The 144,179-nt window shown below is 34.7% G+C and overlaps 1 protein-coding gene across 3 annotated transcripts; it reads right to left on the reverse strand.

Moving 5' to 3' along the window:
• Positions 1-6,635: 6,635 nt before the first annotated feature.
• On the reverse strand, positions 6,636-117,871 carry LOC137475653 (cadherin-19-like). Of its 3 annotated transcripts, none has more exons than XM_068193190.1 (12): positions 117,723-117,871; positions 41,264-41,490; positions 37,664-37,958; positions 31,421-31,540; positions 30,627-30,791; positions 29,569-29,753; positions 28,251-28,508; positions 25,746-25,878; positions 18,729-18,850; positions 12,578-12,695; positions 10,389-10,640; positions 6,636-8,099 (listed from the first exon to the last, which is right to left on the reverse strand). In XM_068193190.1, exons 2-12 carry the CDS (start codon positions 41,459-41,461, stop codon positions 7,606-7,608), a joined length of 2,340 nt encoding a protein of 779 aa, XP_068049291.1. In that variant the 5' UTR covers positions 41,462-41,490; positions 117,723-117,871; the 3' UTR covers positions 6,636-7,605. The 3 variants fall into 3 exon arrangements, with proteins under 3 accessions (XP_068049291.1, XP_068049283.1, XP_068049295.1); XM_068193182.1 differs by lacking the exon at positions 117,723-117,871 and adding an exon at positions 68,764-68,985; XM_068193194.1 differs by lacking the exon at positions 117,723-117,871 and adding an exon at positions 42,626-42,900.
• Between the last annotated feature and the right edge of the window lie 26,308 nt (positions 117,872-144,179).

Genomic DNA, 144,179 nt, shown 5'->3' on the forward strand with positions numbered 1-144,179 from the left:
CTTTGAAAAGATTACACAGTGATTGTAGATGTGTAGGTAGCAACTGTGGAGATGTTACTGCTTGTGAGTGGCTTGGTAGTAAGGTAACACAGGCCAGCTATTCTCTGGATTTATCTTGGCCTGAGAGAAGAAACTATGGCTTGTTTAAACATAAAGAATTACGTAACCATCAGGTGACAGTTATCTGATTTGTTTCAGACCTGTTTAGTTTTATGTAATCATATGGTGTAACTCCATATATCTGTACTTGTATTTTTGTATTTGTTTGAAAGAACTATTTGCTGTAGAATGAACGTATGATCTTAAAATAAAATCCAGAATATAATAAAATCATAAAATGAGAAGAGGCCTTGAAAATATTGTTCCAGGATTCTGATATTGGAATAGGATGCTGCAAGGTGCAAACAGATTACTAGTGCTTAGTTGTGGCATCCCGGATTTGGGTGTAGATTAGGGGTTCTAATCTGTGTTAGCTAGCCGAGTTCTGTGTACACCCACGCACCTCCCGTGTTTCTACCCCCCCCTCCCCCCGCAGCAGTCCGCTCCAAGTCTCTCACTGTTGGAGCTTCAGCCTGTCACTCCTGTAACCATTCCCCGTCCCGTCCAGAGACTTTGGTGTCTGTCATCCCGATCCTGCAACCCTGTTCGCCCCAGAGCCCGGGGTCCACCCCTGTTGCATTCCCGTTGGTCGCTATGGTCCTCGTCATGGCCACAGCGCCTGTCCCCATTGCGCGGGAGGGCTTCTGCTCTCCTCGCCCCACCCGCGATAAAACCCCACGCATCCCGAAACTTAGGGCCACATTCCCCAACGCGGGCGCTGGAGACGGGTTGCGACCTCTCCGCCGCAGCTCTCTGCCGCCATTAAAAGACTTTCAGCCTCCCTCATGGGTGAATTGAACATTCCTTAACTTCTTTGCCAGAGTCCCTCGCTTGTGGCAGCAGAAACTGCGGCCAGCCCCGCCCAGACTGAGGAACGGAGCCGTGTCCAGGAAAAGCGGCGAAACCCGGGTCTGGGAGAGAGGTGGTGCCGCTCCAGGCACTGGAGCTGCCCGGGGGCCAGAGGATAAGAATGGAACGCCGCACTTAACTTCTGATTACTGAATGGATACCATATTGTAACCTGGTCAAAATGAGCTTTAGAATAAGGAAGTATTCAATCTGTGTAGAACAAACCATATAAAATATAATCAGACTTGTAGACCAGCAAAGAAAGATTAATGTGTAAAAAATTCTAACAAGCATATAAAATGTCCTCAAGTAAATATTTTTGTCACAGGCCAAGCATTTTTTTCCCAGTGACTTACAAAACCAGAACTGACCAACTCAGGTGGACATAGAGTTTTTATATTAAACGTTGTGGTTTTAAACTAGCTGGGAATTAAGCTCCAAATAAACTGTGCTCCCTTCACTGTGCCCCCTTCTGGTGAGAGAGGGACAAAGGCAGAGCCTAAGGGTTGAGACAAAAATTTACTGAAAACAAACAATAATGGGATGTGCAATGAACAGTAACAACAATATTAATAATACCAAAATTATACAAAAGAGAGGATGATTTACACACAAACAAGGTGCTCACCACCTTGACTCAGTTCCACATGGCCAATGAGACAAAGAAAAATGATGGATGATAATTCAGGATCTACAAGTTGTTTCCAGCTCAGGAGCTAACCAACTACAGGAATCATTTGACCTCTTTTGCCCCTGATTTGATGCATCTTTCTCTGTATTTCCTGAAATTTGTGATATCAAAATAGCTGTCTCCACAAGGAGCTGACTTGGAAACCTTTTGCTGTTAGCAGGAAAATATAAAGCAATAATAATCATTCAAGATTGACAGGAACTATTACCAAAGAAAAAACATGGAGTTTTTAAAAACAAATCCAAATGTACATGAAGGTAAAAGGACTTAAATGAGTCCTTATGCCCCTATCAGACTGGGGAAAGTAAATGAAGCTTTGGGACTCATTATCAGTGAGTTAGTGTCCACAGTGAGATGAAGGAGAGGTATTAGGAGGAGTTCTTTGCTATGGAAGGTCTACAGTGTCTAAGCCTTTCCCAAAGGAAAGATGCTTTTCTCATGTTGAAGTCCTGGAGAGTTCAGCCTCTATGAATTTCTATGATGTCTGAGGTAGTGGCAGCACAGGATGGGAAAGAAGTTGAAAAATTTACTCCAGATTTTTAGGTGGTGGAGGTTGAGTGACATGCACCACAGGGGTTGCAAGTGCTTATAGAAGCTGTCTATGACATTTTTACATTCAATGGTAGAAAAGCAGAGTAAGACTTTTGTGATAACAAGACACAGAAAGAACCTAGAAGATGTATTAATTTAGACACTAATTTTTGAGAATTCTTATAAAATAATTGCAAAGTAATTGTACTAATACTTTGAAGTCATAAGTGATATAAGTAAATTGTCTTTTGCAACCAGTGAAATGAGGTTCATCAGATACCAATGAAAGGTGGGCATATTGAATAAGACTGTTAAAAGTCTAGAAGAAGACGTTTAAGGGAAACTTATCACCTCTTTTATATCTCTTGGACACCTTATCTTGGTTTGCCAAAATGTTTGTACATTTGCAATAAATAATAAATTAGAAACTAGAATTTTTGTCCTATGAAAATATTTTATAATAATATTGGGGCTATTTTTGGCATACTCTTTAAATGAATGGGTGAATTTCAGAAACAATACTAGTGTGGCTGGTCAGAGTCTGACAAACAGAATAAGCTGTCAAGTAATTAAGCATTTGGGTGGTCTATTATTGATTCAGGTTCATAGTAAACATTTTATCTTACCTATTATATTGTACAGGTGTTGTTCATATTTGATTTTTTTTTCTGGAATGAATGTTGTTGTCATCTCATGTTATTTTATCAGCTAGACTATCCTTGTCCTGTTTAATTGACTAGTGGATTAGTGGCCAGTAAAATAGCAGATTTTTATTTTTTTGAGTACTATTTCTAGAGTGGATGATCTTTATTTTTGTCAATACATTTTAACCATTTTCTATTTTTCTTTCTTCAGGGTCATCCAATTTTTTTTATCTCTCAGGTGTCCCCACTATTAATAATGCAGGATATTTTTGACATTTTTAAGTCCAATTTACTGAATCAGTACATAAAAATTCCTTTTCCAGCTCCCAAGCTACTAAAATTTGTCGAAGATGTCAGTTTTAAAGTATTTTCTGAGGAATTTCTAATGACAGAGGCTGATTTACTTACAACAGTGTCAGAAGCAATGCTTCGTATATAATTTTATATATATATATATATATATATATATATATATATATTCCTAATATATTCTTATGGGTAAGTCGGTATACTTTTAAGCTTTAATGTAATAGCTTTTGTAGTATCCATTTGGTCAGATATATGTATGACTTTCTTGTCTCTCTTACAAACCAAATCTATTTGAATCCCCGTATGTGGAGAATTACTTAAATTGAAAACTTTAATATTATGGAAGTATTATCTAAATAATAATTAAAATGTATGGGGAATTATGATCCTTTGATATCCTGTTCCAGTTTCTGCTATTTGAGAGGTTTTTGAAGCACTGATGTTTGCTAATTATATTTATTAATTTTTGCTCTTAGTGCTGATATCTAACTGCCTTTTCTGGCAAACATCTTGTTAAGTCCTATACATATTTCTGACTGATGTTATTATCTTTTTGCTGCGGGTAAGGTGTTTCATTGTGATGTAAGCTATCTCTCTGTATGCATGTTTTATCCTTCTCTACATATCAGTTAAATGTTACTGTTCCTTGAACTCCATGTATGAGACAGAAAGCTGATATAAGATCATGCATGAAGAATTTGTCTTTTCCCAAGCAAATACAAAAGCAACCAAATTATTATTTTCAAATGTGTCAACATTTTTTTATAAACATTAATTCTCTCAATTTTTCTTTATAAGACATAGGTTTACCAGTTTTCTGGTAGAAAAATGTTACAGACTTTAATAATAGCTACTGTTTTTTTCATAAAAATTCTATTCTTTTTTTTTTTTTTTTTTTTGTAATCTGGATCAAGGTGAAATACCTTCTTTTCCAGAGTGTAAAATCACATAGACGCCTCAAGTTCTGTTCCCTCGAGAGCATATATTAGATCTGACTTTCAAGCATAAAATGCACACTGTCGTTTCATATAAATGCTACCCTCATCTGACAGGGTGACCCCTCATAATTAAGAGTGATTGTTAAAATAACCAGATTTCCAATGCTGATTTTGAAAGCAAAGCTAGGAGTGTAATGACAAAACCTGTTAGAAAAACTGAGATAGGAAAATTACGCAAATTGAAGAGTAAGACTACTCTCAGTAATGTGCAGAATTTCTTCTCAGTGTTAAGCTAATAAAAAACCTGCATTGCAGTGTATAAAGTCAAAACCAAACTGAAACTTTTTATTTTGGCTTAATTGATAAACAACATTTATTTTTCCACTCACAGCAATGATTCTGAAGCTGCAATATGCTATTAAGTGATTTGTATATATTTTTTTAACTTTAGATCTGAATGCTAATTATTATTATATATGCATAGTGTTAATTTCCTTGTCTTTTATATAATAAAACAAAACCCACAACACTCTGAATCTTTATGAGTGAAACTGAAACAGAAAGTCAATCTTTTGTTTGGTATTTCACCAGTTCTTAAACTCTCTTTTTACCAGGTTACAGAAAAAGACATCTGTAGAAATATCTCTTCAAAGCATTCATATAGGAAAGCAGTCTATATGATCATACTTCCTTTCACCATAAGGAATTCACAATCGAATCAGTCTTCCTTATATTCCCTTGGGCAGGTCATGAACAGAGAATATTTATTTATCATCTGTCACCATACCTGCACTCTTCAGTTCAGCCAATAACATAGTGAATTCTAGCTAGTAATCAAATTTTGAAAGATAAAGAAAATGGAAGATTATATTGGGAAAACCATGCCACAATTTAATAGATTTCATCATCAGAAATTCTAACCTATAACCTATCTTTTATTAATTTCATGTTACTCATGATTGTAATCTCTTGTATGATAAATTTTTTCTTAGAATGTTTACTTCCTGCAAAAAGCAAGGCAATTCTAAAAAACCTTTTTCTACACGTTGTTCAACAAACTTAAAGGAAGTGTTAAGTTAAAGTGTGAAGTCAGTTCAGTGGTTCTTTTCTCACATGTGGAAATTAATTGACAAGGCTGGGTTAGATTGGAATTTAATAAGTTGTGGTCTAGTAACAGCTAGGAATAAATTCTTGTTTCAGAGCAAAGCATGCCCTTTGGCTGTTACGTAAACATGATCTTGGGCTTTTTCAGCTAAAGATCATTTAGGACCCATTGCAGACCATTACTCTTTTTCACATAGAAATTACTGACAATGGCCTACATGGGGTTAAAAAACTATGTTAGTGGTATGCACTATTTACAAAAATTACTTGTTAAAATAGCTCACAGTAAAGACAGAACACAATAAACACAATGGTTTAGTGTTGAAGGCTATTTTCCCACATAAATGGACAAAATCTCTGGATTGAGAAAGGATCAGACACTGTTATCCTTTTTGTACTAAATACAACCTGAAAGCACAAAGAATTCTCTTAAAGCCACTGGGACCATCTGTGAAATAAGGATTTGTTTAGGGTATAACCCACATAAATCTATAGACCTAATCCTAAACATGTAGTTTTCACTATTGTCAACAACTAGTGGTGTATAGTCGTTCTCTCTCTAGTCGTCCCCATGAAGAAAATTATTAATATGTAAAATATTTTCTCAAATAAAAGTAATTTTGCCACATCTGTTTGAAAGCCATTGGCGTAAAAGATTAGTCATTACCACAATGTTTTAACCTTTAAAGCTCATTTGTAGCTGCTCATTCACACTGGCATCTTACCATGAGACTGGCAAGAATCTTCTTTTTTCTTACAAAACAGGTGCTGCTTTGTCTGCACCTGGTCAGATGGCCATCCTGTCCCCTTACCCCCTACCCATAATTTTTCAGCTATGAATATAATGTATAATATTTCTGTTCTTACCAGACCTCACACTGGAAATCTCTCCTGATTTTCAAACACCTCCATGGTTAATTTTTAGGTACCAGGAATTTAAACTGCACTGGCACTTTTCAACTTAGCCTACATACCTTGGTTTTCTTCACTGAAGAGCAACCATAATAAACATTGGCAAATTTGTTTTTTGGGGCTGGTTTGTTTGTTTGTTTCTTCCTTGTATAAGCTTTCCTGAATCTGTAATTCAGTTTCACTTACCTAAAATCTTACTCAGAAAAAGAAGAAAAAAAAGGAAAACAGAGCAATATGTTGCATAATTTGGTTTATCATGATGCCAGCTTTTAGGTAATTGAATCAGTTGATTGCAGGATATAATTTCTGTAAAATGAGTACACAGTGAAAGAAAGGTGAGTAAAATACAGGCAGTTTTTTTTTTTCCAGACAGACCATTTAGAAAACATTTGATGACCTCAGTTCCAAAATTGCTGCTGGGTAGTGGTTTCAGTAAAGAAATGTTCTGAGATAGCTATATATTTGTTATGAAATGGCTGGAAAAAAATACAGTGTGAAATGAATTTTGAAATCTTACTTGAGTCTTGCAGAATGATTCAGGATCATTTTCAAAGAGGATAACATTTAAAGCATTTTATTATCTTATTATCTAATGCCATACATAAAGTTTTATAACCATCAGTTTAGCATTTTAAAGATTCTTAATATTGTTATAATAAAACTGACTACTGCAGCTAATTTTATATTCCATAATAAAAAAATAAATCTGTGCTGGTAAATCAGTCATCCTTTAAACTCTTAATAAAAGGAAAAAATGCCTGTATTTGGACAGCATTTTGTTCTAAGTGCAGTAATATATAATGTAGTCATTTGCAATATTTAAGTTAAATATTGATTCTTTTCCTATCTTATTTGCTGAATTAAGTATTGGTTTACACATTTTCCAATAGCTTAATTAAAAACTAAAATGGCAGCAAATACTTGCTGATGTCATAATGTGCTTTAATTTTTCTGATAGGAAAAGACATTTTAGTTTTATCATCCTAAGAACAATAAATAGATGATCTTGTAAGCACTTTTATGACAATGGTATTAGAACATCTAGGGTCTACTTTTTCACACAATTATATTTATATAATGAAGCATTATACAAATATGCTTGTTTAACTTTGGTTAATGTATGTATTCAACCGCAACAGCATAAGTCTGTCAGCTTTGGAAACTGTTTAAAGCTTATGGATGACAGAATGTTTATAACATCCATTTATGGCTTCTACTCCTCCTTTTGTACTAACAAGATCCAGATTTTCAGTATCCAGAAGAGGATCTAGATATCCAAAGCAGCAAGGTTTGCATTTAAGCACTTAAATGGCCACAAGGTTTTCAAACTATAACCTCCATCCCTTCATGTGGTAACACCCTGGTGTGTTTTATCCTTTTAAGAGGTTTCCACATCCAAAACTTTCTCTATTAAAACCCTTGGGCTCTTATTTCTCCTGTTTAATGTGGGATGACCTCCTTTTTAAGAATCCACAGTTGCATTTGGTTGCTGAGACTTAAGAAAGCAAAAGAACAATTCAAAAAGCGCCTAATCCCCCACAGTTCTATGGGAAGAATACATGCCTGCAAGCTGTTTAAAGTGAGGTCCCCAGTCTGCAAGGTAGTCATAGCTCTGATCCATGTCTGAGGTGTTTGAACCCAATGAGCTGAGGGATCCTGCCAAGGAGCCAGTACCCTCAAACGCATAGGTCTGAAGTGAGTCATAGGGAGGAACACTAGGATCTGTATTTGCTTCTTCGAGCTTTTCTAAAATGAATTGCCTGAAGATTGCGCTGTCTGGGCCAACCTGCAGTGACTGTCTGTAGAGGCTCTGGATTTCGGAGGTCACCTTCTTCCTAGGTTTGTGTGTTCGCATGACAGCGCGTGTCCTCAGTGCTGAAATATCAAAGGCTTCTGTGTCCTCCTCGCCCCCTCCTTCATCGTCATAACTGACAATATTCTCTCTGAATTCTTCCATCTTGTCTGAAAAGGGAGGCTTCTTCTGCTGCTGTTGCCTTATAGTTACAATTGCCAAAAAGAACACTGACAAAATAAAAAGAGAAGGGACAAGAGAAAAATTAAGCAGAACTAGAGACGATGAATGTGCTAGGAAAGATTAAAAAAATCGCTTCTTATCTTAGTATCAAGGCTGTTGAAAAGTGAAGCTATCTTAACAATTTATAGAGCTGTAATTTTTACACATTTTATGGTTTTGAGTTGAGCAATGGGTGTATTGGAAAATGGCTACAAAGGGACTTATAAAAAAGGGGAATTAAATGGAGCAGTTCTTTTGGTAGATGCAAATTTGAAACTGATGGAAACACGGGTTATGCTTTGCGTAAGTGCTTTTTTATCACTTAATATATCCATTTCACATTCAGAATTTAAATTCTTACTCTTTATCAGTCTCTCTGATAAAAGTCCCATCAAGACCAAATGAAAAATGAGACAATGAGCAAGATATCCTCCTCACCTGGTTGAATCATTCAGTTCCACAAACTATGCAGAATGTTGTTCAACTATTTCTGTTGTGCTGGTTTGCAAATTTGAAGACTCATTAAATTCTGTGTTATTTTACTGTTAAGGCTTATGAATCAAATGATCTTATTTCTTTTATATGTGAAAAGTTTCTTAATTTTTCTTTAAAACATTATTTTTTAATCCCACATAATTTCAACTGAACCATCCCTTTGAATTAATCTATGACTTTCAGAGAGATTAATTCTTTCAGTTTTAGCTATATCTTGCTGCAGTTCTACTTAATAATTATTTTGTGGACTTCAGGTTTTTTAATCAGGACATAAAAAGATACAACTACCAAGAATTGCTTAAGAATACAAAGAACCTGAAGTAGTTCTTTTTTCTACCTATTTACAATAAACTATTTTATTTGCTTCAGAGATACCAACACAAGACTTGAAAGCACTGAAAACAATAATTTTTACTATGTATTCACAAAACAGGTGGTTTTCTAAATGCTTTGCCTGGTGAACTCTTGAACTTCCTACTTGAAACTTAGTTTTCAGAGATAAATGGCAAACTTAATAGATATAGAACATTTCATTATTTAATTATAAATTATTACAAAAATATATTCAAAGAATTAAGGAATTTAAAATATGAGTGTTTGTAAAGAGTGTAGTAGATTAAGTTTTTTCTTCTCTTGGACTAATGTATTTATCTGTATCCCTACTTTGACTTTTGTGATATGAATAGGCCCAGTAGATGCCATGGATTTATTCCTCCTAGAGAGAGAACCTTTCTGTAAGAACCAAATAAATAATTGATTAATAATTCCCCTGATGGTCTGGATAATGCAGTGGTACAGTTTGCCTGACCCTTACTCCCTGAAGTCAATAACATAAAGTCAACCTATTCAGATACCCTGCAACCATCAATCAAAACTTGAAATGCACCTGTAAGATTAAACTGACTAAAAGATATAAGGTAGATATCTAAGCTCAAATTTAAATAAAAAAACTCTGGAAATGCAGGCAAGCCTAGGAAAAACAAATTCATTTTAAGTTCCCATGTTCTCAATTGGAAACCAGGGCATGGAGGTAGGAAAAGTAGTGCATCCCTGAGCTTTGCTATGGAGTCAAGAAATGGCTGGTGTCCAGAACGGCCAGCCTTGAGTTGTTGGTTTGGTTTTGAGTCCTGTTTGCCAGCTGTGCAGAACCTTTACAGGGGTACTAGAAAAACTCCTGTGCATTTGAACTACTCTCAATCCCAGTTTTCTCATCCACAAATTTCCAAATGTATTGGAGGTTAAGCTGGTGCCTCCTGAGAGAAAAAAAGAGATGTCCAACATTTAGAGAAAATGATGTCTAGAGATGAAACCTTAATTGGCAAAGAAACTCACTGTATCTGGAACTTTCTGACTGATGTCAGATTCCCTTTTTCTTTTATTATTCTATATCTCAGTTCTACATTTGCCATTCCTAAGGCAGAATGAGTAGGGTGCTACTACTTTTAATATATTCCTATATAGCAAACTTTCTTGTATAATGCTGTCTTCAGTTTTACCTGTGATCAATACAGACTTTGGGCTCTAAAATCTTTGTTATTGCAAAACCAGGAGAGTAAAGAGGACCATGACTCAACTAAACCCAACTTTTAGGAAATTATGTTAGAATTCAAATTTTACTGAAAACTAGGGAAAGGAAGGGAGAAATTATAGTTAAGAAAACAGGAAAGAAACTAAACATTTACCTTATTTCAATTCTTACAAATGGCCCAGTACTTCAAGTCTTTGAGTCAAAGGTCTATTTTTGTTACTTAACCAACCCCTCTGTAAAAGGAAGCAAAGTCATTTTTCTTACTTGTACTTACCTAGGAATATTAATATGCAAGCCAAAACAGCAACTAAAGCCTCTGTGCTGAGACCCAAGGAATACATGAAAGCTCCATATCGGCAGTAGAAGGTGTTAACTTCAGTATCACAGTCACAGACAGTGACAGTGAGAGTATTTGTGCTTGTCAGTGGTGGGGTTCCATTATCCTGAATTAAGATTGGCAAGTAGAAAAAAAACTGCTCTTGCCTGCTGAAGCCACTTTTTCCTGTGAAAATTCCAGCTGTGTTATCTGGAAGATAAATTATTATGATGATATGCATTTATGTATCTTGTAACAACAGTAATATTTAGTGGAATCTGACCTATTTAAAAGCAATCGTACTGTGCAAAACTACGTATTAACAAAAGTTAAAAACGCAAAAGCAGGCACTGACATTTGGTGCATATTTTGTCAGTCATGAATAAATTGTATTAGGTTTTGATATATGTACTCCAGGGGCAATAATAAAATTTGACTGAGGAGCTGTGGTTTTAATGTTCAGAGCTAAAGAAATTGACATCTTTTTCAGTACCTGGCACCTGCTCAGACTAATTAATTGGTTCTTAAAATGGTTCCATGTATCCAGCTGCTACCAAGCCAGAAGTTCACAGATGAAATACAGACAGTTTGTCAATCAAAAAGGTTAAAAAGTGTTTCTATCAGCACATAGTGAAAACAGGTGGCAAGGGAAAGAAGAAAAAGGAAGAAAAAAGTCCACTAAAATGGTCTTTTTTTTCTTTCCCTGGAACAAAAACTGGAGCTAGCTGGACTTCTACCACCTAAAATAGCAAAAAATATTTAGATGCTTGCACTTTGCTTTTTATTTAAGTATTAGTGCCTAGAAATCTGTTCTGTAAAAGACACAGTAAACAGTTTAAATTCAGGTCCTGCTTCATATCAGTTAGAGTAAGTAACTTAGATTGCTGTGAAACAGAATAGTCCTGTCTACACACATGTGTAATGAAAAGAAGAAAAAAGAAGCTAGAAATATTTTCATGTCAGAATTTTTTCTCATGGCAGAGCGAAAGACTACATGTGTGTACATGTAGAAGTAGGGTAAAAAAAAAGGTTTCTACATTATTTGCACAATACGTCTATACTGAAGTTAACTCCCTCACATATAAGTTGTTCTAAGTTTCTATCATAGTTCAGAAAATAACTCTGAGATAAAATACTAGAGATCTACAGTCCTTTTTCTCTTCCTTAGGGCTATCACAATTCAACCAGCCATTTCTGTTGAATGTGGCAGGAAGGGGCAGGTTGAAATCTGATTGCATCATATTTCAAAAAGTTTTGCTTTTCCCATTAGTGGCCACCAAAAGGAACTGAATGGGTTGCTTTGTGTGAGGGTCTGCTTGGGTTTTGGGCAGAAAGAGGAAAGTTGGGAAAGGCTTGTGCACAATTTGACCTTAATATGATGATTTATCTCTTCCTGGAAAGGTGGGAGAGATAAAGATGGGAACTGAAATTCTTATTGATACATTGACTAACTTTGAAGATAATTGAGAAGTAGATTGCCATTTAGTGTATTTGGAGCTTCCCAAAACTTATTTCCATTGATTTGTTCCCTTAGCCAGCACATTCAAATAGTTAACATGGTCAATAAGAACGATGTATACTTTAGCTTAGTCTGGAGAAGTTTTACTTTGTAGACTCAGCATACTGACTCTAAATGGCCATGTCCTTGAAATTCCATCAGATATCACACCTATATTTTCATCTCCATCTGGTTTTGCTTTATATTATGAGATTCCATTCCTAGTTATCTGGGTTCATAATGTTGGTCTTGCTGAATTAATGAAATAACAATCCTATACTTATATCAATCTTCTCTTTCTAATGATTTTATTTCTCAGGTAAATAATTTTTAACAAGAAAGTTGGAATTGACCACCATATTCAGCATTAAAAAAATAATTTTAAAGAAATACCAGTGTATTTTTCATCTCAGCTGTTTTTTTCTTTCCCTGAAATAAAACTGCCTTTTGCTGTTTATATTATTGACTTGAAAAGGAAAATAAACTCTTTGATACTATTGAATTATTGTTTTGAAATTGACCTCAGGACGCGTCTAATTTTTATAAGAAAAATTTCTATTTAAATGGAAAATTTTAAGAAATTAAGAACCTGTTGGAAGCTTGCATCTTCCATCAGGCAGGTCTTAAAAAGCTGCTTGACTGACAGTACCTTGATTGTCTTTCACAGTAAAATGTGAGCTGTTTGCATCCTCCTGAGCCAATGAGAAAAAAAAATGATGGCCTTCTGCTGAGTCATCTTGATCCACTGCACTGATGTTTTGAATCAGCTGGAAAAATAAGAGAACAGAGTGGTTTAAGAGTAAAAGAATTTCCTTGTCCTTTAAAGCAATAAAAAGGATATAACAGGTACGTTAAAATTAAACCCATGATGTTGAAGATGTGATCCGTGAATCTGTACTGAGAGCATAATATGCAAATATTCACCAAATACCCAAATAGGCTTATTGAGACTTGTATTCTGCAAGTACTCTGCTTTAAGTTTTCATCCATTTGAGACAGGCAGGCATTAAAATCTTGAGAAAATGTAAAATGTTTTCCAGATCAAAGGACCAGGAACAAATTAAGTCTCCATATTTTAAAAGAAAATATATATAGAATTTTTTTTTTTTTTTTTTTAATCCAAGGTGAACAGTACACCATTTTACATTAGAAGAAATCTTTCTGTGCAAAACCCATTCCTTTTGAGTCCACAAACACATTGACATCATTCAACTGGTATATTGTAGCTCCAGTAAGTGCCATATGTTTTCAAGTTCACGTGCTGAATTGTTGATTCTAGATATTATAACAGATTGATTATGGAAAATTTTGGCTGCTTTTTCTCAAGAAAACAAAATAGCCTTCATTTTGAAATATGTCAAGCCAGACAGTCATTGCAAGATAAAATAAAAAATAACAGCATTCAAACGAATGTTTTTCATCTCTGTAAATAAACAACCACGTAGTTAAAATAATTAGCAGTATTTCTGCTTAAAAAAAGTCTATATTGCTTATATTAATTAGTAAATATTTAATTATCAGCATATATTAGTGAACATCCTTGCTGATGGAAGTCCACCAGTTTTCAGAAAAGAAAGGGTCGAACTTGAACTTCGGCTATATTTTATCATTTCTCTCATTCTTTGTATATATTTGTACACAAGAACTTGAGTCCTCAAATTTTCTCAAACCACACATCACCTGAATGACACAAGCAGGGCTTTAAGTCAGTGGAAGTGACTACTGCTGCTTTCCATCTGTGCCTTTGAAAACTCTTTTCTGTTTAAATCCTTTTTCAAAAATCTAGAATTTCATCACACATTCTTTTTTTTTTATTCAAGCAAGCCAAGTGAATACGCTCAAGATGAACAGAAATAGGGTACAAAGTTATATATCCAGTCTAAATTGCAAAGGACACATTTTATAATATTTTGCCACCTACCTAAAAATCTAAAAGAGACCATACTGGCTTTTCTTGAAAATTTGCTGGTTACATGTCACAGATGAGGATAAATCTTGGTATGGATGTATGCCTGTCTTTAAAATTCAAGGCCTATTGAGATGTACTAAATATGCAGAATAATACAATGATCTACAAAGATGTCTTGGCCACAATTAGTTTGTTTTATTTTGTTCTGTTTTGGTTTTAGTTCAGTTACATGGTAGAGAAAAATTCTCTACCTGAATACTAAAAAAAAAAAAAGTGATTTTCATTTGACCAGGTATTACCAATGTCTTTTGAAAACATATTTTTAGGAGTATATAATGTGTGAAAATCATACAATTACAGCAGTTGTGAATTAGATACTGTTTTGCTATTTCATTATTGACTTCTATATTTTACATATAGAATGCATTTGGTTCTGTACATTTTATCTATATCTGATTCAATCAATAAAATTCTAAGGAGAATGTGGCTAACTGAAAAAAACCCAAACCACCATCCCTTGCTTTGATCTGTGCTGTCCTGTTCTGCACAAACCTAATATTCCTAATATGTTTCTGCTCAACTATAAATAAAATTGTGTACTTATCTGCAAAGTATTCACAATTACAAAGCTCATGCCATGACACTGAGGTGTTTTTTTATGTTTGCTCACATGCGCTAATAAATGTCTCCCACCTGTGCCATTCTGCTAAGATATAATGTTGTGGAATCATTGTCCACATAAAACAGAAAAAGGAATTTTTCATGGGTCACTGTGCCCACTGTTTCAAAACATCACAAGTTACACTCAGCACATCTGCAGGTAGAGCTTGGTGTAAGAGTCTGTTATATTATATATTGCTTTCACAGCTTCATCATGTTTTTACACTCTAAAGGATGCATTAATTGTTGAGGGTTTTATTAACTTTTTATTTTCTTATCATTACTGCTCAGATGCGTTTCGCAAATGTTAAAGAAAACATGCAATATGAAATAATAAACATTGTCTTACCTCTCACTTTCTTTTCTCTGCTAGGAGAAATAATTTTGCACCATGATTTGCTAGAAAGGATCAGTTTTAATAAGCTACTTATTTTTAACATTAATCATATGCTCACATAATTTGTTTAAAGATTTCCTCTCTTTTCTTCTGTCATTTTACATTTCATTATGTCATTCTACATTTCATTATGTATAGAAATAATAACAAATGATTACTTTTCAGTTACACTGTAACTGTTATTTTATTATGTGCCAAGTACTGAGTAAATAAATTTGGTTTTTTTCATATCCCTGACTCAAAGTTCCTGTATACTCAATCACTACTTTGAATCTAATAAAAATTGCTATGCAAGCTTTAATATCAAAATCACTTCATATGTGATCCCCAAATTAAATCAATTCAGAATTACCAGAATAAATATGCATTAGAGATGACAGCATTAATTTGGAATATAGGTATGTTCAGTACAGTTTATCTTCAGCTGAAATCAGCTTCCTCTCTGATAGGAAGAAAGATCAATATTCACAAAAGGCCTGAAGTTAACATGCATAGGTACGTTCTGTATGGTCAGCTTGCTTACATATAATGTAAGGATTTTGATACGGTCTACATCAAACTTTCAAGCTGCATCTTCCAGATGAGTTAATTTATTAATATCTTGGGAATTAGGCTTTTTTGAAATCTATTCTTGATAAGATGTCTCTAGTGTTAGGGTGGATTTGGTCATCTTGGTGTTTTGACTCTTTGTAAAGAATATTTCCTTTGAAGTTCAAAGGTTTATACTTACTGTACATACCCAAAAATGGTAAATATAAAAAATTAATAGAACATTGTGGTCATAATTTACTGTGTTTACACATAAAGTCAAAAGGTCTAATCAAAAGGAAATCACAGGTTTGAATGCCTTACTAATATTGTTCTATTTTATCTGACTATAACTATAGCTGTTGTGGGACAGAAGACTATTTAACAGTGCAACTTTCATGTTCGATTCATTTGGAAAACAATTTATAGAATGGTGGCAGTGCAGTGAAAATGTTTTTCATTGTTTTAAAGAAAGCTTCAGTTGTGGTGTAGTATACAGCTGGCTTCTGTATTTTAGAACAGTACTAAACTTTAACATTAAATGGATAGTGAAAATTCCATTCAAAATGTCTTATAGACATGATGAATGCATTCAGTATGATACCAAAAACACCTGTCTTCTTTACATCCATTTTTATTGTCAAATTTGGATTATAGTCCCACAGACTGAAATCTAATCCTTTTGTTTGAATGACTTGTGAAAGCTAAGCTAAACAAAGCTGCAACTTGCACAAAAACACCAAACACGGGCTTGAAGATCAGCACTTAGACAATAAAAGCAGACCAAGAATTTTCATTGTCTTTCAGAAAATCCAAAACTTCAAAGCAAGCCCTCTTGTCTAGACTGAAGCTATTATTAACTGTATCTGAGTCTGGATAATTAGGACAACAATTAATTTTACTCATGATGTGTTTTGTAATATATTCGATATCACAAATCAGCATAATCTTAGGCTATGTAAAAATAACTTAATTCTGACCTCAGTCTAAATTACTTTTATAGTAAACCAGGTTGACACCAAGATAAAGTCTAGATTGAATAAGACAATTCATTTTTTAGTGGTATCTTTCCCTCTGCAATGCCTTTCCTTCCTTTTCCCCTAAACACTGTTAACTCATGCAAATATATTTTGGAATGTCCCATGAAATGAGACACAACTCAGGTCAGACCAGGGTAAGAAGCAAATTGCAGAAGTGCAGAACATCTCTGAAAATATCTCCCAGCACAATGATTCCAGCTAAAAGGATAGACAGGTGTGATAGTGTAGCTATACGATCTTTAATCTAAATTTAACATGTAAGCAGATTCCATAGCTGTTTGAAATTGATTGCAGAAATATGGTTAAGATAAAAGGGTATGTAATATCCTGAATAAGTCCTTTAATTGCTTAAACTAATTTTTCTGAAATGTAAATTTTCTTATTCACTGGACAATTTCATTGGCCACCTTTAAAATCACATTTGAATTTTTGGTTTCTTACTGAGAAAAACAAAGGATATTTTTTCTGTGAGTAAAAATTAAAAAAAAAAAAGTTAACACCAAAGAAGATGCATCAGCTAACAATTCTGTTCTAATCTTAAACACTGAATAAAATATCACAAACTCTGACTGTGATAATCATGCACTTCAGTAGAATTTTCCTATTGTTCTTCCTAAGATAATTTGTTAATGAGAAAATTATTTAACATTATTGTCAAAGTCTCAACAGGCTAAACTAGAGATGCCTGTGATTCTCAAAAACCCATACAATGAAAATAATGAAAAAAAAAAAAATAAAGTAATATTATGTTATTCTGTAATGTGAGAAAAATATTACATTCATCCCTCATTCATATATTGCAATGTCAAAGAAGAATTATTCAGTGTACTATACTAAAATAATTTATTGTAATTGTTAACATTGCTATTCTTTACAGAACAGCTTTATCCAGTGATTCTCAAAATACTTAATATATATATGTAATTGATATTGAAAAGTAGCTATTGATAGGTTAGCATACAGATATTATTTATCAGCAGGCAATTATAGAATACTAAAAAACCTTGAGAAATAAATCACCTGGGTTTTTTATCTCGTAGGCAAGTCCAAAACATGGATAACAAATATCCATGTTATAAGCATCTATATTTAATTCATGATGTCTTGAAGCCAAGGAGCATAAAGTGCAGTTGATTTAATGCCTGCACTTTTATCTGTCAGTGAGATACCCAAAGACCAACAGAAATGGCTTACTCCATATACCTCCCAAACAGAGGTAGCCTTTGCAGACAGGAAGATTTCCAAATGCAAAACAAAGTAGTTGCTGATAGAGAAACATATAAATGGATACAAAAGGCCATAAAGAGATCACTTGGGCAACAGGAAAAGTTTAATTTAACCACAGAGTAATTGAGGTCAAAATAAACCAGAATAGAATAAAAAGAGAGATTCTTTGACTCAGAAATCAACATAAAACGTTTGAACAGAACCATCACAGATATCCCAAAGGTCATTTTATATGTCCAATTAATGCTTTAGAGTGGTGGGAAAACATTTAGATTTTCCTCTTTATAGCTTTTTTTTTTTGTTTGTTTGGGTATTTTTGGATGTTGTTGTTTATTTTGTATATTTTTCTTTAAAAAAGACCCAAACCAACCAATAAAAAATCCACCAAGAAACTCCCAAAAATCAATTTTTTTAACATCCTGGAATTTTTTTTACAGGAGGAAAATGGAAAGACAACAATGTAACTGGGAATTGGGGCAGCTGAGTGATGATACCCCATTCATGTGGATATCAAGTATGAAATGGAAAATAATCTCCTGGGAAGGATGTTAAATATAACAATAGATTAAGTTGCCAGATAGGAAAGGTGTTGTGAGTGCTATGTCTTAAACATATTCAGACTTGCACAGAACTAGTCAGGATTTGAACTCAGTTCACAGTAAAAGATTTCTTTCTGAAGTATACAATGGATGTGTGTTCCAGACCTAGTTCTTATTTTGTTGCTGAAGTTACCAGCCATTTCATCTGTGACCTTAATATGAAATAAATTTGTGCCCTATATTTTTCAGAAGTTTCTGCCTGTACTTTATTACTTTTTTTAAAATACAAACAAGGCATACATATTTTGTTTTAAAGGGGGAAAAATATGCATCACTGTACAGAAATTTAAATTTCATATTATGCATAAATCAACAGAACTAATATTGGAAATATGAAAAATGCAGTCTGTACTCACAGAACTGAAAGAATCAATGCTAAACATCTCAGACCAAATCTTCATTGTAGTGAGAAAAATTATGACTAACTACTTCATGCTCACCTGTCCAGAAACTGCATTTTCACAAACAAATGTTTCATAATTTTTAGGGAATTCTGGTGCATTATCATTAACATCAAGAACTTGGACATACACATTTGCTTCTGAAATTTTTTCAGGATTTCCTAATGGTTGAAAAAAGACAGAAATAAAAAAGTTATAAATAATCTACAAAATATTTTAAAGTAATTTAAAGATTAGAAAATTGTACTTATATTCTGCAGGGAAGAAAATAATCACAAATACCTATAGACATATGTTTATATTATTATAAATAATACAGTACCCTTATAATAGTATGTCTTGAAATAAGATATTTCATGTAAAATTTTGGATTTGTTTATGCTTTTCTTTACCCAGTCAGAAACTGATTTAAATGTAAAAAAAAAAAAAAAAACTGAGCAGGAAAAATTAAATAATGTTTTGTTGATGAAGAAAAATTTACTGTACTAGCCATATCTAAGGTTATGTGTTAAGAAAGTGTTGAGTCTTCTAAGGTTATCTGGTCAAGGACCTTTTCCAGTGAAATAGGAATTAATAAGACAAACAGGAAGCCATAAACAAGAACATACTGGATCAAAAATCTGAGGGACAAGTGATAAAGAGAGGGGATGATGAGGACCTAACCTGGTCAGATATACTAATTGATGTGGACACCTGAAGTGTGAGAATGTTTTTCCATCAGATCAGTGGCCTTGACAATTGATAAACCAATGGAGAAAAAGGGGAAAACAGACACAAAACCAAGAGACAGACCTGACAAAATAAACACAGAGGCTATGACAATGAACAAAACTAATGATAATTGATGTGTTATCCAGAAAACACAGGACAACAATTCCAGCTAGATCAACTTGGACTTTATAACTGGCAAGACTTTAAATGAGAGGGACCCCAGATCTGGGGAAATGGGGACCCAGTGGAGTTGGATGGACCCATGGGATACATGCAGAGAGGAACAAAGAGAGTTCAGCTAGAAAAGGGTATAGAAGGGGATGGTTGTGTGCAAAACAGGGCCAGCCAATGCATTTGTCTGGCTGAACCTTTCACCTGATCACTGGTCTGTTCTATCAACTTACATGTTCTTCACAAATGTTTTCTTAGCCATATTTCTGCATAATCTCACGCTCTCTCACTGCATATGTATGTGTTCTGCGAGGACTAAGTGGCAGCTGCTGGTGTGACCTGCATATGTGTGAATGAAAATTGGTTCCAGATACTGGAGTGGGATGGGGGTCTGTGATGTCAGCTACTGACTCAGGAGCACAGGAGACAATTGTCTGTGATCTCCTCAGATTTGGCGTGCATGGGATTTGTGTATGTTTTTCTGACAAACTTGAAACTGGACTCAACAATGGTTAGGGATCCTTGGGTCCAGAAGAAGTGCTTGGCAGGTCCACACTGAGGGAAGACTTGCAAATGTGGGGTTCATGAGGGATTCATATGTGAGTACTGTGTGTTTCAAGCAAGTATCAAGTGAGCACTGAGTGGTGAGTTGGGGGCCCATGAATTAGATAAGAGGACTTGGCCTATAGTAAGGCATATTGGGCAAACAGAATTAGATACTGCAGGGATCCATAAGTGTGTGTGTCCTTGTGAACCTGGAGAGTGCTGTGCATGTGTGTATATGTCTGTATTAGTGATCTTCTGCCTTCCCAGAAGAAGAGGGGAGTGGGTTGTCTGTGCTTGCAGGCAGTGGGAGTCCTGTATGTAGGTGTGGCTGAAGGCAAATCCTTCACTCTGTCAATCTGAGTGACTGCCTGCTACTGGCAGAGCCTGCAATCAGGTCAGCAGCATTCCTGAACTGGGTCTACTGGCTGACAGCAGCTGAACATGAGGCAACTTGTGCAGCAGACACATGGTTTAGGGGTAGACTTAGCAGTACTAAATTCATGGTTGGGTTCAATTACCTTATCAGTTCCCTCCAAATTAAACTACTCCTTAATTCTTTGATTCTATATTGGATACCTCTTGGAAATCCTTTACCTATCTACACATTGAATCCTGACTTACATAGTACAGCCTTAAGAAATATTTGCTTCTCCACAACGTAATTTAATATTCTTGTGGGCGAAAAGTTCCTCTGCAATAGCAATGCTCACATTAACTTGGATGAGTTGTTGGGTAATGAAGATGTTTTTCCACTGATTAAAGTAATCTTAAAATATTCCAGGAATACAGAACATTTGTCAACATAAATGTCTGTCTATATATCACTCACCTATATGTAAACCAGGAGTATGTCAATAATTACAGTTAAAATATATCTCATGTTCAATGCTAGTGTCGCTGCATCTGACCTGTTCAGAAGTTCTTAAGACATTGATTTAAATTAGTCAAATTGACCTTTAGGAAAAAAGCTAAATGTACTTCTCTCTGCCACTTTTCAAACTACATTCGTTTGGTTGGTTTTTACATTACTTTTTTAATGTATAATACACTAGGTGCTTGGAGCAAACATTTGTTTTCTTGGATCTTATGGAATCTATGCTGATAGCTTTGAGTCTTTTTCTGAAGGAAATGGCAACAAAAGCAAGTACCACAGTAATAAATGCATAGATACTCAGCAGTTTCACATTTCTATTCCTCCTATGAAGTCATTACAGCTGTGCTAATTTACCAAACCTTGTGATCTGTCACAATCATTTCGCAAATACTTTGTGGGATGACATTTCTCTTGTTGTTTCTCTCAAACGTCCATACAATAGGCAACTAAATAGTGCTCAGCTTCTTTTAGATAAATATAAAAAGTAGCTTACATTCCTTTTAGAAATAATATCAAAAGTGTAGGAGTTAATTTAATTCTTTTACTGAAGTCAGAATTGGATGTATAGGACAGAGGTTTGACTACATTGTCTTTCAAATGAGAGCTTTGTAATCTTTAATAGAAAGCAGGGAATACCTTTGGTGGCTTCAGTTGTATAAAAAGTGGCACAGGAAGGACCCAGCTAGTTTTGCCTATTCTTACCTTGCTTGTTAGTAAGATTCATGGGTACTATACTGGCCGTAAAGCCTACCCTTTACTTGCACAAAACATTTAGATAGCACATTGTTGGAATCACATCTGTATTCTTTCAATAAAAGGTTGGGGTTTTTTTGGGGGTTTTTTTGGGTTTTCTTTAGGGGCCAGGGGGGTTTTGTAATAGCCTTTTTTCTAATTCTTTAATATATTTGGGTTGTAGTGTCATAGCTGCCTTGATGGGATTTTTTTTCCCTTAGTATAGGGTTAAATGACAAGGAAGAGCATTTCTCTCATTTCTGTATGTATGGAAGTTTTTAACAACATGAAAATTTTTAATTTTTCTGAAATCACACCTGTTTTGTTTTGGGACGGAACAACATATTACAAAGCCACTCTTGAAATCAGTGCCTGGTGAATATTTAATGACAGTTTTGGTGAAACAGAGTTACTGCATGGGTTGCATTTTGAAGAGAAGGTAGGCAACATGTATTCAGCTAATGTACTACTATCCTACATTACCTAAATATCACACAATTAGCAGAATTTTTTTTTTCACAGTCTCTATGAGAGAGATCAGGATTTGAAAAAAAAGGACTAAGAGAAGAGGATGTCAAGTTCAACAGACTGGATCAGTGTGAAAATTAAGATGACACTTAAATTGCTAGGGACCCATATTAGTAACTTGAAAAGAAAAGCAATAACCATCTCTAGACACAAAACAGAACTCAGTATTTGCAGAGGATTAAAGGAAGCTTACATTGACATCAGCTAGAACATAAACTTGTAATGATAACAATAATACTAGCATTACTACGAACAATAAATGTTATCTTCATAATTTATATTTTTATAGTATGTCTATCATTTATGCTAATGCAAATTTCTTTAGTTCCTAATAGAAATGAACATAAATAGTTTATTTAAAAAGGACTACTCCAAAAAGTTGAAAGTTTATCAATGAAAATATATATGTGACCAAGGCAAGGTGACATTTAATATTAAATTTATAGTATCCATACTGAAATTATCACAGAACTTCAGTCCTGTGTCCAGGTCTGGAGACTCCCATGAAAGGACAACTGCAAGACTCAGTGGTAAAATGAATCTTGTGTGTTGTGAGTTATTTTTTTGGGGGGACTGAAAGTATTAAGTAAGACTGATCACAGAATAATAGATAATTGAGGTTGGAAAAGACTTCTCAGTTAATCAAGTCAAAATGTCAACCTAACTCTGCCATGCTCACCACTAAACCATGATCCCAGGTATCACATCCACAGGTTTTTGAACACTTCCAGGGAAGGTGACTCATTTACTTCTCTGGGAAACTTATTCCAATGATAGTCAACCCTTCTAATGGAAAAAAAAATGTCTCTAGTATCTAATTAAACTTCCCCTGGTTCAGCTTGAGGCCCTTTCCTCTCATCTTCTTGTTACATGACAGAGAAGACTGACCTCTACTTCCCTGCAACTTTCTTTCAGGTAGTTGTAGAGAAAGTTCCCTCCCAGCCTCCTTTTGTCCAGTCCAAACAACCCCAACTCCCCGAGCTGCTCTTCACAGGACTTGTGTTACAAAGCCTTCACCGTCTCTGTTGTCTTTCCTCAGATATGCTCCAGCACCTTCTGGAAGCGAGTGGCACAAAACTGAACACAGGACTCAAGGTGAGGTCTCACCACTGCTGAGCACAGGGGGAAAATCACAGTCCTGGTCCTGCTGGACACACTATTTCTGATCTAAGCCAGAATACCATTGGCCTTCTTGGCCACTGAGGCAGATGTTGGCTCATGTTCAGCCTCTGTTGACCAGCAACCCTAGGTCCTTTTCTACCAGGTAGCTTTCCAGTCACTCTGCCCCCTGCCTGTAGCGCTGTGCAGGGTTGTTGCGACCCGAATGCAGGACCTGGAACTTGGCCTTGTTGAATCTCATACTACTGGCCTTGGCCCATCAATCCAGCCTGCCCACATCTCTCTGCAGAGTTTTTATACCCTTCAACAGAATAACCTCCCACAGCCCAGCTTGGTGCCATAGGTAAGCTGACTGAGAGTGTATTCGATCCAATCATCCAGATCATTGATAAAACATCTTAAACAGAACTGATCTACCTCAGTACAGAGCTTAGGGGAAAACCAGTACTGACTGTCCCTCAATTGGATAGTAATGATTTAAGGATTTCTTGCTCTCAGGTAGGATTAGAATGCCATTGTTTGTGCTTCAGCCTTGTACTTGGTGTATTTTTCTTGCAACCAAGTAAAAACTTATGAAAGGAAACTTGATTTTTCTTGAGCTTTAGGCATAAAGTGGAGAGTCAACAGTTTGCAAGTTCTCCCTGCTCACATTTAAGTTCCAACAAAATATGCCTACTTCTGAATCCTTTTAAAACATGCTCCCTCAATGGCATGAGAATAGGATGATCCACATCACGGGTCCAAAATAACAGAGTCAAGCCTCTCACATTAGTGGGAACTCTGATCCCTGCAATTGTTGCAATGGACTCAAAAGTCTTGTGGAGTGTATGAATGTCAAGGCGTATCAACAGGCTTCTAGGGGGGTCGCTGTTGTAACACAGTTTCAATACTTGACTAAGGTACAATGAACATCTTATTTGGATGAACTCTAATGGCATTTTGATTGTGCTTCAGTGGAGCCACAATGTCATCCACCAAATGTCTCATGCACACAGTACATATTATGACTATATTTCAAGGAATAATATACTGCTAGTTCCTGATACAAATCCTTTCAGGTATGCCCAGGCCAAGGTGACCTAACTTCAGATCGTTTGAACATATCATTATAGACAGTGTCCTTATAATCATTAAAGAAATAAAGAATAAGAATTTGAACATAATGAGGTCTCCATTTCTCTATAATAATTTTAATTACCGTGAAAGTCTTACTTTCTTTTGCTGCAGGACACAGTTATTCATTTATAAAATTTGGTTCTCTCCTGTTTTATTGTTTAACTAAACAAAAAAGCCTAGGCCAAAGTTATCCTGCTGTGTTTCCATAGAGCTGTTCAAGACATGCCAGAGATCAAATTTGCTAACACCTGTCATCTGCCCAACAACATGAGAATGAAATTCATGCTTAAAATCTCACAGAGAAGATGAAAAGGAAGATAGTACCATCAATTCCTAAATACAAGTTAAAGACTTCAATGAAAATGGATCCTGACTATCCTATAGTAAACTTCCAGCAGTAATTTTCTACAGGGAAGTCTTCCTTTTGACAACAATTCAGTTTAATAATATATGTTTAAAGTGGTCATAGCATTAAATGGCATTTACCTGAGTTTTAGGTGTAAAGAAGAGGTGCTAAGAGTATTTGGCAAAATTTGTCTGATTTATTGATTTTAGTCTAGTTTCATATGGTTTTCCTCCTTCTTGAGGATGAATGGGATTAGTTTTTAAATAGTATCCTAATAATCTTAAACTGCCTTAAACTTAAGGCAGTTAAACTGCCTTATAAATGAGGGACTGCTAAATTTCTAGTGTTGTTCCAGATTTAGGGCAACCAGACCATCAAAAACACCAACAGAGGTAATTTGCATTTGACTTTCAAACAAAATTGACATGTAAAATCTATATAAAGGGTGCTTCAAGGCTCTAATTGTCCCTGAATAGACATCTAGATGATTTAGGCCTTAACATTCACAATTAATTTGAGCCACAGGTTTCTGACTGGTGTTAAATTAGACCCTGGATAATTTCACACTAGTCAAAATCTGGTGTGAAATTAGCCAGGGTCTAATTTAACATAAGATCTGGCACTGCAGGAGCAATTCTTATGCTTCAGTGTAACTTGAAAGCGTTACACTCTTGATCCTATTACAATTTCTTTTTTCATAAGGTCATCTTTTATGAAAAAGCACAGGACCTGGGAGCTCAAATACATTCCACTTCTATTTAACTAACCATTTTAATAATGCTCCTTAGTGTAGCAAGCAACAGTAATATAATCAGAAAGAAGAATGTATTCTCCACTTAATAGAAGGCACATACAGAGGATAATTACAGTTCCCAGTGTAAAATCCCCAGCATTCCTTACATTTCTTACTCACTTGTTTCTGTGGCTGTAACAGTTATGTTGTGCCAAGAAGCTATCTCTCGGTCCAGAGGTTCAGTGGTAATGATTGCTCCATTGTGCTCATTGATGCTGAACAGTCTCTTTAAATGAGTGCTGTGGACAATAGAGTACCTGCACCAAAAAAAGGAAAGACATTCTGTAGTACTGAAAAGTTCCATCAGAGGCAAGGACATAGGAAGCTATTGTCAGCTGAGAAAACAGAGCTGTGCATATACGCATATAAATGTGTGCTGTAACAACTCATAAATAATGAAAAATGTACATGTATAAACATTTAAAATTCACTGCTGCCAAGATCAAAGCTATTCTTTTTATAAAACTAAATACATTTCAGATCTATATTAATATGAACTGAATCCGAAATGCATTATTCATTCTTACTTCTAAGTCTGTCTCACAGCAGGTGAATGACTTCATTGAAAAGAAACAGAAAAATTGCCACTTGTGAAATGAATAACACCAACATCTAAGTGGAGGTATCATGGCAAATCTATTTTATCATTGCTGACATGCTCTGATGCCAAGGGAATGGGCATTATAAAGACAGACAACTATCTGTAATGAGGTGACACTAAGGCAGAGCACAAAATCCTAATGCAGGAGATGATTGCAGGGAAGACTCAGTGCTCTCAAGTCTCTGCTGAAAAGACTCCTGATGCTGTGGATGTGTACATGTGCACATATATATACACATGCCACTCAAGCTGTTAAAGTCTAACCACTTGTTGCAGGACAAAGATGAACTGAAATAGAAACCAGAGATACTGGTTCAAATGTAAAATATATTTACTGATGTTTTTAATGTCCTACAAAGCAAAAGACTATATGATGCAGTTGCTAATAAAGTCTATTTCATGGAAACAAAACCTGTTTGAATAGTAGAAAGATTCTTTCCACTCTAATTTGGTGTGCCCACATGCAACTATTCCTTTTTATTGTACCTTAAATTCTGCTTAACAAAGCCTTTCTGTTTCCTGTTGACACTTAGGGCTCCAGCTCAAACATTGTGTCAGCAGTTAAATGATTCTCTAATTTGTTATTTATAGCTACATTTTATCTCTTTTAAAAATCAGTAAGAAGATAAATTGAAGAACCAGAACAATACCATACATGAAAGCTCTTATAATCTGAAACAAAGTTTGGATACTTATAATTTCTATTTAAGGAATTTATAATTTTTCTGACATAGTCATTTTGTTTGGTCATTTTTTGATAATCTGATTCTTGATAAACATTTTTCAGAAAAATTATATTAGGTATTTGGGGTTTTTTTATTTTTTATTACTAACATAGTGAGGTTTTGTTGCACACCTTATTTGTTTGTTTGAAACCTGGAGTCCACAAAGCAACACAAGTTGTTGTCTATATTATAAGTAACTGCTGTCATTTATGATAGGAATTGTTTCAAAATTAGATTAATTGTCACCACACTTAGCCTAAAAAAACATATCTTTATATTGGAAGTGATATACTCTATTCTAAAATAACTCATTGATGCAATACCTGTATCACTGTTTTGGGACTATGTGGACATATTCAATTTGAAGCCAGTTCCTCCAAAACATTTCTGACTAAGAAGATATAGATATGTGTTAGTGTTTAATTGTTCCACAGGAGATGTTGAAGTCATCTAATCAAACCACAAATGAGCCCTTTTAAAGGGGGAAACAAAAAAAATCCATGTATTTTTTTTTTCTTGTTTAATTTAAGCTATTACTAATCTAATAAATAACAGCAAATTAATGGAAAATCATAACAAATCACCACCTACAGCTCTGAAGCCGTAGAATAATATATATGTATTTCTCCTACTAGAAATCTACACACTATAAATTATTTTGTGTCTCAACCATTTGTCACTGTATCCTGCTTTGTCTAAATTGCATAGTACACAGTGATGTCAGGCAATTCAAGAAGCTATTTTAATTATAAATCCCATATTAAAGATTAATTACCTGTTTTCTCATTTAGAGACAGCAAAAGTATTTATCATTGATAATATAAAAAGCAGAATCTACTGTTGCTGGGTTGAGTGGCTAGGTGTCAGCTGGCTTGTGGTGAACAATTGTTTTGGGTCTTTTGGCATCACTTTTATTCCTTGGGGATTTGTTGTAGATTTTATTTTTTCCCATCTCTTTTGTTCTTTGATACTATTTTTAATTATTATTATTATTATTATTATTATTACCACCATTATATCTCAATTTTAAAAAATAAATAACAGTCTTTATTTGAACCCATGAGTTCTCACGACTTTATACTTTCAATTCTCTTTAGCGTCCCAGTGGCTGTGGGGGTAAGCAAGGGCCTGTATGGTCCTTACCTGCCAATGTGGCTTAAACCATGACATCTGCAATAACCTTGGCTATCAGAGTAAAAGCACAATTAACTGTAATTATGAGCTATGGTGAGGAACAGAAATACCCTTTGGAAATATCAACTACATTTGCATTTGTGGCCTGTTCACATTTTTAGACAGGTACCTGACTGGACTCCCCTCATCATCTGGATCTCTGGCAGTTACAACTCCCACCAGTGCACCACTCATAGCTCCTTCAAAAATCTCCATCACGTAGTTCTCCAAGGTGAAAACTGGAGGTTCATCAGCATCTTCCACATTGATTTTGACAATGGTTGTGTCTTCAAATGGCTCTTCTTTCAAAAAACTCTCATCAATGTGTCTGTTTACAGCTTTGACTTGAATACTGTATCTCCTTTTGCTCTCATAATCCACTCTCTGTTAAGAAAGAGAGTGAGACTTGTAATATTTCTTTCTTCATATTTAAATTAAATATAGTTCAATAAATGGTGTGAGATTAAAAACAAAGTAGTGCTACAGTTCTTATAAGAATGTTTAAAAAATGGTTACTACTACAAGTTAATTCTAAGGTTTCCTTTTTATGTAAAAAACACTTTCAAATTCAAATGTGCTTGTTTGCTTTAACATTTCATGCTGGCTGTAATGCTGCAGTCAAGCAACACTGTAAAAAAGAATTCCCATAAAATGTCAACCCTAATAACACATAGTTTCATTACTATTTTAGATAGTCTTTATCTTCTGAATTAAATAAATAAACAAACAAATAAATAAATAAATAAATAAATAACCTACTAAATAAATATCTTTTCAAACTAAAAAAAGCCCACAATACAAACAAAAAAATCTAAACAAAACAAAAATCTCTCACACTTAAAGCATTCAGTTCTTCAGGGTCCTACATTTCACTAGGCTGTTGAACTCTATCTTCATTTCAGATGATCCCTGAGATGACTGAGAAATCTTCCTGAGTGACTCCAAAATAAATTACACAGTATAAAATAATATTAATTTTCCTTAATTCATAAACTGGTCTTTTTTCATTGTACTTGGTATCTTTTTAAAGGTGTGTCCCAAAAAAATCTCCACTATCTAATATATTAATAAATTCTTGTTTCAGTTGACAGGAGGTGTTGGAAGTTAGGTGAGATTTCTTGCAATTTATTGATAAATATTTTACAGGCAATGTACAAAAGAGATAGAAGATAATCTCACAATGGGATACACTGTGTGGCACAGTTAGGGATAGCATTAAGATACTCTGACTGTCACTATTATATTCAGCAGTAATAGGAATGAGTCAAAATGTCAACAGAAAGAAAAGCATTTTTCTTTTTTATCCCTCATAATATTCCAATCAAATCACAAAGCCTAAAGAAAAAAATTAGACAATCCAAAGCAGTAGACTTTTTTTACACATCCAGGTTGCTTGAGAATTTTCTTTCAAATAGAGTTATTTTTAAAGTTTCTGAGATCTCACCTTTTTCAGTAAGATAATTCCTTCTTGAGTTTCATCGTTAGTAATGATGTTAAAAACACCTGAGCCATCTGCTTCAATGAAATAGTCCATGGCTGCATTGTCTCCAATGTCTCTGTCTTCTGCAAAGACTTTGCCTATGGTGGTGCCCACGGGAGCCTCTTCAGAGACACTCATATAGTAGAGTCCTAAAGAAAAAAATGCTGGCAAAGTTTAGTGATCTGCCATGGTTAATAAGTGTTGTAGCTTGAGGTTCTCAGAGAGCTGGGAAAACCCCCACCATCTACCGGAGCAATTGACATGATCTGCCATTGTATAGACTAACGGTTTTAAACTGAAGGAGGGAAGGTTTAGATTAGATATAAGAAAAATGTTTTTTACTCTGAGGGTGGTGAAACTCTGACACAGGCTGCCTAGAGACAAGGTGAATGTTCCATCTCTGAAAAAAATCTAGGTCAGTTTGAAGGCAACTCTGAACATCCCCGCCCAAGGAGGGTTGGACTAGATGACATTTAAAGGTCCATTCCAACACAAACTATTCTATGGTTCTGTGACTGAACATAGTTAAAAAACAGTGAAGGGCAGGATTTCCCAACAGCACGGTTTTTTCTGGTAGGCAATGAGCAGCTCCCACATCTGCTAGAAACTACCTTGGCAGAGAGGTTCACATTATTTGCCAAAAACTCTCTAGCATGTGTCAGAAAAAAAATGAATAGAGGAAAAGAAGAAAGAAGGAGAGTGAAAATGATGCTACATATCCCATTATCCAGATTTTAGGCTGAGGTAGTGCAAATTATAGGGAAAGCAGTTTAATGATTTTTCTCTAAAGTCTATTAGTAAGTAAAACCGGTAGACTTGAGATTTTTGCAATGATAGATTTTCTTTTCCTCTTGGTTTTTGAGCTATTTTGAGGATTTTTTTCCCACTATTTTATTTTTTAAAGCTATATGCTGTAGTCAAAGCACAGCCCTGTTTTAAAAGACCTACCTGCAAACCTAACAGAGCTACAGTGGATCTAAACTTCCTTAAGACTTCCATTACTGTAATTAGCCTCTACTCACGCTGTTGAAATTCAGGTGGATTGTCATTGATGTCAGAGAGATTGATGGTAACAGTGGCTGTTGCAGAAAATGCTCCCGGTTGCCCAACCATATCTTTGGCTTGAATGATGACCAAATACTGATCTTTTGTTTCTCTATCCATTTGGGAAGCCATTCTAATGACCCCTAAAAATAAGAAGTTTTATACAATGGCATATGAGTCTCATTTTTTTCTCAAAATCTGACATGAGTATATAGTATAACATGCATATAACGTGTATCACTGCACCCAGTTATGACTTTTCATTCTAAACCTTGCATAGCACAACTGTTCTTATACTGGGTATTAGTCCTCATGGTACTATGTTGTATGTTGTATGTTGTATGTAGAGTTCTGGGGAGCAGAATACCCCATATATTTCCTCTACCATATAGAAGCATCTCTCTTACTCTGAAATTAGGCTTTTGGAAGGATGTCACATATCTGTAATTTCTCAACATGCAGATAGAAATATCACATTGTGTGCCATAGAGGTGTTGATTGAGAAGTGTTCCTAGAATAATCTTTAAAGTGTGATATTCAGAGTCTAACTCTTTAGTAAGATAATTTTCTAATAAGGTTTAGATTTGCTAGAGAGAAAGAATTTAATCTTCTTATGGGAAAGAAAAGTTGATTTTTTTTTCAGACCTAGGAACTATGCAGAGATGTAAGAGTGTAGAGTGGTACCAGTTGATCTTTGTGTTGCAATCAGAAAAGACAGTTTTGCTTGCATCCATTTTATAAGTTTATGAATGTACAAATTCACTTGTAGTACCTGTCTTTGGCTCCACAGAGAAATAAGGCTGTCCCTCAACAAGACTGTAAAGCAGACGAGCACTATTCCCATAAGAAGGATCATCAGCATCTGTAGCTGTTACCTGTGTAACCGAAGTACCTCAAGGAAAAAAAAAATAGATTATGTTTGTTTTCTTCTTGTATAAATTGTATCATAATTACAAAACATAAATTCTTTAAAAACCTTTTAACATACCAGTTATACTAATAAACAGTCCTAAAAATTTACAGGAGCAAATGGCACCTATTAAATTTACCATTAAAAAGGGAAAATATTTCCTTAGAAGCTGCTCTAGTTGCATTCAAAATTTCAATTAAAATAAAAATAAATTGTATATGCTTTTTCAGCATTACATTTATATTGCTTAAAATGTGACATATATCATGCCTGTTTTCTAATATGTCAATGGAGTAAAGCAAATTGTTTCTCCTCCTCTCCTTCAAAGTATTTTATGGAATTTTCCCATAGGAATAAGAAAACACAGTCACTTTATCATCAGTAGGCCCACTGATGATAAAGAAATTAATTGTTAACAAGCAAAGCGACTAATAAGTATAACAAGGCTCTGATAAAGTTTTTATTCTTGAGTCTTTAATTAGCTTGTCCCAGTGCAAAACTTGTGGCAGAAATCCCAGTGCAAAAACACAGTGGAATCAAACTACAGAGCTTGGTTTCTTCTTTGATGGGAAGCTGTTCATAGCCTAGATAGAAGACTGATTGTAATCTCATGACACTTTCTCTAATGACTGTCCTTTAAAAAAAATAGCCACAGTAACATCATTTTTTAAGGTAATCATTATTTTTGTCTTTTTTTTCCTCACCTATATTCTGCATTAGAATATAAATATCACTTCTTGTGAGGAACAGCAGGAAGTCAAGCTACTTTCTAAAAATTTCTGGCATACATTCACATGGTTGCACCTGCTTATCAATACAGCAGTATGGTTAGGCTGGAGGAGAAAAGAAGAAAAGGTGGAATGCAAGGAGTTAGACCAGAAACACCATTTTTTAATAACAAAAGCAAATGTGATGTTTGTCCCAAATAAATAAATATATTCATTTCTGGGTTTTCTAGCAGCTAAATAGTTTTATTTTTAAATAGAAATGAAAAATGTTTTCTCATATAAAGATAGGCTAAATTAAATAATTTAATTATTTAAAAATTTTTCTTTTGCATTTTCTTTCAATTTATTGAGCAGCATTTGAAGTGATTCCATAATGTATATTATCTTCTCCCAGGCAGAAAGTAAACTAATCTGTTATCAATTCCCACCAAATTTTGGACCTATATGTCCTTCATAACTTACCTACAATATCAAATATTTGACCTGTGGGTTTAGATATATAAATATAGATGATTTAGATGTGTGCATAGATGTATAAATATATATACAGTTCCTACTGCTTTGAAGAAATTCTAAAGATAAAATTACAGATTCATATTTAATCAGGGCACATATATGCCTCAGAAATAACAATTCTTTAATAAGACTGAAGAGTAAATGGGATCTTCAGCTACACAGCTGTTAATGTCGTATCAGCTGTGATCTATGAAAATTGCTCTCACAATCACAGAAAATTCATCCTCTAAGAAAATTAAACATGACTAGAACACAGTTGCTTTGAAAAAAAAATTGCTAGGAAGGGATCAGGAACTACTAATGATCCAACACGTTTAGTCTGTCAGTGCCATTTTCTATTCAACAAACTCAAGTGTCCACAACTATGTTTAGGAATGGACTTATTTATAGGAACATATTTAGTAATTCAGGAATAAAATCCAACATATATAGCACTTCAAAGTCATCATTACAGCTTTTGTACATCTCACATTTAAAGGTAAATCTATTTTCTGTACAGTTTCTAAGCAGTATAAAGAAATATTGAATCTAAACCAGCATTGCCTTCTTCTCTGAGACCCAAACACGCTTTTCTTCTTGTCTGTTAACTCTTCTAGAGTATTTCAGAACACAGTAGTAAGGACTTTGTTCAACTGGAGCCAGTGAGATGTGGCTAGTGGATGTAATCAGTGGAAATGTGAATAGTCAAAAGGAATCTAGTAAAGAAGGAACTGACCTGGAAGGAAGAAATAACAGATATCCTGCACTACAAGGAGGAAGACAATTTATTTCTAAATTTGGGTGACAGGTGACCATCTAAAAAGCAGGCTATCATTTCTCACATTTTTTTAGAACAAAGATTGTGTGGTAACTACATGAACCTCTACGTTAAGTATGGACTATTTAACAAGAAGAAGAAAAATGTTACCCTGACTTTAGAGTACTTTCTCAGTTTTTAATTTTTAACTTTCATGAAACCTGTATTTATTTATATACTTAACCATCAGAAAAAAAAAACAATCCAACAAAATGAACTAAACTAAAACTGAAAAAAAACCAAAAAAAAAACCAAACAACAAAAAAACACAAAAAAAACAACAAAAAACACAGAACCCACAAAAAAACCCCAAAACCCAACTCAAACCATTTGCAGAATGTATTAATATTTACCTAACATTTGTATTTAGTTGAATGAAATTGAAATTTTAATATTCTCTACTCAAAAACACCAAGAGCCATTATTTGTAACTACATGATTGCAAGAAGAATAATTGAACAGTTACAAATCATATATTTTAAAACAATCAATTAACATATTGAACACTGCAAACAACCCCCCAAAATTAAGAAACTACAAAGTCCTAATCCTGACATTGCAAATATCACATGATATAACCGACAATTGAAATTTTTGATTAGTTTTATTTAAGGTTAACTCCTACTTTATATCTCTGCAGTGTGGTTTTACCCTTCTTGGCCAAAATATGGTAGAGTGCCATTTATATGCTGCAGCCCATTAGGTATACTATGGGGCCCTCATATGGGAAATAGATGTCCATTTTTCTAACTAGAGCTTGAGATCTATAAAGACATTAAGTACTGATAGATTATTGCATCTGACTCTTAACCACCCCATCAGATATACTGCATTTGTACAAGTTTAACAGTTATAAGGAAGAGAGTGTAAAATAGTACCAAATGCCTGAGGGTAAAGCAGAGTCCTATGTTCTCAGAAGAGAGTCCATTTGCTGACACACTTTTCATTTACTGTGACACTTGCATATAAAACCCTAATAAAATTTAGTACTGAAGATAAAAGAGAGCTAATAAAGAATTAAAGTGTATTCTAATTTGTTGGCACATTTGTATATATTGGTACTTGTAACTAACTTCAGGCACATCTATTTGTGTCTATTTTCTGTTTTTGCTGTGGTTTTCTGAGGCAAGTGACCAGCTCTGAATTATTATCTGCTTGCTTTCTTACTTTCAGACAAAATGTGCAGCAGCAGTGACCTGCTTTCCCAAGTCTTGACCATGCTTCTTAAGAGTGCCTTCTGTGAGGAAATTATCAGGAGACCGAGCAACAGTGAGCTGAATCGAACCTACAGAGCACTGAAACAGAGCAAAGAGCAAGCCTCTCTATTGCACTGCATCATTTAAATTAACTCTGTTCTTCACCCCTTACTATGCAGGAGTATGTTTTAATTTACTGGGAGAAAAACACTAATATAATAAACAACTATGCTATCGATACTGCAAACTTTAGTGGGTTACCCTTCCTCTCTGCTATGAGTTTATGAATTTCCTTGTAAGATTGGTTTAGAATGTCCACTGAAACAGCTTCCACTTCAGTAGTGCAGTCCCTACCTTTTGAGAAGCAGGGTAAGGCCCCAGAAATACTCACAGTATGTGGCTCAGTTGTTTCATGTTTTGGAGCTGACCACTATCAAGGTGTACACTTTACTGCATTTTATATTCCAGACATATGCATTACTATTGCAGTAATGTCTCCATGGAAGAAGTAGATGAAAGAATGATCTCTGGAATGGCTATGGTATTCGTGCTAGTGAGGTTAAGCATAGAAGCAGTAATGCAGAAAATGTTTCAAAATCCTGGATGACCTGGACTCATCTATCATACTCTGGATAATCATAAATCAGTGAGTTTACTATTTCAAGAAGTCCATGTTTGAGAGAGAAGGCAAATAGGGATCTTACTTCATTCTTTACCAATTCTGACAAACGGGACATGGTTTTACTTCTGATTTTTAATTTATTTTTTCATTTCATATGTTTCTATATTTCACTGGAATATTTTTTATTTATAATATAACAAGAATACCACAAAATAAATTACATTTTCTGCAGCTTAATTAATCTTATGCTGAAGTGATACCATGTTTTAGGAATCTAAAGGTATAATAGATTACACATGAGAGTGGACAAAGACAGCTGAGCTTTTCATTTTTAGTTTATCTCTTTATAGCAAACTCAAGGGAGCATAGAGTGAAACTTCTCAAATATCAACTGCTTATTGATTATTGCTTAATCTTCAGGTAAGAAACAGAAGTATATGGGAAAAGATTAGTACTGTTGTTTTTGGTCTTAAGTACCACTCTACTTGACTATTTTTCTTTTTTTTCTTTTTTTCCCATATAGCCATTTTAAGGACAGAAAAATAAAATTGGAGGAATTCAGTTGTTCATACGCTTATGTGAGTGGTTACAAGTCTCTGCGAGTATAAATGAAGACTTACTAAATAATCAGTCATTAAAAAACATTTTTATAAGAGACTAAGGAGCCTATAAACAGTGTTTTAACAACTAGGGAAAAAAAAAAGAAAAAGAAAGGAATTATCAAAGCCCTAAATTTTTGAAATGTCAGATAATTCTACACAATGAACTGTACTCATTTTTACTATAAGCACATAAAAAATAAAAATGTAAAGGTCTTTGACAAGTCACCTATCTTGTCTCCAAACTTAAGCAAATGAACAAGATGCAAAAGCTGGAAGAACCCCCTGAACTAGCAACTGATTATGTTAGAAAATGTTATTCGAGGAAGAGGTCAGGTGCAGAATTAAGTCTGTCTGCACAGAAGAAAGTGGCAGTAAAGAAACAATGAAAGTGATTTCCCTGGTGGAAACTGGTATAAGCAGGTAGCAGGTATCACTAGCAAGTAAATTGATCAAATGCATTTGGTGTCTTTTGCAGCTACTGCTGGTAGTGATGATGAGTTGCTGTGTCCTGGCAGAAATTAGGATACTGCACTTTCAGTTAATTAACAGGCATGAATATCCTTTTCTTTCACCTGCGGTCTTGGCTGGTAGAAGAATATAAAGTTTATGGCTTGCTGTCAAATATTCACTGATTCTGCTCTAAAAGTTGAGCAGATAATGCTTTATAGTATCACTGATGCTATTGCATTAATGACTTCATTGATTCATACCATTTAAAGCACCATGATATTTGAATTTCTTTTCAATATCAGTTGCAATAAAAATAAGCAAAAGAAGTAGGTGTATACATTTAAAATATTACTGGGATATTTTCTCTAAGATCTGAAGAATCTAGTTTCTCTTTGATTTTAAAGATAACTGTTTGGAGATATTATCTATAACGTTCCTGTTTACATCAGCTGTATTAACACTTTGGGGTTTTTGAAGGCTTACATGTGCACATATTATGAATTCATATGCGTACGTAAAAAAATATAGATACATATGCCTATATTCGCCACATGCTGACTTTGCTTTGCATTTGTTAAGTTTCCAGATACATGACAGATGCTAGTACAGATCTGTCTTATCATGTGAAAGTGAGAAAGAAGAGGTACAGGGATTAAGTTTTTCCTCTTGACAGGAAAATTACAAATCATGTACTTAGGAAATCAGAAGGCAGAATGCATTCACTACACACTATCTAATCCAAACAAGGAGAAGCTGACTGAAGGAAAAGAGGTTTGGCAGTGTAAATAAGTAGGCAACACGCAGAGAGTAAGATTGGCCATCAGTTCTTCCCAAGTGCCTGCAGTACTCTACCCATTTCTATTGAGAACATTATATTTTTAAACAAGTATAAATTTCAAGGCTGAATCACTGATGGGAAAGACAAATGTATATTGTCAATCTAAGCATGTATCCAGAATCTGTAAAAGGACTTGGACAGATGTAGGTTCCTAAATATTTATAAACAAGAATGTTAAGCAGAGGTATTTACAACCCTCAGGTTAAGAATATACCTTCGCCACTTTCCAACCCTGTAAAAGAGTTTGCTCCCTTCTTACTGAGATGCAGTCTGCAAAATATGCTATTAAGATTTTACTTCAACATAGCTGTCTAGAAAAATCAGGAAATAAAGAGTTTGATTTGCAGTATATCATACCTTCAGGTGACATCTCTGGAACAGTAGCCACATAAGGTCCATCCAAGAACTGTGGTTCATTGTCATTGACATCTCGAACCTTGATGATAAATTCTGATTCAGGTTCAACAGGAAGCTGAGTGCTTCTGTTAATTGCTTGTGCTCTTAGAGTGTAGAAAGGTTTCTTTTCTCGATCCAACTTTTGTATTACATAAATTTTGCCGTTAAATTCATCGATGATAAAAAAGCTTCCAGCTCCCTCCCCAGTCAAAATGTATTTTAAATTACCATCCTGCTTGTCTAAATCTGATTTCAGCTGGAAGTAAAAGGGAGAAAAATAAGTCACAGTTTGGGAAGAAAGAATTTTTCAAATATTCATTTTATGCCTTGTTTTGATTCTACAGTGAATTCTGTCTCTAATGAGCCTTCTTGGACACTATTGTTTGAAAGGAGGTACTGTCACATTTTCAGCCAACCATTTTAATTTTAAGATATTTTAAATTTTTTATTTTAAAGTATTGATATAACAGACTTAAAAATGTGTGGTATACCTCAAAAGAGATGCTTCAGCTACTTTGAAGTGAAGGAAATGCATCTAAGTACCTACTTTGGTTCACTGTTTTTTCAGGTCCCTTACAATTCTTCTGAAAACAATGCAAAGGCCATTAAACATCATCTATTTTTTTTTATTATTGCAGATGACACATGTACTTGTTAAGTTGTTTATTTTTTTTACTCAACAATGGTAAATATAAATGTGTGCAACAGTATGTTCTGTTTCTGTTGAAATATTAGAGGTGAAAAGACATTCTGTGGTGAAAGTCTGTATTGTTTATTCCAAAATAAATTGATAGACATTTTCCATTTCCTTCCAGGATGATCTATATCCTCTGTTGTATTGCTAAGATGAACCTTGTGGTGATGATTCCTTTGATTAAGCTGAGCCTTGAAGACAATTTTGGTCCAGCTTCATTTGTTCATTACAACAAAATAGTTCTGTTAATGCTAGTGATATATAATAAAACAATATTTTTAAGAGCAATAACTTCATTTCCTAACACGGGAGGCATCCACATTTGAATTTTATGGGAACAAAAATTTCCATTATATCATTTATTCTCTATTTTTTCTCCACTTATTTTTGTTTTAGAACAGAAAATATCAAACTCTCTAAGAGCCTGGATGCTAATTGAAAAATCCAAGGTTAAAAAGAAATATTATTCAACTTGCTTGTCTTATGAAGCAACATGTTTAAAATGCAAATAATATGCCTAACTGTTGACTTTAATTATCTCACTGTTTTGCTTATGTTTATTGACCCTAAAGGTCACTGTAAGTTTTGAAGCCATAGAATGGGAAAGAAACATTTCCCTGTTGGATCTACTCAAATATTTTGTAGTAACTTCTAAAGTTGCAAAAATAGTTTAAACTTTTCTTTGGAAGAATACCTCTGCCTTTTAAGAATTTCATAATGCATAATTGTCTGCATGCATCAGATGGATAATTTATTCAGAATGTGACTGGGACACTGTTCTGAGATATGAGGAACGGTTTTGAGTTCCTGCTCTGAGTTCTGTTAAGGTATTTAACGCCTAAAATATTCAGAGTTAATTATCCTTGCCAATAAAAGAGATAGAATTTTCATGTCTTAGGGAGTTTAGAACCATTTAAAATATGAACAACTTAAATATTTTCAACATAAGTAGTTGTGTGCTAAACATGGACCATGTTACCCGCTTTATAAGTGGTCTGGTCAAACTCATTTTAATACCATCCAAATTTAGCATCTCGCTAAGGGGCAACACAAATTCTTTGTTACCCATAAACCTAGGTTTCCTTATCATGTAACCCAGGACATGGGAGAAGTAATCTATATCTAGATATTTAAACTAACATGGGTTTAAATTAACATGGGGCTCAGATATGACTATAGAGTCTATCAAACCCTTAGGGTCTGGGAGCATGCCTTTGACTGGCTCCTAAGACATAGCCAGTATTTAGCAATTTCACTCAGAATCATTTATCTACAAAATATTTCATGACCTTGAACATATTAAATGTGAGGTCCCTTACAGATGACATTTGCTGAGAAAGAATAGCAAAGGTTCTAAGTTTACTTGTTTTTTTTAGGCTGGGAACAAAATAAATGGTCTTACAATTGTAAATGAGAACTGAGAACAAGTATTTTTATACTCATCCTTGTGTATCTGCCATTGCAGTGCTGATAGACACATTTATTTTTTCTTAATCTTGATAATGGAAAAGAAGTCATGAGTCTATGCTAAATTAAATTTTAAAATTTAGTTCTGACTGAAAAAAGATTTTGATATGGAATAGTGATTTAAAAACAGAGACTGTCTACCTTTGCATTTTCGTTGATGCAGTTTTCTTCAGGGCCTTAATTACTAAAAATTCATGTGTTGATCATAGACTACCACTTCATTTGCTGAAACCAGTGCATATTCTACTCAATAAAAAGACACAAGTAAATATGTCTTATTAGACAATGGTTTCACTGCAATATATTAACAATAATCTTCAATAAAATCCCCAGTAAACCTGTGAGAAATAAAAAGGTGAGATCATGAAAATACATGCATTTATGAAGCTTCTTTTCAGGAAATACTTTCCAAAGTATTGGAAAGGTAATAATAATTGTTTAAAAAATAGACAGTATGTCTTCATTTGTTCTTTCAGAAGTGAGACATCACACTTCCATAGGAACTACTTTGAAAGGGCTGTGAAAAAGTAATTAATGAATTTTGAGCACTTCACCCTTTGGGCCCAATTAAATTTTAGTGCTAGTTAATTAACAGTTAAACTTATTTTAGTTCATTCATCTAAAAAGGGCCTTAAAGAAAAGAATAGCAGATCTTAAGATAAAAATTACTTCTAGCATACAAAAATAAATAATAATAAATATAATAATAAAAATTATCAGCAGAGAGAGAAGAGGGCAGATAAACCCTCATTAAGACAATTATCTTAAAGCACATTTTTAAAGGAGGGTGAAAAATAATTGCTCGTTGTGCTAAACCTAGGTTAGTCTAATGAACCATGCAGATTCCCGTAGTTTCTCAGTGGTAAAAGGATTTAGTATTAATCAGCTTCGTTAAAAATTAATGAGGGGTAAATCAGCTGCTACTTAGTGTAATAAAAATCAAGCTAAATACTGTTTGTAAACTACACTACACTCAGTATGGCTGCTTTGATGCAGTGCCAAAAATAGCACAAGCAAACTGCCAGATGTTGATAAATGAGTCCTTAACTTCCACTCAGAAGGAAGAAAGGAACTTTTCAGCTTTATACCTTCATCTGCTGTATGTGGAACTAGGTTTAGTAACAGCATGCATGTGAAGTTTCCTTGACAGCAGTCCTCAGTGAAAGAAGGTGCTTGGTACTACCATGGCCTACACCTCTCAGACTTCTCTGACCTTGAGAAAGGTCATAGGAAAGGAGAGGTGTAGTACTGCCTTATTACAGCTTCCTCATTTCCTCTTTCTATGTTTCTTGCTATTTCCACATCACTGGAGATATTTGACCTTCCAAGTCAGGGTAGAAGCTGCTACTCAGCATGCTAAATCTAACCTTCTACTGTCCTTGAATCATTACTTTTCATACCTGTCCAATATACACAGGATCTGGTGAAACCTGTTCCTCGGTTGCAAAAAGAGGTTCCCACAGCCAGCCACGTTTCATTCTTCGAACTGGAGTGAAAGACTGAACTGTGTTTTGAGCACTGGAGTTCTGCATGCTGAGAGAACAAGGCCAAAGTTGAACCAGCATCACCATGAGACGTAGCAATACAGAGGAATTCATGCTGAACCGTTTTTTCAATCAGTCTTAATCTGTGAAAGAGGAAAAAGGATAGAAAAATCTTTGACAAAGCACCGCTTTTGTCTTTCTACTTCTATATATTGATTCTGCGCTAATATAAGAGTTGATTTGCAGTGTTAAAAATCTCCTCCTCTCCCCAAAAATAAAGAGCTGAAATGAAGTCTGTTTCTTATTAAAATTTTAATAAGAAATTTTAAAAAGACCTTTCAGAATCTCTAACATGAAAGTCAAGTGCTTAACTGTTCTTTATGAATATCCTACACAGGGACTTTTTATGCAAAAAAAAAAAAAAAAAAGAAAACAATCCTTCAATTAATTCATCTTTCACATTAAGCTGGATAATTGTATTGTGTAGCCTAGGAATAATTTGATTGGAATAATTGTATGTTTCTGCTTAGACAGGGCTCATTTTGAGTTGCAGTCACAAAACTGCCTGAAGGGTGAATATCTAGCCTTAATAGCCCTGGTGTCTGACAGCTGAAACAGAGTGGTGCAGATATTTTTTTAACCTCTTCTTACCCACTTTCCCAGCTCAGAAAAATGTTTGCAAAAATGTTAAAGGTGGTAGGGTGCCATGAAGAAGCAGCAAAAATTTACAACTTTCTCCTTCCCAGCTAAACAGCGACATGGAAAAGGCAGATGTGTTTAATGAATTGTTTGCCTGTGCCTTTGGCATGGATGATGCACCAAGGGGTTCCCACAGCCCTGTGCTGGAGGACCATGACTGCAATAATGATCAGCTCCCAGTCAATTCTGAAATTGTGTAGGTACTGCTGCTCCAGCTGGATCTCTAATAATCTATAGGGTCTGATGGGATTCATCTGAGAATCCTCAAAGAGCTGCTGATGTCATTCAAAACATCTCTCAATGGTTTTTGAGTGGTCTTGGAAATCCAGAGAGATCCCAGCTGGCCAGAAGCTGATGGATGTTCTCCGATTTTTCAAGAATGGCATGAATGAGAAACCCAGAGACTACAGGATTGTGGGTCTCACTTCAGTGCCTTATCAAGTTATGGAGAATGTTACTTTGGGAGATGTTGAAAAACATCTGGAAAATAACACAGTAATTGGTCACAACCAGCATGGCTGTATGAGAGGAAAGTACTGCTTATCAAATCTGGTTTCCTTCTATGACGTGGTATCTCACCTAATTGATCAGTGGAAGCCTGTTGATGAAATCTTTCTGGATTTCAGCAAAGATTTCAATACTTTCTCTCAGAGGATCCTTCTAGACAAAATTTTCAGGACACAGCTGGATAAACACAGCATGGGTTGGTGCTAGCTGAGCAATTTGCTCACATCTTGGGCACAAAGTTACAGTGAATGGGGTGACGTCAAACTGGGAACCTGTCACTAGTGGTATATCACAGGTCTCAATGATCAGCCTTGTATTCTTCAAGGCCTTTATGACTTTCATGCAGAACTGGAAGGAATATTAGGCGAGTATGCAAATGATATAACACTGGGAGGAGCCTTTGAAGGCAGGCAGACCTTGCAGAGAAAACTCAAAAATTTAGGGGACTGGGCAATCACCAATTGTATGAGTTTCAACAAGGGAAAGTGCACCTGGGTTGAGGCAACCCTGGATGTACGTACAGACTAGGGAATTAGATGCTGGAAAGCAGAGCCACAGGAAAGAATCCAGGGGTCCTGGTCGTTGGCAAGTTGAACCTGAGTGAGCAGTGCCCTGGCAGCCAGGAGGGCCAACCCTGTACTGGGGAGCATCAGGCACAGCATCACCAACCAGGCAAAGGAGGGGATTGTCCCACTCTGCTCTGCACTGAGGCAGCCTCACCTCAGGCTGTGTACAGTTTTGGGTGCCACAATATAGAAAAGACACTAAGCTACTTGACAGCATCTGAAATAGAGTCACGAGGATGGTGAAGGGGCTTGAGAGGAAGCTGTATGAGCAGAGACTGAGGTCACTTGATCTGTTCAGCTTGGACAAGATCAGACTCAGATGAGACCTCATTGCACTTACAACTTCCTTGTGAGAGGAAGAGGAGGAGCAGAGACTGATCTTTTCTTTGTAGTGACCAGTGACAGGTTCCTGAAATTGTGTCAGGGGCGGCTTAGGTTGGATATTAGGAAAAGGCTTTTCACCTAGAGAGTGTTTGGAGACTGCAGCAAGCTCCCCAGGGAAGTGGTTAGAGCACCAAACACATAGACAGGGTTCAATAAGCATTTGGATGATGATCTTGGGTACATGGTGTTACTCTTGGGGATGGTCTTAAGCAGTGCTAAAAGTTGGACTCAGTGATTCTTGTGAGTCCCTTCCAACACAACATAGTCTGTGATTCTATTAATAGAATTTGTCTTAACAGATTTTACCACCTCTAACATTATTTTCTCCAATTAAACTGACAAAGGACAAATGCATCTTAAAAGCTGTAGGTTTCTGTAGCTAGTTTCCTTTCCACTGTGTATACTTTCAGAAAATGAAGGTTTTGCACAAACTGTAACTATTACTGGCTTTTCAGTGATTTTTGGCAGAATGAAGGAAATCTTAAATGTAATTCTATGCTCAGTTGAGAATAGCCATCTTCTGTGAGGCAAAAAGAAAAATTTTGAAAATACCTACCCATTTGGCAATATCATTAGCCATTCTTTTCAAGGCTTTAGCATTGAAGAATAACATTTCCTATGAAGGACAAGTCTGGTTTATGCATTTTTGACACACTAGTCAGTTTGAAAAACACACTGAAAAAAAATTTGGATGAATTTATCTTAGACCTGAAAAATCCATAAGTCTTTTAGCTTTTCAGGATAAAATATGAATCTATGTATTTTAAATTAATGACTTAAGTATTAATGATTTAAATACCGATCCTTATCCAAAGGGAAATGCCATAATTGCTAAAAACCCAGATAGATAATACAGAAAATTATTTATTTCCTTCCAGCAACTTTATATGATGTTGGACAACAGTTTGTTAAAATGTAATCTGCAGAGATGGATGAGAGAGAGGAGTACTAACAGGAAACTCAAATCGAAGCACAGAGACTAAAGTATACATTCCAATTTCTTGACATTTTGTGGGTTTTGACTGTAAAGCTGTAACAGAGCAAGAACAGAATTTGAATAGAAGGAATGTGACTTGGGTACCCTCCTTTTTCAGTTTCCTGTAGAAAACTTCTTATTTTCCCATTGCTGCAAGAATAATATTTGTGACATGGAATAAAGTCCAACAAAGCTCAACTTGGCTCGGAAATAAGGTTGAGTGAGGTTTAGAAGGTCTAAAGACCTTGGAGAGTCTCTATGCTATGGATGTACTCAATGCTAAGCAATAATCTGCACACAAAAAGTAACCTTCAAAAGGAGCATTCATTTCATTTCAGCACATTGCAAAAGACAGACTACTCAAACAACAAAAGCTGAACAGTCAATGAGACCTTTCCGAGGAACTACAGAGAAATGTATTTCAATCACTGTTTATATCTGAAGAGAGGTGTTCAGTCTCGGCAATAGCAAATACTTCTGGCTAGGCTTTTTTTTGTTGTTTTGGATGCTTGTTCTGACATTTTCCACATTATTCAACAAAAGATCTCAGGCTTGTGGGGCAGTACTTCATGCAGAATGAATGTCAAACAGTCATTATCAAACTTGTCTGAAGACACCATATATTGACAACAACATAATGAGGGGCTATGCTGGTCTGCTGTTGGACACCTTGCAGTGTGCTCAGCAGTTACATATGGACAACATAAAGCATGCAAATAATGTTTTGGAGCATTTTGGTGTCTTCTTTTTACTAATTTATGTTAAGATCGTGTGTTACATGGAGTTAAGCATCACATCTCTGACTAATTAGAACAAGTAAATATTTTTAGATTCTGATATAATGCACACACTGTTAGTGTATTACAAGACTAACCCGGAAATACAGATGGTAGCAAACTCCTTTAAAAACAAAGCTATTTAATGGAATTGAGATCCATATGAATCTCTGTATTTCTCTCTCCTCTGCTATAGCAAACATTCTGAATTTGCCTTTACTTTCAGGACCTTTCAAAGCCTATTCCCTTCCAATATCTTCCTATTCATTTGGCATTGAGACACTGCCTCTAGCTTCTGGCCAGCATGTGTTGCCATTTTTTATAGTCGACTTATAGTCCTTGTGAAAAAATCACCTTCTTTCTCTTCCACTGATTGTAGCTCAGTCTCAGAACTCAGTCTAATAAAATATCCAGAAAGTAGTTTCTTAATCCATCATCATTTTTCTAGTCTTTTGTTTAAAAATCCAAACTTCAGTATTACCTACTAAAAGAAAAAATAAATATAAAAGGGCTCACAGTGTTTAAGATGATTCTGTGCTGAGACTGCGGTCTATCATTTTTTCTAGTATTGCCTCATTATTCCCTTGTACTTGCCTGTCTTTCCCTATCCGTCAGTTGTCTGTTGTTTTACACTCATTTGCTATGGTCTTTATAAATGAAATGACCTTGTACTCTGTGTTGTAATTATAGTATGCAGCAGAAGGGAGGATTAGTAAAAGGACTGAGCTTTTGGGCACTGTAGTAATACGTACTAATAGATAATTTTTAATAGAATAGTTTCTCATTGAAAAAATAAAAAGACAAATATATTTTAAGAGATGAGCAAATGATCTATCACTAAAAATTTCCCAAGAGGAAGAAAGGAATGGAAACCATTGTTCTGCTCCTGTCCTTTTGGAAGTATGTCTCCAGTTTTTCTTACATGCAATAATAAAGTCTGATAATAAGACCAGAGTAATGAGAATATCCATTGCAGTTGTAATAAGTGGACAGCTTTTAAAACTTATAGAGCAGCATCCCATTTCCTTTCATACCCAAGGAATACCACAAATTCCCTGTAGACTAGAAACAGATTTACATTCTTGGAACAAAGTTGATGAGTCCTTTTGAAAGTTTATTTTGGAATCTTCACCAAGTGACATCCTGTCTCCATTTGAAACTGGATGTTATATTAGGTGTATTTTTGTAGGCTGGTAGTCTGACTTGGTTCTGAGTTCCCTTTGTTTCAAATATTTGTTTTCAATGATGATTGTGTAATTACATTACAAATCAATACATGCTACTGCCTAGCTTTGCAAGAAAAACAATAGAAAGAAGCAGAAGTCTAAAAAAGACTACTTCTGTGATACAGTGAAGTTATATCTTTGTTGGTGGAGAAAATAAAAGACTAGAGCTGAAGACTAACAACAGCTTTCTAAAGCATTAAAAAAAAATCCAAACAACAGGTTAGAGTGCAGGTGCTGAAAAATTCTGTTCCAATTCTCTAAGTTGAAGAATAAGGAACAACCAGCTTAATTTTGTAACAAAGTCCCATAATTTGATAAAAGTAAAACCTTTTAGTTAGGAGGTAGCAAAACACTGAAATAGGGTTATAAGGGATGTGGTAGATACTCCCGAGTACAGACCATTAGGACCATCTCGTATACATTTGGCGCTACAATTTTGACACTGACTCCTGAGAAGAACAAATCTCTCTGTCCTTGAATATACTCAGCCAAAAAAAAAAAAAAAAAAATAAAAATCAGACTGAAATACATTCCTTCTGTGGAATTTGGTGCTGTCTTTTCTTGATTGAATAATGTCAAGCAAACAACAAGAGGAATAATTCATGTAAGCCAGTCTAATTCATTAATATGCAGCTTCTGAAACATTTCTTATCTTGAGAACAGCCTCAACATGATGCTGTTTCAGTTGCATGTTCTGTTTTTTGCCTTGGTGTTATTATGATGGTAGTGAAATTTGTCTCCCTTGTATGTTGCTATCTTTAATTTTCACTTAATAGGATAAAGAAGAAAGGGTATGTGCAACTAACCCCTACAGATTGCCATGTTATAAAAAGCTTAAAGGAATAGAAACCTTCATATTTCTCCCCTACAGACTTGTCCATTTGTTCTATGTCTACTGGCTATTTGTCCCAATTGCAGTTCATGTGCTTTAATACTGATGATCCTAATGTATTTAAAGTGTTCTATCTTCTTTCCAGAAAACACTAGATATGGACTCATTTTCATTGACTAGTTTAGGTCTTGCACAATATGTTTGACACCTAGACTATATTACTTCTGAAATTCTCAGAGAATTAGTGATATATAATAATACATATCTCAACTATTTTAATTAATGCATATATTTTGTGGGTTCTCTTGTTTGTTTTTTGGGTTTATAATCTCTACAGAACAATGATAAATATTCTGGCATGTGCAAAGTACTGGCTTAATCCTATTCTTGCTACTTCTCACCATTGTTGAATTTCAGATAGAGTAGGATAATAATTTTTGCAGGTTTGGTGTGTTAAACCTCTGCCTTTTCTTTTTCATGTATTTAATCTGTGATTTGGTCTTTTGCAATCAGTACCAAGATGCTTTTTTAAGTAAGTTTTCAATTATTCTTGTATTTTTTCTATTTTATTTGGAGATATTAGAAGAAGGCATACTAAACTCCTAAGGAATATATATGGTCTATCTAACTCCAATTATGCTGGAAGTCACTATAGTTACAGTAATATTTAATTAAGCTTATAATAAAGAAGCAGTGAAGAGAAACTACTAAAATTTACAAGAATATATTTTGCAATTTGAACTTAATTTTTACTAAATACTGTTGCAGTTACCACTTACCATACATACATATTGTGTGATTGACTAAGTGATTAATTGATTTTTGCAACTGGGTAAAATTGACACCAGTCCTGCTGTACCTTAAGTCACCTTTTCCACAAGCCTCTCAGCTTATGTTTGTCTGCCTAAATGCTTTTCTTTATAGTTGTCTAGTTTAGCTGTTATTTTTATTGAATCTAAATATTTCAATTTCATCTATTTTAACCTTCTTTCACGTATTTTTCTTCTTTAATTTGGACTGCTATATCTAACAAGTATTCTAAATTTAATTATATTGTGCTTATCAAAACTTACATCTAAATGTAATATTCTCTTCAGTAAATTAATTAGAGATATATCAAAAATTTTCTTTCTAGTCTGCTGCAAAACTAGGTACTTTAAAAGCTACTACTTAACCTTGAGAGGTGTTTTCTTTAATGCATATCTTGACGTGACATTTGACCAAATTATGTTGACTGGTAGTGCATATTAACATATTATGGCTGCATGTGTCTCCACCACTCATCCAGAATTTCACTTACATGGAGAGCAATTACTTAGATGTTACGAATATATTTAAATTTCACTTCATTCTAATCAGCACATTATTTTCTTCATTTGGAAAATATACCATTGTGCCATTAAGGAAGGCCTCCAAACTATTATGTAGAATTAGCAGTGTAATTATCTGTCAGATATACATGGACAAAATAGCTTAGAGAAAGGAGTTTTTTAGTTGATTAGTGCCTTTAAGGCTGTGTATTTTAATCAGTGTAGAACAGACTCACTAGAAATCATGTCATTCTAAGTGTTTTATATATATTAACAGAGTATATTAACATATCACCCATATTTTACTATAATATCTGTTTCACTGTACAAAAAGCCTAAACGCCATTTTGGATGACAAAACCCTGAGCCTTCAAAGCATGACATACAGTAGCTAGATTTCTGTCCCTACTACATATTCAAAACATCTTTTTCAGTGTCAGTTTGTAATATTTATTTCTCAAAATCCTATGACAACTCTAGGCAAAGGTAGCAAATTTGTTCAAAATGAGGAGAAGGGGGGGCTAAGGTGAAGGATGAGATTTGCTGCAGTGAGTAAAAAGAATGAGAGGTAGAGCTGTTACTTGTTAAGCTCACAAGTCAAAGGAGAATATACAGAGGATGTGGTGACACACTCTATGTTCTACAACCTCATTCTTCAGTATCATTGGTGGCTCTCATTTTCTTAGTGGAAAACTCTCTATATTAATCACCAATAGACATGAGTCAACCAATGCTGAGAAACAACTCTAATTAATTCAAGTTTGTGACTATTGGTAATATTTTATTCCATTTCAACTTTGGCATATAAAACTAGCTTCACAGTACCTATTTCCTAATGACCATGAGCATACATGATAATGTAACCAGTAACTTGCTTTTTTCAACTCTGATCCTCCAGTATTTTTAGAACTGATTAAATGATTGCTGACCTGTAAGTTTGCTGAAGATATATGTAGCTGGAACCAGCTCAATATTTCTGTGTGTGGTGCAGCATTATTATGTTTGGCTTAGGGGCTTGCTGCCACTCACTGCTGTGATCCTGTGAACAAAGATTCTCATGAATTTCTGAAACATATGATTATGAAAACACAAAATCATTACTTTAATCTCTGTTATCATCCGTATAATGTAGAGCTGGAAGCACAGCTTCAAACATTTCAGAAGGCAGGAGACCCAAGTCTTGTCATTGCAATTTTTTTGAGTTCCTTTAGAAAGAACCTGGAAAAGATGACTCAATCCACCTAAAAACCTCTAGGTACAAAGAAAGTCACCAACACCATTCACACCAACAAAACAGAGTGTGTGTGTAAGGATAAACTTCTGTTGGGCAGGACTCTGTCAGACAGCTTTTGCTCTGCAAAGGTGCCCTCTGAAAGTGCTGATGAAGGCAGACACTGCATAGGGACTGAGCCAGAGGCAAGCCAATGTTTCTGTAAACTTCCTCTGGGAGTACTTGTTTTACTGTTTTTAAGATAATATTAAAATTAAATCTACAACATCAGAAAGTAATAAAGTAATTAAGTGTTTCATTTGGAGTCTACTGACATCCCCCAGAGGGACCAGCAGGTATCATCAAGAACATCAAACTGACACACACAAAGATGCAATTAAACCTTTGAGATTGCTTCCTGGTTGATGTGGCACCTTGTGTTCTTCTGGAAGCATGGCTATTCCGCATGTTATAAACTGTGGTATGAAGTTATTTGATGAATAGTTCCATAGACAAAGCACAGAGGTATTCCTACTTCACTTTCTTTGTGGGGAAGAAAAATTAAGCAGGAGGAATATTTGTGTCTCTTTTCTAAACATTGGTAAATTAATGATTACATTTTGTTCTTTTTCAGGGACTTTCTGCCATACAGCTAAATGTTACTTCAGTCCAGATGCTTCTTAGCTAAAGAAAAATTGAAAAGCTTACCTTAGAACTTAACTTTATGAAAAATTATGTTAATTCTCTGCATTCATTTAATAGCTTCAGCATATAAAAATCGATTTGGTAAACAGATGCTGAAAGGTTAAAAGATCCAGTTATGCCAGTACAAGTGGTTGTAGTATACCGCACAGTCTACACTAAAAATGAGCAAGCATTTAGTTTTAATTGTAGCTTTCCTTAACTAGGACAATTATTTATTTCTAAGATAGACTGCACTATAGAAAATTACTACTAATCCCATGTATTTTAGCATAAATATTTTGCTGCTTTAAAATGACTAACACATGTACACAGTAAAAATAAAAATTCTTGCCTTCTGGCATTTGCTTTTTATTGTAGGCAAGTAGCAAATCCAATTACAAGATGTTTGATTCACTGGGCAAATCCTAGAGGAACATTTTTGGCTCTGCAGGATACCACTCAGTACTGAAGAACCACTTGTCAGCATAATGATGTAAAGGACCACATTCTGTGATTCACACTTGAATCTGTTTGCTGAATGATTTTCAGGACGGCACTTCACAAAATGCTCCAAAACTCCCTGTAGGATTTAGGTTCTTTTAATCTCTTTAATTCATAATTATTTTTTGCATACATTTAAGCTAATAGTGCAGTGAACTCACCTTTTCCATGGTATTGGAGATTTAATTCCACTAAACATGAGATAAAAAGAAGCTTTGATATTTAATTAAAGAGGATGCTTTTTGCTAGAATTTGACTAATGTTAAACTTCTGGGTTTGGTTTTAGAGTTAATTTTCCACATAAGATGAGGCAAATTAGAATTTTTTTTGTTAACTTAATCTGTTCTCTGTTTATTAATAAAACGTATAAGGTAAATAGAGGAAAGAACAATTACTTTTAATGGTATATAGAGTTTTCATTATAAACTAGAAAATCTGCTCTGATATGTAATCCAGCTATTAAATTTAAAGGTGTAATTTAAATTCATGGACAGAAAACGTCTGTCCACCACCACTGTGGAAATCAGTTGGAAAATGCTAAAAGAATGCACCTGCTTCAGAGAGTCTGCAGTTGCATCAGATAGGAAAGGGTAGAATTTGCCTGGTTTTTGAAAGAGACAACACATTGAAGGGTATGCATATTTTTCAGAATTATGAGAAAGAGAGATAGAAAATATCTAAGTGATAAAATTCTTAAAAATATATTTCCGTGCCTTTTTATTCTCTTAATCTACTACTCTGTTGATGAATCTTCCCTTATCTCCTGCAATGAAATAAACCCCATTTTTGTTTTGCTAAGATCTCAATTATCAGCAGCTTGTCTCTCTCTTACCTCTGATTTCAATATTTCACTGTTCTACTTTACTACAAAGAATGTATCTTTTCTTCACTCATTCTATGAATTACATTGAAGGCTGATATCCTTTTCTAACCTCTAATATATCAAAAAGGTTTTAATTCAGTGAAGTCCTTATTCAATTCAATTAAACATTGTAAGCATTTTCTAGCTCTGAGATAGAAAAGTATAGGACCAGAGCATTAGGTCATCCAGGCAACACAAAGAGTGTTGTATAATGAGTTTCATAAAAAGTGTTTCAAAAAGGATTTCTTTTCTTTTATGTCATGTTTCAAGGTGTGGAATAAAATTTTTCAGATAGGGTCCAACACAGCCCATCAGATTTGCAAACTGCTTTTTTTTAATGAAATAATATTTTATGAGAGTAATAAATATAGAAAATTGTGAAAATGGAAGGAAGTTTCAAGCTATTGGTATTACATTCTCTAAAAATTCTGGACTTAAAAGCTATTTTTAATGGATATGTGTGAATTTAGTTATTTCTGACATCCTTATATTCTGACATAACATCAAGATATACTATCAGATTAAGCAAAAATAAAATTAAATTAAATCACTCTGCATAGTCAAGTTGCCTTGTGATATCTCAGCATAATTTTTATCCATTACTTACAGTCTCACCCATAGAATTTCTTTTATTACCTTGCTCCTCATGCAACTCTTCCTCTAAAAAGGGGGCAAAATACTGTTTATACTTCCATTGTCATTGGACATAGTCCTTCAAATTAATCAAAATAGGATATCTTAGGATATTATTATTAATTATTAATTCCTTTTGACTGAAAATCCACTAAGGAAGTAATGAACATCACTAGAGTATGTGTTGAAATTTCCCTGTTGAAAAGTCATTGTTCGGGTTTCACTCTGTTTTTGGATGAGGTCTGTAAGGCATCTATGTAGGAAAGAGCTGTTGAAAATTTTCTGCTATTATTTTGTGCCTTGAACACCCACATATGCTGCCTTTTCAACACACTTTTATCACAGGTCCTTACATTCTGGTCATTCTTCAAGTTTTACCTTGTTTCAGAGGGGTAAAGAAAAAAAAAATGTAGTGATAGCCATGGCAAATTGGATTAAAAATTCCAAATGGCTAAAGACTTCAGAGTAACCCCCAAAACTCAGATGATGTTAATTTAGTTAATAGTTATTGTTAATTGTCAAGATTACTTAGATTCTGGACTAATGTTCTTGATAGAAGAAAGCCAGACACTCAGATGTCCTTGAATCTGGGAAAAATAGTGGGGTTTATTTCTCCAATTTTTTTTGTTCTGTTTTTTTAAACTTTTCATTATTTTTTTTTCCTTTTACAACCACTTTTTACCTTACTAAAATATGATTCTTCCTCTTCTTTCTAGCCTACATTGAAGACTCCTTTCTCACTGAGAAGCTGAGGCACTGAATGTTCCACCCCGCTTTTTTTCCCTTTCTTTCATTTAAAAACGTTTCCTGTTTGCACCTCAGAATAATGAATTACCTGTTCACCTGTCACTTCTGTCCCTCCTGCTGTAGGTCATCTGCAATAACAATTTATTGCATCTTTTCCCCTCTTTATAATCTTTGTGTGTCATTCTCACCTCAACACCTGTGTGACCCTCTGTTGCTTCTCTCCTCAATGTTATCTCTCAAATAGACCTCCCCGTGCAGATTTCTTTTGATATATTACTTCATACAAGCCTATTATAAAAAATTATATTGTTGAGCTAAAGTCCCTGTGTGTCATTCAGAGGGTAATTTATCAATTTCAAGATCTCTTATGTACTTTGTAGCCTTAGCTATTGTATCTCCAACTGAGAAAGTATCCTATGGACTTTATGTATTATCAGAGTATTGAAATGTATAATCAGACTCAACATTTTTACATTTCATCACCTACTTTTTCTTTCAATTTAAGAAGCTTCTTAAGCCACAAAGCGAATGGAGGAGACAGGTAGAAACAGAAGGAAAGTAATTACTTTCTAGGATGACTTTAATAGAGTAGGAATCATGGTCAATGGTAATTGACAAGAAGTGAGATACTGGAAGAGTCAGATGTTTGAAATGCAAGAACTCATTCTCACACAGTGATTAGGCAAGAGAGGAGCCATAAATGGACTAAAGCCTTCATCAGAAAGGGGCACCAAATGCACTGAGCTGGGGGATTTTCTGTCCACAGGAGACATTGAGAGGACAATTTCCCTCCTGGTCAGTACACAGTTCTGTTGAGCAGGGCTTTGGAAAAGAGCAGACAAGTCCTTTCCACGTTCCAGTTTTCTCCGCAGTTCTAAAAACCGTACTAAGCTGGAATCTGTAGATATGTCCAGCATAGTTCAACTGAAATTATTCAGAAATATTACTTATGGGACAGTTTTGTGTCCTGTCATCTTATATATTTGCAAGTTGTTGAAATTCAATGAAAGAAACACGTGTCTGGGAGAAATCAGCAGAGCACTCTGTTTCAAAAGAATATTAAAACCAATAAAAGCTGGTGTTGTGGTGCTGTGACATCAGTGCAGTGCACTGTTTGGTCAAGTAGTGTCTCCAGAACAAAGGAGGTAAGAGAAAGGATTAAGAAAACTATAGAAATTATTGTTATCAGACGTTGATAAAGAAGCAGCCCAAGACATATTACCTAAAGAAGTTGTGCAGTAAAGAAAGAAGCAGAGTTTGTGGAAGGCAGAAGTAATCTGAGAAGATTTCAAAGAGCCATGGAGAGCTGTATTGACATGCAGGAAGCAGAGGTCTTGAGAGCTGAATTAAGTTGCAAATAGGCAATTTTTTCAAAAATTATGCAAATTAAAGGAGGCTAACAGCTTCAGGATAAGAATGAGTAAAGGCGAAATATTAATTTCCTGAGAAAAAGTTCTGGATAAAGGACCAAAGTAACAATGTAAATTTTATTTAAGGTAATAATGTAAACATTTAAAAAAACTCAAAAAACTGAAAACAAAAAAGCCCAGAAAACCTACCAATACCAAACTAAATGAAATTTAAAAATATATTAAGAGTAAAAATGACTTTATAGAACTAATTTCATACCATTATCTGCATTGATTTTCTTAAGTAGAAGAGACTGTGTAATAACCAATTATTCACCTTGGAAACTTGCCTATAAAAATTAGAGACTTGTGGTTCTAAATTGGCAAAATATGACCAGGATATTTCTGCCATGACAGTTACCACTTTTGATTGGTAACTTTGATATGACTCTGTAAATTAAAACAGCAACTCATGGAGAAGAACAGAAAGAAAAAGCATGGATTGGAATTTGCATCTCTCACTGCTTTAATTACTAGAGTTGTGAGACACATGGGGGAATTTCCTCTGGGAAATAATGTTTTAATACAATTTCAAGACAGGAGATAGGACACCTCTTCATCAATGCACACATGTATTTCTTGAAAGAGATGTGCAAGGCTTTGGGTACTTCCTTTAAAGTTAATCCCTTCACAGTGATGCATGGGAATTAGAATTGAAGAAATAGCGCTTCAGGGTTCATTAATGAGTGGATACTTTTCAAGCCACTTGAAAACCACTTCTTGGCCCTGGACATGGGCATCAACTTTCCTGCTTTGTAGAGTTTTCCTTTCCTTCACCAGGCTATGGAGCTTTATTTGGTTCCTGTGAAGCCAATTGGATAACTTCAATGCATATAAATGTATGAATATGCATGAGCTTTCAGAGACATCATGAGTCACTAAATCATAATTTGCCCCCAAAATAAGTTCCTATAAAAGAAATTACTGTAATAGTTTTTTATGGATAGCTCACTATTTTAAAGCAACTTCATCTACATAATTTTCCTTCTTTCAGGAGCCTGTCTGAGTTTCTGACTAATTCATTGCAAGCCAACAGAAACTGGGAAGTACATGAAGTTGCCATAGTAACTCAATGGACAAAGACTTAATTCCCTAGTTTATATAAGACAGTACTCATATCTTGCAGATAGTAATGGACTTAAATTATTTAGGTCTAAAAAGTCAATGGATTATATATATTTAATAAATAAGTGTCAGTTCCTTAGTTAGTGAAAAATGAGCTTTGATTGCCCCATGCTGTCTCAAAAGTATTTGTGTGTGGGATAGTAAGCCAATCAAAAAGCCAAGGGGAATGAAAAGGAAGAGGAACCTGGGTATGATGAAAGTAGTTTTTTCCATGTTAAGAGTGGCTATGAGTTATGATAACTTACTAAGAATTTATTTTGAAAAAATCCCTCAAACTGAGCTGTTAAGGTCCATAAAGGCCATGTGGATTTAACAGAAAAAGAGGATGGCACACTTGGAATTTTGCAATCTAGTGAAAACAGTGGGACTGGCATCAATTGTTTACGGCTCACAAATGTAATTTGCAGTAACAGTGCTGAGGTAACAAAATGCGGTACGGCAAAACTAAAGAAGTCTGTTGAAAAATGTGTTATGAATCACATAATTTTGTCATGGGCAGCAAGTTTTATTGAGGGGCACTACATCATTTTGGACTAGGAGTGTGGCATAATCAACAATTGGGCTGGGTTGTGTCAAAATGGATGTGACAAAAATAATGAAAGAAACTATATATTTGCTTACTCCAGACAATTTCTCACTTCTCAACTTCTTGATCACAAACTGAAAATCTTTTACTTAGAATTGATTTGAGATCACCCACTAACATAACAATAACAGTTTTCTTTTTTTGTCTGTTTAATTTTGCCCTCCTTCCCCACACCTTCTGCTTTATTTAGCAACTGGGTAGAGTAAAATCATAAACCAGGCCTGCTGCAATGCAACTTTCCTAAATAGCATTTGTAAATATAAATGTAATAAACATTCTTTGGGAACATTGCACTAGTAAAAGTATAGGGACATTTTAACCATCAAATTTACTAATAACTTCAAGTGTCTTAAAAAAATTCTATATAATTTAATTCCCTCGAGTAACGAATTCTGTAGTTCTTTTTCATGAGGTTCCTGAGTTCATGAGTTATTTATTTTAATCTTGCAAGTGCAGAAAGAACAGCTCATGGGGAAATTACCACTACAGCTTTATTGTATTTTATGTTGCTTTATTTATTTTTTCTGGTATTTTAATTTATATTCCAGATTTCAATAAGATATTCAGCCTGAAAATTTACTATGCACATTTAATTTGAAGAGCAGATTGACTACTGTATTTCTTCTGGGATGGGAGCTAATCGTACAATCAGATTTTATCCTTGTATTTACATTTTTTGTCATTCCAACTATCTCCTAACATTTCAGTGTTTTGGATCCTTTCATAGTTTTCTGCTCATGATTCGTAAACTGTAGATAAATGGCATGAAATGCAACAGGACATGAAAAACTATTCAGACAAATAAAAAGAAGATTGTTACCTGCAATCAAAGAAAACAGGGAGCAGGTAGACATGCCACTATCAAAAATTTCTTTGTTGCTCCGTATGATAACAGAAGGATTTGGGTAAGTTTTGTTTCATTCAGAAAGTTCTCATGAACTGTGAGATGCCATAGGCGGTTGCCTTAATGATAAGTTTTCTTTCATCTCCCTTTTCCAACCTTCACTGCTATTCAGCACACTTATGAGTTTGGGTTTCCTTTGGTCATGTGTTTTAGGTATTTTTTCTCTCAAAAAAATATTTTTTTTCTGTTACGGAGCATACAAACTTTGCATTTTATGTGCTAAAACCTATTAAGACTTCCACTGTAAGCATTAATTTTAATGAAATTATCTGTCCTCTGGACATTCAGAATTAGAAGACCACTCAGGAACCTACTGTCTAATTCATTACTTTCACAAAGGCCATGATATATGCCAGTGTAATAAAAGGAGGGTATTTGCAAAATACAGATATGTGCTCACTTAATTTGGGTTGGAACTTCATTTGGTAGTGCTTCATAATTTCACTAGGGCTTTGTTTAAACAAAAATCAGGTATCTAGACATCTGACTGAAAATTCAAGTAGAGATAAACAGGGATTACTCCCTGGTCTCATGGTTTTGCTACAGGGAAACGTAAACAAAAGGGCAATAAAAATATTTTAGTCCTGAGGTTGTGCTGTTATCGCCAACTCCTGTCAGCCAGGAAAGTAAATTCTGTACATTTTCAGTCTCATTTTCCTTCAAATTACTTTTGTGACCTCCTTGGCCCTAACTGAAATATGACTCCAAATATACATTGCTAATGCTGATTATGTTATTGTACTATTTCACCTTCGCTGTGCAGTATCAAAGGAGCAGAAACAGGGACAGGGTATTGGCACAGTGCTATGGAATCTTAAACACAGCACAGAAATCCCCCTCTTTGGGAAAGGGCCAGGGCCATTATCCCTGCTAAGAGAGCCAGCATAGCAATGTAAAAACAAAGCAAAAAATTCCCGCTGGAGAGAAAGTGTCATTTTCCAAACAAATAAATACAAGAGTTTCAAGTTTTCTTAGTAAAACATTAAAATAAGTTCTACTTTGCAGAATAATGAATAAATCTAGTGTGTTGATTCTACCCATTGCTGAAACAGTGTCAGGAAGGATTAGGTAAAACTAAAGGAGACAAATGTACGAAGCATTCACACACAACCTCCAAGAAAAAAGAGGCAACATGCCAGCTGGGACAGGGAATAGATAAAGGACTTTAGATCATCTGAACTTGTTTTTCAGGATGTCTTGCCATTTCCTTCACTTGATGATGAGTTGTGCAGAATACAAACAGTAATATTTAAAAAAAGCAAATACAGAAGTACTACAGCTTAAAATTTAAATATGCGTGAACAAAATATTTTACCTTGAGAAAATGATCGAACTCTGAGCTATTTCAAAGTTGAAAATCTCCAAGTTAATTAAATTATCTGAAATTTTCCAATAGATTTTTTTTCTCTGTGGAAGAGAATGAGAAAGGGAAAAAATTATCTCATAAAAATCCAGTTAGTTGATATAAGGAGAAAAAGAGGGTAGATATTTTTTTGTGTGGATCACACCACTTGATTTTTTTTTTTCAAATATTGGTATGAAACTGGATGCTGAACTATTTGCAGTTAGGATCAAGTAAAGACTCAATAGGCTTTGTAAAAAGGTAAACTTAAAACAAAATATGATCTATTATCAGGATTTTTGCAGTACAGTCTATTTGGATTTATAATCTTTGTAGAAACAGCAACTGGTTCAATATACAGGGCACATAATTCATCTGTAATGAAAGTACTTCACCTTGAAGAGCACTTCCACTGGCTCTCAGTAGAACATTGCTCTATATTAAGAATTCAAGAGGGGAATTGTGCTTAATGGTAAATGAATTTTAAGAGCTCTCTTTTTAACCCAACAGAGGACCACGCTGCTCTTCTGAAATCTTCTTAAAGAATAGTTTAAAGTTTATATCTTACAGTTTAACAGCTGTTTTCAGTGGTGTGCCTTTTCCCTTTCTTATTACACCAGATACTTTTTCTGCCTGCGGTCAGCCCCTCTTGTTCTTTCAGTGGAGAAATTGTATGTTGTGAGCTGAACAAACTATGAAAAAAAACCAAAAAAAAAACAAATAAAAAAGTTGTTTTTTTTGTCAGGTTATTTGCTACTTGTACAATAGGAGAGAAGGTTTGAAGGAAGAAAATGCCTGATAAGGCAGGAGAGTGGCTATCATGATAACAGCATGTTTTATGGCTTCAATTCCTTCATAAAGATTGTTTCTTTTGAAGGCAAAGGTTAATCTCTTGTCACGGGACTTTTTCTTGTACAATGTTAAGTTTGTTGAGCATTTTAATACAAAGTTTAAGAACTACTACCAACATCGCTACATATAAATCCAAATGCTCATTCCTCTTCAGAATGCCTGTACAATATCACCAAAATGATGGGATTTATTTCTGCTGAAGAAGCAGAGGGATCAAAAGAACTGAAAGAAAATTATTATTTCAAGGTAATATATATTTTTTATTATTTTAGCACATTTTCCTAAGTGAAGTACAATTGTCACAAAGCAGAAAGTACTTGGAGTTTAAGTCCTTTATCCATCTGATAAGCAAGATCTTTCCTGATTTTCTCTTTCTTTATAGAAAGAGGTCTTTGACTAGGTTGAGTTCAATGGAATAAATCGAGCTCTATGGGTTGTGTTTACTGCAATTAGAAAATGACAATCTAATCTGAACCCATGCCAAAAACTCCCCTGCTGTAATTGTAATCTGTTTTCTTTATCATAGATGTAGAAATGGGAGAGTTAGAGTGCATTATGACTATTGCAAAACAACACATGAACATATAAACATCTATACAGAAATATTATAAATTTTATAAATAGTTCAGAAGTTCAAAGAAGAAAATAGCTTCCAACACTAGAAGTGTTTCTTTTTAACACACCATTAGCATCTCTGGTGGACTATTTCTGTACATACAGGTTGTGGCCCTTAAAGGACCAAAACAAACTCCAATTTATCTTTGCAAACTGAGCAGCTTGTACATGATTTAATGGAAATGCTATCAATTTGCTTTTCTTTTAAACATTTATATGTAACAATTTTTTAAATGGTAAATAGTGGTAAACTATTATTATGTATCCATAACTAGCTGCTTAATGAGGTAGACCTGAATACCTAAAAAACTTACTATTGAGGTATGGCCTCTTAAAGTCTTTAAGGTTTTGTGTCTTCAGTGCCAGATACTTGAATTAATATTTCTTAATACAGAAAATTGTTTAAATGGTATTTTATGACCATTTTTAATAAATATCTCCACATTTAAAAATAAAAGTAGTGGGGTTTCTATGTGAAAACCAAGTAGTTTAGCATCTCAGATTTTCAAAACTTTTCTTCAAATTAATTTCCTCTTGTGAGAGAGATGCGCAAACATATGAACTTAAATTTGATTTTTTTTTTTTTTTTTTTTTTTTAAGGGAGCTTTCACTAATTGTGAAATAATTTCAAACTAATTATTAACTAACTCTTAAGTTCATGAAGCAGTACCGGGCAAGACGGAGCAGGCTGTGAGTGATAACCCCCTCTCCCGTGGTTTGTCAGCAGCGCAGCTGTGGGCTGAGTGCCTGAGCTCGGCGGTGTGACTGGCAGCAGGGCTGGGCTGGCTCAGCCTCCCGGTTATCCCCGGTTATCTCCTTCCCCCAGCTCTGGGAGGCAGCGAGCCACCGGTGGCTGCTGAGGCTGTCACCCATGGTTCAGCCTCGCATCAAGCAATCGATGTGTCTGATGGGCAAATAACTCGCAGTGTCTTTTACACAGATGAACTTGCTGCCACTTGACAGAGTTCCAACCTTTTACACCTATTAAGGAAGGAAACAATAATGCTGTCCTCTTCTCTCCGGGGTTTTCTATATGCTGCCCCTGACTGTGTCCTAAATGAATCAAGAAATCAATTTGCAGCCTCTCAGCCTCAGTTAAATCAAACTTATTCACAGTTTCTGCTGAGTGAAAAACATCCCATGCTTCTCCTCAGTACCCACTGTCATTTTAAGAGGATCTAGCAGAGCCTTGGCCAAAGCTACACTGTCCAAACTGTTTAGTTTTGCCTTTTTTTCCTCTTTCTTGCTTTCCTTGTTACCTTTTAATTATTTCATTACTTTACCTTTATTAGTATTGTTTGTGTAGATTATTTCTTCTCCTACAATGATTGTCTGCTAAATACAGCTGCTAAATGAGGTCTAAAATTAATTTTATCACGGGAAGAATGGAGCATAATATGAAATAAAGTTCTTTTATTGAAAAATATTGACTACAAGATGAAATGTTACAGTGTTTATTGTGAACTTATAGATATTATAAGCCTGGTAATAACCCAAGAGTTTATCTAATTTTTTTCATGCTAGTATTTACTCTTTACGGCCTAGATAACATTTTTGCTTTTAATAATACAGAACCTGAGGCTCTCATGTTTTCTTGAGATGGCATTTATTAATGTAAACACCTGAAAGTTAAAGACTTAGTGTAATGTGCAATGCAGCCCCCCTAAATAGTCTATGGAAAGAGAAAAGTATTTGTGCTTTACAGCATTGTAAGAAAGGTAAGCAGCATATTGAGACAAAAACACCATCATTCTGTCCAGAGAGAATCTTGGCAATTAACCTAAGGTAATAAGTTACTTAAAGGCATCTACAGGCAGGTCACATGTTCCTCTATTAGGAATGTTCTCATTTCAGGTAGCGAAAGATGATTCCAGTAAAGGAAATTAGACTAGAACAAAGATGTTTCATAGATAAACTAGTTTAAAATAATGTTTAAAATTCATAACTATTGAATATATTATTTATCTTCTTGGTACAAACTACTTTGAATTATAATATAAGCCCTTTTTTTTTAAACCATTTTTTTCTAGATTGAACAAAAATATCAATATTATCCAAAGAAGCTGACATTTCTTCTTTTTTTCCAGTATATGAAAAAAAAGATAAACAAAAAAATTCACAAAACTTTTTCTCACACATTTTAATTCCTGCTTAATGCAGCTGATTGCCAGAATGCTTTTTCTCCATATGATTACTAAGGTTTATGATCAATATGCTCATAATGTCATAGTATTATGGTATCATACCAACATATAAATCCTAACCACTATGTCACGTAGAAAGAATAAAAGCATATCTCTTTCGGATATGAGAAAACATCAAAACAAAATGAAGCTTTATTATCTCACTTTATAGTGATTTTGTCACACATACATTAAAATTATCTAATTTTTCATGCATTAGAGGTAAATATGAGTTCAGTCTTTCACTGATATTAATTTATTCTTCAATAGGTTGTGCTATATTGGCCTGTAGGATCACCTCATTTCCCTGGTTCTGCTACAGTCAACATAGCCCGACATAAAATAAGAAAGCCTACAGGCACAATTATGAATTTCTAGAAATCTAAAGTTGCTGCCAGTGGAAGGGCACTGAAATAGTTCCAAGAGAGTTTTTCTTCAGATGTCCTACTGAAATAGTGTGCTTTTTACTCCCTTTGACATTTATGATTAGTAATACTCAAGAATACACTCTATCATTTTTATGATGCAACAGTTTTTGCTGTGCTGTCTAGTTTTCATTTGAAATAAAATAGGCTGAATCAGATTGTAGTAGCTCAGACTTAGCAGTATTTCTCCACTTGGAAATCAGCTATTATTCTGAAGAGGCTATCTATCAGAAAAAAAAAAAAAAGAAAAAAGGAATAAACAGGCAAACTACACTACAAAAGCCCAATAGAGGAAAAAGCAAAAATCCATGATTTATGACAACTTAACAGTAATTCACATCTCTGAATTATTTATTTTTGCAGTTTTTGCAATAGAGGTGGCAAATATGAATATAAAGTTTTATTTCAGAGTTTCTTTGAATGTTTCATACATGCAACTATATAGTACTTGTTGACACTACATTTGGGAGTAAGTTCTTGCTTTAAATTTTCTTCTCTTCTGAGAGAATAATTTAATTTTGGGGGGAAATAAGCAATATTATCTGCTGATAATAATTTTTTTTTAAATATTTAATTATTTGGAGGGGATTTAGGTTAATTAATCTCAGGTTTGCTCTTTAAGGACTCAGTGTAATGGAAACTTGGTGTTCTTTGTTAGTGCTGGGTAACTAAGAGCACTCAGTTACATGTCTGGGTCCTTCAGATGATGGTGGTGGAACTAGGTCTGCCCATCAAATGAGGATCCTTCATGATCCAGTCTTGGACTGTCACCTGAGGATGGCTTGGGCTCCCATTGTAAGCAGTTTTTGGTGCTGCTCTGCAGGAGCTGCCAGCAGAGGAGAAAAGCACTGAAAAGCCCAGTCACAGCCAAGGTCATGAGCTGGTGCAGGGTGCTGAGCATTGGAATGGGAAATCTCTGCCAGATATCCACCCATGAGACCAGTAGTTGATGGGGCTGGGGTTGCACAGAAAGTTGCATGGGGGAGGCACTCCCCTCTGTGGAGGCACCCCACACAGACTGCTCTGTTGACCTGCCTGAACTTCTTCCTGGAAGACAGCATCACTGCCACTGCCTCAGGCTGCAGGCCAGAGCAGTAATGTCACTCATAAAATTTCATATAGCTCTGATTAAACTGTTCAGGTAACTGGGCCCATTTATTCTGCACACTGTGAAATCGTCCTTGTGCTCTGACAGTATTTGAGTTTAGGCTCTGTTTTCCTGCAATCTTTAAGTGGAAAAAAATTTTTCCTTAATATGATCACTTAACAAAATAGTTGAGATAAAGAATCGAGTAGAAGAAAATTACAAGTGAGGCACCAGAAAATGGGCCTAATTTTGTAACATTTGTATGACCCTGAAAGAGTACATATGAAAAGCTGAGCAATCATCACAGTTTATCTCTATGTGACATTTCCAAATGCTATTTATACATTTTCTGGGTCAGTCTTTTATGAAAATAGCCATGTATTCCAGCTATCTAATGACCTGGCATTTGAAACCAATTCAATTTATATGTTAAATTTGATGTTAGGGGAAAACCAATACACTTACCACATTTTCGTTCTGTAAGACGAGTTGTCGTCTTAATTTGTCTGGAAACATCTTTTTATTTTCCAGGAATATCTCGTGAGATATAAAGTAGCATAAATCATTCTAGCTCTTCTACTACTGGGAATTACTGTTGAGGGTAAATTTTGGCCTAGTCAATATGCATCACACTGTTCCATAAAAAAAGCGCCAGCAATGCCCTTAATGTTCTCCAACAACTATCTGCATCTCATGGAGGAGTGAGAAATCAGCTGTTTGAAGTTAAGCTGTGCAGTAATTGAAAGCAGCACTGTTTGCTAATTTCTTAGCAAAGATGGAAGGTTTACAGTTTGCATGATGTTGGCATACCCCCTCCTCTCTTTTCTATTCCTGAATTTTTCTGCAGGCTCCATGGGATGCTAAAGTGTCTGGAAAGGATGTCTTGAGTGTGACATATTATTATGGCTCATGGACCCTTGGACAATGAACTCTTTTTGTGTTTTTCACCTGAAGTATGAGAGAGAGAAGGAATCCACTCCATTTAGAGAAAAAATAATCTCATTTAATATTGCTTCAAATGTCATGGGTAAGTCAAAAGGGCAAGAAAAGTTAGGACTGCTCCTAAATTTTGTTTCCATCTACTCAAAAATACATGACAATGCATTAAGGCACTAGATAGCTTCACCACCAGTTTGCACTTGCGTGCTGATGCCAACATGTAACTCAGAGCATTGGTAACAGCATATGTGCTGTATGGCTATTTTCAGTAACTGTCCAAAAAAGATGCAGAAAATATTTAGAGCATTTTGTATTATATAAATTCTTACAAGCAGCTGTGTTATGATGTTTTTTTATGAAGTTTGTTGGCAATTTTCTTGAGATTTTCAGAGTGCATCAAATCCTCCAGAAATCGCAGAATTATGACTCACAGAATTATTTAACAAGGAGTCTTATGTGTTTTCATTTTGGATCCTGTGTTTAGTCTTACCCATGGAGTGGGCAGAAGCCCTAGGGAGTGAGCTCTGTTCACTTGTGACTGCAACTACAATCTCTTTTCAAAGCAAGATCAGATATAGATCGTTGTTCCATTTCCTGACAAATTCTGCTTGGGATGTACAGATCTCATCTAACAATTTAAAGTTGTTAAAGAGATGTTAAATAAATATAGCTTTCTTTTAAAAGCTTTTTGATCCTCTTTTTTTTTTTTTTTTTTTTTATTAAGCAGTTTTGACAGATTGCATTATCCCACCTAAATTTATGAAACACAGGAGTCTGAAATTCCTCACATACCCCAGATATCCTATTCACCATTCTGAAAAGGTTACCTACAGAGAAAGGTGTGTGTAACCACAGCGCCTTTACCATTTGACAAGCATTGTTTCTTTAAATTCCTTTGATTTTTTGTAATCTTGGTAGTTAAAGAAAACTCATCATTCTGACTACACCATCCAGATGCTAACAATGAAAAGCCTCAAACCTTCTTTATGCTGTATGACAATGAGCACAGAGCATACGAAATATATGCTAACATAGCAATAATGTCTATTATTGCTTAATATGCTTGTAAACCCAGTCTTAAACAGAACATTTTAAAGAAAAATAAAACTTCAAGAACTTTAATTTTCTGTTTTATTTAACACTGTCTAAAAGATCTATAAAATACTGAAAAATTTTGTAGACTTACTTTGTAGATCTGGTTACATTTTAATTACATTAAATACTAAAAATAGTATTCAGTCACACTATTCAGTTATTCTTTTGTTACTTATAATTTTAAATTTATGCTACTAGAATGTCTTTTGGCTTCCAAGGTGTCAAAATTATTTGTAAAAAGAAAAATGTTAAATGACATCTTACACTTCCTCTGATATTTAGTTAAAAATTTTAAAGTTGCAGCAGCAGTTGTTCCCTAGTTATTAAAAACTATATATATAGAGTGCCAATGCAAAAAAGAGTTTTCTCTCCAAAAATTTAACATTGTTTCAGAGTACATGTGTTAGAGTTCTCCCTCAAGATAGTTTTAGCAACCTTCAGGTATCGTATTTTTAATTTCAGTGCTGTATTTGCAGATACAAAGTCTTTTACTGAGGTTTTAGTTTCTTTTTTTTATATATACTTTTATGGTAATTAAATATCCCTTTTTCTTTAATTATGTTTTCTCAAAAGAAGTTTGCTTTAACAGTTAGGTCAGTGGCCTGAGACTGAAAGATTCTAATTTAATACCATGGTCCTCGCTATGTTTGTGTCCCTGATAGAAAGCCTGGGAGAAATGTTCTTTTGCAAACATTGTTAACAGTTACATCTTGTTAGCAGCAGCAACTGCAATTTCTTTTGTGCTACAGGCAATGCACATGCAGAGAAGTGACCTTGACATGTGTATCCAAAGCAGAATTATGTCCCCTGGTCTGTCCCATGCGGTCTTGAGCCACATCAACTTCCTCTGTAATGGATATGTACCATGTTTGCTTAGCAGGGTCTGCAATGGATAATCAGGATAACCAGGATAACTGAGATGACCATAGACAATCTCTGGCCCTTTGATTCATCCATTTGCAGAAACAAATATGTTGTTGGATAAAGAAAATTGGAAGGACAGATAAGAAAAGCATTGTGACACATCTCACTCCCTTTAGCATCAAAGGGGTTGGAACACAGTTGAAATTGAAAAAAGTTAAGGGACTGTGATGGAACCTATCTCTACTGCCTGTGGTAAAAATCAAAACTTTCTGTGACTTACAAAATAAAAGGAAAATAATGTTTTTTACCGAAAAAGGATGCAATATTTTAAATCGGTATTATCTATTGTATTGTTAGATCTGTTGGCAAAATTATCTTTTAAATTAAACTCATTTAGGAAATAGCCAAATCTTTCTGATTAAGCTAAACAAGAAGTTTCCAAGTATATTTTTTGAAAATATGATGAAAAGACTACACAATGGAAATTTCATTCAAAAGTATATACATATAAAGTATCAAACCAAATAAACCAAAGAGTAATGATTAAAAGCAGCGAGTAGCTTAAACCACAGACATCATTAAAATATGCCTGTATAGCATATAATATATTATTTTCTTATTTCAATATCAAATTGTGCTGATACAGTCCGAAAACTACTTCATATCGGTAATTGTAAAGCATCCTGACGTGAAAGAAGTATATAAACTTCATTTTTAGGATACTATACATTTTTCAGTTTTTAAAATGTGCATTATTGTTCCCTAAATTACCTTACACTGGGTAAAAGAAGTTAAATTTTGCTTCTAATTATGCATGGCTTTCCATAGTAGATTTGTGACTTTATTCTTTAATTTTAAATTACTTTTCTTCGAGTATTTTGTGAGCAAGGCCCTCTCTCATCCTCTCTTCATTACCTAAAAATAAGTCCAATAATAGATTTTCATTGTCTAGCTCTTTCACTGATGCATTTTTTATTCCGTAAAAATGCAAAAAGTCTGAACTCCTGTCACAGCCCTATATTCATTTTATGTAAGGGTTTGGTTCAACACTTCCAACAGAAAATTGCTGAACATTGAAATTATTTTCATAACTCTTAAAACCGAGTCCACGGATCAATTTTTGCACCATAGTGCAAATTCATGCAGGTATAAAATAAAAGTAGTTGATCTGAAGTGCTTTTGCGACCATAACTGATTCTAAGTAACAGTCTATAAAAAATTAATATTATAATGCAAAAGCTGCGTAATTCCCACCAGTTTCATAGCAAAATAATTTGCAGAAATGAACAAGTTGACAGACACTCAGTATTTTAATAACAAATCAACAACTATTAAATATCTCTGGGCTATACTCTACTGGATGTTTTTTGGCTATAGTCTATTTGAAGAGTCTGAGCTTTAAAAATAATTTGTAGCTATACATCCTAATAGAAGTGTTACAAAAGAAACATGTAATGCAAATATTTTGCCAGTGTATGTAACACACTGTTCTTTGTAAAACTCATTTTTTAAGAAATTGTTATTTCACACTCAAGATCTGACAAAAGTAGAGGCACACATTTTCTGTGGTCTGAAAGACTTTTCACTTGCTAGCTGGGAGATTATAAATGTTTCCACATTTCTGGGAAACAGAAATGTGAATGAAAACAAGAAAAAAAGATATATTATTTCTGTTTCTGGAGTGAAGAGTAACAAGACAAGGAGCTCCTTTAAAACAGGAGAATTTTCACTCTTGATGCCACCCTCAAAAATTTTAGGCACATATTCATGACAATAACTTGCATAAGTGCAGCTGAAGCAATCATAAGCATTCTGTCAGAGCTGGGGGTGAGTATTTCTTCTGGTAAATCCAATTTAGAAATTTGGAATTTCACAGATATGGAAATTAGACAGTGGACTCTGAAGAAACAACAAAAGCAGATCTCTCTTTCTAGAGGTTTTGAGGGGCTCCTGCATTTGTTTTTGCCTTTTGTGTCTTTTACACTAGAGGCACCCAGATAAAGGTTTTAAGTTTGATTTTAGAATATAATAAATAAAAAAACAAAACAAAACAAAACAAAACAGAGCCATATCTTACCTGTTTAATTTCAGGGCCTTCTAGAGGAATAAAGGAATGGGTATTGCAAAAGTTTCATGAAACATGGGATGCAGAGAAGTAAGCAGTCCTGTTTTACTTCACAAATCCTCAGAAAGCTCTAGGAGTTACAGCTTCCTGCCAGTATAAGTCAGTTCTGCTTTTACTTTTGAAAACTCACAGTATGACACTGCTTACTGCATGCTATTTTGGGTGCCCTGAGTAAAACTATGAACACAGGCACTTTTGTGCAAAACATCATAAAGACTCTCTGATGTTCATTCAGAGTCCAGAATTAAAATGCAGAAGGCTCTAGCAAGCAAAATACAAGCTGATTTTCTTCTTCCTAGTGGAAAAATTAAGTACTCCCTGGCAAGTAACCAGGGTGGTGGGAAGGTAATTTATTTTGTGTGAGAGTATTTTGCAAGTGAAAGGGATATGCCCTCTGTTTAGAGATTAGTCAGGGGAAAAAAGTGGTCAATTTAGAGCAGTCACAAAAGTTAGTCAAAGAAAAGAGTTTCTATAGTCTGGGTTTTGCCCTCTGGCCATTTTTTTCCACCAAATAATTTAGTTTCAAGAATCATACAATCTTCACAATGAGTAAAAAAAAAATATATATATACCCAAGATATTGGTTTATCTCCTTACATGTTTCTAGAGACATTAAATGAATGCCTGTTCTTTTGTTATAATTCTCTGTGAAAATTGAATTTTATCTACTAGCTAGTGTTGGGGTTGTATAGTAAAAAAAAAATAAAAATAATACAATTTTTAAAAACCCACCTAAAATACTGTGGAATAATTATGCAACAGGTTATAATTTTTCATAGACATCAGCTTTTATCTTAAGTCAATTTAGGTAATTTTGAGCAATAATTCAAATATTCATTGTGCCTTAAAAAAATGAGGATATTTGGTGAAAAACAAGAACTGTGTATTGCAGTAGCACTTCAGTAATTATTATGGAAGACATGTTTTTGGTGGGATAATTTAGAGCCCAGTGTTACATCAGTTATAGCTCCAGGTCAAGAAGATTTCTGAGAAATCCTAAATAGGAAAAGAAAAAAAAAATTACATTTTTTCAGACATAATATGTCCTGTTAATGATAAAACTAAAACTAAAAAAGCTCCAAGCCACCCATCTCAAGAAAATTCTCTCTCCCTTTTTCTTCTTCCTCATACAGTCTCAGATAATTTAACAACTTTTCTATGTGGAAATGGAAAACTTCTTGTCTGTACCTCTGTGGCATATGTTGTACCTTTTCTTTCTTTCTTTTTTTTTAATTAAGTAAGTTATGGGCAGCTATGCAGATCTTAGTCAGATGTTCAGGGATTTCATGGGATGAGAACAAGAGACGGCAAATGAGGAAATGTGACTCTTTAGCATGGACAATTCTATAAAACAACATGATGAGACCATGGTCTGCAAAGGCAACAGTTCTGGTTGATGCAGATGTGAACTCTTGTGGTGTTATATTTTAGTTAAATGGTATGCTCTGTCTCAGCCCTCGAAAATGTATGGTTTATTCCAAGCCTGTGATCCTCCCCTGCAGTATCCTGTGTCTGTAATCCCATTGGCCCGATCTGTTCCGTGCCCACTTTGAATCTCCCTGTTAAGTGTGCTGGGGGGATGGTTCTCTCTCTCTTCGCCAACTCTCCTGGCTGGTGCCCGCTCAGCCCCTCTCTCCCCCTTCCCTTTCCCCCCTCACTCCCCTTTCCCCCCTCTCCCTCAGAAACCACGCTGCCTCCCGGGGGTAGGACCCTCAATAAACCCTCATCTAATGAGCACCCTCAGAAGCTGTGTGGAGACTCCTTGCCTGCCTGCTGCTACCAGTGAACTCACAGCCTTGGGGGGCCCCCCGGGGACACCCCTGGGGGGTCCGTCCCCCCACAAAACGTGCTGCAACAAACTCTGGTGCCTTGGCTATTGCTGAATCCGTGTTTAATGTATTTACATCTAGATGTCAAGGTCAAATTACATTTACCAAATAAACACAAGCCCCCCTAATACCACAGCTTGAACTGAATGCGCTTGAAGTAACACAGGAAAACTGTCCACCCATCATGTCCATCCTGACAGAGTCAGAAAGACTTGTTCTCTATAGGAAAGTATGATATAAATTATCTGGGCAGCTGGACTTTTGTAAGATTATTCAGAATCACTTGTGAGTCTTTTGAGGATGATGTCCTGAAAACTTCTTGACGATTATCTCATCCTAATGACTTTAGTATAGGTAACATAATTTCTGTATCAGGATGGAAATGAATACAGTTTATCAACTGATATACAGTTTTAGCTTTAAGAAGTAGATAGATCAGCTATTTTTTTTCTCAAATCAAAGCAAACATCATAATGTTATACAGCTTAGGGTTCTTTGACAATACTGTGTTCCTAGTACACATTATTTAATTACTCATGAAATTATAGAGACCAAAAACCAGCCGGCAGAGATTTATTTCTGCTGATCTTACCTCAAGCATTTTTTTACCTGTACTAGAAAAAAATTTGATTTGTCTAAATCTTGACATTAAATTTGAGTAAGGGAATTAAAATGAACTAAGATCACATCTTCATATCTTCTACATCAAGCTTCATTTTTTGTTTGTTCTTTTGTTTGCTTTTTTGTTTACTTGTTTTAAGAAACAGGAATGTTTGGTGAGAGATGCTATTTAGTAAGAATGGTTACTTCTTACTGTTTATTCATGGTCTGATATTAGCTCTGTACAGATTGAGGTAAAGCAAACCAGAAAAATGTGAAGAGGAGACAGTCACTCTCCTAAGCTCTGTGGAAACTGAAGAAGTGTAATTGGAATTCAGAGATATGCGACCACTTAACACCTGGAAAAAACAGCTTTTTTATGAACTATGCTTCTCACTGACTTTCTACTAATAAAGAAGGGGTGACCGTTCATTCACCAAGGCAGAATTAACTAGACACAGATATAAGAAACCTATTGTTGACAGTTGGTAAACATGATATTCTCATTTACTGAGAATGTTGGATCTTGTCACAGGATATAATCTAAGTAAGATGTGCCATGTGAAGCAAACATAAATGAACACTAGAAAGCAAACAAAAATAGAAATTTCTTGGAAATGCTTATTGAAGAGCTGATGAAGGGGACTGTCCAGAAAAATGGCCAGGTTTTGACAAGGTGAATATACTATGCAGCTATGAGGAAAAAGCTAAAGCTAGTTGTATAGGCTGCACCTTAAAAAAGAAGTCAAATGAAGGCTAATTCACACAATTATGAGAAAAATTTTCTAACTCAGAAGAAAACACATACTTATTCCCAGGACAATGTTTTCATGTGATAAACAGTCTCTGCTTTTCTTTGTGTAGGCACCTGTTAATGATCAGCAGGCTTTTCAATATTTATATTAGATGAAATAATTTGGTCTGCCATCTATGAAGGAAAACTTGTACCTTGTTAGCTCTATCCTGATCTCACAGACCATGATATTTCCTCTAGAGAGGGACCTCAACTAAATGAGAGTGTTCAACAGAATAACTCTACTCATCACCTGAGCAAAACCTTTCAGGAGTTTTGGAAGGGTTGAGTGAATTTTTGTTACCAAATAAATGAGTTGCTATAGAGAAAACGAGAACTAAAAAATACAGTTAACCTGTTTGGAGTATTTTCTTTCACTGTCTTTATTGCAATTTAAAATAGGAATTTTATCCATCCAAAACATAGAGTGTAAATTAGGTGTTTGCTTAGAGGTAAGAGCATAATAAATTTGGAAGTAAAATATCTATATAATTTAAAACTTGGTTATTGTTCAGCCAATTATAACATGATATTTATTAACTTCTTTTAAATATAAACCTTAAATATAGTGATCAATCATATTTATAGATATATCTGTACATGCTGTAACGACTTGAAGAGACAGTCTTAAGAATTCAAGAAAGTTAATTACCTTTATTTTATTTAATTTTTTTTTTAAGAAAATATATTCCATTTTCCAGAAACTGAAAAAAAAATAAAGATGGAAAATCCCAAGAGAACTGTTTGGTTTTTAAAAAAAGCAAAGAATACTGTAAAATTTTTTAAATGGGTTATTTTTCATTCAAGGGGATGCACTCTTTGACATTTACCTAATTGGACAGATGCCATAAGATTTCACTCTCTTGCGTTCACTCAGTAAGCTGATATCAGAGTAATTTGAACTTATTCAGTGAAGGAAAGGAAGTATGGGAGGAGAGGGACAGAATTTCCATGAATTCAAGGGGGATGCTTCTCCCATGCTACTTCTGTACAGATTGTAGCTTGGAATTTGCATTTAAAATTTTCATAAAGCTAAAAAGCATTACTCCAGGATAGGTAAATAGCCAGCACAACACTTCTGGAAAGTGGAAGTGCTGTGAAAATAAAAGGAGTTTCATTGCTCACAATAGCTGTGAAGCCATTCATAATATCTATATCTCTGGAGACTCAATACTGAATTGGTGGGATTTGTGCTGGTTTTTTGTTTTTGTTTTTGTTTTGTTTTGTTTTGTTTTCTTATTGTTGGGATCTTTGCCATTTCTAGATGGTTTTTTTTAATGGGGATATTGATATGCATCTTTTCCTAAAGCTAGTCTTACTTATAACCACTTAAGGGAGGTATAGCTTCAAGAGGAGCCTAGTGGAACCAAGAGAGAACAGAAGTGAGGCTTGGAGAGCTTCATAGGCTGAAATCAAATAACTTTTGCATTCCCTCCTGAGCAGTCTCTTGTCACTATACAAAATAAATATATGATGTTGAATGAAAGAATTTATTTTTTTAATGCATCTTTTTCCCCCTTCCTTTCATCTTTAATAATTTTGAAACTAGAATTCCATTCCCACTAAAATATCTTACAAGTCACAGCTTCTAGAAGAGAAGATAGAAGTTACACATGAGTCACTGTAAATACAAAAATGCATGGATTGATCTACAATACTAATGAGTCTTTTTAATTTAATTATCTTTAATCTATTTAAAAATAATTTTGTGTCTTTTCTAATCTTATTTAATGATAATCTTGTGCCTTTTTTGTTTTGCTTTCTGTGAAATGATTATTTTTTTCCAGAGGGAAAAATGTTTAATGAATTGCAACAAAATATAATTACTTATATGTGTACTTATTGGCTTGTGTGAAAAGTCTGTGGAAATGGTGCATAACCAGTCATTTAAAGAATCTGAATATCTCACAGTAATCAAATCTTTCCAAAGGTGTTTCCTTTCTCTTATACTTTTCTTTACCCTTTTCTTTTCTCAGTGAATACTGTTATTATAGAATACTCTGTGTTTGGAAAATAATATGCAGATATTGATTGTCTTTTTCCACACTGTTTCTATTCCCACCACAAGATAGAATCAAATAAGAATGAATTCAGAGAAGGTAAATCTTCTAGATGATCCCCTGAAGGAATAGGAATGTCTTACTATTAAACAATGTTTAGATATAAATTGAATGGAACAGTGGATGTCATCTCTTCTCTATCTTTAGCCTGAGTTCTCATGCTGATGATCAGATCCTAAGAGCCTGAACTGGGCTGGTATCTGTAACTTGTTCATATTCTCCCTTCTCCTGCAGAGAAGACAGTACTTGTCATGAGATAAAGATTATATGCAATTCAAGGCAGAATTCAGTTGTCAATAACAAAATATGTTGAAGAATAGCAAGACAAATATTTTTTCCATTTGTTTACATACCCTCATACACTTTTTCACATACATGATCAGTCACCTACAGATGTTAGAGTTTTTCTATTTCAATGTAAGTAGCAATATAAGTCTTAGTACACTCATTTACATGTAGAAAAAATTAAGCATGAAAAAAGAAATATTAGAAATATCAAATGTATGTTTATGAAGAAAAAATATAGCTGTGTCTGATCAGCCCAGTATCCTCCTGCATTATAATGTCCCAATTTGAAAATAAGTGTAGAAATTAGTGCAACAACTGGAATAGGGACTAGAAGGCTGGGACATTTACGGAACAGACAATTATGTACAAATTTCAGTGGCAGAAAAGTAGCCATGCTGGATTAGTTCAGAAACACTGAATTAAATTTTCCAATTTCAGAAATGTCAATGTGTTTTGGTTTGTTTGTTTTATTTTGTTTAATTAATCCTCGTGACATTTCAATTCTGAAAAATGAATTAAATCAAATAGAACAAAATAAAATGAAGGTTCTCATCTGAAGAATTCCATAATGTCAACACATCATCCTATATCCCACCAGCTAAGCTTAAATGATAGCTTGGAAGACAATTGTGTAAATTTTAAATCCTTTGAGATGAGCTGCGGAGTAAGGATCCAACTCTCATCACTTTTGCCATGACGAAGATGAAAACAGAATGCCAAATATTATTGTTTTAGTGGGTACTAAAAAGATTACTTACGACAAGGTACCCTCAATCTATGCTCAGTGCAGCACCCTAAATCTCTACCTTGTTTTGATTTCTGGGGCATAGAGGAAAGGAGCAGAGCAAATTTTTTTAGTTATCTGATTTCTTAGAATGAAAAAACTGAGCTATTTTATTACATCCTGAGAAAAAGTTTTTCAGCCAGCAAAAATGAAAGAACTTTGCTTTGTTTAACACTGATGCGACCTCCCATTTTGTTTGGTTTTGGATTTGTTGTTTCTTTTTGGTGTGTTTTTTTTTTTTTTTTTGGTTTTTTTTTTGGTTTTTTTTTTCCCTAAGAATTCCTCTTCTTCTATCTGTTTTTCTTATTCAGAGAGAATTTTTTCCCTTTTTTCTACATTGAGATTCAGAGGTAGACACTTAAGAGAATTTAATACAGTTTCCAGTTGCACTCTGGAAACGAAAATTTAACCTAAACTGTGATTATAATGACAATTATACTAACTTGTTTTCTTTCATTTTTACCTAGAGGAACCTGGGACTGGGTCTGCACCATCTGCCCTGTGTGGTGGGCCCATGCCTCCACCCAAATGGAGCTGTTGAAGGGGGAGTCTCCACTGCAAATGCCAGACTGCAGCAAGTCCCAAGATCTTTCTCTTGGGGTTGTGATGGGCAGCAAGGAGGGGTAATGGATTTAAGGAGGGGTAATAGCTTTAAAGTGAAAGAGGGTGGATTTAGGTGAAATATCGGGATGAAATTCTTTACTGTGAAGGTGTTGAGACACTGGAATAGGTTGCCCAGAGAAGCTGTGCACACCCCATCCTGGAAGTATTTAAGACAAGGTTGAATGGGGGCCTGGTTTAGTGGAAGGTGTCCCTACCCATGCTGGGGAGTTGAACCTTAAAGGTCCCTTCCAGTTCAAAGCATTGTGGGATTCTTTTCTATGATTCTATGATCTTTAAATATCAAAGACATGAAAGATAGCACTGAGTAAATGCTGTTTGCAAAATGCTCCTATTTGATCTATGAACAGGACAGGCAAATGTAAATGTACTTCAGTTCATTGGCCACTATGTACAGTCTGCCAGTTAGACCAGCTGATGCCCTGATGTGATGTCTACATGACCAACAGCATGGAAATCCATTGATCTCGAGGAGTCAGAGTCAAGCAACAAACAAGACCTTGTGTGACAAAATCTGGGGAGAAAAATGAGCCAGTTAAATGAGATATTTCATGGTAAACTGAAAATATTCACAAAGCTTCTTCCTTTTAAAAACTATCTCTTCTTGTATTTTACTCTTTGGTACCAAATATATGAGTTGTTAATATGGAATTATTTCTATGAATTTGTGTTGTAAATATCTTTACCCACTGGAGAGGGAGGAATGTATATATGTATGTAGTTGATAGTGTTGTATCAAAAAGACAATTATAATATAGTACAAATATAAAACAGAGATTTTAAGCTATTCTGTTTTTTGGAAGGGCGGGTAGATTTCACAAAACAGAAGAGAATAAGCAGGAAAGTTGTGTAAAGATGCTGAAGCAATCTTATGAGGGACAATTTCACAGGATTTAGGAAACTCTGGTACTGGAGGACACAAAAGAATCAAAGGAAAAAAACATGGGGAGCAGGCGCAGGGGAGGAAGCCACATCTCCTCTCCACAGTTTTGCAGAAGTCTAGACAAAATTATATACGTGTAGATGAAGTAAGTAGGCTGTGGAGAGAGGTTAGGAAGAGATCGACTGTTCTAAATTAAAACATCCCGTTCATCTTTCCAAGAATAAACCAGATGGAGAAACCGTGACTGGATTGGTTTGGACAGTAGCCAGATGGAGGACCAGTTATTCTGGCAACCAGGAGAAAGGGGAGAGTAACCTATGAGAAGCACAGCAAGGTCCCAGACAGATGAAGATGTGAGTAGCCCAGGAGCAAGGTCAGCCCTGCCTTGGGTGCTGGCCAGCTCACCCGCAGCAAGATGGAGAACAGCTTGTGCAGCGGTCAAGCTGCTGCCTTCAGGAGCCAACCCCCCTCCTGTGTCAATGGCAAGGCTGTGGGGCTTCACACAGGGAAAGATGTTGATAGCAGAAGCAACTATTGTTGTCAGCGGATGACTCTGCTCTTTAGGGAAGGTTTAGAGAATCAGGAAGCTAAATCTAGCAAGGATGAAATAGGGCACTTGGATTCTGTTGTTTCATGCAAAACACTTAAGATCTGCGTTTTATTTTTCACCTTGGCCAGATAACATGCTTTCTGAAGTGGAAATTCAAACTTTCTAGTATTTTTAACATCAGCAGTAACATATATTTTATGTCCAGTCTCAAATTTGACAAAAGTTTTCTCTGTGTCATGTTTTTGTGTGTGAATATCTTATAAGCTGTAAAGGTGAAGTCTTCCTTTCTCCTTAACAAGACTCCATGCCTGTATGCAAAGTAAGATTTGAAATCTGAAAGTTTGCACCATAAAACTCTGAAAAAAATGTATGTGACAGAAGAAAACTGAGTTAGTAATCTGGAAACTAAAATACATGGATGATAAATATATATGTAGATCCTTTCACAGGTACTAGTACACAAAAGGTATATAAAAGCAGGGTTTATCAGTTTGGTTGCATTTCTGATTTTCTGTGATTATATGTAACTTCATAAAATGGATCTGCTTTTCAATAAAATGACACACATTGGAGTAGTAATGAGTATAGCTCTTTGTCTTATCTCTCATATTAATTTCAGGGATTAGTGCTATATGTGCTAGAAAGCCAAACATGTCTTGGTATGCAGGGTCCATATGTACTGTGGAGCATTCTCTAGTGATGGCAGCTACATGGTCAGAGTATGGAAGATCACTGAAACTGGTATGAAAAAGAATATTAGAGCTAAATTTAATAGAGAGTATAGCCATAGCTATCTACGTCTGCACCACATTATATGGACTTGACAATTTTTTTGCTTCAGCATCTCCATTTTACTACCTCTATAGAACTGTAGTTTCCCAATAAAGTAAACTCCTAAATCCAAACAGTGTTTTGTCAGAACCCAAAATGTCCCTTGGACACTCTTGGATGTTCCAGGCCCAGGTCAAAAGCATTTGAGACCCTGGAATGCAGCCACAGACCCCTGTGGCTTTGAACCTCATCCATGGAACAATTTACCGACCTTGCAGGAAGAACAAGAAATCACAAAAATTTAGATATTGTAGTAGAAGTAGTCACAAAGTGAAAGGAAGAATTTTTGAGTACTGTACAGTGGGGTTTTAGGCCTTGTACAGAGGGGTCTGAGTTTTGTACATGGGCGTCAGAAGTCCTAAGATGGAGGGACTTGGGTGTGCCCTGTCCTCTTTCCTTCTTCTTCCTAACCTCCATGTTCTTGGTGATGTTGGCACTCACAGATTGGTTTAGAGTAGAAAGTCACTATTCAATATAGGTGATGGGCATTGGGGAAAAACTATAAACATCTGATATGTAATGTATGATATAAAAGAAGGCACCAGCCCCCTGGGTGTCGGAGTGTGCCCTTGCCTGACTGTTGAACGGACTGCAGCAGCTCAGGAAGAAAATCTTTTAGATAACATACAATAAACTACCTTGAGACCGGACGACTGAAGACTACCGAGACTTTCTTTGGAGACACGGGTTGGAGGAGAGACTTTTCCACCTTTCAGGGTCACCCCAATCAGGGAGTGAGTTCCTATAGTGTTTCAGGTCTTTGTTACCATCAGAAGGAACTGTATGAAGAAAGTAGCAGTTTCAAGATTTACAGCTTGTTAGTTTAAACTATGTTATAGAAAACAAAATCAAATGGCATGTGCCATTGTAAGCTCTGTATTAAAAGTATGCTCTGGGACTGACCTGCAGAGAGTAATTGCTGCATAGTCTCTCATACAGCTCCATAATAACTAAAAAAAGAAAAAAAATCCACTATGTCTATATCTAACATGACAAACAGTTTATCAGATTTATCAGATTTCCATTGCCAATGACTTACGACCTGACTTTCAGTTAGTGAATGATATAAATGTCTTATAAATGGAATATATCTTAGGACCTCCTTTTTCAAGAAAGCAAGCACAGCCTTTGAGCTCTGCAGAACAAGGTCTTTGCTAGTTATGAGCAACAGGTTTTGTGTTGAGGAAACGTCACATGCTCTAGGATTTGTCACGCTTTGCCTGGATTCATGTCTGAAAATCTTTTTTTTTAGCTTGTTTAACAATAAGATCTTATCCAATGATCAGTTAAATAGTTATCTGATTTTGTTTTCTCTTTCTTTGGCTTTGTAAAATTGTGTAGCTGTGTACAGACATGTATTTTTGTGTATAGCTCTACACACTTTGGTAGCTGCTTGATATCCATATTCAGCAGCTGTGTTTGGTGCAGAATGAACTCTTTGTGATCTCTGTGACCCCAGAGTGAAATGCTGCATGGAGAAAGGGAGGCACAGGGTAAGAGTAGAGACCTTAAAATTATGGGCAGGGGATGGTGCCAGAGATGACATGCCGATGTTTATGAGGAGGATGCAACCTGGTTTTCTGGGTAAACAAATAAAACATGCATATATAGTGCATTTGGATCAGACATTGTCCTGCAGACCAGTGAAGAAAGATCAAGATACTACAAATGGGGGAAAAAAAAAAGTCAGGCAGTGAGGAGGAAGATATTATGCACCCCAAGACTTAGCTACTTCTGGTGAAGGGCTACGGATGCCGATGCTTCAATGCAAAATGTCCTTCAACCCTCACTGAAGCTACTGACCTCAGCACACAGCAGGGCACTAGAAAGGATGAACGCTTCACCAGAAAAATAAAGTGAGCATACCAGGAAATTTGACCACAGTAATTTTAACTGTCCATATTTTGAAATATGGCTTATTAATATGGTAATTGTGATAATATTAGTTATTATTTCATTTGACTCTTGAGACTATAATTTGAAAAAAAAATCTTGATTTTGAAGAGAATGTGTTTGTTGCCTTTTGTTTATGAGAAGATTTGAGACTAATTAATTCCAAAAGAATTTAAGCAACCCATTTTAAAAATCAGGTGCACCAAAATGAGCACAAGTATGCATTTACCACAGTGTTTTGAAATTTGAGATTCTCTGTTCATCAGAGAAGGTAATATTTTCCCTATAGGACAAAGCTTTTGGGGTAGTCAAGAAAAAAAGGTAAATGCTTAAAAGTAGCTATTTACATGTCTTTGCTCAGCATTCTGAACACAATAAAAATTTATTTAATTCACACATAGAAAAACACGATACAGAAAATAAATTAAAAAGTGTTGCCTTCTCATTTCAGCTAAGAGTTTCAAGAGGAAGATTTAAGAGGATGTTTATATCTTTAGTTTTGCAATCTCTTCCTAGGTCAAAGCATATATTCTGCATGTTTAATTATTGCTATGAATAAAGTAATTTTAATTAATGTAATAACTTCAGTTTTATTGTTATAAACAAAAAATTAGGTTCTCAAAAAAATGGTATGCAAACAACACATCAATTGGCTGATGTATAAATTGATAGTTTCTCCTGGATCATAAAACTTTCTGGAACCTACATTTCTAGGAACATTAACACTCAAATGTTTCTTCTTCAACACAATAAATAAATTCTGGTTTTAGTTCAGTAATAATATTTCCAGAGGAAGTTATTTGGTCACATATCACAGATTTTTTTTTCTCAATTAATTTGTCTGACTAACCAGATACAATAGGTTTATAAAATATTATATGCCATTAGAATTTTTCCAAAAGATCATCTTCAACAAAAGTAGAAACAAAGTATACAGAAAAATACCTTAAGATTCATCAAACAAGGTAATAAGTCTTTCTCATCTTCCTTTTTTAATGTGAAATAATATTTACAGATTGTAGCTTAGTAATTTTTATACATAAACTTTAATAGTCATTCTTAAAATAAGAAATATAGAAAGAGAATGCAGAGTGGTTCAAAATGTAATTTGTGGCTAATAAAATTAGCACAGGAATATTACAAGGAATAATATTCATTCTCTAGAGGTCAATGATACAGCATTTAATTTTTAGTTGTATTTGACTTCCTGCCCTTTTTGCTTCAAATGCAAATACGTTGTCATAAACTAATTTACTCTTTCATGTTACATCTTTACCATTTGATTTTATTTCATAAAACCTTCAAACTACTAGAAATGGAATTCTTTAAAAAAATAAGGGCACTGCTCAAGAAATAAATTTATTCTGAAGTGTTACCCCAGAAGGTTAATAATATTATTAGTTTTCCTAGTATGAACAGTAAGGTCAAGGAGACTCTAAGAAATAGTATTTTCATTCTGTTAGGTACTGTACCTACAGAGAATAAAGTTCCTTCATCAAAAATATATATACCCTAAATATTGTAATTAAAAATCAGAAGTTCTGATGCTCCTTTCAGAGGTTGTCTGCTATTCATAAATTAAAAACAATAATTCATCATCTGTTTTTGAACTGTTTGTTTTGAGCATAATCAGGAAAATGTCAGAAAATGGATTCTTCTTTCAACGGAAAAAAAAAAAAAAAAAAAAGTTTGGAAAATTTTGTATGTTCATATGTTCATAACATGGCACTTCCAGTACAGAGAAATTATCATCTTTGAATTTACCAGTGTCTGTGAGTCTGATAAGATAAAGATTTTCTAACAGATTATGGATGCATAAGAATTTGAATATTCTGTTTAGTGACCCTAGCAGGTCAGGAACAGGTAGAAAACATTCTGAGACCTCAGCTTCTGTGTATTGCCATTCAGGAAGCATAGCTATCAGCACAAATGAAAACTATATATTCACAGATATTTTTAAAAGTAAAAATTTGTGTATCTTTGCTTGCTTTGTACTCAGTTCTTGATTAATTCAAATTACTTTCTTGTCTTAAAGGGAAAAAAAAATGTATTCCTGGTGTTTTGTACACATAAAATGCATCTTGGCTCTGTTTAACTATACTGGTCACATAAACCAATTTTGTATCAGAATTTTGCACCAAGCTATTGCATCAATATTTACAAGGTACGTTCTTCATATTCACTTAATACAATATCTATCCTTCTTTATCTAGACTATAATAAAAGTTATAGGAATAACTACTTACAACAATCTTTAAAAATATTTTTGCAGACGATGCATTCCTCTGAGAATATTTATAACCATGAATTGCAAAGGTACTTAAAATACGTTTAGCAGAAAGTTCGAATAGATGCAGTACTAGGACAGAAGTAATTGCAAGAACATTGGAATAAACATACTGGATGAGACTGAGGTCTAGCTAGAGTAGGAACAAGTTTTCAGCAGCTTACAATGTCAATCGATCCAGAAAGTAATCAAAATGAGGTAGCAAGGCATTATAAGGTAACATGATTCTCTCGTCCTTTTCTGAAATTAGCAGTCCAGGGCCTGATTTCCCATATGAATATCATAAATTTGTTTGGCGTAAAACACAAAGTCTTCCAAAGTATAGAATAAATAAATAAATACTCAGATCCGTGTGAAAAGTAGTCACTAGAAAGAAACAACACTGCTAGGTAATACATATCAGTAGTGATATCTCCAGATTGAAGTGCATTTAAATTCTTGCTCAGGAAAAAATGGGAAAATTGTTAAAATGGTTCTGATCATTTTTTGGGTTTTTTACCAGTCTTGAAAGAAAGCAGCCAATGGAACAAGAAAACAAGGAGTGCTGTTCACATCATCAAATATATCAAACATGAGAAAAACAGCAATCTGTTATAAGCTAAAACACAACTATATAACAAAGGAAACAAAATCAGCTGTGTAATAAAATACATAGAAATGAAATATGACTTGATATTAAATTGGAAGGCTGAAAGCTGGTAATTATTTTTAAATATAGCACCAAATTAAGAAACAGTTGGTATTTACAAAGAACAGATGTTAAAGATCATTACTATAACCACTGGCAATATTGTATCTCATAATATGCAATATACCAGCACAAAATAGCATTGCAGGAAAGTAAACTTCTGTTGAAAATACAGTTTTATGGGCAAAAAACTGTCTTGGTTATTATTAAATGAGTTCCTAAAAATATAGTACATGCCTTAAGTAATCTAGGAGTTATACTTAGCTTATGAAAAGATAAAGTAGAAAAAAGTTCATTGAACTCTCTGAATAAATAAAGAAGCATAAAGACCTGTAAGAGTGACACCTTGTGTAGTGATAAGTGGAAAAGAGCTTCTCACATCTGCAATGGAGCAGGTGACAAACATCATTACTGTGAACATCCATATCAGCATCTAACTTACATGCACATTTTAACAGTGCAAATGTACTACTCCCAAAGGGAGATGTTACTGCCTTCTTCCAGCCACAGGAAAGAACGATGTTTCTTGTACCCTATTGCAAACATACTGTTTTGGAGTCCATGGGACATTCAATTGAGACTGTAAAAGAAAAATATAAAAATGTAAACCAGTATACTCTCTAACTCACAGCTTAGGCAGCTGTGAAACAGGAAGATATTATTTGACAGAAATCAAATATGCATACAAAACCTCCAGAAGAGTTTCTAAGAAAAAAAACAAAAACAACCTTTTTAAACACAGAATGTGACCTAGCCTCAGTAATACCAGGGTAGATTGTAGGGTGGAGAGGTTTGTTTTTGTTTTGTTTTTGTTTTGTTTTGGTTATTTTTTTCCTGGAGTAAAAGGACTGTTAAAAGATGAAACACTAGATGAGGTTTGAGAAAGGCATTCTGGTAATGGTCCACCTTGATACTTTCTTCTATTTTTTGCTGCTTTGTCTCCCTAACATGGGTATAAAAAGAAGAGATTCTCTTGAGAAAGTACACACCTTCTTTTTGTTAAGGATGGCAGCAATAACTTCAGTACCCATATTAGGAAAACAGATAAATGAAAAGCCAGAGATTTTCAGGCAATATAAGTATCTTCCACAGCTTGAACTTGACTTGGTAGTCCCAAGTTGTGTTTTAATGTTGCTGCTTATTATACTTATATTTTATTTGCTCCTTTCCTACCATCTAATAAGGAAACTGAAACTACAAGGATAAAAAAGGCAGAGGGAAAGACATACATAATGCAATTCATACAAAAGTGCTCTAAGTGGCTCATTTAGATATAGTTTTGACATATGGGCTAAATTAAGACTTTAAATAGTGCAATACATATTTTAATGCAAAAGAAATAGTATAAATGGGACTCAATTAATGAGCGGAAAATGTAAAAGACATTCTGGAAAAGCTATAAATTGCTTACTAAAATAAACGAGCAAAATTAATAGATAATGACTCTTGCAGCTCACTGTCATGTCCTCTTAACCACAACATCCATCAGAAAAAAAGCATGCTTAGACCCAGTTATTTTACTTATTGAAGCTGCATGATTGAACCCTCTGATGAGGATAATTGAAAGTCTCCTAAACTGCCAACACAGAGGTAAAGCAGGACTGCAGATACAAAAATAAAAAAGTTAATCCTTCCAAGCCCCATGTGTTCACACCTGGCTCCCTGCTTCTGAAGCAAAAAAAGAGGCCTGTATCAGCAAGGTATGAATCCTCAGGATGAGGGATGGCTTCTGGTGAGTGCTCCAAGCAGGTCCTGCCTGCCTCCCAGGCCACTGCTCCTGCAAGAGGAGCTGGCCTGCAGATGGATGGCAGAGCAATGGCACAGCTGGCAGCCCTGTGGGAAGGGGAGAGGCGGAGAGAGGTGGTCAATCCACTGGCACTGCTGAGTCAGTTTTCCTTCTAGAGAGGAGAGGAACAAGGCAGCAGGGCACAGCGCTGTGTTTTGCCATGAAATGATTAAGACAACAGAAATTTTTATTTCCTTTCTTGTAACTGTTGATGTTACTGCTATTACCATCTTCTGAGATAAATTATTCATTTCAGGCTTCAGCAGTTTTATTTCGTGCTCACAGAGGAAAAACTGATGAGGTGCTGTGATTATTTATATTACTGCTGGGGATAGTGACTTTGACATTCAAAACCGATAGTTTTGCTTTACAGTATAGTTCTGCTTTACAAAAGGTACATGTGATAGTTACCATGTCATCTTTGATTAGTGAACTACCATTTAGCTCCTCAAAGAACAGTGATTATTTTCTTTTTATTTTATTAGACAAATATGAATAATGCAAAATATTAAGGTGATTTCTGTTCTTTGATCTACTTATATGAAGACTTTTCTTGTTACATTATTTTTAATTACTTCTAAGACAATCTAGCCAAGCATGTTCTACCTCTCTTAGCAATGCCCTAGACTCCAATGAAGTTTTGTGTATTTTTACTTATTTATCTGGTGTCTCCCATAACTACAGTTCCAGGGTTGGGTTTTTTTTTTCTTTTCCTTCTTGATGCTTATCATACACATGGCACTCACTGATTATTGCTATATGTAATTTACTATAAAACTCTTTCTGAGGTTCCTAGAACACTATTATTTATTGTCTAACTTCTCTGTGTCTTCAAATATTTATAATTTCCCTCATTATTCTTTTTCCACTTCTCTTTTGCACACAGTTGAAATGGGTCATTTTTCTGATATATAAAAGATGGGAAGCAGAAAAGAGAATTTTTATGGAAAATTATTACAGTATGGGAAGCAGAAAAGAGAAGTAAACCAGACACAATATACCACACTTTCAGAGTACCATTTGTGAAGCAAAAGATCCTTAGTCTGAAACATGGCAAATTATACAAGAAGCTGCTTTGAAGAAGGAAGCCTTCATGGCCTTCAGTAACTTCCAATGACAATATACCTTGAAATCTGTCTTCAAAGCATTTCAGATTTGACAAACTCGTCATTCAATAAAATTTATCAAGCTGAAATATTCACATTATTTCTAGCCATCTTGTAAGCCAGTCAGCTTGCAGTGGGCATTACTGGTATTTTAGAGTGATGTTGTCTTTGGCAGGGAACTCAAAGGATATTGGGGGAGGGAGGGACGGAGGGCATTATTTTTACAGTGATTCTGGAGAAAGTTTGCAAATTTAGAGAGACATGACAAACATGACAAGTTACAAGTATGTGATGACATGCTTAGATATATTATCATCTGGAGACAGAACTGTCGAAAATTAAACATTCATGATAAGCCTATGAAAACATGGGCATATGGAGGTCTTCATGTATACATTCTGTTTCTGTGAGCTATTGATATCTTTCTCCAGAGGAAAGATGAGATCACATATCTACATTTGCTTTCTTATAACAGAACACATGCATAGACCTGAACCTTTTTATCTGTAGTTTATCATAGCCAGTTTAGTTGCATCATTTTGCTTATAATTTGCTTATATGTGAAATAATTTCACATATAAAGCAAATGTGTTTTTCTGTTTGTTTTGGGAGCTTCACCAAACTAACTAACATCAATATTAATTTTGGTCATTTACACAATACCAGGGATAAAAAATGCAATGATTTAGACATAAATTGATTGAGTGGCAATATATGATTAAGAGCAAATACTGGAATCAGACTCCTGAATGGAGAGAAAATGCAAGGTTTTTTTTTAAAGGAAATTCAAAGACCGAAATAAGGGTAATATTTCAAGAAAATTAATAAAGATGCATACAGATCACTGCATCTGAATGCTTTTGTACCACCCAGGCAACAAGATTATGCTGTGGATTAGGCTATATGTCCATAGAACTGAGGAAAATCTCACCATGCAGAATATTTTGAAAAGCCTAAATAGTTATTGTGGTGTTTAATGAAGAAGAGCCTAATCGTGAAAGGGCAGTCTCTTACAATACATGTCTTTTTTAAAATACTGAAATCTGCTAAGAACATAGGAAAAAAAGAGAAGCAATAAATGAAGTAATATGATATGCACTGTAATCTTCATAGGAAGACCAAAAAATAATGAATATAATTCTATATGAGACAACATGAGGATAGACATCAGGGGAATAAATCTATCATTGAGAATAAGTAAGTTATTTTTTGGTTATAAACTGGGAGGCATTGACTTAGGGGTGATTTATACAGGAGTTTACAAGGTGATGTAGCAAAAAAAAGTTTGATGGTGATGAAGGTCTAGATGCAGGAGGGAAGGTATGTGATAAATTTTGGCTTTTAGGCCAAACTATTGAAACATCTGTCAGCAATGTGTCAAGTTCAGATGATTCTGCATTTTGATGAAGGAAAGACCTAATGATGCCTTAAGGTCCATCCCAGTTTTATTTTCTATGATACCAGGGGCCAGGGATATAAGGTTATATTAAAATCACGTCTTTAAATGTCAAAAGGCGGCAGTAGCAATTTGCTCAAAAAGTCAGTTTTCAACAATGTAATAATTGTCCTTAGCCAAATTTTCTACCAATTATTCAAGAGTTAGAGATTTATTTATACTGCATGGGTGAACATATATTTAAGTTTCAGTAAATCTTAATCCCATTGAATAAAATGTGGAAGGAAGGATCTCTTCTTTTAAAATTTTTTTCTCTATACTTTTCTGAAATCTTTTAAATCTTCTTATGTCATTTGCCTTAGACTGTGTCTTTTTTTCCCTCTTCTTGTGCCACTGTAAGCTCTCATCAACATTAGATAACCTGGCACGAGAACTGGTATAAAGACAGTGATTTTGATTTGTACTAGTGACTACAGCAGCTGGACCTCATATAAAAGTCTGTTCCTATTCTGACTTGATAATAAAATGGGCAAAAACATAACATTTTCAATTCTTGCTAGATAATGAAGACGGTCTAGTGAGGGGTGACCTCAAGTTTTATGTTTACATCCAATCTTTGTTTCTGAAAATCAGTGAAATAGAACAATCAATTTTTCTTCCTTCAGAGAATTTAATTCAGTTCTGGATTAATATTAATTTTAAAACATTCCTGAGGCTTCAGATACTGGCCATCAGATAGAAATAACAGTTTTAGAAATCTGTCAATGCAAGTGTTATTCACTCTTACACAGAATAAAGTAACTATGTCAAGTCAACCAAACAAAAGAGAAACGTGGGAAATTCGCTTCACATATTTACAAAAATACATCTATTTTTGCACCACTATATATTTGAGAGTGGAGAAGTGATGTCAGGGCATGAGGATGATTTTTAATATGCAAGTAAGTTTATCCATTTTAAATACTACTTCCACTACTACTTGCACTACTCCCAAACGCTTTTTTTGCTCAAAGATAAATAGCCTAATGGCACTTATGGAATATCCTAAAGTGTTTTACATCAACAAAAGTTACTATCATAGGTATTTGAGTGAATTTTTACTTCACATTGAATTATTATTTATGTCATCCCTGTAGATATATGACTCCTTTACAACATATTTTCATAAAGATTTAATAGGTTACTCCTAATGAGTTGACTTCTTCCTTTCTTTGCATCTTTTTCCCCATAGTAAAACTTGCTATTAGAAAAAACTGTATTTTTAAAACAGTATACCTCAGCAATATGTTTTTTAGTGAAGAGTGTGTTTCTGAACTGTTAGCAGAGTAATACTTAGGAGATAATATCTCATGAAGGTTTGAGTACTCTATTTTTCATGTGGTAAGAAACGATTTGACAGGCTGGGAGGAAGAACCTTGAAGTGATAGCTACCTGAATAGAAATGAAAAATGGGGGAGAAGAAGTTGAGTGACCTTGCTCTGTCATATGTGTGTCATACTCCCAGAGCAACAATCAATTCTAGCAGGACACAGGCACTTGCCTTAGTGACCTCAAATTGCTAGTACTGGTGGGAACTGCAAAGAACAAAAAAAGAGGTGGACTGATGATAAATAACAGAGAATGGAGGGAGAAAAAGGAAAAGAGTTGGATAGAAATCTCCAGACATCATGAATCCTTGGAGAAGGATGGTTGGCCCAGTAAGTGTCATATTTCCTGATGCTTTCTCTTTCTTTCTTTCTTTCTTTTCTTTCTTTCTTTCTTTCTTTCTTTCTTTCTTTCTTTCTTTCTTTCTTTCTTTCTTTCTTTCTTTCTTTCTTTCTTTCTTTCTTTCTTCCTTCCTTCCTTCCTTCCTTCCTTCCTTCCTTCCTTCCTTCCTTTCTTCCTTTCTTCCTTTCTTCCTTTCTTCCTTTCTTCCTTCCTTCCTTCCTTCCTTCCTTCCTTTCTTCCTTTCTGTTCTTTCTGTTCTTTCTTTCTTTCTTTCTGTTCTTTCTTTCTTTCTTTCTTTCTTTCTTTCTTTCTTTCTTTCTTTCTTTCTTTCTTTTTTCTCTCTCTCTTCTTTCTTTCTTTTCTTTCTCTCTTTCTTTTTTTTTCTCTCTCTCTTTCTTTCTTTTCTTTCTCTCGTTCTCACTTTCTTCCTTTCTTCCTTTTTCTTTCTTTCTGTCTTTCTCTTTCTCTTTCTTTTTCTTTCTTTCTTTCTTTCTTTCTTTCTTTCTTTCTTTCTTTCTTTCTTTCTTTCGTTCTTCAATTTCATGAAGATTTAGGTTTTTTCTGACAATAAGCATATTTCACATTTATGTACAGCCTACTATTCTTTATGAATTGTAAAAATAAAAATTATTCTGATTGAAGAGCAATTAAATTCAGCACTTATATGTCTCTAACACAAAACTCAAACAAAGAAATCGCTTAGCAATGTACCACAATACCCTGCAAAGAAAAGGAAACTTGCTTTACAATTTGAGTAAAAGATCATATCAGATACAAGATGAAATAGCAAAACTCTTATTCTGGGTTTCAGTAGACTGCGAGCCTTTTTGAACTCCAGCATTGTCTGGCAGATAAGTGAATAATAAACTTGTCCCAATTTTCTACATTGTCTAATCTGTCTATTGGGGGCTTGATTCAAAGTAGAAACCTCATAATTAACATACTTTTTACATGAATTCCATTTTAAAGCAAGAACAGAAACCAAGGAACAATTCAGTATTTTAATATTTAATTGCTTCTTGTGTGTAAATTGAGAGCAACCCAAAAAGGAGTGATCTAGCCCAATGAAGCATACTGTGAGGATGAAATTTAATAAAAATATTTTATTGATAAAGTTAGTGATAAAGCCATAAAGAATAAAGATATGAAGATATATGTAAAGTTATGAAGATAAATATAAAAATAGACATACTTCTTCTATAGGAGAGAGTTTTCTTCTCCCATATGTATTCTATGAGAAATATCATGGGGAAGATCCTTAACAATATTTTAATGTCCAAGAAAGGTTCTAATGTTAATTTTCCAAAATCCTCTATATTTTCAGCCTTCTTTAATATTAGTCTCTAATTCTTACTTGCTTTCTGCTCTCTTGAACATGATGCTCAAAAAGAATATTTTATTTCAGTGTAATGAATGGTTTCCCACTTGAATTCTTTATATTGAACAAAATATGTATCCACATAATTCTGTTTTCTGAAAATAATCATGAAGTACTGTACATGCTTGTTGGGTTTCTGTAACTGAGAAAATATGAATTTACATGAGCAAGGGCTACAGTCTTCTAAAATGTTCTTATAGGTGATTTATACACTATATCTTTGACTGTCACTTGGTCTTGTCTTTTGTGGTTATTCCCTCTTTTTCTGCACTCATTAAATAGAGACAGCCTCGTGTAGCACTGGGAGATTATGCCCTCTGCCAAGCAGCATGTCTCTGCCCTGGAGGATGCTGAATAGTACATCTGAGGCAGTTAGGAGGACAGATCAAAATCTATGCTCTTGTTGGCTTGCCAAGGGTACTTATACCCTCATCAAGCAGAGGAGGGTTTTGAATATGTTCTCTTATTTCTTTTTAATGACCCTTTCTCTGCTTATGAAAGCTGCAACTATATCATGCTTTGTATTAAGTTTTGTGGCAGAGATATGTTTAGGCTTATTTACAAAACAGTTATGGAAATAAAGTAAGTGACAAGACCTTGGAAATATATAGACACACATAAATGCACACCCATGTGCATACATATCTGCACACATATTTACATGCAAAATCAGTATTGCTAAAATTTATTACTTCCTCCTGTAAACAGGAAAATAGAACTTCACAATGTTCAATGAACAATGTTCATTTGTTCTTGAACATGGCAAAGATCAGTTAATGAAATATATGAATTGAAGGCAAAGATGCATGAATCATGTTGCCTGCCTGTATCATGTAAGTGGACTGTTATCAATATGAGCAGGCTGTCTGTATTCATCTGGAATTACTCTGATGGCCTTTTTTTGCCAAGAAAAATAGAGTAGTAAGTGCAATAAAATAAATTTTTATTGTATGAGAAGAGAAATAGTATCAGGATCTTGCTGAAGAAGTAAAAACCCCATAAGATAGAGTTTTCATTTCTCCTAAAAGATGGACTCCAGAAACAGAAGGAAAACCACAAAAGTTTCTGAAAAAAAGAAACAGAAAAAAGGTATAGGGATGGGGGAAGAGGATCAGCCCTGCTGAGGTGAAGGTTCATTTTCCCCCAAAAAAAAGCAGTTCAGAAAACTGTGGCAGATGTCACCCTGACAGGGAAAGTGGCAAGCGGCCATCTCAGCTCTGCTTGTAACTTCTTTCACAAGAGTCAAGCTGTTTTTTCCACTCCATTCAGCATGTTTGTGAGTGCTGGGTTTGTTTAGAAGACAAAAAAGGGCAAGAGCTCTAGAATTCAATTGAAGGTCAGAATGGCAATCTTTTTTGCGGGGCAGGCTTCCTTTTATACTGTGACATCTGGAGCCATTACCAGAACAAATTAGACCAATTCAAACCACCAGCAGGAAAAAGTGGGTTTTCAGTTTTCCATATAGCAGAGCTACAAATTTGAGAGCAGGAACTTGGACTCCCAACAAATCAGCATAGAAATATATTTGCTATACTTGTTTTACAGATTCATATGGCAACAAATGTAATCAGTGATTAAGTTAAAGATGTCCACCCTTCAGCACAGCCTCCACAAAAGGAAGAGAAGAAATAATTACACTGATGAGTTGGCACTTCATTTTCAGCCTATTAAAGCATGAAGTACTAATAGTTCCTAGGAAGCATGCAGCAAAATACAGAGCACACCTCCTCTACCTGTCTGGCATTTTAATATCAGTGAATAATATAATTTTTTAATTCCATATTTCAGTAAATAATAATGAATATTTTATTTGTAGGTAGAGAGGTAGACTTCCTAGATTATTTAGACAATTAAGTCAGTTGCTAATGTTAAATATTTTGAATATTTGTCTGACTTTAAATTTTAGTGTTCATATTCTTTTCCATTTTACCCTATACTTAAATACAAACAAACTCTTTCTACTGCCTGCAAATAGAAGAGTTGCACAGTTAATACATTTTCTAGGTACATTAGCTGCAGTCAAAACCAGGTCTTACACATGTAATCTATACTTGTTAGTGGGACTCTGTTCAACAGTAAAACAATTTACTGTATCAGATTGGACTGAATCTCATTGTCAGGAGACTTTCACAGCTTTTATTGTTAAAATCTTCCCCTGTCAGAATTTGATTTTCATTCTGATGATATAAGCTTTTTTTTTACAAAACATATCTTGCTGCGATTCAAGCAGAAAAAAAATGCATCTTGATGAGGTTGAACAGAACTGTATGTGCAATACCAAGGTCCCTGGTCTATTTATAGGAAATATCTGAATATCAAAGATATTATGCTCTGTTAACTCCGCATTCATAAAAACGTTCCCTTCAGGCACCAATCTCACCTTCAGGCCAAGAGTTTGTTCTGACATATCTCTGATGTCTTGATATTGGACTGATGGCCAGCAGATAATGCCTTTTACTTATAGTGCTGAGGGGACTTGGGGGACTCAGACTTACAGAATAGTTTGGTTTTGAAAGGACCTTAAAGGTAATCTAACTGCAATCCCCCTGCCATGGGCAGAGACTGCTTCCAATAGATCAGGTTTCTCAGAGCCTCATTTAGCCTGGCCTTGAACTCTTCCAGGGATTGTGCAACTTCTCTGGGCAGCCTATTCCAATGTCTCATCACCACCACAGTAAAAAATTTCTTCCTAATATCTAATCCAAAGCTACCCTATTCCATTTAGGAGCCATTCTCCCTTGTTCTGTCACTACATACTCTGGTAAAAAGCCCTTCTGTTTTTTTTTTTTTTTCCTTAAGACCTCTTTAGGTACTGGAAGGTCACAGTCAAGTCCCCCTGGTGGCTTCTCTTCTCCAAGTTGAACTGCCCCAACTCTTCCAGCCTGTCTTCATGGAAGAGGTATGCCAAGCCTCTGATCATCTTCACAGCCTTCCTCTTTGACGTACTGTTTCTCTCAAACTACAGATTATTTGACCAGCTACTATACATACAGAGGGTTCCTGAATAGATATATAATATAAAAAGCAAGCAACTGAAAGTACATCTTTTAGAACACCACAGACACCCTCTAAAGAGAGAGGATCAATTTGTTCATGCATTGTTATTAGGAAGAGCTGCACTCAGTGCAGATTGAGTAGGATTGAAAGATCTAGGAGTTCCAGTAACACTAAAATTAATCATGGAGTAAATCTTCTAACTCTACCAATAATAGCAACATTTTTTTCCTGCTTTTCATATCCTCACTTGCAATTTTTAACTTTGCCAGAATTGTGATCTCATGAAAATAACGTGTTACTGTCTTAGTTCATAGGGGCATGGTGCAAAGTTTTCACCCTGCTGTGTATTACTTCTTATCTGCCAATGTTTTCCCATTACATCATCTTCAGGAAGACATGCTGTTTTCTCAACAGAACCCTTGATACTGAAGGACATCAGTCATCCAACAGATCAAAATAATTTTAAAAAACTGTTGGGAAACTAGTAAATGCTTTCCTATAATCTAGTTTTATAGAATAATAAAAAAAAAAACCAACAAAATTTTCATTACTGGTTATCCAGAAGACTTCAAACATCCATTTAAGATTAAGACCTCTTTACTTGGAGATGGTCCACAGTTATCTACCATCAGAACATGATGTCTGTCTTGTTTATGGAGTGTCTCGTGTTCAGTAGGACCCTTAAGTGTGATATTAGAACTGGATAAAACAAGGTTTTTTCTCTATAAGAGGTAGGCTACTCTTCTGAGGAGTAGGGAGTTGGATTCAATGTTCCTTTTGGGTCCTTTCCAACCTGATATATCCTGTGATTCTAGGAAGATGTTATACTTTTTATAACTTGCAAGGTGAATAACTCAAACCAGCTTATGTTTTGTTTGTTCATTTCTAATGGAGCTAATGGAGAGGACATAGAAAGATGAATTCAAGCCTTTTCTGATGGAATTTTACTATAAATCTACTATTTTACATGTTAATTCATTAAAAAAACTACCAGAGCTGATATTTGAAACCTAGGTAATAAGAAGCACAGCCCTTCTTTTCTCACAAAAATCATAGCAGAAAAGATAAACCAAAAGTTTCACCATTAGTTATCATCTAATAATCACTTGCCAGAATAAGTCAAGTTGACCATACAGTTGCAAATACAAAAAATGAATTTACACAGATGTCAACAGTTTACCCATCCATCCTATACAAATTATGTTACTATGTTACCAGGTTGCTAGGATTAATTTACAAGCCAATTTATGGCTGTGTTTGGTCCTTGCCAACACATGGTATTACTATGATGAGCCACCCGAATTATCAAAAGGAGTCTATGAATATTCATTTTTCAGAATTTGACAAGCAACTAATGGATTTTAAAAGGCCATTGTCCCACTAAAAGGGACTTGAGCCGAGTAAAACAGTCACCAAGTTGAGAAGTTTGTATTTTATTTAGTACAAGCTGTGGCATAACTTGTTTATAGCAACCAAACATTTTAGTTTCAGGTAACACATAAAGGAAAACTCCATGCCCTATGCTCAGCTTAACCTAACGAAAAAACATCTTAACATAGTAGATATTCCATATTACTTATTTACTGGTGTATACTTTACCTCTTTGGAACTATTCAGGAAAACATGGTTTAGGATCTGTGGCGGCACAAGTATATATAGGACTTTGAGAGAGTTGCATTTTAGAGAGCATATTTTTACCTAGGGGCATTGACTTAATGAAACTATTTATTTCAGAGTCAATATTCCTTGCCTTTAAGGTTTCATAGGAATACACAGATCCCTGCAAATAATTAACATCAGTGAGCCCTGAGGAAAGAAGCAAAACTATCTAGAATCTCCTTGCCACTAAATCACTTCATGACTTTTGACAGTGACAACTTCCTTAGAGAAATTACGTTTCAGGATACTTGTTTTATGTATTTGTTTCACATTCAAAATGACATTCATTCTACTTTTGCTGCAAAGGAACCTACACTTCCTGAGCATGCTGTTCAAAATACATGCCAACCAAAATAGAACTTTATTAAGTTCTTTCATCTAGCCTTCCTCCCAGCTATTCACCTTTAAACAGATGACTTTTAAATGCTCTGTAATTAATGTTAAGCTGGTCTAGTTAAAGCGGAAGAGATCCTGACATGATCGATATCAAAACACTCTATTCTCCAAAGCTGAACCAAATGACCTGTGAAAAGTACTTGCTATTTTTATAGCCTTACACCTTCATATCTGAAGACAGTGAGCAGAAAGTATAACCTGGATCTGAAATGAAATGGCCTGTCCGTCAATATCCAAAACTAAGATTCCCAACCTGAGTAGTTATTACAAGTAAAGCAGAAATACAACTCAACAGATGAATCACTCTCAGATGATAATGATAAAATGCAGGGATTGGAAGGAATGCATGTAATGCATTAAAATAAAATTATTTTAAATTAACTTCTACATCAATCTCTTACTCATGCTTACTAGATCACTATACTGCAGAGCTTACTGAGGTATGGGATCATAAGATATAATAACCTCATATAATAACCTCATTATATCATAAGATATAATTACCTCATTGCATATTACTAGAGTTACTGCTAAAAGTGTTTTCCAAGTTGTTTCTCTCTTTTTCCCACCCATTATGTACTCTGAGTGCATTTACTCTCTCAAGGAAAACCTGAGCTATATGCCTTTACATGCAGAAAGAATTTTTTTATTCACCAGGGTGGATAACCAGGATAATTGTGCATGCAAAGGTTAAGGCTTGTATAAAAACAGGGCAGCAAATCTCATCTGAGATATTCTGGGGCAGGTCACCTTCCAAGGGTAGAAATAACTCTCCTTTCTCCCTCAGTACACAGAGAGTCAAGGTTTCCCTTTTCTAATAAATGAGAAACACATCTGCCTGAACACAAGGTTTTTTTTACTGATTTGTTGTAGAAAATCACAATAATGGTCATTAAGCTGACTCTCACAGAGAAAAGTAAATCTGTAATTCTTTGTTCTGTATGTGCAGTGCAGCAGTCTTACACTGTCCTGATAACAGTAGTCTGGCACAAAACCAGCCTGGTTTCCCTCTGGGCTTACAGTCAAACATTTTGTGCAGGCTAACAATAGAAAATGATTTCATAGGCACAGGGTCTGCCCTGAGCTCACCCAGAGGCTTAAAGTACTTCACGCAAGCTCCCTCTTCCACTCTGTCCTTTCCCCCTTGTGCCCTTCATTGACATCCAGAACACAAACCATCCTGACTAAATTTGATATTTATGTGAAGTTTTCTCTTGCCTGAAACTGACAGATTTTCAGTGCTTTTCCATCCCTCACTGAAACCTCAGTATGAATAATTGGAATTATGAGACCCAACATAACACATCATGAAGTTGTATAGTAGAATAAAAATTTGGTAGCTTCCTCAAAATAATTTTCTGTGTACAAAAGTATACTTCTTTTAAATGAGGTTTAGCCTCTGGATTGCAGCTGTAGATTGTAGTGTTGGTGTTGGGTACCATGAATAACCCTCCTAAACTTCAGCTCTCACCTGACAACACCGATACATGGGTGCAATGGTGAGTCACACAGGTCCCACTTCTCAGATATGACTGGGAGTTGTCACTGAAAGAGATTGTCTTTCCTCACTTCAAGAAAAGTAAAATGAAAAGTGGGATTTTCCAGCTATTAAAGCCCTAGCCAAGGATTCAGGCACTCATTCTTCTAAATGTGACACTTGCTAGAAACTGACTCGTTTGTGTGTCTCAGAAGTGTTCTTCACTGGCCCCCTAAATCTAGGAGCTGTGTATTGCCTGGTTGAAGTCATGGAGCTAGGGAAATCTTCTTATGGATATCTTTGGGATCCAGGGAGCCACTCATTATATGCAGCAGGTTCATACTTTGAAAGAAAAATAAGAATCCTTTTCCATCATGGTCCCTTACAAATTCATTTTTCTGTTTTAATATCATTCTTCAGAATGGGGGAAGTAGTGCACAATGTATATATTATACTGTCAGGGGTGAAGTGAAAATCTCAAATGCCTAAATACAGGGCAATGCAAATGTTTTTGAGATTGGCTGTCAGATCCAATGAGAACCTAATAAAGGTTTTCATCAAAGCTTTTAGTTGTTTGAGGGTTGTTTCCATCCTTCAGGTGGGTTAAGTTTGCTTTTGTTTTAAATTTGCCAATCCCAAGAATGCTGGATGTCTTAGATGTATGACAGCTTCTCCTTTAAGGAACAGTTTTAGCCTCCCAAAGTAGTTGTGGTTTTAGCCCATAAGGGTATAACCTTTACAATAGTATTTCAGAGATAGTATTTTCTTCCCTATTTTTAGGTCTATATAAAAAAGAGGTATTTAGCTAGGAGTTGTGTCCCAATGTTTGACAGCTAGATGTTTCCGACCTGGTTTGGTGACAAAGACTGAAACCATGATTAGCTGTCTTAACTGTGTTTCTAACACAGATTTGAGTTTAGTCTTAATAAATAGGTGTGTTTTATCTCCTCAGGTTTGTAGAAAAAACTTGTAGTGCCTAGCTGAAGACTTTTTGTACTCTCCCTTTCTCTTTTTCTTTTTATTTAATTTAGAAAAAGATTAAATGTAAACTTCAATGGCACATTAACTTTTTCTTTGTAAGTTTTAATTTTAGCATGTTTTTGATATTCTTTCTTCTAATTTTCAGTATTTATTTAGCTTAATCTCCATAAGAAGCTCATAATTTCAAGGGCAGAAATGGGTGAAATGGTGTTTATATTTTGTTTTGCATCCCACTATTTTTCCTCTGATTTTAATTATCCAGCATGTTTTTTGCATATTCATATGGCCTTTTACACAGCACCAGTACAGTAATTCAAACACATTTGTAATAAGTACCACAGCATTTTCAGTAGCTCATGCTATTTATAGTCACTGTTGATGCAAATTCTTTGGAACTACTGTGAAACAAAATGTTCTTATGTTTGCGGGTTTTTTCCAAGCATTACTTGAAATGATGTCGATTTTCCACTCAAACTGGAACATCTAAATGTGCTTTCAGATAGGATGTCCATTTCCTTCACTCACATTGCAACTATCAAGAGGCATCAGTACTGGAGACATAAATTAGAAGGCAAAAACTCTGCTAGTTTGCTTTGTGGACTAAGAAACACTTTGTAAAATTGTAGAATCACACTTGTGGTACATCTTAGAGGAGAGAAGATTCCAAGGAAAGTGAAAAATTAGAGATAAGAGATATATGTTGGTGGTTTTTAAGATCATATAATACATAGGGTGAAAAAAAGAATGCATATTGTTTTAATTACTTTTACAATTAGAATATAAATTTTCTTAGAATGTGTAGAATCTCTAAGTTTTGTTCAAGTTAGACTGAGGTCTCAGGTGTGAATGGTACAAACTCAGCACAAAGAAAAAAAAATGTCACGGATATAATGGAGCACCCTTGCTTGAACACTGCAGAATTGCTGTGAGAGCTTTTGTCAACATTGAATCCCATAAGTCATGAGTTTTCTGGTTCTGTTTATGGACATTCTCTGCCTCTGCCTGAGGTACATTAGATATGAGCTTCCCCTAGTATTCTGATAATCCTTTGGCACCAAAGTGCCCAGAATGACTGGGTCTTGGAAATAAAGATTGCCTTCCCTAGACACCTCCAGCAGCTCTGGTTGAAGATTAAATTCTTCCTTTATAATAAATGTTTTAGAGGATTTGTGACAGGTGTGAATATTACACATATGGGCATTTTGCTCATACCTGAAAGCAAATTGCTGTCAGACTATATGTCAGACTACATTAGAAGAACCAGACAAATCCAATAAACAACAAAACACTCTTCCCTGACTTAATGGTCTCATTGCTCTGAAGTGTTCTGGGACACTTCTGAGAGTGTACTCTTATGTATCCTCTGCATTTCGTGGATTCTCTAAATTAAAATGTCTTCTGTACTTCATAGAATCATACAATCACACAATATTAAGTGGTTGAAATGAACCTTAAAGATCATGTAGTCTTAATCCCTTGCCGTGGGCAAGGACATCTCCCACTAGACTGGCTTGCTCAAGGCTTTCTCCAGCCTGGCTTTGGACAGGGTTAGGCATTCACAGCTTCCCTGGGTGACCTGTTCTAGTGTCTAAATACCCTTACAGTGAAAAATTTGTTGTTAATATCTAACCTATATGTTCCCTTTTTAATTTGTACACATTACTCCTTGTCCCATCGCTACAGTTCCTGATGAAAAGCCCCTTTCCATCTTTGCTGTAGTCTCCTTCAGACACTGCAAAGTTGCTGTGAGGTCTCCACACAAACTTCTCTTCTCCAAGGTTGAACAGCCCCATCTTTCTCAGCCTGTGATTGTAGGGGAGATTCTCTTATAAACTTTGGGGTCCTCCTCCTGACTTTCTCCAGCAGTTCCATCTCCTTAGGTTGGAGACACCAGAACTGGACATAGTACTCCATGTGGGGTCTCACAAGTGCAGAGGGGAAGAATCACCTCCTTCAACCTGCTTGCCATGTTCCTTTGGATGTAACTCAGGATTTCATTGGCTTTTTGGGCTATGAGTACATTCTGACAGATCATGGTGAGTTTTTCATCAACCATCACACTCAAATCTTTTCAAATCGTTCACTACAGAACTGTTCTCAATCACCTCCTTGCCCATTTTTCTCTTGCCCATTTTTCTCCTATAATTAAACCAATCATTCTACCTCTTCTCTGCCTTTAGAGGATAATTTCCCAAATGCAAGAAATCAATAATTTTCTTTTCTTTTTAAAGCATTCTCTGTGAATTTGTAGATTTGACCTATTTTTTCTCATTTCCCCAGTAATGTGTTTCTGCCATAATGTGTCCTACAAATTTTCACTGCTCAAGTTCTAGTCTCACAAAAGTTACATTCCCTCTGAGACAGACGTTGTAATAATTCCTTTGAGAGCACACGGACTCTAGGCCATCACAGCTGCATAATGAGAACACAGGTCAGATGATCTCTTTGTTCCTAATTCCATAAAGATTTGTTTGGAAGTTCTTTACCAACAGGAACTTCCACACTTTCTGAAACATTCAATGATACAATAGGAAAAACATAAATGAATGGAACTTCACAGCCTATATCCAATCTAATAAACTGTGCTGACAATACTGCTTTTCTTTGCTTTGCAGGGGAAGCTGAGGGTTCTCTTAGATATTTGAGTTGCATGGAATTCAATCTCTCAAAATATGGCATCGGGGCATATTTCTAGCTCATTTCTAGCCATCCAAAGCACAAACTATGTAGCTAGATTTTTTTATTGTTGTTTTTAAAAGCATTTCAATTTATTTGCACTTATCACATAATGCACTAGCCAGAGGAGGAAAGTTCGTGCTAGAAATCAGTTTTAGTTTTCACACTTACAATAACTAAACACTGAAATCCTTTCATCAATATGCTGTTGGGCTCTGCCTCTGTGAGTCTTTAACATTAGACTAAGAACCTGCCTAAAAAAAATATTTGTAGCTCCACCAGATCTTATCTATGTTCATATACTGAAAAATGTAAAGCCTTAAGATAGATACAAGAACTAGGGGATAAAACTTGTCACCTGAAAAGGTTAAATTAGGTGACCGAAATGTCTATCCCTGTGGCTGGAAATTGATTAAAGAATTAGGATGCCTTGTCATCTCCTTTCAACCTGGTCAGTCTTACCTTTGAAGAGGAAGAAAAGAGACTGCAGAAGATTCACTCCACACCATAAAAAGAATCCTTTATTTGGAGTCAATCTGAGCTATTGAGATTGACCTTAGAGGAGCTTTTTCAGCAAGAGTGAATAACTGCAATGCTAAGATAACATTACTGAAAACATGGTATCTATAATTAGGAACATTTTAAATTCATCCAGCTTTCTTCTCCTTATTGATTTTTAACTAGTAACATTTTGAGTTGTATACATTTATTTTAGTCCTCCCTGACTTCCATAGGTATCAATTTTTAAGTTCCTGAACAGATATTTCTTGTCTTGGGAGAACTTCAACATCACAATCTTCTTTGTGTGTGTGTGTGTTCATTTGTGCCTAACAGAGGTTTCATGCAACACTAATTTAAAATTAAATTCCTTTCTAAAGTAGAAATTGTGTATAAAATAAAAAAAACATTTTAAAAGGAAGATTTTCCTTAGTTCTTCTACCAATGTTCTTTTTGGTCCATGAGGTATTGTTTTTTTTCTCTACATGATGGATAAAGGACCTCAGAAAGATTCTAAGCAACCACTTAGATGCAGCAGACCTTTAGGGACTCAGACACCCCTAAACTTGAGGAAAGCAATTGTTAATGTGAACATTGCCCTTCAGGACAGTAAAATAAAAACACTTGGAAAATAGAATAAAATCACAGAAACATAGATTTGTTCTGTTTAGAAAAGACTTGAAGGCCACTGAGTCCAGCCATTAACCTAACACTGCCAAGCCCACCATTAAACCATGTCCCCAGCTGTTACTTCTACACATATTTTAAATGCCTATGGGGATTGGCCTTGGCACATCAATACAGTCTGTTCAAATCCCTCTGCAAGCCTTCCCACATTCCATCTCAGCTCCATCAGGGAGGTCAGCACTCCCACATGGTTTGATGTAATCTGCAAATTGTCTGAGGATGTACTCAGTCCTTCATCCTGATTTGAGATACAAGATGTTACACAGGACCAGCTTCAACACTGAGTTGGGAAATACACTTGTGATCAGCCACCAGCTGAATATAACTCCATTCACCACCACTCTCTGGGTGTGGCCAAAGAGCCATGTTTTTAATTAGTAAAATGTTTTACCCATGCTGTTTAGAGAGCAAAACGTGGTTGGTTGGAAATCCAGTCCTTGATAATTGTCTATCATTCAGCTCCTGCTGCTTCAATTCAAAATTCAAACCCCTCAGCTCAAATAATGACAAAAGTATATTAGAACAATATTGTATGTTCTTGTACTTAAAGGAAAATATAAGATATCCCAATGCTGATTTGGTATTATTATCAATATTATCAATATTAATAATTATTTAAAAATATTTGGTATTATTAACAATATTTGGTATTATTATCAATATTATCAAATAATGACAAAAGTATATTAGAACAATACTGTATGTTCATGTACTTAAAGGAAAATATAAGATATCCCAATGCTGATTTGGTATTATTATCAATATTAAAAAAGTGGAATGGAAAAACAAGAGAGTAGCAGATGAAGTTACAACAATGTCAAAGGAGAATGCAAATCTCTTTCTTATATTACTAATTTAATTTGTATTCAGGATTTAGAATTTACTGATGAATATTTTTGTCACATCATCCATCATAGCCTGGCACTAGAGAAAAGAAAAAAATATAAAAATTAAAACCCTGCTTGCAACTGTAAACTAAAGAGCATGAACAACATCCATCAAGACAGACAGATAGAAGATAAAGCGATTGCCAAAGCCAAGTGATCTATGCTGATTTTCTTTTAAACATTTTTTAAAACACTGTAAATACAGATCCACATTTCTTTGGTAAATATTTGTTGTTATTTCTTTTGTCATGGCCTGGAAACTGTGAACAGTGATAAATTAGTTTTAGAGGTCTGTAATTTTACTCTTGCTTTTAAAAATACATTTACATCTTCTACTGAAGTGCTGTTTTTTGTCTCTGATTAGCAGGGATTCATCCTATGCCAGCTGTTAAGTAAGATGCTCTTTTCTTTTCATTGCTGAGAGAGTCACAGAACAAGGCGTAGGCCAATAGTGGAGGACAGATACTGCACAAGGGGCGTGCTACAAATTTAGCTGCTGTCAGCAGAAGTGTTTTCATTTATTCAGTAGGCTTTAGATTAAGCTAGAGATCAACTCCTTTGTACCCTCAAACCAGAAATATTTGAGCTTTAACTTACACAGAAATACATGCACTTTCTTCTTAAGAGGTGTTCTGAATGCCAGCCTATTTCCAAACTGGAGCTAATGCAATTGTACCCTCAGATCGGACAGTATCAAAACATACACAAGAATGACTTGCTTTTTAGATGAAATTGCAGGGTATAACATTCCTGATAGCAGTGTTACTGGGTCTTAGACAGGAAGTGCAAGGATGGTGTAAGAGTGTAAAAACTGTGCTATGACACATAACACACAATTGTTTCCTTTGTTTTCTCCTAACAAAGGAAAACCAAATGTGCTCAAAACAAAATTGAAAGGGTCTTACTGAGAGGCAACTCAAGTAGCTCTACCCAGCAATTGCACCAACAAGCTACAGATAGCTCAGAAAGAGGAGCTCTTTTGACTACAGACAACAGAAGAGAGAAATGTGTTTGTGGAACTATACAATTAAAGCAGAGATGAAAAAATATTAGGAGGGAGTATAGAAGTCAAAGAAACTATCATGAGCATAGCCCATGCTCATGATAATGAAAAGTAGAGGGACTATGTGAAAATAAAAAAGAAGACACTTGATAGGAAATTATATTCATTGTCATCTAGAGCAATGTAATGCACCTAGCAGGGAGGAAAGAAAATCCATACAAATTAATAGATTTAGAATTTGTTTTAATCTAAGAGGAATAAGACCTATGTATCAACACAGGCAGGATATTGAACTTGGTTTCTCAATGCAAATAAGTGCCCAGAAAAGCTAACAATTTTTTTATTTAATTATGAGAGCATAGAGAATAATATGAGAAAGTGTGTTGGCAAAAGCTGACACTCATTTTCAGGACAAGACTGATTTGTACTACATTATCCAAGTTCTGTGTCACCAAAGCTCTATTCAATCCTATGCTACCACAGAGTACAGATAGACAGCGGGCTGCATCAGATTTTGTTTGCAGCAAAAGGGTTCATCTCTCAGCAAAAACATGGTGGTTGCTGCCATAATATTCTCTGTAAGAGACTCCTGTCTCTGCAGCTGTTTGCTCTACAAGGTCAAAAATAATCTCTTCAGCTTCTTCATAGACTACAAAATATGGGCTCTGGGAGAAACTTTTAGATCCCTGCTTCACCACTGAGTCCTCAGGGCTGTGCTAGGATGAATAGTCATGTCTTAACTTCATTTAACTTTGGGCATCTGATTTAGAAGTTGACAGGCTCTTAGATTCTTTGCTGAATGTTGAATCATTCTTCAAAAAAATTGTTAACACATTTGAAGGCAAAATTTAATTTTCAGTCTTTTAAGGTATGTTTATAAATTCTGACCATAATCTTGGTTTTTATGTGGCAATACCACATCAAATTTACCTGCTATCCCTTCCAAACTATCATATCCTCGTGGTGCAGTTATGCAGAAACCTGACATGGCTTAAGAGCTTTCTACCTTCAAATGGGAAAGAGCAATATCACACTCCTTCACTTCTGCTGCCTCACCATTTCGTACTGTACAACCCTTCCCAACCTTGAGCCACCAAAACATTGTCTGTGTGGTAAATCAATTCAAAAAACTAAATCGGGCTGAAAGAAACCCCAACAACAAACCACAAAACACAAACCCCCCAGCAAAAACAATACAGTATTTTTGTATTGTTATGACAAGTAGAATAGGTGTATCCACCCCTTGCTTTCACAGACTCTTATGTGCATTTGCTTTCAAAAACAGATGTGTCACAGTGGACACAAGAGAAGTGAGATTGCTGCACAGAGATGAATGCAAATATGAAGTGGGAATGAAGGAGCTGGAGAAGAGAGAGGAATGATTGGTTCAGGAAGAAGATGGAGATACCTCAACCCCTTGAAGCAGCTATGTTGTCTCATTAAGCTATATCCAAAGAAGGGATTAAATCTTATTTTATGTCATGTCTATTTTCTCCCACTTTCAGTTTTAAATGTGCGGTAATTTTGATTAAATTACCACATAAGTAACACATCATAATTACTATGTAAGTTCCCATTTCCCAATTTTCAAGGCACTTATCTACCTACAGAAGGAAGTCTGAATAGTGCTTATGCTTAGTCACTAATTCAAAACAGAAGTTAAATATAAATAACTCCACTGCTTCCTGGAATGGAAGGCATTTGCTGGTTTTCTTGAAAACAGAGCTTTATTTTATTTGTGCTGCTGGAGTTAGAGGAACTACACTGCAGTAAAAGATTCCTAACCCAGCAAGACTGACACAGAGAGAAATCTGTATCAAACATATTCATATACTAATAAAATAATATAAATATTCTAATTTTCTCTGCCTAAACATGCTTCCGTTCTCCATGTAAGATTTGCTTTTTTCATATCTCTTCAGAATCTAAAACATAAACAGTAAAAATTTCCAAGTGCCTCTTTACCTGCTGACATGTTAACTTAAGCTCTAGCTTTCATTTAGATCTAACTTCATTCATATTCAAAGCAGGAGAGTTCTCCCTAGAGCTAATAAGCACCTTAAGTTTTAGCTAGCCTGCCAGTGTGTTATTCTGGGTTCAAAGTCAAGAGCTCAGTTGTTATGGGCTGACATTGTGAATACTGAGCAGCGACTTTGCAAAGGAGTTTGCCTAAATGCTGAAAACCTGAGTTAACATCAGTGTGGAAACAAACCAAGAACTTGGATAAAGAGCTGACCTCGAGATCACCCTAAACTCTACCAGGGCCTCAGCAGGGCATTGCAGTAGTCAAAAAACAGTAAAGAATTTCCCCAAAATTCCTTCAAACAGAACTAAGTCTAACCCTGGAAGGAAATTATATTTCCAAATGCCTTTAATTCTCAGTCTCTTTGATGAAGTTCCCAAAGAATTATAGTGCTAATGATAAATTTCCTGATGGATGCTTGCCTCCCAGAAAAAGAGTTGCTACAGGTATTGCAGTGATTTTTACAGATGCTATGGAAGAGATACTGAACTTCAAAAGTGTAAGTGTATCTCTTGATTTGAATTAGATAAGCATCCATGAACTATAGATTAAAATATTTGCCATATTAGAGCCAAATGGAATTTTCAGTCAAATAAAACTAAGTTTTTGTAAAAAGTTGTGAAAGAATTTCAAAAGACTAGGCAATGAGTTCCTATACTGCATAAAACTAGTAAACTCTTGCATATTCTCCTCACAGAGAGAGAAAAATCTGTGTATGATGGGAAAGAGAAATCAACGAGTTCAATATTTTTTTTTCTGATTTGATTATGTAGCTAAAAAGGTAGATCTATGGCAATATAGCTAAGAAAATATGTCCTCCTTAAAACATTATGTGTATTTGATCAAAACATAAAATGTACCTGCATAGAGAACATTCTTCAAATTTCAAGATTTGAATCAAAAGCTTTTCAGTTTGAGGAAGAAACTGATCACTGTTGGTGACAAATTTTGAATCTGAAGAATATTCTGTAGCATTAAGAATCTAGGAGTAAATAGAAAATTAGAGCAGGGCTTCTATAAAAAGAATAATAAAGCGACAGAACAAGGTTCAAAGTTCAAGAATAGAGTATAAATGAGTTCAAGAGATTCCTAGGGTATAATTGTTTCTCAACAAGGAAGAAATTGATGGATATGATGAAAAAGTGAGAAGTTGAATTCTGGGAACAAGATAAACCTATGGGAAAAAAATACACATGCTGAGTTGCTTGGGCGCTTTGTAGTTCAAACGTGTTTCATGTTCGCTAACCTCTGATAGAATTCTTTATCAGTTTTATTTGATTGTACTTCAGGGTGCACTGTAGCACACTTTTGCCAGAGCTGCCCATTGCTTCAGCAAGAGCTGTTAGCTAGAAAGTGCAATGCTGTCTAATTATTTCTTTTGAAATATGAAGCCCTATTGTATTGTGTATTATTTTTAAATACAATTCAAGCCTTTGAGAAAGCCACAAATGGCCAAGTTTTCTGAGGCAGTCCTAGGTTTTTGTATGCTATTTTAGGGAATGTGCTCTCTTTTCTATGGGAAGATCAATGTGACTTGGTTGTCATTTTGTCAGTCAGGCTGCCCAGGATTTTGCAATTGTTACATGTTTGTTCAAGTTGTATCATCACTCTGGTAAATACTGTTGCACAGTCCATTTTCACCATCTGAGTTGTTGTGACAGTTACTGTTTGAAGACAAACTTGCAGGTTTGCCCAAAGATTTGGCAACCGGGGTTGATAATAATAAAAGAAAAATTGGTGACAATCCTTTCTTGCTGCCCATGAAGAATAGGTGAGTGCTGGAAGTGTATACATGATAGGTTCTTTCTCTTCTCACTTTCTTCACTTTTTGAAAGACAAGTATGGTTCATCTGACTTCTTTCAGTAGGATCCAGCAGTTTAACCTGACACTGACTCTTTACACTGACACTCTTTTTACTGACAGGAGCCAAGGGAAGCTCAAAACATGTAACAAATTACAAAGTTAGTCTTAATGTATAATGCTGAAAAACACAGGTTTGCTTTTGCTTTTTGAAATAATCTTTGTTTCCTAAGTATACTTTCGTGTTGTTTTCATCTGGAACAGCATCAGACCCATAAGAATGCCACTTGCCTCTAATTATATAGCCTGTATTGTCTGATTTCAATTGATGTGTATTCTGTGAGTGTATTCAGATATGCTTAAACTTAGAGACTTCTTGTTCTTTTCAATTACAGAATTAAGAGAGGCCACAGCTAAAATCAGGAGAGAAATTTGGCAAAGGACAAAAGGGAACATTGTTTGCCTCTATCTCTACTCTTTCATTCAATTTCTGCTGCTTTATCTATATCCTAGTCTATGCTCAGTCATTATGTTACATGAAAAAAAATGAATATCTGAGCCTGGGAAAGTCAAAGCTTGGATTTTGTTTGTTGCTTTGTTGCTTTTGTTGTTGACCCCAAGATTTATAAATCATCCCACCCTTTGGAATCTTTTCAGTCTGGTTATCATATGAACTTCCTTTCCTGAAAATAACTTTTTAATGTATTTTGTGAAGTCTCACTTGAAACAGAGAAGAAAACACTCCTCTCATACTAAATTTGTATTCACTCCATACTGAGCACTGTGGCTGGGATCCAGCAAAGCATTTAAGGTTAGCTTATCTTTAAGCATAATCCCATTGAAGTTAGTGGCATGATCTGTGTACTTAAATTTAAACACATAGCTGAGTGCTTTGCTGGATCACAGCCAGAATACTCAGTACCTTACAGGATTGAACACTCTCTTTTCCTTGACACTGGCCTAAGGCAATATATACAGACCCATGTGACTATATGTTCCTTATTGTATAGAGGTTAAACACAGTGTTATTCTCAGAGTCTTTCATATTCCATTCAATAGAAGATATTCTCCAGTTTCTTAAAAATCTTGCCAGTTGTATTGAAAGTGGAAACATTACAATTCCAAAAGAGTCTTACCTAGACTGTCACTTTCCTTTCTTTTTTTTGATCATGCTGAATTTTATAGCTCAGGAGATTCAGGTCAAGTTGGTGTTCTGAATGAAGGTAATTTGTTAACACACGTTTAAATCCCTGCAATGTTCTGCTGACAAAGGCTAACTTAATACGCAACAGATTCAACACCTCTCTGGTGGTGGTATGTGTTTTAAATGAAAGTGCTTTTACCAGTTTGGACTAACTTGAGTCATTTGGGACTGATTGAATGTCAAGTGCTTCAGGCAGCTGAAGTTAAATGTTTCTATACGAGTTTGTTTAAGGCTGGTTTGGATAGTAAAACCTACAGTTCCTATTGAAATGGGGGGATATCTTGAACATTTGTACATAATAAAATGAGAAACACTGTTTCCATCAGATTAAACCATGTATATAAATAAAATTATACTGTTAGTGAAAATATTTTTTTTCATTGGCTGCATCTCAGCATATTTAAAGGTGGGAATAAATTTGGACTCAAACATGGATTCACTTGAAAGGTGTTTTGCTTCTCGTCCTTGCTAGTGTTTTCTTTTTTTTTCCTCCCACTCTTAAGCACCCTTGTACAATTCAAAGACCATGTTCCTTATCTGAATATCAGCCAATCAGACTTTGTATCTGTACAGACTAATGATACATTCCAAGTATTATTTGCTTGATTATAAAGCCTGGTTTGATGGGATACAATCACTTTTTTGTTCTCAATGACCCACTGAATGATGACATTACTCAGAATTCCATTTAGATGATGCAAATGACCTAATCAACTTGTCTTCTGCCATGGCACTAACTGAACTCAAATGTCAAAGAAAACTTAGTAAACAAAATCTTCCTTTTATGTAACTGAAATTATGCTATGGGAAACTTATGGATATTAGCTATAGAAATTGTTTTGTTTCTTTCATTTGCATGACATAGGTGTGCAGGTCCATACTCTTTAATACACTCAGGATTTTGTTTCTAAGCAAAGAAAGAAAAAACACAGAACAAATAGTAAAATTACATTACATAAAACCTGCAACATGGTCATTTTTTTTCACTTTTAATAACAAACTATAAACTATGTCTTAATTCAAATTTTGCACCAAGTTCTCAATGAAGTAAATATTCCTCTTCTGCATTTTCAAGTACTGATCATAGTTGCTCTGTTTCCTCTGTTTCTTTCTTTACCAATAAAAAAAGCCTGAATCATGCAAGCCATGAAATATCATAAGTATTGTACTGGTAGAATAACCACAGTAGCTCAAGGTTACTTGTATCAAATACTGTGATATGGGTCACACAGAAACATCAACATTAAACTGTATATCTTGGTAGTAGTCTAGTTTCAACAGCACTGAGATTTCTGGGAAACAGCTGTTTGTTTTTGCTTTGGTGGCCTACATAGCTGAGTTTGCTATTTTAGCTGCTTTATCTAATGTTCAAGGTTTCTAGAGAAAAATAGATTAATAATATTTATGTGACCTGCTCTCATGTCTTGGCTGCAACACATGCTTCCACAAAATTTCCACCTAAAAAGATGAGCATAGCTTTCTAGATTGCCTCAGACACTCACAGGAGATTTTCCATAAGCAAATGTTTGAAAGTCCAATCCAGTCCTTGCTTGAACATTAATTTGGCAACATCAGGGCAAAAATCTTGCTAGGTAATGTAAAAATGCTGCCAACTAGTTTTCAACTATTTCACTTCTTTCTCAAAATCATACTCAGTTAACTGTAAAACAATATTTGATTGTTTTGAGGGAGTTCTTATGCTGAAGAAATGTTAATTACTATCTTTCCACAAGAGTGAGAATTGAAAGTTGCTATCAATGTTAACAGTGGTTCATTACAAGTGATCCCACCTTCCAGGTTGTCTGTTCTTTTGATTTCAGGCAGATTTACATGTGCCAGAGGCCATAATGATCTTTCCGTAATAAGATAATGTTCCTGAGGTATTACATGTCTTCCTTTAAAATGAAGATCAAGACTGAAGTTTGATGGTCTGCAATAAAAATTATACACTACATTCCTTGAGAGAAATCAAGAGTACTTGATCCATTACATTTAAAGCGTGGGTATGATAGATAATTTTCATCTTTTTTTCTGGACATTAAGCATACACATATCAGCATCTGTAACAAATGTTGTAGATTGGTGATGAAAACATTCACTGTTAGTCTGTGGCTCAGTGATGCAGCTCTCTCTTTATGTCAGTGAAAATAAGAAAGATTATTCTTAGGTAACCAGTGTCTGCCAACAGAGAGATTCATATAGATATCACATGATCAAGTAGACCAAAATATATTAATCTAACATCGAGAAAAACAACAACAACAATTCAAGCAACATTTGAATTTTTTGAACCACCTCAATGAACCACTTAGGGACTAGTGTGAAGTTCTGATTTCTAAGTTCACCACAGTTAAGGATTTTCTTCAAGAATTAAGATCACAGAAATTATAGGAATTAAATTGTGAATATAGGTAACCCAAATAAAATTTAAAGTAGAACTATATTAACTGTGACTTTTTTTTACACCTCAGTTATGATGTTTAAACTCCATTTTTCATATAGTTATAACAATGAAATAAACACTGAAAGATGAATAGACTGATGCATTATTTTGTTTTAAAATCTATCTCCAAAAAGGTATATGAAAAATATTTTTTATGCTGTGGAATTAATCTATAATTTTAGAAGTTGTGTATTCACTTAAGCACTATTGTATTTGTACCTTTGATTTGACATATATTCCATTTACAGTTTTCCATCCAGTTTATTAGCTTCTACTTATGGTCAGCAACCCAAATTCATAAAGCATATTTTATTTTTATGTATAAGTATGTTTATAAACACAAACATAAGAAATAACATTTATCTTTAGTATAAAATGTCACACAGATACATTCTGAAAAACACAAAGCATGATAAAATCTTTTTAATACAATTAACTTAAAATACATTGTACAATTTAAAGATTAACATCAGCTTCACAATTATTTATTTCATCTGTGGTCTTCAAATATATTTTTATTTTTTCTTCCCCCTTTTTTTCTTTTTTTCTCTCAATTTTATTTGAAATAGGAGTAATTAAATGTAAAATCCCAGTGAGTCTACCACAACATTCGTGGGAATGAGATAATAAATGTCCTACAACAGCCAAGGCAAGTCATCAAAATTGTTTTACTGCTGCTTGATGTTTTTTGCCATAAAGATTATTATGCTTCACACACAAAAAGCTCTGTTGACTATCAATCTTACATGTATCAAATCTTTTCTTCACCTTTTTCTTCTTCTATAATACTCCTTGCCTTCAATTGAATATTGTCTGATTCTTTGGTATCAAGATTTCAAAAAAAGCAGTAAAATTTTAGAGCCTTGAGCTCAAAAAGAAAAAATGAAAGTTAGTTTTATATTCACAGGAAATTATAGTTGGATTTTAAACATCTTTATTTATCATGAGTGTTTGGACTCCATCTGTCACCACTTTTGGTTATTCATTTCATATTTGCAAATTATAAGGTGGGGACACTGAGTGTAATCTTTTCCTTATTGAAACAATCAAATATAAGTATCCTTAAGACTATTCTTTTCCCTGGATTTGGTAAGTAAGTGGTGTGTGACAAATTAAATCATGATGAGACAAATTGTCCATTCGATATAACAGAGACCATACAAATTAAGAGCTCCTCTGAAATCTAGACTCTAAGAAAAGTCACAGTCAGAGTCTGCTTTATTCATTATCGAGGTGTGCTCTGGATATTCCAAACCTTGACATCACACTTTTTTTGTTTAGCCTAAGGATTTTGCTTTTGTGTTTTCTGAATAACATCATTAATTTTATGAAAAAAAACCCCTCAAATCCTATGTTGATTATATCTATTTTGCTTGTAGCTTAATGAGAGATGCTTAGATAACATTGTTAGCTCAAAAATTAAAATCTGAAAGAATTAAACAAGTTCGGAGGAATAGATGTACCTTTCTTTCCCCTACAACATCACAAGTCCAAACACTATTTCTGTGTGTGAGTAAGGCTGATAAAACTAAAGAATATGAGCACATACCCCCATATATAGACACATATATAGACTCAGTGTTTAGAAAAACAAACAAAACCTATGTTCCCTAAGCATTACTTCATAGAACGCAATGAAAGTGTTGTATGGATTTCAATAAAGCAGTATGTATTTCAATAAAGAAGATAATTCAAGCAATTTGGCCTGCTAGTTACCTGGTATCAGATGCTTTGTTCTATAACAACAAAATCTTTCAGGTCTTCTGTTTTTTCAGGTTTTTTTTGTTTGGATCTCTCACATCCCTTCCATGGGTCTATGCATTTAGAATGAACTAGTAAGGTTTGAATAAGTTACATACCAGGAAATGGAATATGCAAACTTTCTTTCCAAGAAGAACACCACTTCTAATAGAGAAATATGATTCTACAGTAATCTTCAACTGATGACTGAAAGTAGAGTTAAATGCTTCAAACTGCTTCAGTTAAGATTTATTGTCATTGTCTAAAAGGTAAGTCATCATTTGTTATTTTGTTTAAATGTGGAAAGATATAATTGCAAAAGGCCTATAGTCTATGTTTGTTTAAACACCTTTTCATTTCTCTGTTGTAGCACAGAAGCAGGGTATAGCTGTGGAAAAATGGAGGAAGGGTAATATTTTACTAGAAATGTTTTGGCAGACTTGAAGAAAAGGACTTTATAGCTCTGTTTTGCTTTATTTTTCTGTATGAGTGTTTCCATTTCTTAAATATAACTTTAATCAAGAGAGTTGTCATTAATGCTTTAATCAAAATCCCCAACAAGAGCTTCTCCTTGTTATATTCCTCTGATATGGATGTACTCATGAACGTTTGTAAATGTAGCCAATTATACTAAAGAAATACCAGGCTTCACTCTACTTACTTCTACTATCAGGAAGTGATCTTCAGTGTCCCAGATAGGTTACTGCACAGCCGAATAACAGCCACAGCCAAACTTAATGAAAGACAGTCTTATTTTACCTAAGAGTTTTCCTCTTCTCTCATCTCACTTGGTTATCTTCAGTTATACTCAAACAAATATGTTGCAAAAGTATAAGATCTGATTTGCAATATATCACTTAAATAACTGTAAAACTTCACCTATAAAGTTTGTAAAAATTTAATATTTAAATTATTGTGTATATTTGGCATACTTCAGTATCTCCTTTAGAGCTGTGCTGGTGTATTAATTCTGGATTTGCATATAAGAAAGTCTTGAAAAAATTGATTTGTAATCAAACAAAAAAGCAAAACACAAGAAAATCATGCATACTCAAATCTTCATAATGGGCTTAATTTTTCAAGTACACTGGAGACAAAAGTAACACATCTCCAATCTATTCTAATTCTTGGCATGAAGGCTTCTTTATTTGTGGATCATTGATCTGACAGACTGAAAAGGCAATGACTTCTATTTCTTTTGGTTTCTTACATCAGTCTATTGTGAGGAAAATAGACAAAGCATTCAAATTTGCGTGCACTGGCATCAGATTGAACTCTTCTGCTAATGTCTGTGTTTGTCTTCTCAAGGAAGACTGGGATTATATCCCATCCACTGTGTGCACTGTTGTTGATGAGCTGTTGATAAAAGCACTTGTAGAAGTAGTTGTACAATTTTTCTATACTGTAATATACTGAAGTTTCTAGGTAAATAAGCTATACAGCTGAGACATCTTGTTCTTTAACAAATTAATAAAGGGGAATGTGGGTATTTCTTTACACTTCTGAAGAGACACAAGGAATGAATTTTTGTGGCCAGTATTTGTCTCATAAACAAGTCAATTTAGTCATCCAATGCAAGACTAATCATGGGTAAGCAGGTAGCGTGAAGAAAAACACTTTTTCAAACTCGGTTTGCTTCCATGGGACAGATAACTATGGGTTCTGGATACAGAAGACAACTGTTAGACTGTGAAACATAAGTTTCATTGATTATTCTGTTAGATTTGTAATTTCATAGCACAGTCCATAGGAGAATATCCAAATAACCTTTCCCACCCCATGCTGTCTGCATACAAAGATTTCATCCTTCACACCGGCCATAAAACTTTCACTCGTTGTTTTATTTTTTTAGGATATCATAAACAATTATGGTGGTGATGTAGGCTTTGTACCACCATTGTGGAAGAAAAAGAGTTAAATGCATCCCAAACTTAAAAAAATCTGCAAACTTCTAGCTATGTGGGATGCAAGGATAAAAATGTGATTCCACTGTAAGGAAAAGAAAGACAAGACATGGATAATGATTACTCTTCCCAGCTTCCTTCATGTTCTTTTTCTGGGGAAAAGAGGAGGTTTTACTCCCTTCTTTTACATTTTAAAACATGACCCTTCTTGCAGCAGGCCAGGTTAGGAGTGGCAATTGGACCCAGCTGTCTATCTTGTCATGACCCAAACTCAAAATTCAAAGTGCCTTTGTTTAGTCAGCCTTACTACTACTGAAGGGAAAGATGGGAATGGGTAAACACCTGAGTCACTTCTCAATCTTAGCATGCACTAGAGAACCAAAAATTATTATAAAACTAGTGTGACATTTTGCATGGAGGCCTAGAATTGTTGATAGAACTAAACTGAAAAATCGTACTCCTATTTGTGGCTTCTCAGGAGTGAAAGAAACTTAATTAGTCATTCAGTACCATAGTCTGCTTTTATATCACACTTTCCATTGATCAAATGGATCTATGATTAATCAGGTTAATTGATTTTGTTGCTTAAATCCAGACTACTTTAGCCATGGAATAATTTTAAGCTCTAGAACTAATTTTGAGGGGATGAATAGGGCTAAAAGAATACATTATCTTCTGATGATTAATATTGTTCTTCCACTGACCAGCCAAATTACTTTCTGGTCAGTTTGTACCTATTTAATCTTGTTTTGAACTGAATATGGTGATAATGATCAAGGGAGGCATGACATGACTTGTAAAATTTTCTGTGTTCATATTATGAAGTAGATCTGAGAAATAAAGTCTATGAAAATAAATGGGAAAATTTTTGCTTAATTTATTCACTTTTCTATTTCTAGATGTAAACTATTAAAAATATATATATGTAGTTTCTCTGGCCTTTAAGATTTCTGAATTCAATGAAAATAAAAATGAAGTATAAAAGATAATAACTTGTTAATCTCCAGCATTTTTTATCTCATCAATTAATAATTATTTTTTAAATTTGTATACTTTTTTCCTAATACAAAAAAAACCTTCCAAAATGGAAAGTCATTTCAATCAAATAACTGCAAATTTGGACAAGCAACTTAAACTTTAAAATCTTTATACTTTAATAAATCAAAATAATATTTTAATAAATAATATTTTTTAAATAACAAATAATACTTTAAAAAATAATACTTTAATAAACCAAGTCTATTTTCCTTTCCTGTATAAGAAAAAGCAATTTGTGAATACTTACATTTCTTCACTTATTCATAATGCTTTTAATTTTTTTTTTCAAAAATAAAATTTCATTAGAACATTCCTCCATATATGTCACCAATTGCCAAAAGACACAATTTTTAAAGAAGAAAACATTTTAGCATCAATAGCCAATTAAAACAAGCAATTTTTGATAGTTTTGAAATCTGTATGTCCTCATGGCTGCTGGATCATACCATTTCAAGTGGATCTACAATCACCTACACTGAGGTAAGATTAAAATGTCCTCAGTGTCCTCCACTGACATCCCTGAATCAGTGTCAGTGAGTCACACTTTAATACTCAGCACTGTTTGGTTCTGAACCTAAGAGCTGAGTGGAAAAAAGTCTATGGTTTCTTTTAAAAACTGCCCTATTATTGCTGGAAGTAGATCAGAGTTTGGTATAACATATTGCAAATTCTTTGATTTCTGCGTTCAAACACCAGTGTTTCTGAGAAAATTATGCCTATTCTATTAAATATGTGCCACACCGTAGTCACCATAGACTGTAATTTTTATACTTCCCTATAAATAGGATCTGACATAATACAGAGCCAAAACTCAAAGTGTTCCTTGTCTTCTATATCTTACACAAGCTACTGAGCTTATAGGTCAGGATTTGAAGGTGGTTTCAAATCAGATATTGAAGAATAGATAGAGCCAATATTCATAATTGAAAGATAATGACTGAGGCATTCATCTGTGAAGTTTATGCGTGTTTTCAATTAGTTGCAAATGTTCTTTACACAGTTTAATATATGAGACAGGTTAGACTGGTGCCATGCTTTAACCCCAGCTTGGAATGAAGCTCCACACAGCCACGTACTCCCTTCCCACCAGTGGGACTTGGAAGTGAAACAGAGGGGTGAAAGCTAGAAAACTCAAGGGTTGAAATGAAGACAGTTTAATGGGAAAGCCAAAGCCAAGCACACAAGCAAAGTAAAACAAGGAATTAATTCACTGCTTCCCATGGGCAGGCAGGTGTTCAGTAATCCTCATGAGAGCAGGGTGCCATCATATGTAATGGTGACTTGGGAAGACAAATGCCATCACTCCAAACCTCACCTCCTTCCTCCTTATTCACACACTTTATATACAGAACATGATGCCATATGGTCTGGAATATCCCTTTGGTCAGTTGGGGTCACCTGTCCTGGCTGTGCCTCCTCCCAGCCTCTCAAGCACCCCCAGCATCCTCACCAGTGTGTCAGTACAAAAAGCAGAAAGGACTTTGGCTCTGTGCAATCCCTGCTCAGCAATAACAAAAAAATCTCTGTATTATCAACTCCCTTTTCACCACACATCCGAAACACTAACCCATACCAGCTACCATGAAGAAAATTAACTCAACTTCAGCCAAAACCAGGAAATCTAGAAAAAAACTGTACAACATTTCAAACAATAGAGATGTTCTTTAGTACAACTGAGACATTTTGAAACTGGGAAAAAAAAACATGAAAAATCAAAATTAAAGGAGGAAAACTAGGAGCTGGCTATCCATTTTGGGGAAGTAAGAGTAAGGCATATTGAATCACAGAGCCCCTTTTAAGTTTGAACACTGCTTTCTCAGAAGAGCAGAACACCTTTTCAAGACCTCCTTTAGATGCTCTTGATCACATCTATACCTATATAAACCCATCCTAGGAACAAAGAAATAAAGGTTTTGCTGTCATGACCAAGATTCTGTCTTGAAACAGAGCACGCAAACAAGTCCCAAGTTTAAGAGAGACGGAAGACAGATGTGCAAAGGAAAAATAAATGCTGTACCTGCTCTCTTCATTTAATGAGTTGCCTCTTTCTGTGAAGGAATTCCTCCCAGATACCCTTTTCTCTGTTTGGCTGTTCTCAGCATTCACACGTGTTGTACATCATTTATCAGTACCAGCTCTGGGAGATAACCAGCATCTGAGAGATGTGTAGTATGTTTTGGATGAAAGCTGTCCCTGTTGCTTTTAACAATGCCAATTGTTCTACATCCCCAGTGTTATGCAGTTGTCTTCTGTGGCTAGAAACAGCATTCCCAGCTGCAGTGGGAAAGGGTTTTGAATAAATATTAGGCAGAGAGCAAACATGCTATATGTAAGTTTTGTATGAATGGTATTTTAAACTGTGATTACAGTAGATTTAAAATTTGTATGCATGTCTAAATTAGGGGCCTATTTTCTTAATTGTCAGAAAGTAAAAACCATTACTGTCCTATGTTTTTTAGTCAATAAAAAGAGTCCGACATTTCTGATTGAAGATATTGGATTCAGACTTGAGATCCCAGACCCTGGAGGCTCTCACATCCCTGACAGCAATTCTATCCACTCTACATTTTAGTATAAACAATTTTTTCCTTCAAAAATATCTGCAGAATTTTGTGTCAAAGCATGATAGGTCCTCTGGTACAAACCACCATATCTGCATCATTCGGTCCAGTCCTCAAAAGTGTTGGGCATGAGGAAACTTTCTGATGCATGGAGAAGTCTGACTCATCTCTCACCATGGTGTCCAAGCAAGCCGTCTGTGGCTGCTGTGACAGCAAAAAAACAGCTGGGATCTATAAGAAGGAGATTGCCTCAGGATGTCTGTGTTTCCTCTTTAGAAGTCACATTGATCCAAATTTAAGAAGATGGAATAATTTCTCAATATCTATTCTAACCTTGACAAGGAGAGTTTCTGGAGGTATCCTCCAGATGAGAAATTACAAATCTACATTTCTACACACAAGGTTACAGAGGTGTTGTGTTCAGCTTTACCTTTTCAGTAGTAGTTGTGGAAGACAGAACTGGACAACACACAGTGGTGGGATCCCATGACTCCTCAAATATACATGCTTACATGAATGATTTGGATAATAAGAAGTCATGGTTTGAAAAGACAGGTGTCTGCTAATGAAAGCAGAAGCCTGTCTTGAAATGGAAAATGTAAATCCCCTCCCTCTGAATTATTATAATTTTGAAATTAAGGGACTCTCAGGCAATTATATGGGAGTAGGAATTACAGTTCTTTATTAGGAAAAGTAAAAACAAAAATGCAATAATACAAAACAACACTGACAGAATACAACCAGACACCCTGTGGATCTGGGTGTTGGTAGCAGTCCAATTAAATGGTGGCTGCAGTCCTCTTAGAGTGACAGATGTGGTTCTGTTGAAGCGGTGATCCTGTAGAAGAGTGTAGTTTTCTTCTGAAGGTTCAGTGGTGGTGTAGATGGGCCTGGTCTTTCTGGGAATCAGGTGGGAAAAGGCTACTCCTCTGGGAGTCCAGCAGGAAAAGGCTGCCTGTGGTGTTCTAAATCTCAGATTATATCCAGGTAGGAATGCTTGGCTGCTTCCCCTGGGTGGAGCATCTCACAATAGGATGATGTAATTTTATCAGTCATGCAATGATACTCAATGGCCCATTAACAGAAGATACTTTCTGGAGGGAGGATTGGTTTGTGGAAGAGATAAAGAAAACTGTCCCACTTGGTTTTAACAAGGGCCCAATTAACAGAAGATAATTGCCCCCCCTCTAACAGAGGGCAATAGAATACACATCCCGAGCCACATCTTGCATTTGTAACTTCAGACTAAGTACTATAATGAAAATCAAGGTGAGATGGTATCACAAAAATTGTATTTAAGGGTTTCTACTCTGACTTGTTTTTTGAGCAACTTACCATTTCTCATTAACACTCTGGAGCTTATTATTAGCTTTGTAGATGAGATGATGGGGACCTGACATACTGGCTGGCTTCACAGTTATTCAAAGACACTTCCACTGCAGAAGAATCTGTCCAAAACCAGGTCTTTACTCTTTCTGTTAATTTGAAAGTTTGAAAGTCAATGAGAAGACAATACCAATGCTTGCAAGTCCAAGGAAATTAGTCCTTTTTCCTTAAATTATGTTTCCAGTTTTACTGTGCTGTTAAAATACTTGCTAGAAATTCGTTCTTATTAGTTGGTTTTGTTATTGCCTTGGACTTCAATAGCTATTCTGCAATCACAAAAATGGAGGTTGTCAAGGAGAACTGATTTTCTGCTTAACTACAGGCTATTTATCATTCTTGCACTGTATCTCTGCATATTTGCTGAGACATAGGTACATCAGTCATCTGTCAAGTGCTGGTTTGTAGCTAGATCTGGATTGTCCCTTTTTATTTTCATTCCACGCACAAGGATGAAAGGACAAGGCAGTAGTGACTTTAGCCTTACCCTGAGGTGTTGCCAGGTCACAACTCAGAAGTAATACCAAGTTCTGCAGCCCAGTAAAATTTCCATGTCCTCCACTTCTGAGCTATGTGCTTTATCTTAAGAGTTGGCAGGTTAGTTAAGGTTTAAGATTCATTTAAAATTTGATTTATTTCAGGCACACTCAAGAGTTTTATTAATACTAAGTGCAGTGAGAAGCCCTGTGATTATCATTTACAGGATCAGATGAGATAAATAATAGGCATATAGGGGTTTATGCAGGGATAGGAAGAAATACTTCTTAAATAAGATGCTTGCAATCACATCATCATAGACATTAAGAAGTTATTCCCATTTGCAATATTCCAAACTCATTGCACAGAAATGAATTTTGGTGACAAGTAGCAGAATTAAAATGTAGAATGAAACACTGTGAAAATGAAAACTATGAAAATATCTAAAGCTTTCACCTGTCTGTATTATTTCTAAGTTTTATTGGCATTCATCAGCTTCCATCATTAATCCTATGTGGCCCTAACACTGCTTCATAAGGCGCCAATTTTTTTACACAGTCAAATAACTTCTTCTGACTTGATGTGGCTTGATAGTAAACAAGTGGCTGTTGCAAAACTGAAATAGTGACAAAGGAGGAGTATGTGTAATCAACTAAACTTCACCATGATGTTTTCTAATGTATTTAATAGCAGTTTTAAGAATTTTTGATACCTAGAGTTTTCCAGTTGTTTATAATGTCAGATTCTACAGCTTTCTTTATGGCAATCTTAGTCTTCTTCACTGAAAAAAAAAAAATACAACCCAAACCAAACAAACCCCACAAGCCTATTTTACACTCTGCTATATCTCAAAGAAGCTGTCGAGTAATAGCGTGAAAGTTTCTGATCATTAAACCTATAGTCTGTTTGGAATCTGGGTGTTGACATGAATACTATTTTCAATATTATCCTGGAAGACAAATTATTTTTTGCCTGATTATACTGGATGAATGGGTTAATTTTTTTTTTTTTTTTTAACATTAAATTGTACTCCAAAGCATTTAGAAAAAGAACAGCAAGCACAGCCTTAGCAAAACTCAGATATGACTTCCCTCACTTACTTCTTTAATAGACACATCAATCTCTCTTGTCATGGTTTTGTTGCTATACATATAGAGCAAACCTCTTTTTTATTCAGACTTTTATTCTAGATTGAGGAAAACTAACAAAAAAGAAAACAGCAAAAGAGGAATTGCAATATGCTGCTTCCCAGCTGAAACGCTAAATGGGAGCTCTTTCAGAATGGAGCATGCTTTGCTTTAAGGCATAGTAAACCCTGAATATTTGCTTTCTTGTGCTATTTATAAGCTTCTCATTCCTAATTTTTTTTTCAATCCCATCTAGTATATGAAGAATTATCACAGTCTTCCAATCTATATAACATATTGTATGTGAGTCCTGCATCTACAGCCACTTTAAATATCCTGATAAAGTAAGGACCAGCCAAGAATTATCACAGATAATGCTGCCGTGGATATAGATATGATGTCTTGAGAGTAATTATGGTTTTATTCTGTGCAGTTTGGCTCTAGTCTTTTCACCTTTTCTCTGGGTCTAATAGCTCACAGATCCTTTTTCCCCCCTTATTTGATCTCTCCTTCAGAGAACCCAGAGAACCTGCTGCTACACTATGCTAATGCCAAATAATGGCTTCTTGGAAATTCCTGCCTTGTACTTCTCATGGCCCATTGCTTCTGACTTACTTTTTACACTTTTCTCACCAAGGAACCACTCTGATGGCTCTTAAAATTCATGGGATCCTATAGAAATCTTCCCAAGTATGATCAAAATGCTGATATTTATTTCTAACCCCAAAAATAATTTTGCTAATTAATGGTAGATATGTATGAATGTATGTATGAAGTAGAAAATATGATAAAACAGTTAATGCTCCTCGATGTCTCCATCTCTCCAGCACTTCCATGTGAAAAGAAAATTTTAAAGGTGTTTCTTTCTCTTTTTTTAGTGATTAATGGAATATGATATTTTATAGTGATTTAATGGCACAATGGCCACTGTAGAGAAGTTTAACAATATGCTCAAAATTAAAAAGAGGTATTACTGCAGTGCATCTTACATAGTAAGTATTTTCACAGAGTTCTTAATATTTTTCCTTCTTCCTAATTTATCCCAAGTATACAAAGCCATTTTAAGCTTCAGCTATATTGCAGCCAATACTGAAAAAAGAAGGAAAAATTCATGAGCAAATTAATTTTAGCCTGATTTAATACATTTTTAATCTTTAAATTTTTGTGCATGTATATACCATGCAAAGTTATTTTCCGGAGTAGTATTTTCAGGCTAAACATGGAAATTTTTCTTCAGAAAAAAATCATAGAAATTTCTGTGTGAGCACTTCAAATTCTGGTTTGTTCACATAAAAAAAGGCAAATAATATTGATTTCTTAACACAAGAAATTTTACTGCATTTCACAATAATGATAATAGAATCAGCAGACAGGAAGGACTGTGATTTATTTCCTGGATGTCTCTGAAAATTCTCTGATCTAGCCTTTTCAGTTGTGATTCTTCCATGCTCAATAACTGACACTTCAACACTCAGTTAAATTTTGATATATACTGAGCAAAACACACAGACATACATACATGTATGTATAAACCCATATGAATCTCTACTGCTTTTGTTATTTAGAAGGAAAATATACTGCTTTTCTCCACCAACATCTCAGGATATGTCAAGGTAGATGCATTACTGTGCCAAAAATGGGTGTAAGGATTTTAATAAAAATATTCTTCAAGACTGGTCTTCCAAAACAATTAAATATGTCAACTTTCAGAAAGGAGAATATGACTTCTTATTGCCCTAAAATATACAGCTTAAGTAAGATACTTTACAATCTAAGGAAAGATTTAGATTAAGAAAAAAATTGAGAAAATCTTCTTGCCTTCATTCTATAAAATGCCATTCTATTTAATAGTTAAACTTACATGCCTTAACTCAACTTCTGCTTTTTTTTTTAGCTTGCCTTCAGCACAGTTCAGTGCCTGAAGTTCTCAGAAGACATTAGTTTTTCATATCTCCCACACACTGTGTACATTGAGTGCTTCAAACTATACTTAAATAATTGCCAAAGTCCCTGGATTGAGATTTGGTGAACAGTAGCTTCTCCTACTGCTGGTGTCATAAGGATATCCATCCATTAGCAAACATACAGGAGGGATAAGAAGGGAATTAACAAAATGCCAACTCGCTTCCTGTGATATTTAATGTCATATTCAAAGGGCAGCAGATTTCTTCTCTGCACACGAAGCTGCTACAAGAAACAGATATTAAGATTCACATTTCTTACTGATCCAGACACCTGTCAGTCACTCTGCACTTCTGATTTTTTGCTTTGATTTTTCTAGATCTGCTCATGTTAACCCTTACGAATAAAAATAAATTTTAAAAATCCTTAACTAATAATACATTTTAAAAAAATCTTTTCCACTAGACTACATGTATTAATATGTTCTTCCAAAAATAATAATATTTTAATAATTTGAAAATTTTCGGAAAGACCTAAATTTATTATCACTGTAAAATATTAATTCCCACCTAAAGTTTTCATACAGTAATTTTTGTCCCTGATCTCTGTCTTGGGGGATTTTTGTCTGATGTAAATTTATTTTTTATTAGATTATCTTGTTCCCTATAAATTCAAATGAAGGAAACCAGTGATAAACCATTGGCAGCAGTATGCAATATGTTTTATACTGCTTTGGAATGTAACTGCTTCTTATGTTTAGCCTTCCTGATTTTGTAACACCAATTTGACAGCAGACACATCCTTTCAGGAAATGATACACAGCTGCCATGATGAGAACTTCACAAAAACCTGTCTTGCTACAAACCAGAAAAAAAAAAAAAAGCTTATGTACAGTAAACTTTTGCAGAGATCCTAGTGAAGCTGAAAGCAGCATGATTCTGAGGCTGTAAACCCTTTGCATGGAAAATGCAAAACTCAGAATGTTCAGAGAGAGTAGCTACAATGTATTGTGCTGTGCTCTGGTTTTCCTACAAAACACATTTTGTTTAATTTTGTTTTGCCTTGCTGTATGCCTTTCCCCTTTCTTTTGTCATTTCTCTTGTTCAATGTCAGTGTGTTTGCAACTTCACTAACCCTAGTTATTAGTCACCACTAAGAGCAGTAGAAGACAGAGACGTATCAGGCAAGATAGCTTGGTCCCCAGTTGTTGCTGTTGTCTATAAATAATGCTGTCAGACTGCCTAGACACCCCAGTCATTTATATGGATTCCACAGAACTGCCTAAATGTGCTTAAGAAAAAGGTCATAAACCAAAAGTGTAGTACAACAAATTTTCTTCACCTTTTTTGTTTCGGATTTTATTATAAATTATAGAAAATAAGGCTGTGTACATTGTTAAAGATATGTACACTCTTTGATAATAAGGTTTCTAACCTTAATACTCAAACTCTTAGTATATAGTTTATCTTGCAAGAAATAGTATTCTGTTTACTCCAATTTTATTTTCTTGCAGTTCACAAGTGTTCTCACTTTATGTGTCTACACCCCCCACCAGTTCCATGTGTCAGAAGTCACTAGAAGTGTAATAGTCTCACAGTTGGTTTTCTATCCTCCTCTGTTAATATTTTCACGTATTTCCAGAAATATTTCCACACCACTTTATTTTTTTCCCCCACATATCACATATTCCATTGTTTCTTCCTTTCTCTCAGCTTCTTGAACTTTAGGTTTTTGCTTATTAAATGACAAATGCCTCATTTTTCTAGCATTGCTCACACATTGGTTCAGAACTTAAGAGTCAACAACAAAGTAGAGAAGAAAACAAATTTGTTTTCAGTTCTGGATGACCTTATTTTCTGATCATTCTGTTTCCTGACAGCAAATGAGGCTAACATCTCCTACAGCAAAAGAATTTATGATTCTGATTTTCCGTACAAGTAATTGTGGTTACAAAGGCAGATAGAATCTGGTTCTGGAAACTAAAGGCTTGAAAGAAAGAATTGGTTTTGATTTTTAGAATAATTTGTCTAATTGTATTTTTCCATTCGTATTACTTTCTTAAAAAATTCTAAAACCTTCTCAAGTAGTAAAAATGCTTTAAGATATATTACTTTTTTTTAAATATAGATCTTGCTGACTCTGTGAAAGACTAACAGGTTGATTTCTTCAATTGTATTAGCTTTCTGTTATTAGAAAGAAGAAGCAGTGTATACATGTGTTTTCTGTGCTGCAAAGCAGTTTTTGTGGCCTCCTGTGGATTTCCCTTCATGGACAAATAGGTTGTGTTTTGGTTTTGATTTTTATTATTATTATTATTCCTGAGTCCATTCTTCTTTTCTAGTGTCACTATTTTTCATCTGCAGTTCTGAAGCAGTGGCAGATTGCTCTTCTGTGTTAGATATTATAATCAAATAGATCAGTGTCTTAAGGAATACTATCATCTCAAAAATTGCTTCACTTTGAAAACATTGGGCTTGCTCTTGTTATAATTTACAAGAAACATACCATATTTCTATAAAGAAAGGTGATGGGAGGATAATCTAATTTCTTTCAGTGTATTTCCTGTATGCATTTCACAGCACTTTACAGTCAGTTTCAGTTTCTTGTTTAATGTGTGCTAGACAGACTCCTCTGTTTGTTTGGTATAGGCAGGAATATTATTTTAGGTGGAAATCATCACTCTAAAATCACAAGAGGTAAGGGGAGATTAACTACCATATTCAATACTTGAAAATATGTTTATATACATTTCTTAGAAATGTATACATTTCAGATTGATGATGCCTTCCAAGTAAGCTAATATTTTCAGAATATCCAGTAAGAATATGTTCTTCCCTGTTTTCTCTGTGTTAGCATATCTTGCATTTTTGCTTTAATTATTTAAATTATTTAAGATTTCTTCTTCCATTGAACAACCTCAGTGTACATATATTTTCCTAATCAATCTTGAGATCAAATTCCTATAGAGATATAAATTTTAATATGCAATGTTCAAATTTCCACTTTCTTAATGTGCAGTTCGAAATCAGGAGATACTTAAACACACAAAAGTCTCTTACTAAATCCTCTCTATTACTCCTTCACAGTCAATCTAAATCCAAAGAATTTTAATAAAAATTTATAAATTATTGTGTTGCAATCCTTCCTTCCCTTCCTCCTTTTTTTTGATCAAAAATGTTTCCAGTTCTCTATTTTTCTCCTTAGTTGCTGTGGGAATGCAAATTATTTTTTCTCTCTTGTATATAGAGATGAAACAGCCTTTTCCATAAATTCTACTTTAACAAATTCATCTTTAACTTCACGTAGCCTTCTAGTCGGTTTCTAACATAGCAGAGAATTGCAAACTTATCAAGAGTTCAGTATGGTGGACAGAGTCCTTATTCTATGAGTTAGAAAGAAGAATGAAAAAAAATGGAGGGAAAAACAATAGAAATAGGGAAGTGGCCCCACAAAGGCCTCACTAAAGGAAAGCAATAAAGAGCTGATTTGACTGGAAAAGAGAAGGAATGTAACACCTACTGTGAATTAGAAGACAGTAGTGCTGCTGAAAGGCAGGGAACAGAGCTGAAAAGGATTTATCCCGAATTAGACCAAACCTAGTTCTTTTGGGCCAACTGATAAAATCTGAACTAGGATGACCTATGATTATATACGAGTTATTTTTAAAATTAATTTCTGGGTTTATGTAAGAATTGAAGACATCATGGTTAAGACATCTGTACTTCAGCTGGGATGGTACTTTAGAATAAAAGAGAACTGGAAAATATGTGCTGAAAAATAAATGAAACAAAACCACCTAATATTACTTCTATCAGGATGTCTATAGTTTTTGATTTAAACTCTCACTTTTTTTTTAATATGGAATTGAAAATAGGGGTTTGGCATTAAATATCTAAAGAAAATATTTGGATTTAGATAGCCAAGTCCAAAAAAATGTGTGCTTAGTTCCTAATTCTTGCACAATCAGTGAAAAACTGAAACACTAGAGAAGCTATGAAAACTATGAGAACTATAAAATATTATTCACTTTAAATTAATTGCTCATGAAACATAGGGTATACTTTAAGTCTCCAGCCTGATACAATTTAGCATATCAGATGTCATTGACACCCATAAAAATGCAGAGCACAAAAGCCTATATCTAGCTTTGCTTGCCTTATATATTTAGAAGGAAAACCAATAAATTCTGACTGGAAGGCCATGACAAAAAGATTGTTCAATGAGCAGTATAAGCATAAGACGCTATTGACATTTTGTGAAACCGTGATTTGCCAGCTCATATTTCTAATTATGTACAAAGAGCAATGAGCTTGGAGGGATACCAGTGCTTTATGCATTTGATCTTCAATTTATAAAATATATTTTAAAGGGGTGATCTTTTGGTATTTCATCTGAAAAAAAAGGAATCAGTGAAGATGAAAATCTTGTTTCTCTTTCTTCTGCTGCATTGTCTCAAATGTGGAAAATTTTCCTTAGATTTCACACATCCTGATTTTCAAGTAACTACAGTAAAAACCCCAAACAAAACAAAGTCAAATAAAAAAAAAAAAAAAACAAACCATGCCCTATTCTCAAAAAAAAATTATAAATACATAAAAAATCATAAAATGAATGGAAGATTTTTTTGACATTGAATGGAAAGAGTAATTTATTGCAGTCTATGAATACAAGTATTTTATTTATGTAAGTAAAATTATATGGAAACACTAGACCTTCAACAGCTGGTTACATATAAGCTACCTCCTTACCTGCTCTGTGTTAGAAATACGGGTTATACTCAAGTGGTATTTTGAGCATCTGAGAATTTTGAGATATATTTAAGCTAGTTCAGACAGAAAGATTGACCCTGTTTAAAGTTATCTCCTCCTGTATTCGACATAAACACAAACAAACTTGCATTTCTGGGCAGCATTCTAAAATAAAGTGCTTCTGTCTTCCTTTGTTACAAATATTTTACACATGATTTTATTCAGACTAATCATTTTTTCATTCATGACAGTACTTTATAAAAGCAATGAAATACATTTGTACTCATAAATGTCCAAACTCAAAATTTCCATAGAACGAAGAGTGCTTTGTTTTATCTGTTTTATCTTTAATCTTGTTGATTTAAAGTTACAGTTCACTGCTGTAATTACAACAGAATGAATTTCCTGGGGGCCTTCCATTGTATTTAATTTAGGTATAAAATCGCATTGATTTTCCACTCAACCCCTGTGAAACTTGAAAAGTTCAGTAAGGGTAGGAGAATGTGCAGAGCTATGAATATGAGATAATTTCTGTATTCTTTACAGCAGAATTAGGAACCCTGCTGAAGAAAGTTACCTATCTACAGATAAAACTCAAATACTTGATCAATGAATTCTGCATATTTTTAAGGATAAAAACTACCAACAATCACAGAGCAAGCTGCAGTGCATATGAACACCACATGCTCTAAATTGGAAGTTTCCTGATGTTTGAGGCTTTCAGCTATTTAAAAGTACTAACACTACCTCTGAGTTTCTCCTTTAAACACAGGAAAAAAAAGGTCAAATTTAATGTAAAAGTATTTATTGTGAATGAAGTCCAGAATGTGTGAACTTATGATTGCAAATACAGCTCCAGGTCTTTGTTATTTTTGTGAATTTTACTCCTGGCACTTATAGTATACAGCTACTGGGAGTAGACTCTCAAAACATTTTTAGTGATCAGAATTTTTGTTCATAGATTTTCCTGAAAAATCCATTCACTTACTGCTGATAGAAACAGCCTTACATCTAATAAACATTTCTGCTTGTCTGAAAAACTTAACTATCTAAACATTCAGAATTATCACAGCCAGCTGTCTCTCAGAAGTCAAAGCATTTTTTCCTCTGGATCTTTAATTCAACCATACAGAATCTTGTAATGATTTTGTGTTGAAGAGAAGCCAGAACACAACCAGAAATTTATATTTCAGTGCTTACTAAGATATAATAAGGGGATAAAGGTATTTCAAAATAAGATTATTTATTTCATAACAATGTTAAAAGGTACAGAAACAATCAAACAAGGAAATACAGAGCATTGGAAAAACCAGCATTGGAAGACTAAACTTTTCTCTCTCTCACATTTCTTTTTTTTCAATTTTTTGTCTCGCTTTCTTCTTATTTTTTTCCTTTCCAAATTGCAGTAACAAAATATAGACTTTATAAATTACCTTAAGGTTTTAAAATAATTGTCATTACAATTCAATGTGAAATATAGTAGAGTGTTATTAAGAAGTGATTGTTTTGTTTAATTATAAAATAATATTAAACACATCTATTGGTACAACATTTATAGGCAAAATATTGTAAAGATATGTGTAAATAATATACATTTAATAATTATAAAGCATCTTTATGGATTTTTTTATTTCACAAGTCCTGATAAATGTTTGGTATTTTTTTTCTGATTATATCATAGCCTCTAATAGCTCCACTAAGATAACTTGTTTCTGTAAATACTTGAGGTAATTGTACTGTATTTATTCCCCCTTAAAAATACCCTGCTGCAATTTTTATGCTGGATTATCCTCATGCATAGTGTAAATACTTCTTTGATTAAGTCTGGATGAATCTCACAATATTAAGACAAAGTTAATAGAGATTGAATAACTTCCCAAAATGTTGATGAGTACCTGTACTTAAGAGAGAATACTCCAGCAGTGAACATAGTGACTAGAGACCTTACCTTCATAATATTTTTTTAGCCCTAGTTAGGAACCTGATTACAAATCTTTATTTCTTTGTTCATCCAGGAAGTACAAATATTGAGAGAAAATCAAAGTAAAACCTACATTAGAAGTTTTCCTTCAGTTTTTACAGAGATTGAATAAGCATCCTAATCATGCTATATTGCTCTCCTCACATTTAACAAATGCTATAATTTAGAATTTAAAATAATATGCTCTCCTTTCATATCAAAACATGAAAATTTTAGGATGCCTAAACTAACAGTTAAATAGAAATTCTGATAATAGTTGTTTTTCTTTTCAGTAAACCGTGAGTTGCTATTAAATTAAATTTGGTTATTTGGGATTCAATCAGTAATCTTGTTGAAATTTTGCTTGTATCCCATATTCATGACCCATATTAAATGCAGATATGGCAGCTGTTCATTTGGCTGACATAATAGGAATTTAATCATTGAACTCCACAACTAAAAGCAAAAGCCATTACATTACTAGCAAAATCGTCAACATGTTGTTACCAGGGGCTATAAGAAGTTATATCCTTTGTGTAATGGCTCTGAAGGGTACTTACAGTGTAGTCTCACTAATAAAAATCCCTATTTCCATTGTACAAACCAAGTTCAAAACATTGGAAAAAAAATCTACAACAACTTTAATAGGAGCTTAGATGCCTAGTATGCATGTGGGAACTTATGTGTAGACAGGTAAACTTATGAATGTAAATTTGATGTTGAATTTCAAGCAGACTTCATAACTGTTAATTCTCTAGGGCAGAAGAGAACTGTTGGCTTTACCGAGCACTCATTGGCCCCTGTACAGCTCTCTGAAGCCATGAGATATTCCCTTCCCCAGCTGATAACATGAGGAGAGATCTCTGTTAGTCAAACTGATGTTTTCTGTTATATCTCTGAGGGGCTTTCAGAGCCAGCTCAATGAAATTCTGCTGTCAGGAGGTAATCTGCTGCAACAGAAACTAGATAGCAGTTGTACAAGGAAGGTGAGGTCTTAATTTAAGGGAAAAGAAAAATATCCTTGTCTAGAAACCCAAACAAGGTTCTAAGAAGACAGGAATGTCTGATTTAATGAAACATGGGATATGGAAACAAAGTTTATGATACTGTGTTATAGATGTTTAAGTTAGAAAAGACTGTTTCAAACCATTTCCTCTATTTTCAAAAACTACTTCAATCTTTCCAAAGAGCCCCATCACTACAGATTTTTAAAAAGAGTGATAGGAGATTTACTTTCTTTCTACAGAGCAGTAGACTACTAAGAGGTATTCAGGTGATAAAATGCACTTGTGGCAGACTGAGAATAAGCTGTATGTCTCAAGCAAGCATAAAAATTGTTTTCTTCTCTTTGCTGTCTTTGTGCAAGGGGGTACTGCTATTTTCTTCAATTTACGTGAATCCATCTTTTGGAGAAAGTCCTCTGCTTTTTTCTTCAGTTTCAATAAATATTTTTAAGATTTCAAGCACCTGTTTTTAGATAAAAATAGGACCTATGCAGCAACATAGTCAATATAGGCTGCTTGCCCCCTCCCATTCTGACACCTCAGTAATATTTGAACTCATTGATTAATGATTCCTAATTTCAGAGAGAAGTGAGATCTTAATGTTCTTTTGCTTGTTGTTGGCTAAGTATCTGTGGCTGCGTTCCTGCTTATTTGCTGAAAGGCACCACCAGCTGCGAGCCGTTTAACATCCAAGCTAGTGCATCTATTTTTTTTCTCTGCAGTTAGGAATTTTTACAAATGCTTCTGGGATCTTTTACTAACCTTTCCTTATTCTTTTATTCCTTCTCTTTCTTAAATTACCTCATAGTGCCAAGTTAAGTCATAGTGTCAAGTGTTAAAGATGTGGACACAAGTATACAAATACCTTGAATTAAAAATAGTTCCACTTTGAAGTAGTATAAATTAGAAACTTTAATTTGAAATCCATAAATATGAGCAGAACGACTAAATTTTGGAAATAGTTTTAAAACTGTTAACATTTTATTACCAGTGAATACTACTAAATAGAGAGGAACTGCAGCTCAATCCTCACTGCTGAAGTAGAGCTGGCAGAAAACAAACAGTTTAGGCAGATTCTTGTCTGTAGTTTGAGAATGTTTGATATGAAAATTGCTGGGAAAGGCAGTAAAAATAGGATCCCTTTAAGTCATTTGTGAGTCCTCAAAAGCAGCAGCAGGACACATGTCCTATAGGCAATACCATTTATAAACAACTTCTGTGGGAACCATTCATAAAAAAAAATGAGTAGAGTTCAGAATAAAAATGATGAAACTGATGCTTTTTCTCACTGAACTTGCCAGTTGGAAGGAAGCTTCAGCTAGTGGGCCATCTCTACTACAGAGGTAACTGCTAATGAGAATAAATGTATTGGGATCTTTCTGGAGGTTTTAAGTGCCAATGGATAATCTGCAGTTCTCCTTAACTGCAGGGATAAAAGGATTCAAGTCAATGGGGAAAAAGGACTTGAAAATGTTGCACTCTGTTCGTTGATTTAAATTCTCAGATGACCATGCTAGAAAAGGAAAATTGGCACAATAGAAAATAAAAACTACAACCTCAAAAGAGCAAGTATTTATCCTTAACAATAATCATAAAACATGGACAAGAAATTTTCAACAATAAAATAAATTTAGAGTTATTGAAAAATCAAATAAGACCTAAGACTTTACAGCAGTGACCCTATTTCTTTTATAATAAGCTTTTGAAAACTACTCTGTGCTAAATATGATATATGATTCTCTGTAAGTTTCAGAATTTCAGAGTCCACATGCAAAAGCCCACAGGGACAATAGTAGAAGAGATACAGCTTTTATACTGTGTGCAAATCTCATGCAAAATATAAAGTAAGGATTTAAATAATTTTAAGATAAAGCTTTCAAAAGACAAGGGTTTCTTTCTCCTCTATCACACATTATGGAATGGTAGGACTTTGAAGGATTTAGGCAGCATAGAGCAAAAAACTGAGCAATATAATCAACTGATTTCAAAAACAATTCTGAGATTTTCCTAGTAAATAAAAATAAAAACAATCTATGAGAGAAAATATGAAAGCTTAAAAGAAAGAAATAGATACAGCTGTTTGAGGTTTAAAGGTTTGAAGACCATTCTTGTCATAGAGAGAGGAAATAATTGTCAAAAGATCTTTTAAAATGTAATTTTCAAAATCTGTTTATTTCCAAAGGTATTGCTCCATCTCTGTTGACTTGTTTTCAGAAATGTTCTCTCCTTGATGAAAGGGAAGTGAAATTGCATTAATTATATATATATATATATATATATATGTATGTATGTATGCCTATACACGTGTGCACACTTATATGTGTACAAATGTGTTAAAAATGTTGCATTATATTGCAATAATTTAGAATTTACCCATGACATGTTTGACTACCGGCCATTATCCTATGCTTCTATTGAATTTGTCATGCTAATATATACTTAAAAGGCTGAGTTTTGTTCTACCCTGCAAAACACAGTATGACATTTTTATGGTACAACAGCATGGGCGGAGTTTATATTTCATTGTAAATTCCATGCAACCAGTAAAAGGCCATCTTTCCTGTTACCAAAATAAAACTATACTCCCTATGTCACATATGTTACATTCAATAAGACATAATGTACACTAAAATGCCATGTTAAGTTTAATACCACCACTTCCCACTCCCCACCCCAAATTTAAAAAAAAAGGAAAAGGGAAAACAAAAAAACAAAAGTAAAGAAATAAGACAGTCAAAAGAATAAGAGAAAAGAGGAAATAAAACAAAAGAAAAAGGGAAATAACATTAAAAACAAAAAGAAAGAAAAAAACTACAGTCCTGAGCCTCAACCAGGAAAAACCTGTTTTCAACTGTCTCAAAACACCTGGCAGAGGTTTTCTCAGGAGAAGGGAGCTGTCGTAATATTCTCGTAATAATCTCGTAATATTTTTTTTTAGATACACTTTTTAAACTAATATAGCAGTTACTTCTGAAAATTTTCCTTTGCTCTCAAAATTCAACATCTCTACATTTTGTTTATTTAAGTATTTTCATGTGGACATATATTATTACTAATCATCCTGTGGCTGTGGAAAATAATACTTTTTTACTGATTGATTAACAAAGCCAATATACAATGTTACTAGCTGGCCTTTAATTGTCCCATGGTGGGTAACATTATGATTCTTTTCACTTATATTATTGAGTATATTAATCAGTTGTAATGGCTTTGCTGAATTCCAGAATATGTTCTAATGCAAGTTATTACAGCTGTGTATTCTTTGAACATTAACTACTGTGCCACCTAATTCACCTTTTGTATTGTGGTCAGGTCACATACAAGACAATGAGCACAGAATTCACCTTGAAATGTCTAAAGCTTAGTGGATTTCTACCTTTCTGTTCCTTGTCACCCATTAATATCTTGGACCACCGAAACAAATATCATTCACAAAGATGATTCCAGAATTAAGAGAATCTGAAAATAAAGACACATTTACAAAATCTGGAATGAATAATGACCGCATGAACTTTGTGAAAACTTATGACATATGCTAACATTATAAGCCAAGATATTGGCACTTATGAAATTAGGTCTTCCCACTTTGCAGACGCAGGAGAACAAAAATTATGATGACCTCAGAGCAATATACCAAGAGGTTATTCCAGCCAAAGTAATCTCTGCAAAGCCCTACTGCTTCATGCCAGAGACACAAATCTGACCACAGTACAGGCCTGAGGGTAAACGAGCAGAGATTTCTGCCCTTTGAAATCTAATGCAGTCCTCGAGCTATAGACGTCTTCTCTCACTCTTGGCAGGCTGCATCACCTGGAAGCTGGGAGGAGACAACCATGGCAGTCAAATAAAACTCCGGGACATGGCACAAGTCAGGGTGAATGGTCCAGCTGCCATCAGGTGTCAGTGCTGCAATATTTATGCGAGTTGCAGTAGGTTTATGCAGCACAATCAGACATGCAAAAACACTGACAGTAACATTCTTAGAAGATTAATTACTGATGATGATGATGATGATGATGATGATGATTATTACTATTATTTCTGAAGAAGAAGGGAGATACAGAAAAGTGCCATTAAGAAGTTCTTGCCAGAATCTTGAAATTTACTGCTACACTATGCATATGAATCCCTGATATTATGCAGTTGTCTGCTGGATTGGGTTTGGATCCAGTGCTGTTCATTGGAATTCCGTTTTTGCTTTTAGTCTGTGACACCACTTGGAAACCACTTTCATAGGTCACAGATCTCAGAAACCAGAAAACTGACATTAAGATTGTGGAGTCTTTTTTAACCAAAAATCAAACCAAGTGTTTAGTTTTTTTCATTAAGTCAAAAACTGCTATCATCTTTTCTTCCTTTGCTGTATTCTCTCCTTCCATATTTGCAGCCCTATATGGTCTGCTGAACAAGAGAACATGCTGCAACAAATCTCAGCTGTAAAAATGTCTTTTCTCAGAACTGGTTGGGACATTTTGGCTGCTGACACAATTTTATCTGTCTTTCCCGCTCTCTTCCTCTTTCATTTAAATAATATGATAAATGAATATAAATAAAAATGGAAGTCTCCTGTTATACTTTATTATGTTGTTAGCAGTGACAAATATCTATTTTCTCAGAGTAGTCACCACGCTTCCTTTTAGCATCTTGCCTAGATTTTCTGAAATTGGATGATTTTCTTTACTCTCCTGGAAACTTTGGAATTTTGTATCTTGTTACACCTGTTTAACTGACATATTTTTGGACTATTTTGTTACTTAAATAGTGCATATATATATATATATATATATATATATATATATTTATATACACACATATTCCTAGAAATGCTACTTTAATAGCATTTACACAGGTATCAGGTATTATACCTGATTTGCAAGTCACTTATGGCAATGCCTTGTATCAAATCAACTTCTTGTGCCTTTTCTGCTGAGCAGGAACTGAATGAGGCTAAGATCAGTCAGATTCCTTAGCTCTGAGTAATTCCCATATAAGCCACCACACAGCATCTGTTCTCCTGCTATGTGCTCACTGCATGGGAAAAGCAATCAAGCATCCATCCTTGGTGAATAAAGAGCGGTACTAGTTACACAGCAAGAAATTTTCAGGCATGAAAAGCTCTGGAAAAGAAAAAAATAGTGTTTATGGTGTAACAAAATAGCCAAGCACATAAAAAAGAGAAAGGCTCATTTCTCACATGTCTCCGTTATTGACATCTTGTGTCAAGTCAAAAAATAGAACTCCTTGCATTGACAAGTGAGTAATGACAGTGAACAGCAAACCTGATGCCAGGGGGGAGAAAAAAAAACAATCAAAAAACCAAACTCATCAAAAAACCCCCAATCCAACAGCTAAAGGCGTGCCCAGGAAGCTGAAACCTTTAAAATTTCTCTTGGAAGTTCTAGGCTTTTCTCTTACACTAGTTGAGCTAAAGATTAGACTGTAGCTAGACTACTTATCCTTCTCTGAGCCTTAAATGTCACTTGTAGGTAGAATTTGTTTCCAAATTAAACAGGAAAAAAACTGAAAAATCTAAGAATCTCCTATCCTCTCTGTCTTCTAACTATCAAGCAGAAAACTAATTCTGTAGGTTAAGTGCAAACAGTAGGTAACTTTTAAATCAGCATGCTCTTATCTCCTCATCCCATGCCAAGCTCAAAGTCATCAATTTTATGTCTGCATCTTCACTTGAAGAAATTTCAAACTTTCTCCCTATTTTATATAGACAGTGTTGATGACAACAATTTTGAATCATGATGAGAAACCAAAAACTGAATACATAAAGTATATGAGTCTTTATGACAAACTCTAGATAAAATTTTTCTCTTACCTGGAATGTGTGTAAGTAAGCCTTGAAAATTGCCCAGTTTTCACCTCCATGTTTTGATTTTGCCTATTATGTGATAAACAAATTTAAAGTGAAAAACTTTAAATTAGTATTTTCATATATATATAGGAAATCAAAAACCAAACTGTTTCAAAATGGAAATAATCTACAAGTCTTGGTCATAACTTGACATTTTCAGTCAGTTTCAGCTGAATAACTAAATGTAAAAGACATGACTTCTTTTGACACAGTGTTGGTCCCTCTGCTCTTACAACACTAGCAAAAGAAATCTTGTTAAGTCTATAAAATAAACTAATAGAGAAACATTTATATATTGCTTTGGTCCTAAACAAAAATTCTGCTTTTAAATGGTATTCCTCTTCTCCAATGCCTGTGCTATATGGAGCTATTGGTATGATTTATATTTATTCTGAGCATGTATATCCACTTGAAAGAGGGCCTATGAGGGATGCTTAAGCTGTGTGGAAAGCACAGATTAAATCATGTCAGTACTGCTGAGTTCAAATGCAAGGACCTTCATGTGTTTTTACTGTAGTCTAGTCTCATGCTGATTCAGAAACATTTTCATGATTTTACATTCTCTTCTGGTCTCATGTTACACTCATGGATTTTTCAGGACAGGTTACTGATTAAGGAAAGTCAGTCTCAGAATATAGAATATTGACATATAAATGGTTTTATTCAAATTACTTTTTGTAGGGATTTTAAAAAAGCTCAAGCAAATTACATAACATGCAAAGTATTATAACGAAGTATTTTAAATTGTAGATGGATCTGCAACCCTTTTCCCTTCATTAAAAAAAATTAATGAAGCTTAGAGTAGGTTGTTATTAAAAAAAATTAAAAATTATTCAACATTTTGATAATACCAAGTATGCTAAATTATTTTATTTACTTCTACCATGTAATTGCCACTCTTTTAATTATGGAATGAAAAAAAAATCTATGGAAAGTCAGCCTTAAAACTTTTCATGCTTACCTTAATATTGACACTTCTTTATATTTCATTTTTTTACATATACATTGATTCTTATCCCATTTGCAATTATTATAAAGTTCAAGACTTTTACCCGTACATTCAAATGAAAGTAAAATATTTTGCCACCTCCAAAGAAAAATCTTATCTTTTTTCTTTTTTCTTTTCTTTCTTCTTTTCTTTCTTCTTTTCTTTCTTCTTTTCTTTCTTCTTTTCTTTTCTTTTCTTTTCTTTTCTTTTCTTTTCTTTTCTTTTCTTTTCTTTTCTTTTCTTTTCTTTTCTTTTCTTTTCTTTTCTTTCCTTTCCTTTCCTTTCCTTTCCTTTCCTTTCCTTTCCTTTCCTTTCCTTTCCTTTCCTTTCCTTTCCTTCCCTTTCCCTTCCCTTTCCCTTTCCCTTTCCCTTTCCCTTTCCCTTTCCCTTTCCCTTTCCCTTTCCCTTTCCCTTTCCCTTTCCCTTTCCTTTCCCTTTCCTTCCCTTTCGTTTTCTGTTTTCTGTTTGTTTTCTGTTTTCTGTTTTCTGTTTTCTGTTTTCTGTTTTCTGTTTTCTGTTTTCTGTTTTCTGTTTTCTGTTTTCTGTTTTCTGTTTTCTGTTTTTGTTTGGTTTTTTCTTGTTTTGTTTTGTTTTTTGGCTTTTTTAAATTTTGTTTTAATATTTCTGAATCTTGTGTGTTATGCAATCACGCTGGACCATCTAAGGGCTGTGATACTCCTTACAAATCTCTGAATAAGCTTACTGAAGTGCTACAAAAAACGGCTCTGCAATTTCAATATGTGCTATATTTCTCTCTTTAAGAGTTTTATTACAAAGGGACTTTTTCAAGCACATATAATGATAGGACAAGGGGGAATGGCTTCAGACTGGAAGAGAGTAGGTTTTGATTAGATATTATGTTGACTGCAAGGGTGATGAGTCACTGGAACAGGTTGCTCAGAGAATCTGTGGAAGCCCCATCCATAGAAGAGTTCAAGGCCAAGTTGGATGGGGTTCTGAGCAACCTGGTCTGGTGGAAGATGTCCTTGCCCCTGGCAGACGAGTTGGAACAAGAAGATCTTTAAGGTCCCTTCCAACCCAAACAATTCTGGGATTCCCGGAATACTCTATATTGAAATCCATGAAATATTTCATTACAATGAAGTAGTTTAAATATATGATTAAGAGAAAATGAGGGAAAAAAACTCACTGTAATTGAATAATAACCAGATACACTTTGTTATGTTTGAGGAGTTACTCTGAAATATTAGCAGGAACCACTTAAAAAAGGAAATTTTGAAGTATATAATTTACAGGAAAATTATGAAAAAAACCTTTTCAAGGAGTAAAATTTCTTCAGAACATCTACTAATCTATTCTGTTTACATAGTAAAAATCTAGAAAATGTGTATGCAAATGCATATCTGAGAGGTACCTTACATACTTGAGAAGAAAATGTATTGTACATAATATTTACAACAGAATGCCTTAAATCACAGATGCTCCATCCAGTTCACAGATAGATCATTAAATTACACAGAATCCTGATATAGTATCAAGACATCATTCTTGTCTGTTATTTGAGAGGGATATCATGCTGTTCACACTCTACTTGTAATTGATGATGACAGTCATGAGACAGTGCTATATTTGATTTATACTATTTATTGAACACAAAGATTTAGCTTGAATCTCCTGTCCAGTTTTCATAATCTTCTTTTAAGTGTAGAGCTCCTGAATATTGAACCTCTTATAAATATGAAAACTGTGTGACTCTAAAAACCTTGAAGACTAACATGTTAGATAAGTAAAAGAAGGATGTCACAGATTTAAATTTCAAAGAGAAGGAATACAAAATTTAGTATGTTAGTTTAGCTTTGGGCAGGGGTCAAAGCAGAGTTTTTTCAGCCTTTGGTGTAATTAATGAATTTTTGTTATCATTTTTTTTTAGAACATTAAGGATTTACACTGGTCTTTGAGTAATGTCATGACAGAACTCCTCTCTTTCAGAGGATCAAGTAGAGCCCCTGACAGAACAACTAATCTCTAAATGAAAGCCATGTATTTCAATAATCTCTTTTAGAAACAGTTTCTTATAATGCACTCAGTATTTTCATAGTTTGAAAAAAAAAAAAGATGCAAGTCCTTTGAAAATATGAGTCATTGGGTACTTGTTGGTTCATATTCCAATATATCAAACACACAAAGGGCACATATTCATATCTCAATATCAATCTCACACAAATATCTCTTTAATGTCCAACTAGTTATGCAGATGAGAAAGACTGGAATTATTCAAAATCTAACAAGTTAGTCTTAAAAACACAGGTTTTCAAAGTCTTTCAAAGATTTCTTCTGAAAAGTCTTCAAAAATTTATAACAGCAATTAACAAGAAAGATACTTACAAATTAATAAATGTCCACATGCAAGAAACAAAGACCAGAAAAAAACTTCAGAGTATTTAGTCAGTGTTTATGCATAAAATGTATCATCAAGACAATATCAAAATTCTGTACTGAAAACTGAGATTTATGATAAATGTCTGTGTGATCCAGAATAACTTATGAAAACTGATGCCTAAATATTTTCTAATAATGAAAAAATATTTGGAATAATGCAATTTTTAATATTTTTTAAAAAACCCTGCACACACAAGAATGTTATTAACGATATCTCATTATACTACTGATACCTAAAAATCAACTCCAGCTCATGGAAAACTTTTAAAAATTTTGGCTATAAACACAGACAGATAACATATGTCTAATTCAATTATTGAGGCCCAGAAAACATTTTCTAGAGTTATTCTCCATAGGTTTTTTTTAAAAAGTGCTGCTGAGAGCTAAGCAATAGTAATGTGAAGAATGCTAGGAATGTTTTTGAAAGAACTTGTAAAGTGCCATGGTATCACTTAGAAATTTTTGATGTGGTCATACTTGAAAGCCATATTTATGCAGGCTGATCACCTACAAAAGGCAATACAGTAAAACAAACAAGGAATAAAGAAGGGAAAGACAGATTATTAAAAGCACAGAAAAGCTTTCACGAGAGAAGTTTTTTTAGCCTGCAGCATAATGAGACTTTTTGACAGGTATGTAAAACCATGCTAATTGGGAAAAGGTGAATAAAGAATGATTATTTTCTGTTTCTCATAACAGAGAAGCTACAGGAAAAAAATTAATTTTATCAGTGGTTTAGAAACAAACAAAAGTTTTTTTTTTTTTTTTTTTTTTTTACATTAAAAAAATATAAAAATAATTCATAGGAATACTTCCAGGAAAATAAAGATTATTGTCTATGGGTATTCTCAGTTCAGTCAGAGAGAAAGAGAGAGGTTTTCTAACCAGGCAAGAGCCTGGGAAACAGTTGGGAAAGAATGTAAATAATTCTCTATCTCTCTTGTTGTTCACATTGTTTATAAATATGGCTTGTCACAATGTGTCATTCAGGGCACACCAATGGTGTGAGATGTTTTTACTTTAAGACCAATGAAATTAATCTGCACAATGTTCTCTATATATAGAGCGGTGCATTTGAAATAAATCAATTCTTTCTTGCCGTCTGAATTGGAGTCATTCTGTTCCCTTCCTGTCTCAACGGTGACAATTGTCCAGACAGAATGCCAAAGTTCCTAAAAGATCAGTCAAGAAAAGTCCCATGAGTGATCTCTCTAGAGATAAAGTCTTAGACTAATTGGTTTCTCTCTGTGTCTCTCTGTGTATTCCTAGAGTCATAACATTGAACACTATTTTTCTGGATTGATAATCATTATCTTGGGGGTAATCATAAATCCTCTTCCAACACTTTTTAAGCTCTTTCTCCTATCTCAATTTGACTGGTAATATTTTTTACTTAGGAATACTAATGTTACTCATGGTTACAGAGAATTCTGCTTAGGTAAAAATTAGAAATCAGATGAAAAAGGGAAGACTAAGTGTCCACCATTCCTAGTGTGCACCCTTCAGCTCATTTCTAGATCTGGACAACAGTAAAGTCAGGTCTCACTTAAAGTTATTAGTACTGGGAGATAACGCAGATTCATACAGAATGTGTAGAGTTGGGAGGGGCCACAGAGTCCATCTAGTTCATCTCCCTTCTGAAGCAGGGGTTATATTTAAGAGCCTTATGCATACAAGAAGAAATTTGGAGCTACAAGGCTTGCACAATCAGAGAATCTAAACTTCCTATTCCCAGGATTCACAGTACGTTTATGATAACCATGTGTGAAGTACAATGCAACTTTGCACGTTCATGTGATATTAAATTGTCACAAGCACATTTATTTCCAAAATGTTATATAATTTTCTACTAGCTAAGGAATAAATTTCATAGTCTTTAATGTAACAAATTAAATTTCAATTTGTAAACTGAGTCAAGAAGAGCTGGCATTCATTGCAGTACCTTGTTCTATCTGTATAAGTCGCATACAAAGGATTTCCGTGAAACCTAAACTGAATAAAAGGTAAGGGAATTCCTCTGCTACCACAATAGTGAGTATATAAAATTGGAGATTTTTAAAACTACTCTCCCATTACAAAGGCAAGGTAGTCCTTTCATGATAAAAACAGAGGTCAATAAACTTTGTATTACAGCTTTGCCAAATTTGTGGCAAATTACAGGAAATTTTCTAAATTTTGATAGGATGACATTGCCATATACAGAAGAGAATAATATTAATGTCCTTTTCATGGTCCATCTCTAGACGTGATAAAAGGTGGGATAAAAGCAAGAATTAGCTGTAGACATATTGAAAAATCATCATTACTATCTCACATTTTTCATGCAGAGGAAGCACTTTTCTGTGCTCTGCCTTGCCCCCTTTATTTCTTCTAGCAAGCATATATCCTCAAAGCTGCCAGCTGCACATTAATTCATTACCATTTGCACCTGTGGCATTTTTTTGCTCATCACTTCTTAAATTGCAACAAGTCCTGATCAAACATAAAGAGATGACATTTGGCACCAGAAAGCACAAAGGTTCATTCAAAAATGAGCATCCTCTCCTGATAAACACTGGAAGATCACAGTGACCTGAAGACTGATAATGCTCAAAATATTTGGACTTAAAAAGAAAAACAAAAAATATAAAAATTTGCATCAAATATTTCTTTGATGTAGAATAATCTTTGTGGGTTTTATTTTTTCATTGCTATTCTGCCACTTAACCTGGGCATTACATTACTTTTACAATAAATGTAGAGAGTCAGAGGCAATGGGCACATCATAGAAGAGTATGTGTTGCAAAATTACTTTCTGTATAGAGAAAACAGTTATATTTGATGTAATACCCTTTCTTTGCTAAAAGTCAACTGTTCCCATGAGAAGGAAGGAGATTCTCTGTTAGAAAATGATTACAAAGCTGAATCAGATTTTTTTCTGTTTTAACAACATTAGAATTTTAAAGCTCGTAAACTACTGGAAATAGTATTTGTATTTAATTTTAGATTTCCCAACAAATATGGGAATAATAATATTTGGAATAATATTTCCCTAAATCCTTACTTGTCTTAAAATATTAATGCAAAGGAGTGGGAAAATTAAAATAACTCTTCAATAGAAGAAAACCTGTACAGGAAATAGAAAATGGATGAGCTTTTGCAAAATAAAATCCTTGTACAACACTGAAGACACAAATTAGAAGGCTTTAGGTGTATTTTAAAGGACTATTAAGGTGAAAGTTGCATGTTAAGGTGAAATCAGTATGTTGGAATAACAAAGGTGATGAAGTGAAGAGAAAACAGACAAGCAAAAATGGGCCATTCTGCTCTTTTCCTCCTTTAGCGGAAGCACTGAGCTGCTGAACTGATGACTGCTCATAAATATCTGCAATACAGCTGGTCCCAGGACCAAGTATGACAGCTTCCAATAAAACATTCATTGTGATGCTTTGAGGTCTTCAGAGGTACATAAAATAGTTCCCAAACTGCACATTACATACAGTTTTCCATTATACACTGCACAAAATGTCCTTGACATTTAAGGGTTTGCCATACATATTTTAACATGCATCACTCCAGGGTGTATTTGAAAATACCCTCCACTTGCCTTTAATAATAATGACTTGTCAAGTAGAATCCAGATCTTGGTTAATCTAACATAATACGGACTTGATGGTTTTTATTAACTGTCAAATGGAGCCCAATAGCCGTCAGAAACATTTTCCCCTTCTGTCATGCATTAGTTCCCAGTGTGTTTCATTTTTGACCACTAATGTAAAAGGTTAATAAAGTGCAGTATTAAATGTCATTAATATTCAATATGCATGGCAAGTGAATAGTTTTGCAGATCTTTTATTTTAAAGATGTTGGGATGTTAATGTGGCTATTCTGCAGCCTTGCAGAAGTGTACCATGCTGCATACATTTGCAATTTGTCTGTGAAGACTCTGCCACATTAGACTCTGAATTTCTATTAAAATTCATGTGACTGCTTCATAAATCTGAAGGGTTTATCTTGCTTCCAGGTCTATCAGCTTCCCTCCTACTTTTTTCTTCTTTCTCTCACAAATTATGATTAATCTA

Source organism: Anomalospiza imberbis, chromosome 1 (genome assembly GCF_031753505.1).
Source record: "Anomalospiza imberbis isolate Cuckoo-Finch-1a 21T00152 chromosome 1, ASM3175350v1, whole genome shotgun sequence".
Taxonomy (NCBI): domain Eukaryota; kingdom Metazoa; phylum Chordata; class Aves; order Passeriformes; family Viduidae; genus Anomalospiza; species Anomalospiza imberbis.

Coding starts and splice junctions, on each gene's coding strand:
- LOC137475653 (XM_068193190.1), bottom strand. CDS start 41,461: ATGAATTCCTCTGTATTGCTACGTCTCATGGTGATGCTGGTTCAACTT. Junction 28,509..29,568: donor GAATTATCTTACTGAAAAAG/GTGAGATCTCAG, acceptor CTTTCTTAACAG/AGAGTGGATTATGAGAGCAA. Junction 25,879..28,250: donor AGGGGAGTCCAGTCAGGTAC/CTGTCTAAAAAT, acceptor TGGTGCAGGTAC/TCTATTGTCCACAGCACTCA.